General features: G+C 38.9%; 1 protein-coding gene, 1 long non-coding RNA gene and 1 other non-coding gene across 4 annotated transcripts; 2 read left to right on the forward strand and 1 right to left on the reverse strand.

The window, feature by feature from the left end:
- The first annotated feature begins 11,266 nt into the window (after positions 1-11,266).
- Positions 11,267-65,208, forward strand: LOC117031751 (uncharacterized). The gene is made up of 5 exons (XR_004424608.1): positions 11,267-11,315; positions 40,469-40,636; positions 52,641-52,901; positions 58,140-58,336; positions 64,923-65,208. It is a non-coding gene; the product is annotated as an uncharacterized LOC117031751 (long non-coding RNA).
- A 36,528-nt stretch (positions 65,209-101,736) lies between these two features.
- Positions 101,737-122,151, forward strand: BACH1 (BTB domain and CNC homolog 1). Of its 2 annotated transcripts, XR_004425147.1 has the most exons (5): positions 101,737-102,027; positions 104,919-106,262; positions 107,863-108,069; positions 118,224-119,403; positions 119,484-122,151. XR_004425147.1 is itself a non-coding variant. In XM_033128553.1 (4 exons), the coding sequence occupies exons 1-4, from the start codon at positions 101,794-101,796 to the stop codon at positions 118,677-118,679; spliced, it is 2,241 nt and encodes a 746-aa protein (XP_032984444.1). In that variant the 5' UTR covers positions 101,737-101,793; the 3' UTR covers positions 118,680-122,150. The 2 variants fall into 2 exon arrangements, 1 of the variants encoding a protein (XP_032984444.1); XM_033128553.1 differs by having other exon boundaries at positions 118,224-122,150.
- Positions 122,152-138,912: 16,761 nt separating this feature from the next.
- On the reverse strand, positions 138,913-139,019 carry LOC117014810 (U6 spliceosomal RNA). Its single transcript, XR_004421616.1, has one exon. It is a non-coding gene; the product is annotated as a U6 spliceosomal RNA (small nuclear RNA).
- Positions 139,020-144,179: the final 5,160 nt, after the last annotated feature.

A 144,179-nucleotide genomic window follows, 5' to 3' on the forward strand; every position in this document is an offset into this window, starting at 1 on the left:
GCTGTCTGACTTAACACACTCAGCACAATGTCCTCTAGGTCCATCCATATTGTGGCAGATGGCAAGATTTCATTCGTTTTTATGGCTGAATAACATTCCATTGTATATATGTACGACCTCTTCTTTCTCCATTTATCGATTCAGGGACACTCAGGTTGCCTTCATCTCTTGGCCATTGTAAATAATGCTGCAATGAACATATAAATGAGCATGTCTTCTTGAAGTAGTGTGTTAGGTTTCTTCAGATAAATACCCTGAAGTGGGATTAGTCGGTCCTTCTTTGTCTCTTGTTATAATCTTTAATGTTTTAAACTCTGTTTTGTCTGGTATAAGTATTTCTACCCCAGCTTTTTTGTTGTTTGTGTCCATTTTCATGAGCTATGTTTTCCAATCATGCTTTCAGTCTGTGTTTTTTGATCTGAAGTGAGTCTCTTGGAGGCAGCATGTGTAAGAGTCTTATTTTCTTACCCATTCAGCCCCCCTATATTTTAATTGGAGCATTCAATCCATTTACATTCAAAGCAATTGTTGATAGGTTTGTACTTATTGCCACTTTATTATTCATATTTTTATTTTTTTGTCTTAAAGAAGTCCCTCTAAGATTCTTTGTAACACTGATTTGTTAATGATGAACTCCTTTAGCTTTTTCTTCTCTGGGAAGCTCTTTATCTTGGTTGTAGGTCCTCGTTTTTCATCACTTTGAATCTTTCCTGCCAATCCCTTCTGGCCTGCAAAGTTTCTGTTGAGAAATCAACTGATAGTCTTATGGGAGCTCCCTTGTAGGTAAGTAACTGTTTTTCTCTTGCTGCTTTTAGGATTCTCTTTATAATGTGGATGTTGGTACACTCGGGGGCCCTTAAACTCTCCTCATTATTTTGGACTCTTTTTTCATTTTGCTGTTCTGTTTGGGTGTTTTCTGCTACCTTATCTTCCAAATCACTGATTCAATCCACTGCTTCATCTAATCTACTGTTGATTCTCTCTACTGTATTCTTTATTCTGTTATTATGTTCTTTATTTCTGACTGGTTCTTTTTTATGTTTTCTATCTCCATTTTTATGCTTCCTATCTCTTTGTTGTAGTTCTCCCTGAGATCACTGGGCATCCTTATAGCCAGTGTTTGGAACTCTGCATCTGGTAGATTGTTTTTTTCCATTTTGTCTAGTTATTTTCCTCAAGCTTTGTTCTGTTCTTTTATTTGGGAGATGTTTCTTTGTCTCCCCATTTTGGCTGCCTCCCTATGTTTGTTGCTATGTATTAGGTAGGGTTGCTCTGTGTCGTGGTCTTAGTAGAATGGCCTTATGTAATAGGTGTGCTATTGGGCTCAGTGGCACAGTCTCCCTGGTCACCTGAGTGGTACACTCCAGGTGTGTGCCTTGTGTAAGTTGTGCATTCCCTCCTCTTGTAGTTGAGCCTAGGTTGCTATTTGCATATCTATGGGAGGGATTGACTGTCAAGCTCATTGGTTGTGAGAGCTGGCCTTGACTACAGTGGAGGACTTGTGGTGCAGGGGCTGACCCTACAGAGCACAATCTGCCTCAGCAGGGCTCTGGTGCCTGTCCAATCCACCACTTAGGTGTGCTGTCCTTGGAGGCAGCTCAGTGATTCTTTGGCTTGTTTAGAAGCTGGCTACTGGTCGTGCCAGCCCCAGGGAACCTGCTGCAGGTTGAGTTCAGCCTCAGCCCATGCCTGTCCCAGGCCACTCGGCAGGAACCACAAAGCAATTCACAGATAATTGCCACCTGTACCATGCTTGGAATTGCCTTGACAGGCCAAGCTGTGAACCAAGGCTAGCTGGAGCTAGTGCCACACTTAGGGCTGCTCAGTCAGAGGTATGGGACATGCTCAAGCCAGATGCTGCTTGTCTGGGTTTTGCAAACTTTTGAGACACCCTAGGAAATTCTGTAGGATGAGCCATAGCAGATGATTTGTACAAAAAAGCCACTGGAAGCAGCTTGAGTCTGTCTGAAAGTTGGATGGGGTGGGATCTCGAATCATCAGGGCGTTGTGTATGAACGATGTTAGCCAACTTGATGGAGACTCGGATATGGTAGCTGACTGCGTCTGCATGCTGGGAAGGAGGGCTCAACAAAGAAACAATGGTTGCCTCCAGCTCCTCTGTCCAGGAAAAAGCTGACCCTCCAACTCAGTTTTCCCCCATACATCCCTGTCATCTCTCCAGCTGCTACCCCAGTTCTGGAGCTCAGATCCAGTGATTCCGTTGGTAAGTCTGTGCACAGTCCATTTAAGAGGAACGCCTGGGATTCCAGCCACCCTCCGTGGAAAAACAATTTCCACTGGTTTTCAGAACCAGAAATTATGGGGACTTCTCTCGCTGGCACTGGAACCCTGGGGGGGAGCCTGGTGTGGTGCTGGGACCCCTTGCTCCTTCAGGGGACCTCCACAGCCCAGATATACCCTGATTTTTAATGGTCACACGTGGTTGTAGGACCAGCTGGTTCCGCATGTCTGCCCCTCCAACCAGTCTTGAGGCACCTTCTTCTGTATGTCCTTAGTTGTAGGGCTTTGGTTCAGCAAAATGTCAGTTGTAATTCTGATGTAGTCATGAGAAGGTGAGCACTGCATTTACCTACTCTATCACCTTGACTGGATCTCTCTGTCTGTCTCTCTCTCTCTCTCACTTAACTTTTTATTGTGTCTCGCCCTAAGTATTCTGAGAACAGCTGGTTTATCAACCAAATTTTAGGGTTTGGTGATTTTTGTGAACTAACACAGTGAAAACAATAGTCACATCTCAGATTCCAGGCCAAAAAATTACTCAAGACTTAACACAGGCCATTGTGGTCTGCATGCAAATCCATTTGGTTGTACATTCTCCTTTTCTATAAAGTAGAGAGAGGCGTGTGCTAGTGACATTTGAATATACTGTGCCTCCCCACCCCCAATATTACACAACCAGTTCAATATTATAAATGCAGGTATTTAGGGTGCTAATAATAATAGTGGTAGGAGTAGCCATAGCTTATATGAATGCTGCTGAATGGTGTTCATTGATCTGTAGCTAACTGACTCAGAAATGGGAAATGAGCTTATTTTTGTTGGTGCTAAAGCTCCCAAAGCAAGACTTTCTGCAAACCTAGGTTTGGGTTTGAGATTTCAGATTAAGGTGCAGTCAGGGAATCTCACTCTTACCCGGTATTAATCAGGGTCCTGGTAGGAAAGAAAAGCACACTCAAAAGAGACCAATAAAAGATAACTTAATGAAGGGACGGACTGTGTAAAACTTTGGGGGAAGAGTTAAGGGAATTCTGGAGGGCTGGTGAAGGCCTTGGGCCTGGAAGTGTCAAGAAACTTTCGCTTGTGTCTTCAAGGGAGGAAATAGTACTAGGACTTGGTGGGAACTGTCTGTATGAGAGGCTTCCCTAGACTGTACCCCTCAAGAACTGGTCTTCAGGTGGAAGAGTGAGGCCACAGCCTACCCATGGCTGGCAGGGAAAAGCCAGGAGGATAAATACCTTAGTCTTTCTCTCTTCCTGTCCTTCCATCTTCTGCTGGTGGCTTGCACTGGCCAAACCCAGCTTAAAGCCAGAGGAGCCCAGTTGCTGCGGTCCATACAGCCCATCTCCCAGAGCGCAGGGCAGGGTGGAAAAGGTGCGGAGAGGAGTTGCAGGGGCACAGACCACCAATAAGCTAAAGATATGGACATGCCCAGAAGCTAATAAAGCAGGATGGCCAGACTTGTGATTTTAATCCTGTGGGCCTTTCTATTTGTTAAGCCCTATTATATGTCTGGAAATATGAACCAGGAGAAGCAGCAGCTCCTTTTTCCTGGGGATAGATCAGGGGTAGCATTGTTAGACAAAATGCAAGATGTCCAGTTAAAATTAAATTTCAGAAATAAGATAAACGATGATATATATATACATATATATATACATACACATTACATATACATATGTATATGTAATGTGTATGTGTATGTGTGTGTGTGTATATATGTGTGTGTGTGTATATATATATATATATGTATATATATATGGTATAAGTATGTCTCAAACATTGCGTGGTACATACTTATTCTAAAAAAAAAAGAAAAATGCTGTTTATCTGAAGTTCAGTTGTAACTGGGAATCCTATGTTTTTATTGGATAAATCTGGCAGTCCTAATTAGTGTGGAGAGGACTCTGCCAGTGTATCTATGTAATCCTGCCCCTCCCAGCGCCATCCTTCACTGCAGTTTGTTTAGTCAGAAGAAAGTGCTCTGGAAGTAGAATGTGCGATAGCATTTCCGAAACTGTGCTCTTGCAAAACCAGTATTTGAAATGTTAAGTATTAAAAAAAAAAAAAAAAAAGAAGAAGAACACTCTTTCATGCTCAAATAAGTAAGAAAAACACTGGGCTGAATAAAGTTAGAGTTCTCCCACCTTTAGGATTTCTCCTGGTATTTAATATTAACAAGCTTTGTGACACCAATAATAGTGTTTCCTTGCTTTATACAGAAACCATCACAGCAAACAGATAATAGGTCCAACATCCTTTTGTTCCACAGTGACCATAGGTTTCCACTGAAATGCAGTTTAAATTTAGCAAAGTCATTTTGGTGTCCATCATGTTAAAACAGAATTTTACCATTATATCTTTAAGGCTTAATTTACATTTACAAAGAGGTATTTTTATGTGATAGCATTCTGTTTAATAAGATGTTAGATTGTCCATTTGATCCTGCATGGTTTTGCTTAGCCTTAATATGAAGAATCAGTTAAAACCAAATTGTCATCCAAGGAGGGACAGTCCTAGATTTTTCAGAGAGAAAACGAGGATAAAACATGAGCTTCCTCTGCCTCACAAGGTTATTTTTGGAAAGAAATGAAGTGATGTTGTGAAAGGCTGCACAAAAAATTACTGTTTTGTACAAAGTTTTATTAATACACTCACAGTAAGGTTGGTGGGCTACACAGGTCTTACGGTTTTTCTCTCTTTCTAGTCATAGGTATTGTAGTTCATTTGCTGCCCAACCCATAGTTCTATCCTGTAGTGTGAAATGGGAGAAAAGAAGCACCATCATTTAGGATTAGAATCACCACCACCAATAACAGTGGCTTAAATAAGGTGGAAGTTTCTTTCTTTTCTGCTGTACAAGACTAGAATGTGGAGTTCTGGGCTGATAAAAGGTTCTGCTCAATTAAATATGCAACGCCTCAAATTCCTGTGCCATTGTTGAGGCATGTCTCTCATTGTCATGGTCCAAGATGGCTGCAGCCAGAGAAGGAAGGGACAGAAAAGAGGAGAGGCCAAAGAAGTGGGCCGTCTGTGCTGGAAACTTCCACAAATGCTTCCAGTTACATCCCTGAGATGGTTAATTTTAATTTTATGTCAACTTGACTGGGTCACAGAGTGCCTACATACCGTGTTTCCCTGAAAATAAGACCTAGCTGGACCATCAGCTCTAATGCGTCTTTTGGAGCAAAAATTAATATAAGACCCAGTATTATATTATATTATATTATTATGTTATACCCAGTATTATATTATATTATACCCAGTATTATATTATATTATATTAAAGACCCAGTCTTATATTATATTAAAATAAGACCAGGTCGTATATTAATTTTTGCTCCAAAAGACACATTAGAGCTGATGGTCCAGCTAGGTCTTATTTTTGGGGAAACACGGTATGTGGTCAAACATTCTGGACATGTCCCTGAGGGTGTTTATGCATGAGATTTACATGTAAATTGGTAGACTGAGTAAAGCAGATTGTCCTCCCTAAGGTGGGTGTGGGTGGGCCTCATCTAATCAATTGAAGGCCTGGATAGACCATAAAGCCAGACTTTCCTACAAGTAAGAGGGAACTCCTCCTGCCTGACTGCCTTTCGACATCAGTTATATCCTGACTTTAGTCTAGAACAGAAAGATTGGCTCTTTCTGGGTCTCAAGTCTGCTAGCCTTCGATAGGAACTACACCTTTAGCTTTCCTGAGAGCCCACCTTGCAGATGACAGATCTTGGGACTTACCAGCCTGCATAATCACATGACACAATTCCTTACAATGAATCTGTCTCTCTCCATTTTATTTATACACACACACACACACACACACACACACACATATATATATACACACACACGTATATACACACACATATATATACACACACACACACACACACACAAACACACATACATATATACACACACACATATATATATATATACACACACACACGTATATACACACACATATATATACACACACACACACACATACACAAACACACATATATATACACACACACACACGTATATACACACACATATATATACACACACACACGTATATACACACACATATATATACACACACACACACACACACACATATATATACACACACACACGTATATATACACACACACACACGTATATACACACACATATATATACACACACACACACACACACAACACACATATATATATACACACACACACATATATATATATACACACACACACGTATATACACACACATATATATACACACACACACACGTATATATACATATATAGCTCATATTGTTTCTTTTTTGTGGGGAGAACTGTGACTAACACAATCCGATTGCCTGGAACTTAGTATGGAAGGAGAGCGAGTATATGGAGCGAAATGTGTGCGGGTGCAAGTAGGAGATTCTGCCACAGGAGAGGAACTCAAACGCTTCAAGGTAGTTGTGAGTCAGCAGAGGTGTTGGTGCTGTCTTTCATTCTGGAAGCTGATCAGAGCACGGTCAGACCAGCAGGTCAGGCTCTCCATGTGTCAGATTGGGTAGCAGTGCCTTCAGCTGTCCTACCAAAAGAAATATCTTCTTGGAAGATATTAATCATATCCAAGCTCCTTCATTTTTCATATCTATCCACAATATGTTAAATACAAATATCTCTACAAATAGAAAGCTCTGTCACTTCATGCAGTGATGCACATTTGTGTTTATGCAGATGTGTGTGTATAAAAAATGGAAATAGAATATTCGGTCTGTCTTAAAGCCTTAAATGGAGGTAAGGGTGATTACTTTTATATAGCAGGTACTACCAGATTGTTGGCATTTTCTTTTTCCTACACCAGGTGAAGTCTGTCAAGGGTGAACGGTGACAAAGGAAGGTTTTGAAAATGATGCCAAATTATTTTACTCAGTTTCTAGAATGGGGATTTTGAAGCCATTTCATGGCTGGGGCCAGTGTCACCCCATTATTAGAGGTCTAGTCCTTGAGTTTAGAATCAGGTACCCAAGTTCTTGTAAGAGCTGCTAACAGAAACTTGTATCTCTTCTCAAGCTCTGTAGAGGACCAGCTATACAGAGCTCCTGATGGTTGTTGCTTAAAGTCATTCTTGCCTCTTGTTCTTTTCATCCTTGGGCAGAGCATGGGTGTATAGGGTCTCGATTTGGTTTGCTATTATTCTTGGATCCAAGCATAAGGCCATCAGACGAATCAATAGATGGAAAGTCGAATAAACATTTACTTTTGATTTATAATTGTTTGCCAAAGTTAAAGAAAGCTTTACTTAGTGTCAGGACCAATTGCATAATTTGCAAGGCCACATGCAAAATGAAAATTTGGGGCCCCCTATTTAAAAATTATTAAGAATTTCAAAATGGTGACAGTAGAGTTTTAAAGCCACAACAGGGTCCTTCTGAAGGCACACCCTACACAACTGCACAACTGGCACATCTGTGAAGCTAGCCCTGCTGAGCATTGTATGGTTAGCACGTTGATGTCCTGAAGTCCCCACAAAGCTCTCCCATAATCCCCTCTCCCAATATCCTGTAAGCTTTCCTTTCTTCTGAAATCTTTACTTTTGTATAACACTACCGGACATGAGAGGGTCTTATGAGAAAGAATTAATTGGCTTTATCTTAGATATTTTTTTTCCTTTTTATTCCTGAATATCAGCTCACAAATATTTCTGTCTCCTGACCGCCCCTAATATGACACAGTCCCTTAGGCAGCTTCATTGTTCTGTGTACATATGTGGCCAACATTCATGGGGTGTTTGTAGGGGATTCATTCCTATCAAATAAGCTAGAAAGAGTCCCCAAAGACCCTTGACATTGAATATGAAGAAATGGTGTATAAGAATGAAATTATCCACATGTAGTGGAGGGTGAACTAATTACCCAGGAAGATGGGATTTACCTGGATCATGAAAGATTTGTAAGGCAAATTAAAGGCAGGTTCATGTATTCTAATCAAAGTAGCTTCTGATTGCTTTATTTCTTGTGATATTGCATTAGTGAGGGATCTCCAGAGAAATATATACATATATAAATTATATATAGTTGGCTCATGTGACTATGAAGGCAGGCAAGTTCCAAGATTTTCAGGGTGAGTCAGTAAGTAAGCTGGAGACTCAGGAGAGCTGATAATGTATTTCCAGTCTGAGACTGAAAGCTTGAGAACCAAAGGAGCTGATGTGTCAATTTGATAACTTTCAGGTAGGAAGAGTTTTCTCTTACTTCTGGGAGGGTCAGCCTTTATGTTCTAATTATGAATGAGCCTTCAATGAATGAGTCTCACCCACAGCAGGGAGGGCCATAGGCTCTTTTTCTGTCTACTGATTTAAATCTTAATTTCATCTGAAAACACCTCCACAGAAGCACCCAGAATAATGTTTGACCAAGTATCTGGGCACCTTATGGCTGTCAAGTTGACACATAAAATTAACCATCACACATACCCTGTCATCACAAACTCTGTATAGTACTTAAAATTCCTGACTTTGCTTAGTACGCTGCTACCATTCGTATTTGTTCAATTCTACCACCTCACCGTAACTAAAGATTTAATTAGAACAAAAGGTAAATTCTTACATCAATAGTTTACTGAAGTGGTTGTTTTATATGTGAGCACAGCTAATGCTGCAAAAAAATGACTAAGAAGAGCTGATTAATACAAAGGACATTGGTTAAGAAGCACCTTTATTTAAATAGGGTTCACTTGAGAATGAACTAATCAGAAACAGTTTTGGAGACAAAGAGGAAAAACTGAGGGTTGCTAGATGGGCGGGGGGGGGGGTAAAGGGGAAGGTGAGGGGATTAGAAAACAATCAGTAACCACAAGATGGCCACGGGGTTTCAAAATTAATCTGGGGAACGTAATTTAGTGGTTACTAGAGGGTAAGGGGGTTGGAGGGTGGGAGATGAGGGTGAGGGGGATCAAATATATGGTGATGGAAGGAGAACTGACTCTGGGTGGTGAACACACTATGTAATTTATAGATGATGTATTACAGAATTGTACACCTGAAATCTATGTAATTTTACTAACAATTGTCACCCCAATAAATTAAAAAAAATAATAAAAAATAAATAAATAAATAGGGTTCACTTGAGAACTTCCTTCACTTTTTGCCCCTTTCACCTGGGATGTGATTTGATTTTCTCCTGTGTTTGCACTTTTCAAATTGGAGCCGTACAAATGTTATCATCACCGCTGCATGGCATATGGTTGGTTATGTAGGACATACAGAATGGGGGATGTGTGGAATTAGAAAGTACCTAAGGTTCCAGGCTTCAATTTCAGTGGGGCCACAACAGATGGAAGAAGTAAACAGAGAGGGGGAAAAAAAGAAAGAACCTTGGATGGAGCAGAGAGAGACTGAATGGTAGAAAGGTGAGGTGAGCTGAGGCAGCTGGTCCCTTTCCGCTCTAAATTTTGAAGAAGATGCTTAGATTATACCCAGGAGGGAAGAAATCAGCCTAGCGCTGATGTGGTAAGAGATAAAAGAGCTGTCATCCCTGAGTTCCTTGAGAAAAACTGTTAAGAAGTGGCTTGAGGCCTCAAAAGACAGTGGCATCCATGGATCTGAAGAAGCTGGAACTAAAAGGCAGATTTGATTCATTAATTAAATACATTAAGGCCGATAACGGTAAGCGTCGGTTCATGCTTTTCTCTCCGCCTGGAATGCCTTCTCTCTCTGCCATCACCTGGTTAAGTCCTGTTAATTGCTAGGTATACAATTATTACTAGCATTATTAATAATAATTATTGTTAATACTATTAATAGTATTATTAGATGTAGAATAATGATGCTATAACCATGATTAGGTATTATAGCCTAGCTGCTATTTCTTCTCCTCCTTTGCCCCCAGGACACTGGGTTTGGTGCCCTTCCCCTGTGTTCTCATCCACCTATTTTGGAACTTAGCATACTGATTGAAACTGCTTTATGACACGCCTCTTTTCCTGAATAAGTTGGGATTTCCTTGATGACAATGGTTGTGTCTTGTTTAAAGTTGTATCTTCAGAAGAGACTGCAGTGTGTGGGACCCCGCAGAAGTTTAATAGGTATTTGCTACCTGAAATACCCCGGCTCCTGCTCTCAGAGATATTTAAGACCCTCTGCTGCAGCATCAGGAAGGGTGCGGCAGATGTGCAGTGACACTTCCTGCCCTCAAAGAGCCTGCAGCAGGAAGAACACCTATGACCCATGGCATAATGCAAGACGGGTGACACAGCATGATACTGTAGCACAAGGAGGGAGAGTAGGGGTGCTCTGATTAATAAATAAAAACACAGGGTGCCCAATTAAATTTGAATTTCAGGTCAACAACCCATAGGGCATATACATCTCATGGAATATCCGGCACGCACCGATACTAAAAGTTATTAGTTCTTTATTAGAACTAGGATTTAACTGGGCCTTCTGTAGTTTCTCAATCCTGCAAGAGAGGAACGGCCTATAAGAAATTATTTGTGTTTTTTAGGGAGGTGGAGGTGGGGTACTAGAATACAGGAGATGATCCAGGAAAGATTTTATAGAAAAGATGAGAACTGGGTTGAGTTGCAAAGGATGCAAGCCAGAACATGAGAAAATACAGTTGCCATAGAAGATGTGTCAGGGAAAAAAGCAGGGGCAGGTTCAGAGACTGGATGAAATGTGGTTTGGCCAGTGTGAGAAGGTGTGAGCTGGGGTGGTGAGAAACCCAGCCAGATGGTTGGGCAGGACCTGGTAACTTTGACACGTGTCAAAGCCTCAGTCCCCTGAGCAGCCCTGCCCCTCTGCCTTGGCCAAACTTTGTGAACAGGCAGGACTAGATGTTTCTGCCTGGGCAAAAGTTTCATCACCCAGTTGAGCAGGGTTGGACATTAGTCTCTCTCTGTAAATAATGAAGACAAAATACCAGGAACATTTTGCAAGGGTCATGAATTGCTCAACCATTTGCATGTATTTATTTATTTTTTCCCAAACACTGGTGTCAAAACAGCATCTCTAGCCAAGTTGAGGAAAAAGTGAATACTAACGATGACTTATCCACACAAGAGGGGATGGCGTGGGAAATGCTAACACCTTCTAAGGTATCTGTAATTTCAGTTTTTTCCAGTTTTCTATTACAACATCAATCTAGCATCAAATAGTAAATATATAATGCTAAATAGCAAATATATAATGAAACAGACAAAAATAGCTTATTTATGACATAGGAAAGCGGTGGAAAAGCTTATATAACCTTATTGAGTTCTTATGATGCTCCAAGAGGCAACCTATATAATTTCTCTTGATCTTGATAACAATGCTATAATACGATTTATATCTGAGCATATACAATTGTATATACAATTGTAATATTGTATATCTGAGCATATACAATAATACTATAACTCTATGGTGTAAGTAGATACTCTAACAATTGTTATGTGAATTTTGCCGAGGTTCATGTGTTTATTTGCTCATGCATGACTACTCAACTCGCAATCAGTTATTTTGGAATTCAGATCTGATTTGACTCTAATATCTATGTTGTTGTTTCCATTACATCACACTTATAGACCCCTGGCTAAACAACAATTACTGAGAACTTACAGAATATACACGTGGGGACAAGTTGGAGAGAACATCTTATTCTGTCTTGTGGGCAACAGGGATGGCTTTGCAGGGGAGGCAATGAATGCTTGACAAAATTATCTCACCTTCTAATAAGATTAATAACAGGCAATGTGTGAAGAATACTTAGAAGTAAAAAAAGTATTGGTAGTTTTAAAAATTAGATATTTTAGTTGATTCTAAAAAGCTCTCATTAGTTTTCTGTCATCTTTTATTAAATGTTCCACATTGATGACATACACTTAATTTTTCATACTTGCTTCCCTTTTGTATTAAACACCCACTAACGTCATTAATCATATTTATTAAATCGTTATTATTTATAATTTCCAGCTACTTATATGATTATAGTTTGGTAGCTCTTTTATTAGAACACTACACATTTACATAGAAATATTTTTAAAATGTCTTTATAATTCTATAACCTACATGAGTGGTTATATAGTTGGGTTGACAAAATTCCTCCCACATAATTATTTCAATTATGTAAAATGTTACTTACATAACTGGAATGGGATTATAGTTGTTAAATAGTCAGTTCTGTAATTATGTAAGATTAAAGTAGGTAAAAAGAAAGGCCTGAAATTTTAGCAAACATATTCCCTAGAGAAAAGTTGACCAGTTCTATTTCTATATTTTTAAAAATACAACTTATAAAGATACAATATGAATAATCAAAATGTTTTTAATGTTTTGCTGTCTTGAAAAACATGAATCAAATTTTAATTTAAAACATCAAAGTGTGTTGGTCTTGAATACATTCTTGTGAAGTGAGATAATACTGCTGTCCTCTTTAACCGAAATCTGGCTTCCATGAAGCCCTCCAGACAGATATTATCCTTTTGGTTAACTTATTTGTATGTTGCCTTAGAAGCTTTCCAAGTTTTTCTAGTATAGAAAAAGCTATTTGAAAATGCTCAGGGCACTGCTCTTTATTCAGTAAGCTTAGGCTGGCATCTTTGACTGACTGATTTTCTAACCATAACTCTTCAGAAGCCACAGGAAGAAGGGTATAATTCTGGCCTTGGCTAGAAAATTTGCAAGGAAAACAATGTGTTTAAAGTTCACATGTGTTCCTTAGGGAGTTATATAAATTATAGAAATGAAAGGATAAGCTTTCAATGAGGATAACATTATGAATTTCATATATTATAAAATGAACATGTATCCAACATTTTATTTAACTCAGGAATTAATGAGGGACCAATAGGTATTACAAGCAGTTCAAAAGAGAATCGCACATTTACTGTCAGATAAAGAATGTGAAATGAATTTACAAATAGAGGCAAAACTGATAAAACTGGTCAACATCCACAAGAACACAATTTGCATTTTTATGAGCAGGAATTATCTGCATTACAATCAATTTTCTTCTCACTAACATCTGTATACAAAATGTTGTGAAATAGCCTAGTTAGAGGCAAACAAAGGCATTGGTACCCCAGAAGCATGAGCTAGAAAGGACACTGCGTGAATTTCAGTCTTTCACATTTTTTTTCCTCGTATATTTTTTTCTTTAAAGGGTGCTTCTGGTGCAGGTAATATCATTGTATTTATAAATAATTCAATATCCATAATTTAATTAGTGAATAAAATTAGTTGGTGGGGGCTCAATGATTCACATCCAGGAATTTGGCATGGAAATTCATTTTGGATAATAACAAAACCTAAGGATTCTTTTGAGGGTCTAGCATTAACTAATTATACTTTGACACAAAAATGGAAATATAATTCTATTTTCTGTACATGGTCCATGAAATACAACGTAAGCATTCTGAAGGATTTGGATCAGTCCTTCAAATGCCAGCAGTCTCCATCACTCACAGATCCACTTCTATGATAATAACAATGATAATAACAGCAATAATGGTAAAAACCAGGACAGGCAAGTCTTACTGATCCCTTAAATGTTCCAGGCACTGTGTTTTACTGATAATAATTTCGGTGTTTTACCTATAATTTTTAAAATTTAATTTTCATAATACCACATACAGTGAATCTAATTATGCCTATTTTATGGAATAGCAATTCATGTCTTCCTCACTGTATATCCCTCTTTTTAAAAAGAAGAAAAAAATAAGCGAACCTGTTTCACAAAATTACCTGAATTATGCTATTTCAGAAGTAGCATGTTTCAGCACACTAAACAATAATTCCGTTTTGGCTATGGTTTTATTAACAGCGTGGCTTCTTTCTCTTCTGTTCAAAGTCGTGGATACCGTTATATAATTGCTGATTTTTAATCTCTGTGTAATGGTTCGAGAAATCTCTCAAGATATAAAAATCTCAGTGATTCCTCTTTTTAGGAGTGGAGAGACCCAGAAAGGACTTGAGTGTTTTGCTTTAAAAGACAGATTTACAGTCTGGAACTGTTGGCTTCTAGCCATTCCCACAGAAAATGTCAGAAGGACTAATGGAATTAAAATACAAAACAAACATTGTTGGGGAACTGAGATACTATGTAGACTACCCATATTGAAAAGCTAATTTATGTTCACACTAATTCTTTTCTTTGTACTCCTCTCTACTCTTTTTACTCCTCTCTCCGTTCTCTATTTTGGCTTTGTATAATTGAAGAGTCATTTAGTACCTGACCACAAAAAAAAAAAAAGAAAGACAGAAATATGCTGAGTTTGACTTCTTTTTTGCATACATTAGGGAACTAATTTTAGTATGGGTTGTATTTATTTTACAGATGACTCTTTCTTGTTGTCCTGTAGTTACAGTTCTACACCCTATCTTGCTCTATGTTCTTATTTCCCTTCTTTGCACTATGGCAAAAGGAAAACAAAAAACAATCACTACACCAAGGGCGGCCCGGAATAAAGATGGCTTCCCCCAGGGCTGACTGTGAGCTTTCTCCACCCCACCGATGGAAAGTGTTAGAATAAGGAAGTAGCAGGAGTCATTACTATTGCCACACCCTCAGGAAAACCCCTTTTCCATCTTTCTCTTGTGCTCTTTCTACCCAACGCCCTGGGTCACAGGAGGCAAGTGTTCAGAACATATATTCAGTAGTTTCCTGTGGAAATGCAGTATCAATTTGATTAAAAACAACAATAGGAAAAAGGACACATAAAAAATCTTTGAAGAGCAGAAGAATAGGTCTGATCTAAACATTTGTTTACAAGCTCGTTGTTAGGAAGGGCAAATGCAGTTTCCGTTTCTTACTACATATCCTCTATGATCCTTAGGAGGACTCCTAGATCAGCCCACCCAAGCATATCCTACCTCCAAGTGGCTGAAATACGTGTAGTGTTGTTTCTGTGGGGAAGATACATTCTGCTTTCCAATTTGGTTACCAGGGACATGTTCTCCCACCCTTTGCTGTGGTTCTAACAGCTGGTAGGAGACAACCTTCTTCACAGTTGACTATGGGAATAGGTTTTATCCTGGAAATAATCTTGTTATAGAGATAGGACTCAGAAGGGGTTGGGGGGGAAGACACTGATTCCTATTATAGAGAAGAGGTGATTTGGGTAACTGACTGGGATTCATGTTCACAGATCAGAAGAATTAACATGTTAAAATGTGCATACTACCCAAAGTCATCTGTAGATTCAGTGACATCTCTATCAAAATTCCAATACGTTTTTTCCCCCCACAGAAATAGAAAAAAATAACCCTAAAATTTTTATGGAACCAAAGACCTTGAGTAGCCAAAGCAATCCAAGCGAAAAACAAAGCTGGAGGTATCACACTTCCTGATACCAAACTATCAGACAAAGCTATAGTAATCAAAACAGTATGGTACTGGTGTAAAAATAGACACATAGAGCAATGAAACAGAATGGAAAGAGTCCAGAAATAAACACTTGTGTAGGCGGTCAAATCACATTTGACAAGGGAGTCAAGACTCAGTGGGGAAAGGAAAGTCTCTTCAATAAATGGTGCTCTTTCTGGTGTTTTCTATAATAGCCATTCTTTACTCAGCCCCATCTGACTCACTGATGTTAAGGAGATCATTATTTCTAACCTGATGTCTTGGTCACCTTTGAAAAAAAGTCTTATGAGTGACTTACACCTAACTATAAGTCACCGATTACACTGTCCAAAGTAGTATCTATGAACTTAAGAACCAATGAGACCTCAGAACTGGTATTAAAAAACTCACTGTTCTCAGTAGAGGGAAGCTTTTGCAGGGGGTGTTAAAGGTTTACTATGACAAAAGCATTATGTGTAGTCAATTCCCTCCAAGAGTCATAGTGTACATTTGTATTAAAGGCTCTTAGAGTCTTGTAGTTGTGCTTAACTCAGGGTTTTCCAGACTTCTTTGAGCATGGGTCATCTTTATCACTGGTGTATCTAATCCCATCCAGTTTGGGAAAGACAAGTGTAGAAGTTTTGAGATGATCTATAAGACCAGATATTTCACAGAATCCTATTTCATTCGTTTATGATCAAATGAAATAAAACACGTGGAGGCCAGTCTTAGATAACAAAGCATCAGTATAAATGTGAGTTATTTTCTGATAATGGCAATTGAGTCAACACAGCTTTGTTACTCAAAATGTGGTGTATGGAAAGCACAGCATCACGTTACTTAGGAGTCTGGTATAAATACAGAATCTCGGGTCCTAATCCAGCTTTATTCCATCAAAAGCTGCATATGGACAAGATGTGATTCCTATGCACTTTAAAGTCTGAAAAGCACTGACTGTAACATGTACATCCTTACTCTTTCTGGTTTAGGCTCATTCCTACTACTTCTTTCTCTCACTGCTGACTCCATCTTGAATTTCTTGCAATGTTTCCCTTCCCAGAAATTAACTTCACTGTCCAATTCAGTCTAAACGTTTGTTCCTCTTTCCCTTCTCTAAATTCTAATATCCTATGTGGTTTATTTATACCAATATTATATTTGGAAAAATTATAAGAAGACTGTAGTAGATTTTAGAAAAGGAATAACATTCCCTAAATTATTGAACACTGTCAATTCGTCTTCTAAATTCAGTTTCTCTAAGTCTTTCTTTAATTGTAAGAAACACTGTGTGTGTGTGTGTAGGGTGTGTAGGGTGTATTAATGACCTTGTTCCATTTTAAGGAGGTTCCTAAGAGTTAAAAATATAAATTCTGTATATATGAAAAATAACATTCTTTATCACAATAATTTATATTCAGAAGTCTACTTATCAGAATCATGTAGTGGTAGCCACAGTAAACATCATATAAGCATATATACAGAATGACCCTGCAAGGTTATTTCCCTATGGGCTTCACTGCTCCAGGATGGGATCGAGGTATTGCCCTGTTGGTGGCCATATTGCGTGTAAAGGGATGATATCTTTTTAGTCTCCTTATAATCCACTGAAAAAAAATTTTAAATCTTAATGAGAATCTGCAAGTTAAATACAGATTTTTTTTTCCTACTCCAGGCATATTAAATACTGTATTTTGGTTAGACACTAGATAAAATTTCTGAGATTGGAACATGTCTTCACTAGACAGTGAATGTGGTTCTTGATGACTCAGTCCTCCAAGTCTTTCCAGAAGAAGCAGTTAGAAAACAATTTAAATTCTGACAAAGATTTATTCATCTTGTTCTTTATAGGGGAAGAAGAGCAGTATAGTGAAATCTAACATATTCAAAATTCATACTTGTTTTTTGTTCCAAGCGAATAACAAAGTCTCTAGGTTTTTTTCAGCCTCTGAGATGAGAGAATTCCAAAAATGTTCCTTAAAGTTGTCTTCTTCAATACTCACACTAATATTGATCCATGTCAGCAAATGGCACAGCCTTAATATATTAAAATATGTATCATGGAAAAGGGAAGTGAAAATTACAAATATGGGGAAAGAATGTGATGCAAAGAAATACACTGTGTTTAGTGAAGAAACCATGAAAACTTCTGAGAAAAAGTTAAATGTGTGAGGTCACTAACTTAACATATTAAATCCCCAGTACTGAATTTTTATGGTTTGCTAGCAATCTGAAAGACATAGGAAAAAGTTTTGCAACTCTGGATTTCTGCCTGTCTTTTGGCCCAAATAAGACCGTTTAAAAATAAAGTTTGAAGAGAACATGACCTGTCTTTATAATTAGGAATAATATCCTGTTCTTACAAGCTTCTGATATCACATACCTTCATACTTTACAAAAGCTCAATTTCACTTAGGATTAGAATATTAAGAATCTAGTCACATAGAAAAAGCAGGAGTTGTTTTCTCAGTGTCAAAAATGGTTGGCTAGCATTGTCCAATAGAACTTTCTATAATGATGAAACTCTTCCATATCTACACAATCCAATATGGTAGCCATTAGCTACATGTGACTATCAACCACTTGAACTCTGGCTAATGTGATTGAGAAATTGAATATTTAATTTTTTAAATTTATTTTTAAAAATTGAAATATAATTGACATATACCATTGTATTAGTTTTAGGTGTATAACATAATGATTTGATATATGTATGTATTGTAAAATGATTACTACAATAAGTTCAGCTAATATCCATCCATTTTTTTTCTTGTGATGAGAATTTTTAAAATCTACTCTCTTAGCAACTTTCAAATATACAATACCGCATTGTTAAGTACAGTCATGCTATACATTACATCCTCAGGACTTATTCATCTTATAACTAGAAGTTTGTACCTTTTGACCACTTTCACCCAGTTTCTTGCCCCCCTCTCCTACACACACTCCAATGCCTCTGTCCACCACCAATCTGTTCTCTGTATTAATGAGTTTTTTGTTAAGACTTCACATATAAGCGATCATTGTCTTTCTCTGTCTGACTTATTTGACTTAGCATAATGCCTTCATCCATGTTGTCACAAATGTCAGGCTTTCCTTCTTTTCTATGGCTGAGTATTGTGTATATACTCCATTGTGTATATATACCACATTTTTTTTGTCCATTCGTCTGACGATGGACACTTAGGTTGCGTTCATGTCCTGGCTATTATGAATAATACTGCAGTGAACATGAGGGTGCAGATAGCTTTTTGAGACAGTGATTTTATTTTCTTTGGATAAATACTCAGAAATGGGATTGCTGGATCATGTGGTAGTTTTATTTTAATTTTTTTAAGCCTTAATTCATTTCAGTTTAGATAACTCCATGCGGCCAGTGGCCACCGCGTCAGACAATGCAGCCCTAGGGATATTTTCTTTCCACTGGTAAAATATTTCTTTCCCATTGGAATGTGGGAAAGTTTATCTCTGATAAACCCTGCCCTGCTGTTCTTTCCCCTTTTTGGTACTATCCCACCTTCCTACCCCCTGCCACCCCTGCCTCTGTCAAACAGAGACACAAATGCACAAACCCACAGACACACACATTCACAGAACCTACATCTGGAAAAACAAGCCCTTTGTCTTCATGTTTATTCTGTTTGTTCTGTGGCTGTATTTCTAGAACATATTAGCCATTTAAATCTTCCAGTGTACTGTCTCATGCTCAGGATCTTTCCTGCCTCCTAAACCCTGACAAGATTTGTGGTCTTTTGTCCTAGGCCCTTCCATTTTACTTTTCACTTGCGAGTCGGGAGAAAAATAATTCCTGCTAGTGTTCTTGGTGAAAGGAAAGACATTAACATGTGATACCTCTCAGGTGCCAACCGTACACACCTGCCCAGTAAATGGCCTTTGGAAATTTACTGTGCTAACCCACAGCAGCGTCTCTCATGACCGGAATTCAAGGCTCTGTAGTGGCTGGCAGGAGAGGTACTTTAGGAGCTTAGAACTTTCTTTGTTCTCTTTAGTTCACACCATGTAGACAAGTTTACAAATAATTTCTTCCAGCGGTTTTTTTTTATTTTATATTGGATTGGTTTGGGGGGGGGCGCAGCCAAAAATGAGACAGAAAAAGTTTTATTTTATACCCATTATTTCAATAACGGATATTGTCCAGATTTTTACACATTAAAAAAAAACATGATGTTTCAATTTTTTTGCAAGTAGAACTATTTATCAGTAAGTTATAAAGGGCTTCTAAAATATGACTAGAGTTTCATGGAGACAAAATCTTCAATTTACACAAGTTGTATAATAAAGCTTTTCATTCTTTCCTTCCTCTTCATTAGTACTTAAATAGCAAGTATTACGAAGTAAACTATGCAAACTACATAATGTACAAGACATCCCCCACCCTCTTACAGCCTTTAGTAGGTATCCATTATCGCAGTAAAGATTGTTACAGAAGAAATGCAAAGAGAATCAAATTTTGGTTGTTGACTGCCAAAACAGTCTCTTCAATCCTCCCAGTTTCCTTTCAGTCCTTTCACTGGCTAACTTCTATTCATCCTTTGTTACTTGGCTATGGTCTGGTGTCTACAGAATGCCTTCTCCAGTTTCCCGTAACTTCTCCTCTTATTTTGCCTTCATAATGTCAGAGCATACTTTTTTCGCAGTATTTAACATACCTCGAAATTACCCATGTTACCTCTTTCTCAGCCCTTAAAATGTTCTTGGCAGGAGCCTTGTCTTATTCATCTTTGTACTCCTCTCCTGCAGTGTCTACTTCAATGCCTCCCACATAGTAGGTCCTCAATAAATTTTTATTGGCTAGAAAATAGGGAGGATCGAAAAATATTCCTAATCACATTCTGAAGGCAAAAAAACTCAGAGTAACTCGGTGTGGGCAAACTCTTTTGGTAAATGGCCAGATAGCAAATATTTTATGCTCTGCAAGCCATTGGTCTCTTTCACAACTACTCAACTCTGCCATTGTAACAGGAAGTAGTCATAGACAATACATAAATGATTCGGTATGGCTGTGATCCAATGCAACTTTATTTATAAAAACAGATGGTACCAAGCTTTTGCCTGAGGGATCCAGATCCTGCATGAAACTGAGAGTTGTTGACTGGCTTGACTTCATTCCACACCTAGAATTTATTTGTGTATGGCTGTTCTTCCTCAGAACTCAACGTATTTTTACATATTTGCATGAAACTGTATGATGCTGGAATAGTAATCTTCTAATTTAATGGCCAAGATTTGATGTCTAATCAAAGATAGATCATTTACAACCAAGAGGTTAGCTTCCTCACGAAGAGAAAGCAATTTAAGTTCCACTAACTCTAATGTACTTGTTAATGGGAAGATACAATTAATACCAGTTGTTTAAGAAAATAGTACATTCTTAACAATAATCTGCTCCCCTAGGGTCTCCCAGGTCACCAAGAGAATGGACACTTTAATGGACAAGAATTATGTACCTAATAAAATTGTAACACTGGCCCGGCTTGTCAAAGGAAGTGCTCATTATTCACGGTTTTATATTTCTCGGAGTCTTCCTGCTTGCCTCCATTTCTTGACATAAATGGCATCCTGTGTCCTCACAGCCTTCCCTGTGGTCCAAGCTGGATCTGTACCTATCTGGCTGTCTTTACCAGGGCTAAGATGTGGATGTGGAGGACAGACTCCAATATCTCTAAGTTCCCATCCGGTCCTCAAATCTATAAGCTTCGTCCCCCTCTCCAAATGCCTCTTTTCCACCCCAGCCCAGCTCTGCCTTGGCACATTTCCTAAGTTTCAAATTAGCTGTTCCTTCTCTGAACTCCAATTGCCTCTTGAGGCCACAGCACATGTGGCAGGGCTATCTTGAATATTAATCTGATTTCTGTGTATTCCCCTGTCCTTCTGTGTCTTACCTTTACATGAACCCAGGAGCACCCCAGACTCTAATTAAACACCTACTTACTATTATTACATTAAAAACTCCCTGAGGATCAAGTTTTATTCTTCGCTTATTGCACATGATGATTCATATGACAGGATATCATCAAGAGATGAAGTTTGCGGGAAGCCTTTCCTGAAATTTCATCATATTAATGTCACATTTATGAGTCCTGGCAGTTACAAAAGTTCTCCTGCATTGAATGTTCTTATTCTTCCTTCAAGATTCAACTCAAATGACCCTTTTTCTGTAATGCCTTTGTCAGCATCCCTCTGCCCCAGCCTCCTCACATCTGTTCATACCCCTCTTACACACATCACAGTGTGTAAGGATTATTTATTTACATGTCTGATTCTCCTGCTAGTTTATGGGCATTTGGAGGAGAAAGACAAAGAGCTCACATTTTGTTCATCTCTGGATCCCCAACATTTCCACCATCTGACAGCATAAATACTCCATGTGTGTTAAAGCTGGGAAAAGTCCTTCTGTTTCTGGGATTCTGCTGGTGTTTGCAGGGCAATCAAAGTTTGGAACTCTGGTAAGTGTATATGAATGCTCCTCGGCCTGTAAATGCAGCTTGAAACTAAAGACATTTGGTCTACTATAAAAATCTCTGAGTGGTCTCTATTCCTCCATTCTTGTCTCCTTTCAATCATTCTGCAATTACTGGCAAGAAGAACACTCTAAAACAAATCTGTTCATTACTTTCTTGGTCAAAACTTTTCAAAATCTTCCCCTTGCTAAGGCCTTGGGAAGCAATTAGATCATGAGTTAAGGGATAAAGTTAAACTTTTTTTGGATGGCATCCAGAACCTTCCATAACTCAATCCTGTCTACCTTTCAGGACTTATCTTTTCACGCATCTTTTCCGTTCTTTCCCATACCCCACCACCAATACACACAACTACCCCATACTCGTCTACTCCCCACCCGACCTACCCACTGTAGAGATGCTGAGTTTCAATTATTTACCTAAATGGACCAAGCTGCAGTAACCTCTGCTCTTGGTCTCTTTCAGCTTCATCCTGTTCTCTCGTTGTTGTTTCTATTCCTTCTTTTATCTCCTTGGTGATTTAAACCTTATCAGTCGTGCTCAGGCCTATTATATCTAGTTTTTGTGATGTGAATTCCCCATTTGTTATGTTTACTGACTCTCCTGATGGTGGATTGTTTCCTAGTGTGTCTCCATGTATATGTTTTAGTTTTGTTCATTTTACTGTGGGATCATCTTCAGTCAGGGTTGATTGTTCCGCCATGGAAGTAGTGCCCTAGGTAGTAGAAATACCAGTTTTGCCAGTTTGCCAGTGGTTTCATGGGTCCTAGACTGGTTTTATGGTAATGTCTTAGCTTGGGATTTTGATACCATTGGGAAAATATAAAATGGGTCCTCATACGCATGTGTGCCTGAAGTTTGTGGTTTTCATTTTTTTCCCCACACTGAGTTCCAGGCAGATAGTAAGCTTCTTTATTACTTCTCTGGGCTTTTGGTAGAGTATCTATAGTTCCTCTTTCATAGATGGGCCTGGCTAAGTGCAGGGGTCTGGGTTCCAGGTCTCTACCTCACATGGGCTGTGTCCATTTTCTTTTCTTACCTGGACATTGAAACTCAGCTTTTATCCAGCATGTGAAAGAATCTGTGTCATTTTTGTCCACTAGGTTGCTGGAGGGTCTCTGTTTTACTTTTTACCCCTTGAGGTTGTCCTCATGTCCTCTTTTACATATCATGCTCTGTCCTCAAACCAACCCAGACCCCAGGGGAACCTTGCTCATCTTTCAGTACTCAGCTCAAGCATCCCTTCCTCAATGGAGCTTTTCCTAATCTTTCTCCAGGGTGGAATTCATCTTTCCCTCATTCTTACCTCCTCTGTGCACTGTTCATTCTTCTACCACAAGGCTTGTGACATTGGTCTGCTTAGTAATGTACATGACTCTCTTTTCTTCCCTGAAGATTATATTTTATTTATCTTTGTGTCCTCGGGGACCTGCATTCTGTATGTGTATATATGTGTGTGTGTATATATACATATACACACACACACACATATATGTGTGTATATATATAATTCCTCCTGCATTGAGTGGTCTTACTCTTCTTTCAAGAGTCAACTCATCTGTCCCTTTCAACACCCCTCTGCCCCAGCCTCCATATAGATACATTTTATATATACACATATACACACACATATATATATCCATTTTATATATATATATATATATATATATAATATATATCATCATACATATATAAATGAATGAATAAACACAAAGTGAGTGAAGAAATAAGGAATAATGGAATTTAATAATCCACCTGTTTTTCCCTTTATGCCAGGTTTCCATAGTAGGCTACATCTATAAAGATATTAAGAAGATCAAATATAAACAAAGAATTTTATCCTGATAAGTGAAATATGAGATGTGCAATGAAAATAATAACAGCAATTACAGATAGTTCTAATATGAGGCAGACACATGAAATTCACACATTCCATTTGTACAACAAGCTTTTGAGGTAGATACTTGCACAGATAGTGAAACTGAGTCACCAAAAGGCCAACTTGACCAAGCTCATAAGTGGCAGAGCTAGGATTTGAGCTCAGCTAGTCTGGCTCCAGAGACCACACTTATAACCAAACTTATCCTGTCAATATTAATGAAGGAGACATAATGAAGTTTCTGTACCCTTGATTATGATTTTAAAAGCAATTATTTGTAAGTCCAAAATAAGTAGTTGTTTTCTAATGACTGTGCAGGGTCTTCTTAAGACCTTGCTATGTGGGGTCCTCACCCAGTAAATCATGTCTATATTTAACTGAATGCCTTAAAAATCCTTCCACAATTGAATCTAGATCTCAGATGTTGCTGTTTAAACACTGGCCTTCCTTTTTGTTTTGTTCCTTATTCATAGTTGACCAAAATGAAACAAAACAAAAAACAGGAACAAAAAACAGAAACAAAATACAGCAATCTTCTCCTTATCTTCCTGGAACAAAAACTGAGGGTTTACTATATCCCTTTTCTTTGGAATCCCGAAAGCACCTACCAATATTTTGGACATACTGATACAAATGCATCATGGCCCTTACTCTTCTCTTCGTCACTGACCAACACGTTAAGAATCAAGACACACTGTAGCCAAGCAATGGGCTCCGCTGATGCAGCCATCCTGGCATTCATACTATCTGCGAGTTATTACCACAATACTTATCGTTGTGGATACAGACACCTAGTTATTTCTGCATTGCCAATATGATCTCATCTCTTAGCTAAATTCCTTAAATGGAATTATGTGGAGTAGCGATAACCTCGTCTGAGTCAAAGCGTGGGTGAACAGATCTCAAACCACAAGACTCACTGACTACAAGCAGAATGGGAATAAACTTTGAGAGCAGTAGAAGTTTGTTACTTAGGATTATTAAAGAATATGCTAAAGAAAGATAAGCAACTTGAGAGCTTACTAAATATACCCAGCATGCGTGGGGCTGAGATAAGTGGGGTTATGGGCAGCTGAACAAACAAAATGACTATTTCTGTAGAGACCCGGAGGGTTTGGCACTTCGGGTTTGATGACGCACCTTACCATTAAAGGAGCACAGGAGAATTATCTTATCTGAAGTCCAGAATAGGTTCTTCTCTTCAAGAAAAAATTATTTTTATATGTTCAATGGCCCTTGAGTAAAATATGCCTATCATAAAAATTACCTAACAATTTACATTGCCACGAAGTTGGCACAGCCAAAGAGCCATGATGAGGTCAGAAGAAACTAGCCATAACTAGCACAGTGTAAGAAACTTCATTTTTCTTTTTTGCAATAAACTAGCTGCATTACAGTGATAATGATTTTCAGAAAATGGATGGTTATTGAGATGAGATTTCTTATGAGGGATAATTTAGATTATTCGGGTGAAACAAATTTTCTTCTTTTTAGGCATGAACTATTATATTTAGATTAATGTTCAAATGCATAGTAGACGTTATTAAAAATATTAAAATTTAAATGGTTGGCATTTAATGAATGATTGGTAATTTTGCTTAGGGTGTTATAGCCATTCATAGAACTGAAGTAAGATTTTTCAAGTATCAAGAAAAAAATGATACTGAAAGATAGTATCTGATAAAGGATTCAGATGGTTTGAGTTCATGTTTGAACAAGTATCAGGCAAAGATTTATTGTTTTAGAAATGAATCTACCTTGTAAAAGACACCGGAGTTATATGAGTTCCTGGAACTTTCTTATAAAAGCTTTAGTTGTTGCTTTTCTCAGACAACTGGGAAGTCCCTTTTGTTTGTACATTGGTTCTGTGGACAGTGCTCCAACTACAGAGACTGGATGATCTCCTTTCTAGCTACAGGAGAAAACCTGGAGCAGAAAAGGTGCCTGGACACAGTGGCTTGACGAAAGGATTTTCATGCCGGAAATTCCATTAGTTATAATTCTTTACTCGAGGAGTGAGATACCTGTCAAAAGGACTCAGAAAGAGAAACACATTGTTCACTTTTGCAGGGATATATTTTTAGGGTCAGACGATATGAAAGGGAATCACATAGTATAAGGATAGTTGACCTGAACTGACCAAAGAGCCTAAGCTGAAAAAACAAAAATAGTGGCTTATTTGGAAGTATAGTTAATGACATAAAGAAAAACAGAAGGGTACTCAGAGAAAAAGTAGAGAGGGTTCTGATGGGTCAAATCTGGAGAACACTGAACCTAACGTGTCAGATTGAAATTCTAACACAATTGCTTATTTTGCACGATGACTTTTATTCAGTTCCAAGTGAAATTAATGGGCAAGAGTATTTTTCAATGACATTTAAAAAAATTAATCATACCCATTTTGGGGTATCTAGTTACCAAACTATTTACAGAAAGATTAAAAAAAGCAACAGTGAAAGAATACATTAATCTTGTGGCATGGAAAATAATCTATGAGTAATTTTTTAAAGTAAAAATTATTTCGTTGCTATTTGAATTGAAGTGATCAAGAAAATAAACTTAGGTGAAACTGAGGAAGTAACTGAATTTCAGACTGGTGGCTTAATCCCCAAAGATCATATTTTCTGTAAAACATCCTTTTTAAAAGAAAAATATATTGGGCAAATTTTGAAATGGATTTTATGTGTTTTAAAAACAATATGTATTTCAATTTTATTTTATAGTTTTTAAATACCCACTATGAAGATGGGGATTTTATATCACATTTCTTTTCCCTTCCCTCTGGTATAGGGTTAGGAAACTACAACCATATCTGGCCAGCTGCCTGTTTTTATAAATAAAGTTTTATTGTGACTTGCCCAATTGCTCATGCACATTTGTTTATGTGTTGTCTATTCTTGCTTTTGAGCTACAGCAGTGAAACTGAGTAATCTTGATGGGGACAATATGGTCCTGTTTTTGTAAACAAAGTTTTAGTATAACACAGTCACACCTTTTTGTTGATATATGGCCTATTCCTGCTTTTGAGCTACAGCAGTGACATTAAATAGTCTTGATAGAGACCATACAGCCCACAAAGTCTAAAATACTTAGTATTTGGCCCCTTTCAGGCAGAGTTTGTTGACCTCTATTATGTCATTACGTTTTATGTTATCAAGGTTTATCATATTTATAATCTGCTTTGTAACCACAATTCCCACATTTTTCGTATTGTATTTAAATGGATGCAGAGCCCTCTTCACCATGACTTTTCCACTTTTGAGTCCTTTATTTTGATCCTTTTTTGGATTTCATCAAGTAATTTCTTCAATAAAGGTTTATAAGAGCTTAATTTCCTTTTTTATATAAAAAAAGTATGTTGTTACAAATTACTTTAAAACATCTTGAGTGGCTATTATATTCTTTCCTAAAGAACTATGTAGATCAATGTTTAGTACCCACATTAAAAATAATGTGTAGAACAGGTAAAATTTATTCTAATGTATTTGATTTAACCCAATATGTTGAAATATCGTTTTAACATGTAGTCAACATAAAACATTATTAATGAAATTTTAAAATTCTTTTTTCTTTTCCATAGTAAGTCTTCAACTTCCAGCATGTATTTTACTCTTACAGAACATCTCAGTTTGAACTTGCTAAATTTCAAATGCTCAAAGACCATATGCAGCTAGTGGCTATAATATTGGATATCACACTGCAGACGACTGTCATTTATGGTTGAGCATGAAATGTTGTTATGCAGAAGTTTGTGGTCTGTCTTATTCCCCTCCCCTGCCCCATGGAGGTGAAATTATTTTTTTCTGAAGCCTGAATAATTATTTTTTCATTCTTGAAATTCAGTTTAACAGAGACATACATCAATGTAAAGAGTTCTATACCTAATTTTCATGTTCAGTCACTGTCCATGTCTAGTTTTTCATTTCAGGGATATTGTCTGGTACTATACCTTTGTAACATTTTTATTCCTCCATTTGTTATTTTTTCTTCTAGGGCACCAATTCTGCATTTGTCGGGGCCTTATTTTGGTCTTCTACATTGGTAGTTTCTCTATGATCCTTTAAGCACCCCATCTTCCTTTGCGTGGCTGTGAGGATCATAATCTTTTTCTAAATGTAAATAAGTTGATTTTGTTTCTTGCTCTGTCAGTGTCATTTATTTATTTGTCTTTGTTGTTCTTAACTTGCTTATTTTTAATGACATTGTTCTGGTGCTCATTTTATTTTCTGAGAATTGTATTTTTCCCTTTTCATATTATAGTGTTCTTTATAGTCTAATCTTTGTGCCTTTATTTTGTCAAATTCAAGTGGTTGGTGTTAAAGTGTTGTGTTATTCAAAGGTCTTCTGAAATTTTTCCTTTTGTTTCTTGTTTGCTTTGTTTTTTCTAAGTTAGGTTCTTTATTATTTACATATTTTATTTTCTTCTCCCTTGGCCTAGTTGTCATACCACTTATTATTTTTTTTAAAAAAAGTCTCATTCCCACTTAGTGTTGGCAATGGTTTTTTACTCCTCTATCCAGCAGATTCTTTGCTCTCTTTAAGATACTGGTACCATTGGACTTTAGGTGACTCTCTTTAAGGAGTTAAAGAAAGCATTGCCATTCTATCACCATCCCCTTGAAACCTTAAACATTTGCACTGTTTGCTGATTTGACAGTGAAACAAGGGAAAGTAACTTAAGCAGAGTCTGAATAGTCATTCTCACAAGTTCTCAAACCTGGACTAGCCTAGCTTCAGTTTATTGCTCTACCCATCACTACCACAACAGTTTGTTTTGTTCACTCTCCTGTAGCCTGAGAGGATGGTGTGTGTGTGTGTGTGTGTGTGTGTGTGTGTGTGTGTGTCTGTGAAGTTATGTTAGTGAGAATTCTCTGGATTTTGTTTATGGGTCAGTATAGCTTCTTAAGGGGTAAGGGTGAAATTAGAAGCTGGGCCATGCTCTCCTATGGTGGCATGCAATCTTCTGCCACTTTCCTTTCTGTTTATTAAAGTTAATGACACCAGGCTGTGTCCCTCACTTTGCCTGGAATCTGGCAGTAAGCTTTTTCTTTTACAATTTCAGAAATACTTAATATTTCTTTTTAGATATTAGGTGAAAGATATTACAAAGCAGCTTCATTCCTCCATCTTAAACAGTAACTCCTTTTTTGGAGATAATGCTGTGTGTATGTGTTTGTTATCTCTGGAAGAATACTTTTGAGATAGTTCCCAATTAAGAATTTATTCTCTTCTCTCCAAAAGTCAGGGAGATTTAAAGTGTCTCCAAGACCATACTGCCCAAAGGCAGTGGGAAAAGGAAAGAAGTCAATTTTCACGGCCTTCATTAGAGGTGAGTTGGAATTTCTAAACTTCAAGCATTGGTTCAAACAGTTGCTGGAGTTATAGACAGATGATTTTGCATACTCTATTTTAAGAACCAAACTTTGGGCTATTTTCACATAGAAATGTGAAAAGCTTTAAAATGTGTAAATGAGTACATGGTTGACCATTGATTTAAAATTTGTAAATCAGTGCATGGTTGACCTGTTAGCATGGGACATACTGAAGTGAATCAAAGGGTAACATAGAAATCAAACAAAAACAGAAGAAAATCACCTGGAGTTGACTCAACAGACATTTTGGAGTAAGATTCTGGTAGTCAGTCCAGGAAAGGAACCCCTTTCAAAGAATAATACTCAACTAAAGCCAGTTCTCATGGGGGACTGCATCATTAATTAAACTTGTAAAATGAAAACACATGCATTTACCTTTGTTCCCTACCTTATGCCTGACGAATCTTGACTACTCAATGCAGAAACCATCTTGATAAACAGTTTTGCCTGTTATTTCATTGTATCCTATAAAATAAGATTAAAACTCCAATTTTATAGATAAGGAAACATGAATGAAGTGTCCTTGAATATGTCTTTTTACTTTAGCAAAAATTCAAATTAGCATGTGGTCAAATTGATTTTTATCTTTTGGTATGAAGTTCTGTGCGTTCTGACACAGGTAACCACTACCTCAATAAGGATACAGAATAGTTCTCTTACCTCCAACATTTCTTCGTGTTATCTGTTTGTAATCACCTCCTCCCCCTACAGCTAATCTCTGACAGCCACTGATCTGTCCTCTGTGATGATAAGTTATCTTTTTAATAAATGGAGTCTCACAGTATCTAATCTTTTGACACTGGCTTCTTTCACCTAGTATACTTTCTTTGAGGTTCATCAAGTTGTTGTGTGTATCATTAGTTTGTTCCTTTTCATTGTTGTGCAGTATTTCTTTTTATGAATGAACCACAGTTTCATGCACCCATTGAAGAACATTTGGATTCTTTCCAGTTTTGTCTAAGTGTGATGGCAGAATCTATAAACATTCATGTAAAGGATTTTTGTCTGAACGTACATTTTTATTTCCCTGAGGTAAAGACGAGGGGAGGGATTACTGTGTCCTATGGTAAGTCTATGTTTAACTTTATAATGAAATGCCCAAGTGTTTTCCACAGTGTCTGCACCATTTCTACCAGCAATATACGAAAGTTCCAGGTGTTCTGCCCCCTAGCCAGCACTTGTATTATCAGTAATTTTTATCTTAGACATTCTAATAACTATGTAGTATTAGCTCATTCTGGGTTTAATTTGCATTTCTCTAATGGCAAATAATTTCAAACATCTTTTGATGTGTTTATTTGACATCCTCTTATTCTCTTTGATGAAGTGTCTAAGTCTTTTACCCATTTTACAATTGAATAGTTTGCTTTTCTATTGTTGAATTTTGAGAGATCTTTATACTTTCTGGATACGTGAAGATGTCATGATCCAGGCACATGTCCATCTCTGTGATCATTGCACCTGCTGCATCTTGTAATATGCACTTACAGTGTGCTCTTCCTCACATCCCAAATTATTTTACAATATTTGTAGGGGAGTGAGGAGACATATTTCTGAGAAACATGGGGATTTATGAAGGGGATCAGAATTTCTCCATTTTCATGAGCATTTGCACATGATTTGCTGGTGTGCCTCACTATCTGAGCCCTGCTGTTTCTGCTGTTGTTTCCTTCTTTGGCTTTCTGATCAGTTAGTTATCTCTACAGTTCATCTTTTTCTTCTTTTCATACAAGTAACTATAAACAGCACAAATAAACACTTGGTAATTTTTATTAGTGGATAAATCCTATCTAAAGAAACTTATAACAAGATAGAGACATGTGGGATGGCTGATGCTACAAACCCATGACTTTTCTAGGTAGTTGGACAATCTCACGAAAGGATATAAATCAAGGGAGGTCTACCTGGCAGGAAATTTCTCCAGGCATGCCAGTGTTTTGTTCTTGAATTTTTGGTTGAAAAATTATATCAATGATTTGGACATAAACATTAAAGCCATGTTTATAAAATTTACAAATTTACAATTTACGAAACTCGAGGTAAAAGATGAAAGGTTCTAAATGATTTTTTAGTCTGGACAACTAGCTGTAAAATGACATGAAATATCTTAGTTTCTATTGTCAACTTCAAAAGGTCAATTTTACAATAATAAGATATAACATACATAACCTTTTTGATAGCAGGTTTTGTGAAAACAAAAAATAAAAATGGACAAATCAATTAACTGTGAATTTGCTATAAAACCAAAATGCCACATGGCGGCCAAAAACTCAACATAGTCTTACACTGCAGATATTGTCCAGAAGATCTGAGCTCTAAGCACCACGTTTTATGCCTGTTTAAATCCTCAGTGTCTTGCAAGACACTCTCAATCAAGGTTTGTAATTATATTCTAACAACTGTAATGGTGAGGACATAGGTAGAGTATTGTGTTAAAATTTGACTGTCACATTTTAAGGGTCAGTTGCTAAGCTGTAGTGCACACAAATAATGAAGGGAGGGAACAGGGAGGGTCTGAAAATACATACTAGGGGGTCTAATGGAAGAATGAGGAATATGCCGGCAGAGAAGATTAATGAGAGACAGGCTAACTATTTTGGTCCAAACTTGTTTTATTTGTCTCAAAGGAAGAATTTGATCCATCTTATAGGGGAGAGGCTTTAAACTCAATATTAAGAACTTTCTATAATTAATAAAGACCATGATCTGCACTATTGAATGACCATCTGTTAGGGATGTTGTAGAAGGGAATTCTGCTGCAATATATGGTGTGGTGATTTAGCCTGAACGGCCTTTTCAACTCAAAGATTGTGTATTAAGTAGTAAGATTTACTCTAATTTTTTTGAAAAATACTAAATGTGTGCGATATAGTCATTCTTCCATTAACAACAATACTTCACTAAAAGACCTTTTATTGCCACTGATTTAACCAAGCAAAGGGCTTCTACTTCTTTCTTATTAGACTACAGTTTTATTTTTTCAATTTGTCTCACGTTAGGGATCAGTAGATATTTGCATTACTAATATCCATTATTTTGTCAAAATTGTAGCTATCTCTCTGTAAGTTTTTTAAGCCCTTAAGTATTTTCCCCCTGAATTTAAGAAGTGATTTTTCCAGCATTCTTTCATATTCAGATCATTGTGATTATTTACAAAGCCAATAATATGTTTCTGTTTCAATGTATTTTACATTTTTTCCATACTTCAGGGAACACTGAAAATTAAAATTTTTGGAAATGCTGTTTTATTATAATACGTAGTGACTCACATACGTCAATCATGAAAAGTTGAGTCAAACCCATCACCTGCGCTCATGGTGGTTCAATGTAACACTGATTTCAATTTGCTAACATCACAAAGCAGCACATTGCTACTCAGTGTATTCACCATCATGTCCTTAACATGGTGAGAGACAGGCTAACTACCCTTTGTCCCTGGGACACTGTGTTTTCTGGTTCTGCTCTGCCTCACTTCTTCACAGCTGCCTCTCCCTCATTCTCACCTTAATTATCTATTCAGAGGGAGTCCTTGTCAATTTCTTGTCTCTCTAACATTTTCTGCTTTGAGGTCTCATCTACTTCCGTGCCTTACATGGAGGAGTGCTCTTACTCTCACTGCTAGCCAGGCCCTACCTCTCCCTGCTCTTCCGTAGGGCTGCCCACTGGAGTTAATAGATCTAATATCCAACTCCTTAGCTTTTCCCTCAAAACAACACTTGGCATCTTCTCTGTTTCTGTCAGGGATACAACCTTTTTCTTAGCCATGAAACTTCCGAATCTATCACAGTCTCTCTCTGGATGGGGAGGTCGAGTCCTATGATTGTTAAGAGGACCACTTCTGACTCAGGCTGTCTAGTGTCAGTTTTCCAGTGGCACGACTTGAACAAGTTGTGTAGCCTTTTTAAGACTTCGCTTGTTGCATCCGTAAAATGGAGACGACAGTAACAAACTGTGAGTGTTGATATCCTCGTAGTTGGCGTCAGTGCTAGGGATTTGTTGCCCCAACTTCTAGGCTGAGCTTGTCATTATTTCAGTTGTTCAGACATGACCCTGATGAACTGTGGACGTTAACAAAACATTAAACGTGAGAGACAGATTATATTTAGTTTTTTAAGTGATCCCTAGTGGTGAATTTTAAATTTACTAATGTATGCATTAGGGGATGCACTTAATCTGTGGAAAAGTTAATATAGTTAATATACTCTATTGGTTTGCTAGGGCTGCCATAACAGAGTACCACAGACTGGGTGGTTTAAACAACACAAGTTTATTTCTTCACAGTTCTGGAGGCTACAGGTCTGAGATTAAGTGTCAGCAACATTAGTTTCCCCTACGGCCCTTCTCCTAAGGTTGTAGATGGCCGTCTTCCTGTGTTTTCAGGTATTCTTCTCTCTGTACGTGTTTGTGTCCTAATCTCTTTATAAGGACACCGGTCGTATTGGATTAGAACCTACCCTAACTACCTCATTTTACTTTAACCCACTCTTTAAAGGCCTTACCTCCCAAAACAGTCACATTCTGAGGTACTGCGGGTTAGGGCTTCAACACAAGGCTTTTGAGGAGGGGGACACAATTCAGCCCACAGCATATACTTACCTACCTGACGATTTAACTGGTGGGAAAACACTAACGTAACATTAGTTTGGAGGTTATTTCATTTTTTTTTTTCAATTAAAGTTTATTGGGGTGACAATTGTTAGTAAGGTTACATAAATTTCAGGTATACATGGAGGTTATTTCTTAACGTCCAGGTAATTAAGATATTTGTGATCACCTTTTTTATTATTTACTTATAATATTATTAATTATGATCAGATAATGTGGCCTGCAAAAGTCTGTACTTTAATAATACCTGTCAAAGTTTCTTTGGTGAACAAACACACATATATTTCACTATTTCCCAAGAGGCAATCGAAAGTAACCTGGGGAATCTAGGTGGTTTTTAAATCAGCTGCTTTTGTGGTGTTACATCATTACTTCTTGAGTGGAGGGGAAGTGAAACAAACTGGCCAACCTGGTTTCTCTGACAACAGCTTAGCTCACCCTTCTTGGGGAGGGTGATACTGAAACTCCGGACTAAAAAAGGCTTTTAGATTATGTGTGAGTCTCTCTCTCTCTCTCTCTCTCTCTCTGTCTCTCTCTCTCTCATCCCTATCATGCTTTGTGATCAAGAGTTGGCTATAAAGTTACTACTCTGGACAAAGACCAAATTTCCATTCTAACATTAATCCTAACACCAATATTGTTCTATACATAATACATGTTTGTGTGAAGGTTAAAATCAATCCACTCAGTATTTTCCTTTTGGTAGGTGGGTTTTAGTTCCTTTAGGATCAGGTTTATTGTCTCGGGTGGGGACCGGATGGGGGGGAGTGGGAGGGTGGAATTTGCTTTAAAATGAGTATGGGCTCAAGTGCCCTCTTGTGTCTGCTTTGACTTTCTTTGCAGAGGGAGAGTCCAAGTTACACAGAATCACATCGCCTGTCTAATTTCTCATTCTCTTAATTTTCAAACGTCTTAGTTTCTATTAGATAATCAGATGAGAAAGTCATTTTCAGAAGGGGTCAGATATCTCAATGAACCATTGAAACCCTTTAACTCACACTGTTGTTGGAGCTTTGTCACAGCTCAGTAAGGCCCGAAAGCTATCTAGGGTTATAGTGTGGTTTGTGCAAAGCGAAACTCTGGTCACAGCCTGCCCCAGTAGCAAAAACAGGCACCACGAGAGGCTGAATGACTAAACGAATCCGGCAAGTGCCAGAGAAGTGTTTTCCTGAGATGTGCGTTATTTGGTGAAACTCAAATGCAAATAAGTGATAAAGGGAAGAACATCCTCCACTCCAGCCTGGCAGGAGTTGTGGAATGAAGTAGCTTTTCTGATAGTTGAAGATGTCCGCTTAGGATCTCGTGTATTATGTTTTGCTGAATGGGTATATTTAGAATCTGATTTGGGAGGAAATGAAAGTATGACAACAGGCAAGGGTGAGGGAAATCGACAGAAATGTGCGTTTTCACTATATTTCTAAGATCTCCAGGTCAATCTAGTGTTTTAAAAACAATGTCCAGTTTACCTGCAAGCATTTCAAGGGAGTCCTTTGGTCTGTTTCTCATATGAAAACCTATTTAGCTGCACCCACCCGCAGCCACGTTCTTTGTTTTCATTATTTGTCAGTAAGTGTTTTTGTTGAGCACTTCCCTCATCTTCCTTCCTCTTTGGGCCCCTTCCACTCCACCCACCTGCCTTCCCTATCGCCCCCTCCCCCTGCCCCAAATGGAGTGTGTTGTACTCTACTTGTGCTGTATGGAATTCTCATTAGGGAAGATCCTTATCACTAACAATATGGTTGACTTGCAGAATTCTCAAGGAAGTTTCAATGGTTTGGAGATCACGTGTTTTTTGTTTGTTTCCCCCCCTCCATCCACATGCAGATCATATCTATACAGTGGTTATCTGTCACCTCTACTCGTGGTACGTTTGTACAGTTGAAAGATCAACGCCTGGGGCTGATTACTTGTCAATTGCAACAAGATTCACAAGCTCTTCCTGTTGTTTTTACCTCTTCCATCTGCTGACCTGGACTGGACTTTTGGGGTTCTTGCAAAGCCCTTATATTTATTGTAGGCCAATGTGGAGCCTAAGGAAGGGTTCTCACCAGAAGATGAGAAATTCAGCCCTCAGCTCTGCCTTTTCCATGCTCTCACTGGCTGTATGGCCTTGGGTGGGTCATTTCACTTCTTGGGCTCAATTTCATCATCTGTTAAAGAAAGGGAAGGGCCTGTTAGCAAAAACTGGCTCTAATGGCCTTTCCAGCTGTGGCTGCTCCATGCTAAGTCATCCTTGGACCACCCTTGTTTTGCTTCCATTGGGCTTTGCCTTCCATGTATTGCTTCTGTTCATCCTTTCCCAGATTTGCACATCCCGGAAGATGAATCATTCTCTCAAGTTGGTTTAGCCAAAGTGTGAATCCGCTTTATTATGAATCTTCTGAAGAATAACTCACTCCAGAGACGTTAGACATCATCTCTGATTGTGCCAGTAAGCTCATTTCAGTTATTCTGATGAGGCCTGGGCCCTACCACCACACTAAGCTTGCCAAGAATTGGGGCGTAGCTCCCACAGCTATGTTTGAGGTCTGCTTCCCAGCCTGTCTGTCCTTCCTGGATTAGCCAGCAGCATTCTAGGAACAAATCCCCTCTGCTCACCCATGCTTTTCTGATGCCCAACTCATTTTCTGAATCTCACCCTTCTCCCCTCCCTGCTGGTCTTGGCAAGACTGAATTTGTCAGGCCCTGTAAGTCCCTGTGGGCTTTTCCAGGTGGTTAGGATGTTGGTGCTCTTGGCTGCTTCTCTAGATATTTCTAAATGCTTTTGATTGATTTGAAAAACATGCTAACTTTGAGTTTTAAGATATTTGTAATTGTACCCCAAGGCCACTGGCTTAGCAATAGAGTTGTCAAACCGCTCATAAATAAACAAAGTGAAAGGAAGAGGTGGGGCCAGAAAGGCAGTTACAGAACTGGGAGCCAAAAGAAGCAGTTTCTGTTTAGTGACTTTTTAATAGGCCAGATTGTGTGTGTTTATCCCCTCGACTCTGGGAATGGAGGACAAATTAACTAGCCATGGATTCCAACAAATGGGCTATAGTGCGGCAAATTTAAACCTATGCTGTACCTGACTCCTTCAAGGCTGATCTACTTCGTGGCCACTCCCAGAATTGTGGAGTAGTTAATTATGACTTGCCGGGATAACTATGTCTTACCTTATAGCAACCCAGCTTTTCTAGGATGGTACCTTAGTTGTTCTTTCATCTCTGGTACCTTCTGACAACAGATGACATCGGGCTTGAACCAATCCTATGTAATCTCCTTTGGCTCATCATTAAAATAAAATAGGATGCCCTTAGAGATGGGATGGTTATCCCAATGCAGTTGTGTTACTACTTTTGTGGTATCAGATGTATTAGTCAGCTTAGCTGTAGTAACAAACAGTCTGCAAATCTGTGGCTCACACTAAAATGCATTTTCATTTTCCACTTGTATTACATGGTGGTGGTTGTGCAGCAGTTGCCACAATTCTGCTCCAAGAGTCTTTTCTTTCCAAGACTCAGCAAAGGAGCAGCACTTAGTTGGGATGTACCATTTTTGTGGCAGAGAGAAAAACAGGCAATTGGCTGAATAAAATGTGATTTTTCAAAGCGTTTGCTTGAAACTGGCCCAGTGTCACCTCGGCTTACATTTTCACTGGTTCAGACAAGTCGTATGGCCAAACATGATAACTGAGAAGAATATTCCACCTATAGAAAGGCACAACAAGTCACGTGGAAATGGGCTGGGATGTGCAATCACCTTACAGGGAAGAGAGCCAACATGGAGAACAATACCAAAATCCATCACACGGGGCTGACATATTAGATGTGTAACTTCACGAGAAAGGTCGGGTTCTGGTCAGAAGACTGATCCATAAATTTATCTTTCCTCTCCTTGAGTGCTGTCCTTTGAAGGAGACGAAGATCTCTCTGGTTCTCACATTTGAGGAGGCCTATACCAGTATTCCACTTATGAGATGAAGTCTGGCTTGGTTCTAATGCCCTTGAGGTTCACTGATTCCTGCTTAGGCCATATCTCCTTTACTGTGAATTGCTTCCATTTGTTTGACTTTACCTTTTGATTTTTTGGGGGGCTTTGGTATTTATGAAAGTCCTTTGCTCTTCTTTTGGCTGACTCTAAAACAGTGCTCTTGCATCTGCAAGATCACTGTGGTTTGGAACCAGGCCAGAAGATGCAGGAGTCAGCATTTGCAGAGACCTGAGCATTTTGGCTCCAACACAGGTTCAAGAAGTAGAGTGAGATATAAGAATAAATGCATCTATTTCTCTGATTTTAATGAAATATTTGATTGGTAGATTCACTCATTTTAAGAACACTTAACATGAATCAATTTCCCTGATTTTAGATGGATTACAGAAGTTAACATTTTTGCTCACTTTCCACAGGTGAATTTTTTGGATTATCTTGATATTTTGTCAGGGAATCTTTTTCATGGGACATATAGCTTAGATGGTGAAACTATTTTTCTTGACTTTTAGACTTTCTTGGAAGTCTAAAGGAGGATGAGTGCTTCTGACTTGTGGCAACAATGAATTCTTAGAATGAAACTTGAAATAGGAGAAAAATCTGATTTCAGTGTAAATTAATCAGAGAATTTCCCTCTCCAGAAATCAAAATGATTTCCGTATCTGGAAAACATTCTTTGCTAATAAAGCGAAATAAACCCTCCTGTAATTATTTCTTTTTATTGGCTTGTTTGAAAAACAATAAGTAAGTATTGTAATACAAAATGTCAGTAAAATATTTTACCATATCTACATGTGTACTGGCCCCAAAATCTGTGGTTTTTTTTATCAGAAATGGAATTGAATGGGAACATTTCCATAAGCCCATTCTCTTCATCATCCAGCATTACATTTGTCAGTTTCCTGGTCTTATTCTCTCCTGGACTTTGGCATTTGAAAGAGCTTGGGCTCCCAGCCATTTTTTGTCTCTTTTCTCCACACTTAGTGCAATGCCTGGCATTTGTGTTGAATGGAATGAGTATCTAAACAAATGAGTTAACAAAACACTAGTCTAGTTCCAGAAAAGAAAAGAACATCTAATGTGGACCAGTAAATAGAAAGGGGGATGAATGCCCTGGTTCCCCAGCTTCTTTCCTTGGTGTCTCTGCCCTTCTGCCCAGCTACCTCATGGGACTGAGGTACAGTAGTGCTAGGACCCCCTGCGTTAGCTGCTCTCTTCCAAGTCCAGGCAATGACTTCACATTTTCTTACTCCATGTTAACATTTGGAATACTAGAACCCAATATTTTCAACAAGAACTTGATTGAAATAGCAAGGGAAAAATATAAAAAAGAAATGAAAAATAATTTTCACCACCCTCAACACAAAAGATGAAAAGTAATAGCTGCCATTTTTTGACATTTCCCTGTATGACAAATCCTGTGCAAAGGCCTATACAGACAAGAGAAGCGGGACTGTTCTCTTCATTTTGGAGATGTGGCACTGACGCCTAGAGAGAGTTAGTTATTACTTGCCCAATGCCCCTCAGATGGGAACAATGGTTATTTGATTCCACAGCTCATGCTTTGAAAGAACATATTGCTAAGTAAAATGATTCTAGTGTATGCACCAAAGAGATTGATTTAGCCCAAAATTCCTTCTTTTTTTCCTGTAAGTCTCCTTTCAAACTTTCTTTCTTTCTTTCTTTCTTTCTTTCTTTCTTTCTTTCTTTCTTTCTTTCTTTCTTTCTTTCTTTCTTTCTTTCTCTCTCTCTCTCTCTCTCTCTCTCTCTCTCTCTCTCTCTCTCTCTCTCTCTCTCTCTCTCTCTCTCTCTCTCTTTCCTTCCTTCCTTCCTTCCTTCCTTCCTTCCTTCCTTCCTTCCTTCCTTCCTTCCTTTCTTTTCTCTCTCTCTCTCTCTCTCTCTCTCTCTCTCTCTCTCTCCCCCTCTCTCTCTCTGTCTCTCTCTTCCTTCCAGGTGCAAAATTCCCTTCCTTAAGATTCAGTGAGCTAGTTGCAGCCACTTGTGTTGACAGTTTTACAGTCAAGTTGCCTGGGTTTTCTGCCCATCTCTCCAGCAGTTGCTCTTTTATCATCTACAACGCCTTTTTTCAAATTGAACATAGCTATTCTTCTTTATAATTTTTGTCTGGCGCCTCCACCCACATAATTCGCACCCCTCATCAACAAAGATTTTTTTTTTCCAGAAAGTGTGTCAGGCAGGTGGAATTTCCACCTTTAAATGCAGAGCAGCGCTTATTGACATAGGAACCTAATCTTAATTCCCAATATTTTGCACTTTTTCAGTTTGTCTATGAATCATTAAGTCCCTCAGTGCCTTTCTCCCAATGTACCAACAAAAGGAGTAGTCTCTTAGTCTCAGGGTTGTACAACATAAATATATTGACAATAACATACTTACAATGAGGATGTTTTTCTCTAAAAAGAATTACACTGACACACTTTATATAATTATGGTGTATTTGTTCTTCAGTATTTATGTCTTCTTCTAAAAAAATACACTGTGATTAGGGGATGGCAATATCTATCCAAAAGCAAGGAAACTTATTTTGAGTGCTGCAATTATGTCAATCATATCATCAAACCATCAATTGTGACTGTCAAAATGTGCTGTATTTCCTTAGACATGCTGAAGATGATGAATTCCCAAGATAACCGGCTGAGGTGTCTTTGCTAAGCTGACATATTTGATATTATTCACAGATAACTCACATGGTCAGAGAGATTCTCATTATGCAATCCATCCTTGAGCAAGAGGCATTGAAGATTTTTCTCAGCCACTCAGTGTTTAGGTGAGTTGCTGATTGTTTAGCCAGCCAAAGCAAGTTAGCCCTCTTCCCAAGTATGCCAGCAATCATTTAAAAAATATTTATTGAATGCTTTCTATGTGCCAGACGCATTTCCATGTGTCAGGGACTCCCAATGAATAAAACTAACATGTGCACCGCCGCCCCCCAATCTTGGGGAGTTTACACGCTACTGTTAGGTATCAAAACAACATCCTGAAAAACAAGCTTAGTTAATTTTTAAGACTTAACTAGCTCAGAAGTGTCAGAGTGTAGATTTCTGTATTAAACATCTTTTAAAAGGTCTTAGGCACTTGTCTAAGCCAGTTTATGTTACTAATCTACTGCATTTCTGACAAATAATTTCTTGTTCTTTGTTTTCCAGTCCCCATTCTATAATATATTTGCAAAGTCAGGAAACATAGGATAAACTTTAAAACAGTATGTTAATTAAATTTTCAAATAAGTCAAGAAATATGTTAGATTTTCAAATAATAGGCTGAAGACGCTTTCAGGTGAGGAGGATTTGCTCTAGATTTCAAGGAATAGGCCTGATTGCTAATCTGGAAAAAACGATAATAACAACAACTACCACCTCTAATAAAACACTACTGATTGCTCCAAAATTCTGGAAGTGGAGGGAAAATAGTATAATTATTGTACTTTTTTAAGGGTCTGAAAGTTGAAGAAATAGAGACTGAGTGTTTTGTTTGACAGTGTAACTGACACATTGTCAAAAAGGAGTTATCCTGTTTCCTGACTTCGTGGGATGCCCACTGCAATAAAGGAAGCAGACACTTTCCGATAGTTCAAATATTTCCCTTGTTTTATCTCCCCTTTATTCTTTCTACATCAGAGGCCAAGATTGGCCGATATTAACAAAAAGATGAAATGGAATGCCGATTTTCTCTAGCACACCATTTACCTCAATTTCAACGATGGACGTCTGTTTTACAGCAAAGAGATCAGAAATCTAGGTGTCTTCTGGTTCTAAACCAGTCAGCAAAGAGCTTTGTGACATGAGGCAATCTGCTTCTCCAGTGTCCTCTATAAAATGAGGAGTTGGAGGGTAGATATTTTCTAAATCCCTTCTTGCTCAATTATTATGTGGTTGCACTCCAACTGTCCTTTTGAACTTGGGAAGGTGGAGGGGGTCCCATTTCTTCCCACTTTTTCAATGTTTCTGCCCATATTTACCATCTGTTCAGGTGTTTGGGTTCATCATTCATGTCAACAACAATTCTTTCTTGCTTTAGCAATAGAGAGCTAGAAAGTCAGGTGACTCCTCTCTTAACTGGCAGTTGTATGAAAGAGGGAGAAATGTACAAATTGTGGGGGAGAACAAAGGCAGTATTCCATTACTTGTTATTTAGGATTTTGTGGCTTATAATTATTATTGACTATTTTAAGTACTCAAAAAAACTGTAAGTACTTTCAAGAAGGATGGTTTCCAGAACTCACAACTACATTGAGTTCTTATATTTTCATGGTTGAAAAATATAAATCAATTTTGTTAAAGGTGGTGCGTTAAACATCAGGAAGGTGAGGCCTAGGATATTCCAAATGTTTTAACATATTGTTCCTCAGGAACTTTTACATGGGTGTCTTAAAAAGTGAAGGAAGCTAAAGTAGGAGCCTCCCCAAAAAGTCTGTGGCCAGTCTGTAGGCAAACCAGAGCATATGGCAAAGGGTGCTGTTTTTATACATCCTCTATCCAGCAGGAAAGCTGAAAATATTATTTTCATAGTAAATGATTTAAATAGTAATGGTTTATTTATTCTCCCCAAGTGTCGTTGGGAAATACCCTGGATTAAAACACAGGCAACTGAGTTTCTGTGTCTGATCTGCCAGCTACTAAGGGTAAGTCTGTTTCTCTGTGTGCTCATCTTGGCAAGCATCTCCGCAGGCCTTTTTCCAGAGAGACAGGAAACAATGATGACAGTCAGGCAAGCCCAGGCCCCACACGAGATTCTCTGTAATTTTGGAGAGTCCTGGAAACTGGACCATCAGCCCTAATTACCTCTGTCAGGAATCCTGTGTGCATTAGGCCTCATTTCTCAACAGCTTGCCCGAGCCGTGCCCCTAAAAACAGCTCAGACCTGCTTCACACAGGCATGAATTCTAGCAGCTCAAGAGGGTGAACTCATTTTAGGCATGTCTTTCTGTAAACAACTTTTCAGTTGATCCACTGTTCTAAGCACAGACCTGACCCAACTATGTTATAGATGCAAACTTTCTCACTTGTGCAATGCTAGAGAAGCTACACACTTTCACCTCCTAGCAGATCTTGGTCAGATAAGTGTCAGCGAACTTCCAGCTCTCTGCCCACTCTCTGCAAACTCAGCCACCGAAACCACAACCACCTCCACCACCATTATAACAAAATGAATTTCAGTGGTTCGATGTCATTCCTAAGCTGTTTCTCAGAGCCATCTAGCTAACTGGAACAAATAAACCAAGCTCCTTAGGCCATCAACGCCAATATTTGAGTTGTTAAGTGGGGTTGTATATGTTTTGTCCACTGTTCAAATGTCAAACTGTGAGGACCATTATAAAATGATAGCCATTTTATAGTCAAGAAAGCCAAGGTTAAAAGCAATTGCCCAAAGTTACAGCTTACAGGGACAGAGCTGGCCCCTAATTTCTTTACTCTTTCATTCCATGCAGGGCAAATGTTAACAACAAGCACACAAAAATATTTTTACCAATACTTTATTTTCAACCTAGAATTTTGAGTTTTTTTTGTAGATAATCAACTTATTTAAGTTTTATGATAAGAATACTACTATTAAAAGTCATATTATGTTACTACATCTGAGGGATTGTATGCTATAAAGATGTAATGATGTTGTGACTTGTAAATGAGTTTGAGAAATGTTCCATGAATATGCCTAAAATTTATTATTTCTAACTAATTGAAATTTTGTATTCATGAGCAATGGTTTAAGAAAGAGAAAATGTACCACATATTTTTATTTGATGCTTTTTATTTATTTCTTTAATTTTATTTTTTATGTCAGTTTCATGTATACAAAACAAGATAATGATTAGACATTTACATTCCTCCCAAATGATACCTGCCCAAGTCTACCACCCATCTGACACCGTATATAGTTGTTACAATACCATTGACTATATTTCCCATGGTGTACTTTATATCCCGTAACCATATACATAATACATATAATTTTATATATATATATATGTGTATATATATATATATATACACACACATATATATATATATTTATATATATAATTATAGTTGACATTCAGTATTATTCTACTTCAGCCTCAGGTGTACAGTGCAGGGGTCAGGCATCTATACAATCTGTGAAGTGATACCCCCAATAAGTCCAGTACCAATCTGGCATCCTACATAATTTTTACAACATTATTGATTATATTTCCCATACTGTATTTCACATCCCTATGACTATATCGTGACTACCGACTTGTACTTTCTAATCCTTTCACTTTCTCCTCCATCCCCCAGCCCCCCTCCCATCTAGCAACCATCAATTTTTCTCTGTATCACTGAGTGCATTTCTGTTTTGTTTGTTCATTTATTCTCTTCCTTAGATTCCATATATATGAGTAAGTGAGATCATATAGCATTTGTCTTTCTCTGTCTGACTTATTTCACTTAGCACAATAACCTCTAGGTCCACCCACGTTGTTGCAAGTGGTAAGATTTAATTCTTTTTTATGGCCGAGTAATATTCCATTTTATATATTTACCACAGTTTCTTTATCTAATCATCTATCGATGGGCATTTTGGTTGTTTCCATATCTGGCTATTGTGAATCGCACTGCAGTAAACATAGGGGTGCATATATTTTTTTGAATTAGTGTTTTGGATTTCATTGGATAAATACCCAGGAGTCGAATTGCTGGGTCATAAGGTAGTTCTGTTTTTACTTTTTTGAGGATCCTCCATACTGTTTTCCACAGTGGTTGCACCAATTTGCAATCCCACCAAAAGTGCACGAGGGTTCCCTTTTCTCCACATTCTCGCCAACACTTGTTTTTTGTTGATTTTGATGATTGTCCTTCTGACAGGAATGAGGTGGTATCTCATTGTGGTTTTTGTTTGCATTTCTCTAACTCAATAAGACGCTGAGTATCTTTTCATATATCTGTTGACCATTTGTATGTCCTCTTCAGAGAAATGTCTCTTTATGTCCTCTGCCCATATTTTTAATTGGGTTGTTTGTTTTTTGGTATTGATTTGTATGAGTTTTTAAAATAAATTTTGCATATTAATCCTTTATCGGATGTATCATTGGCAAATATCTTCTCCCATTCAGTAGGATGTAGTTTTGTTTTGCTGATGGTTTCCTTTGCTGTGCAAAACCTTTTTTGTTTGATGTAGTCCCATTTGTTTACTTTTTCTTTTGCTTCCCTTGCCCAAGGGGATTTATTAGTAAAAATGTTACTAAAGGTAATGTCTGCGAATTTACTTCCTATATTTTCTTCTAGGAGTTTTATGGTTTCAGGTCTTACATTTAAGTCTTTAATCCATTTTGAATTTGTTTTTGTATATGGTATAAGAAGGTGGTCCAATTTCATTTTTTTTTCATGTATCCGTCCAGTTTTCCTAGTACCATTTATTAAATAGACTGCCTTTACCCTGATGTAAATTCTTACTTCCTTTGTCATAGGTTAAATGACCATATAGGTATGGATTTATTTTGGGGCTCTCTATCATGTTCCATTGATCTATGTGTCTGTTTTTATGCCAATATCATGCTGTTTTGATAACTATAGCCTTATAGTATGATTTGATATCAGGTAGCGTGATACCTCCCACTTTGTTCTTATTTCTCAGGATTGCCATGCTTATTTGGGGTTATTTGATGCTTTTTAATAATTATGAAGAAACAAACTGACGAGAAGAATGCAGAGACTATACTCTTTAGTCCATTTCAGCAAATATTTTTAAAGAACTAACCGTGTGCAGGCTACTTTATTAGCTAAAAGGTATCTGGTCGTTAGAATGCTTGGTTTTAAGAGAAATTATTTTATAGGTTTATCAGGGGCAGTATCTCTCCCCCTCCAGTTTTATTAAGAAATAATTGACACACATCACTGTACAAGTTTAAGGGGTACAACATGATGGTTTGATTGACATATATTGTGAAGTTCTTAACACAATAGGCTTAGCATCCATCCCCTCATATAGATACAATAAAAGGAAAGAAAAATAATTCTTGTCATAAGAACTCTTAGGATTTATCCTCTTAACAACTTTCCTATATATAATACAGTCATGTTAGCTATAGTCATCATATTGTAAATTACATCCCTAGGGTTTATTCCACTTGAACCAGCGTTTGTTAGAGTAAATAGTTATGAAATAATGCCCACTGGCAATTATGGGATGTGATAGCCAGCTGGGACCTGATGTTTTTACAAATGAAGCAACTGAGGCCAAGTGACGTTTTGTCTTGCTCAAAGCTTCTAAGAGTGAGCAGAGTCTGAAAGCCAGGTTCCCAGAGTTCAAGCCGTTTGCTGGTTTCAGCAAACTCCACTTTGTTTTCTAAAGGAAAAAAATTCCTCCACCTGACAGCTTTGCAAAATTTATGCAGGAATGTTCACTGGAGGTTGGCCACTCTCAAGGCTATGCTTCTGCAGCAAAGGACTGGAATATGCTTCTGCGGAATATTTTTCCCATCAAGAAATGACACTGAACATCTCACCAAAGAAGATGTACAGGTGGCAAATAAGCACGTGAAAAGATGTTTAAGATCATATGTCATCAGGGAGACGCAAATGAAAACAACAGTGAGATACCACTATGCATTGTTAGAATGACCAGACAGACCACTGACAAGAACAAACATTGGTGAGAATGTGGAACAAAAGGAACTCTCATTCATGGCCGGTGAGAATGCAAAACAGTACAGCCACTTTGGCAGCTTCTTACAAAACTAAACATATTCTTATTCTAAGATCTAGCACTCGTACTTCTTGGTATTTACCCAAAAGAGTTGAAAAGTTATGCTCACACAACTATTGTTGTTATGCATACGGATGTTTATTACATTTTTATTCAAAGCTGCCAAGACGCGGAAGCAAACAAGATGCTCTTCAACAAGTGACTCGATAAAGGTACTGTGGCACAGACAGGCAATAGAATATTACTCAGCGATAAAAAAGCTACCAAGCCATGGAAACACAACGGAGGAAACTTATATGCGTATTGCTAATTAAAAGAAGCCACTCTGAAAAGGCTATGTACGGTATGATTGCAACTGTATGACATTCTGGAAAAGGCAAAACTAGAGACAGTAAAAAGATCAGGGGTTGCCAGAGATTGGGGGAGGAGGGAAGAAGAGGGAGAGTGGAGATAATTTTTAGGACACTGAAAGTTCTCTGTACAATACTACAATGGTGAATATATGTCATTATGTATTTGTCCAAACCCATCGAATATACAACACCAAGAGTGAACCCTAATGTAAACTATGGACTTTGGGTGATTGGTGATTATGTGTCAGTGTAGGTTCATCAACTGCCACAAACATACATTTGTGGAGGTGATGCCGACAATGGGAGAAGCTACACACGTGTGGGGGCAGGAGGTGTGGAAAATACCTGCGCTTCCTCTCCGTTTTGCTGTGAACCTGAAATTGTTCTAAACATAGTGAGTGTCAAAATAATTTTTCCAAAAAGACATAAAAGTGGACACGATAGTCATAGTCACATTTAAAATGACATTTTAAATTGATTGTACAAGGTGAAAAGTGGGAAACGTTTTTTTCATCTGTCTTAAGAATGTCCACATGCAGATTTCTTATACTTCAAAATCCTTATCATAAAGAAGGTGAGAAAAATGTAGGCAGTGAACTTTGTTTTGACCTCTGGTAAGAATGGTATTTATCATTTTCCAACAGAAAAACTTTGGTTTATGCCCTCCATCTCAATAGTTTATAACTCTACACTTCTTGAGTTCATTAAACATAAAATTTGTCCAATGTTATTTCATGCAGCAGCCAATTAGCCATTTTCCCTTTACTATATAAGGATTCTTGTTCACATGAAGGAAACAGTCAGCAAAAAGGAGAATACATATTATGGAATGATTATTTTTTTCCAACAGAATTTTTGTCTTTTGGCCACATGAATTTCTAATCAGGGTAGTCAGCAAATTTTATGTATGAGTAACTTATCTTATATTAACAGACATTAATATCCCTATTAACAGTTTCTATTTTCAGTTTATTCACTATTCGATACAGTAACACTGAATCTTTATTCACAAGAGGAAGAGCTTATTTCCCCATTTTCATCATAGTTCCCAAAGTGCTTTTTTTGGATGATTTCATTTCTTCTTCCAAGAAGAAAATTGGCTAACCGTGCCTTCAAAGTTATATCCTACAGCAAGTGTTTCGATGTTTTGCTTAGTCACAAATGAGAAGCAGAAAGCTGACAACGTGGCTTTCCTTCTGTGTGAAGAGCTGTGTGGGTGGGAGTCAGGATTACTAAGAAAAGACAAACATCCCACTGTCTTGTTCCAGATTCAAGAAATCTGGGGTTCCATCCACACTCTTGAAATTGTATAATTTCTATCTGTTTCTCCTCTGATAAAAAGTCTGTATGTACAGAGTTTTAGAACTAAACTCCCTTTTCACCTTGTGCTAGGACTAGAATTTGCTGTTCATTTTCATGTTTAAGATCAACATTTCTAAGCTTTCAAATTTTTTCTATAACTGGATTCTTTGTCCCATGAAGAACAAAACTAAGAAATTAGAGCTTGGCTTTGAAAAAGTACTAATGATGTGTACGTACATTTTAAAAGATGTTCAGTGATAACTGTATGTCCGTTTTTCTGCAGTTCTTATGTAATGAGAGTGATAGATGTTTTAATATCATATTTGGTGTTCCCAACTATTTTTGACTTTAATCAAAATTCATCCAGAAAATATTTAAAGGTTTTCTTTATGTTTGGGGTTCTTCATAAAAATTCATTTGAAAATGATTTCCACTTCTTAAAAGTTTAAAACCATCACTTTGGAATACTGCCTTTTTCCCATGCTAAAAGTACGATATTTTCATTAAAGCTGTTTAAGAAATGCAGAAGAGTTAAAATGTGCCAATAATCCCACCTCTACACAACCAGTGGTCATGTCTGGTGTTTCCTTTTTTTCTTTAAGTTTTCTCTCCTGTATATGTTTTTTAAAATATTTTTGTAATCATATAATACACACAATTTTGCCTTGCCTTAATATTATATCATATATATTTTCCATAATATTGTTATATCCCTGGTAAAAAATACTAAACATAGTTTTCGCCAAAGTAACCTTTTAAATTGTGTTATTAGGAGAGTAATATAAAATGGACATGTGATATCTCCCACTCTCTGCTCCTCCCAACAGCACCCCCGTCTCTTGTCATTCCCTAGAAAGAACCACTGTTAAGGTCTCAGATATCCTTCCAGAAATTTCCAGACATATGAAAGTATATTTTTATATAAGGTGACATTTACCACATTACGTGTTCTCTAAGTATGTTATCACACATTGATAGAATCATTCATATTTTATTTAACTTAATAAAGTGTCTAAGAGGTTTCTGTTTCAGATCAGTCCATATACATTTTCCACATTTGTTTTTAAAAAAGCTCAACAGCATTCTGTTGTATTATGTGTTAACTAATTCAGGCATGAACATTTACATTATTTCTATTTTCTTGCAATTATAAAACATGGACATAAGGGAGCTGCCAACTCCATGGTGTCTTTGTGCAGACTAGAAAAAGACACTCTTCTGTGATGATATTCTTCCATGGGCGCCTCCAATTCCACTCTCCACCAATCTCTGCCTCGCTCTGTTTCCTGGGAGGCTGAACTGCCTATGTATCACGTCTGTGTACTCCCTTACTGGTCTAGCTTTCGGCTGGTTCAGCGAATGGGAGCAGCAGCAGGAAAGTGGAAGGAGGAAGTAAGGAGAGGTATTCTTTAGTCCCCAGGCTCTCTTCCTGCCTGTTTGCTATCGGCTGGCTTTCTCCCTCAAACTTTCTCTCTCCCTCAAGCTCCTACTTTCCTCCTCTAATAATATCTGCTCCCTTTCTTGCTCTTCTAGTCCTGGGACATTGTGTTGTCCTTTGTAGTTTCTCTACACTATGCTTTGCAAGGAGCTTATTTATTAGCCTCTGCTCAAATTACCCAATTTGAGTGCACCAAACTTTCCTGCTAGGACTCTGATTGAGAAACTTTTCTCCTGGCAGATATAGCCACACACCAGGATGTTTGGTTTGTTGATGGGAGCAAGCGATTATCCCCCCACGCCACCCCAATTCCCTGCAACCTTGTCAGGGTGCCCAGTGCAGGCCACAGCCTACACAATACATGGCAGCCTTGGTTATAACCAAAATGCTTGTGTGTGCGTGTGTGTGTCTGCGTGTGTGTGTATGCTCTTTCTGTGCTTTCATGAATGTCATAGGATAAATGATTAGCAGTGGAGTTGTTGGGTCAAAGGTTACATATACTTTTTAACTTTGAAAGAATTTGCCAAATGGCTATCTAAAAAATACCTTGAATTTACATTTGCTTCATACTTTTGTCACTATAGGTTGTAAAACTAAATTTTTGCCATTTTTATAGAGAAAAGTTGTATCTCATTTTTCTCTTTGACACTACATTTCATTTATTATGGGTTCACCTGGACATTTTTTCATATATCTCTTGGATATTTACATATTCTTAGTTGCTTTTTCTATTTAATTTATTTTTTCCTTACTTATTTAAAAGTACTATTTTTATATTAAAGAAGTAAGCTTTTTATCCTATGTGTAGCAAACATTCTTTTCCAATTTTTCATTCCATATGGATGTTTAAAAATTTTCCATAGGCAAATTATATCCAAATATTTTCATAGCTTCTGGGTTTCATGTCAGGTTAAGAAATGCTTTTCTTATTCCAAGATAATACTTGTTAAAAATCCCATGTCTACCTCCGGTATTTATTATTCTTTTACATTTACAATTTTGATCCACAGGCATTAATTTTTATTTCAAGATAATACGTATTAAAAATCCTATGTCTACCTCTGGTATTTATTATTCTTTTACATTTACAATTTTGATCCACAGGCATTAATTTTTATATGGAATATTTTTTCCCCCAGAAAGCTAGCTAGTTATTTGGAGATATGATTAGGATATGATTTGATAATGACATTATAATCAATAGAGTTTTTCATCATTAATATGGAATGTCATCTTTATTATATACAAAATTCTCAAAGGGTTTGGGTCTCTTTATACATTCTTCATGTTCTTCCATTGGTTTGTCTCTCTATTTGTGGTAAGAAGATGTGTTAAGATGGGCCCCATTGATTCTGGTATTGTCGACCCTGTGTTATCCCCTCCCCTTGAGGGTGGGTGGGACTTAGTGACTTGCTTCTAATGAATAGGAGACTGCAAAAGAGATACAGCAATTAGATTATAAAAACGATAACTTCCCATTTTACTAGTACTCATTCTCTCCGTCTCTTTCTGTCTCTCTCCCTCTCTCCCTCTCTCTCTCTCTCCCTCTCGTTTGCTTGCTTTGGTGAAGCCACCTGCTATGTTGTGAGCTGCCCATGGAGAGGGCATGTGACAAGGAAATGAGGGAGACCTCTAGCCAACAGCCTGTGAGGAACTAAAATCCTTCCAATAACCAAATGAGTGAGGTTGGAAGCAGGTCCTTCCCTTGCTGAGACTTGAGATGGCTGTAGCCCCAGCAGATATGCTACTTTGATTGTAGCCCGGTGAGACCCCCAAAGGCAGAGAACCCCTCTAAACTATGTTCAGGTTCCTGAGTCGCAAAAGCTGTGAGATAAAAAGCTGGGGTTGTTTAGGGTGACGTGTTGTGGGGACATTTGTTATGCAACAATAGATAACTAATGCACTAGTCCTGCCACAAAATGTTTTTGTTCCTGTAGTTTTGTACGTTTTAATATTTGATAAAGGAAGTCCTTTCTCATTTTATTTTCTCCAGATATTTTTTTCCTAGCTATTCTGGTATATTTAATCTTCCATATAAACTTAACATAGTTGTGTCAAATACCTCCCAAAGTCTTGTTTTTTATTTAGTGGATTTTTTTTTTTGAAGGTTGAATTGGTAATTTTACAGCTTTGAGTTTTTCTATGCAGAAACATTTATTCAACTCTCCTTTTATGTCTCCTTAGTAAAGTTGTGATATTTTCTTCATATCTGTTCTGCACATTCACTGTTAATTCCTAATTATTCCTAATTATTGTGTGTTTTTTTTTTGCTATTATAAGATTTTATTGATTTTTTTCTCTTATTATGATTTGTATATAGGAAAATTATTCATTTTTTATAAATGGCATTTTTTTAACCAGTCACTTTAATCTTTTCATGTAATCATATAATCTCCAAATAATGAGAATTATGCATGCATCTTGGTCCTTTCAAATATATAGACTCATTATTTATTTTTCTTATTTGATTGCATTGAATTGTACTTCCAGATCAATGAATTATAGTAATAGTGATAGCAACTTTGGTTTGTTTGTGAAATTTGAATGGAAAGTTGAAAGTGTGAGCTTTAAATTTGACGCTGGCTTTTGATGTGATCAAATATAAGAACTGATCTATTTTGCTTTGTATCAGGAATGGGTGTTGGGTTTTATGTCATTTCTTTTCTGCATGGATTGAGATGTTTACCTGATTTTTCTCATGCAAACTATTGATACTATAAGTTACACTAATCGATTCTCTAACATTCAGCAGTGCAGTTAATGATTACATAATATTCCAACTTGTGAAAGCATTGTAGCTTGCACTTCTATGTAAGCCAGTTTTTGCTTTGAGAAATACCTCTTTAACAAACATCATTACATAGGACTTTGTCCTTTGTTAATAAATATAATGGCTAACACAGAGAGAAATTTATCTCCCTCAGACACTCTAATATCTTCATATTTATTAATTCATTTTTAAACCATTAGAACCACCTTATGAAATAGGTATTACTTTTATGCCCATTTTACAGATGAAGGACTGCAGGAACAGAAAGATTAACAACCTACCTAAAAGGCGGAGCCAAGATACATACCAGGCAGACGGGCCTGGTAAACTAGACAATGGCCACCACCACAGTCAAGATAGAAAGCATTTCCATCACACCAGAACGTGTCTTCCAGCCTCTCTGCAGCCCATCCCCCATCCTGCATGGCTCCATGACCACTGATGTTCTCTTATCACTATAGATTTGTTTTTCTGTCCTAGAATTTCATCTAAATACAGTCATAAGGTGTGTATATTTTTATGTCCAGCTTCTTTTGCTCATCATAATGTTCTTCAGATTCATTCACAACGCTGCATATATCACCAGTTTGTTCCTTTTTATTGTTACGTAGTATCCTACTGTGTGGATTTACCATAATTTGCTTATCCATTCACTTCTTCATGGGCATTTGGGTGGTTTCTAGTCTTTAGTTTAAATGAAAGTTCTCCACTTACAAGGAAAAAGAAATCAAATGCTGAGGTTGTTAAGATCTTTGGTAAAAACAAATCTTCTATCTGTAAAATTTCCCAATTTATAAATTAAACTCTATAATTTATATATAGATACATAGGGATTATATATATATACATAGGGATGTATGTATAGGACAAAATATAGTATATATAGGGTTCAATACTATCCACGGTTTCAGGCATCCACTTGGTGTCCTAGACCATATTTCTCACTAAGAAAGGGGGACTTCTGTCATCTATGAACACCGATAGTATGCTGGCACTATGCCAGTTTTTTTACCTCTGTTATGTAATCTTCACAACAAACATATGAAGAAGTTCTATTACCTACATTTTTTCAGAGCAGAATACTGATGGTCTGGGAGGCTGAATAACTTGCCCAAATCTATGTAGTTTGTAAGGTGCAAAGTCAGGATTGCAGGATTTCTGTCTGACTATGGACCCCACTGTCTATTCTATACCACTGCCTCTGTTCAAGAATATCAATGTTCTTGCATATGGGTTACAGTTTTTTAAAACCTCAATGGATTCTTAATGAAAGTTACTTTGTAAAATACCTTGTTACTTAAATAACAACATGGGCAAAAATCAGAGTTCCTGGGATTTTCCAAAGGAAGTGACCCTCATAAAATACTTCCTATTGTGCCATTTCTCTTAGGGTTAATTTCTTTCAAATTTCTCTTTAACACTCATGATGTCTATAAAATAGGAAGGAAGAAAACACCATTCCTTTTTTCCCGAGGACTTTAGACTAAATGACTTCAGGATGTGATGTCGTAGAAAAAGTGTAGACTTTGGAATCAGACTGAGCCTCTAAACCTGACTTTGATATGAAAGATCCAAGTACTTTGGGGCAAGTTCTTAATTACACAGTGTCCTTAACTATCCAATGGAGATAATGCCATCTCCTTCATGGGACCTGGTAATCAAAACAATAAGATAACATGTGAAGAGCTTCTGTCTCAGAGCTTAGGGCATAGGAGATATTCAGTGTTAGTCCTTCTACCTCCCTCCTTTTGCAGCCACGATTTATGTCACTACCACTGAGACATTCAAGCAGGGCAGAGTATGCACCACATAGGACTAGTATGCTAACAGCTAGTCCTGTCTTGAGGTCATTTGACCGTTTATACACAAAGTGATCCTGTGCAGTAGTATTCACAAATGTGAGACACCCCAAATCAATATGATTTGGTAGGTATTGAAAATACAATTCCAAAAGTTTAGGAGAGAAGAGACATGAAGAGACATGAATGATAGAGGTTGGGGCCAAACTAGGACTCGTGATTGATCGCAGGAGTCCTGTTTTCTGCTGGAATGAGCCAAGGGAAGGTCGAAGAAAATTCATGTATTAGGAGGAGTTGGAATTTGGGTGCAGTCTCCTGGCACACCGTTTATTCTGTGCTTCCAATTTCTGCAGGCTATGCCTACGTGATTTTGCCTGCTGCATACCTCGAATCAATCATCTCTCTTTTTAAAATTGTAGCAAATTGTCCAATCCTTTCTTGTTTGTTTTCATTAGGATTTCCTTTGCTTTATCACTGACAGGAAAAAAGTTATATTTCCTCTGGGACATGATTATTTTCAGTAACTACAATTTAATGAATTTGCGAGGATTTCATCCTGATTTATCCTCTAATTGTTTGTTTCATTCTTAATAACAGATTTTTTGTTTTGGGCAGTTGTTCTCTTGGATACGTTTGAATAATTATTTTTAAAAACTATCTGTAGCGCGCGCGTTGTATGTATTTGATCATAAATATAGTGTTTGTACTTCATTATTTCTGTGCATCCTAGCTTTATATCATAAAATGACAATCTGCTCTTCTTGCTACCTCTGCCACCGTCAGCTCAGGTCAGATCATTAATATTTCTTGCTCAAATAACCAGATCAGTCTCCTGGCTTACTCTTCCGGCCCCTCACTTTCCAGTCTCCTAACACACTGAAGCCAGAGCAACATTTTCCCAAAGAGAAAATCTGATCACATCTGTTTAATATCTTTCAAGGACATTCTCAGAGTTGGGTAGTATGACCTGGGCCCTGCCTGCCCTTTCACACTCTCTCATACATTCTATGTCCTCTATGCCCCAGTCACACTGCTGACTTCACAGTTATCTAAAGGTCTTTTATCCTCTCTCTCTCCTCCTGCCCTCTGCACCTGTTACTCTCTGTACCTTGGCAAGCTCATCCTCAGCTCTTAGCCTCTTTTTGCCTGCTTCATCCCCACACGTTGTTTAGGACCTAACTTAGACATCCATTCTCGCTGGGGGCCTTCTCTAATGTCCTCCAGAAGGGATTATGTGCTCTTTCATCACTCCTGTTTGCTGTGCCTATCACGACACCATGCTCTTTTCACATTATTTGACGGCCTCTTCAGGGCAGGGCCCTGCCTTGTGAGGTAGGCATTTAATAAATACTTGTTAAATGAGTGATGACTGAATGAAGGCATTCACAGCCATAAGGCAGTGTGGTCCAGTGGGCAAGGATGCTGGAGTCAGATGGCTCGTGTCTGGGTCCCGACTCCATCCCTAACTAAATGTGTGACCTCTAGTAAGTTATTTCACCTCAGTTTCTTAACCAGTAAAATGGAGATAGTAAGAGAAATATCTGGTCAGATTATTATAATGCTTGAATGTCAATAGATGGAAACAGAATGGTAACTGCATACAAGACAGTTTCATTTCATGTTAGCTATTGTTATTGTTACTATTACCATTATTGCCTAATCCTTCATTTGGCAATTTAGTAGCCAAAGCAGAAGGCAGAGCATTTGGCATGGTCTATTAGGAATTGTCTACTCAGGAAAATTCACAAGATTCATTTGTAAAATTCCATATTTCTACAGCAATGCTGCAAATGATTTTGGCTATAATATATGACATAGGTATCCTATAACATAATTTAATATTGTAATTATAGAGAAGATAAATCTTTGCTTATGTTTTAATATGTTCTGGTTAAATATGTGTTAAGGAAATAAGATCTATTGCAGGCTAGATTTTCAGTAACACAGTCTTGACAACAGAAAGGAATGTGTTTAGAGGTTTTTCTCTAAAAAGCTATATACTGATCAGAAATTGGCTAGTGGAAAGCACAGAATTTTTCAAATAGAAAACACTGATGAAGACTTAGAAGAAAGCTGTCAGGGAGCTCATAAACTGGAGAAAGATCATGTTTCACTCACATCAGCGGTGATGGTGTGATTAACATCTTTCATTTTACTGTGTCCAAAAATGAGAGATGAATTAGAGAGAGAGAGAGAGAGAGAAAGAGACTGGGACAGAATACTTTTCATCATAAATTGCAGGGTTTAGCTATAAATCACACATTTTAAGGAGATCAAAAGTTGGTTGAAAGTACCTGTAAGGTCTTGGACACAAAGACTCTGCAAAGGCAGATAAGCTCTAGGAAACTCAAATTTTACATTAAGAGATTTAGAATGAATTTGAAATACCAATGTCTGCTGGTATCCACGGGGGTTTTCAGGACCTCTGTAAATATACCAAACTCTGCAGATGCTCAAGTCCCTTATAGTATATGGCCTTGTATTTGCTTATAACCTACATACACTGTCCCATAGATGAGGTCAGACAATTAAGTTTGTGAACTCATCCTAGAAAAAGTGCTACATACCTCATTGCTGAATATCACTACGGTCACCTTCAAAGTACTCCCCGTGGGACTAGATGCCAGCACCTAGTCCACCTTTCAAAGCAATTTTGGAACTCTTTTTCTGAAATGGCCATCAGAGCTGTCATTATATTACCCTTTATGTCCTGAATGTCATCAAAATGTCTTCCTTTCAATATTTCCTTTATCTTCAGGTAAAGAAAGAAGTCATTGGGGGCCAGATCAGGTGAGTAGGGAGGGTGTTCCAATACACTTATTTGTTTACTGGCTAAAACCTCCCTCACAGACAGTGCCATGTGAGCTGGTGCATTGTCATGATGCAAGAGCCATGATTTGTTGGTGAAAAGTTCAGATCGTCTAACTTTTTCATGCAGCATTTTCAGCACTTCCAAATAGTAAACTTGGTTAACTGTTTGTCCAGTTGGTACAATTTCATAATGAATAATTCTTCTGGTATCAGAAAAGGTTAGCAACATCGTTGCAACAAGTTCATGAACTTAATTGTCAGTCCTTGTATATATAAAATATGAATTCCAGCTTGCTAATCGAGTTATTAAAATACGAAATACAAAATCTGGAAAGGGGAAGATGAACAGAAGAATAATTTTCTACTTCGTACTAAACTCTGCTTGGCCTCCTTTGGAACGTCAGAGATCAGCAGGACAGGGCTCTTAGGATAGTACTAACATCATAGTAGTTTTTAATAAAAATAAAGTCTGGAATATCTGTTGAATGTTTGATGTATTACTAGAGGGAATATTAATAGATGTTACACTTTGGAAAATAGATTGGCATTATCGCTTAAAGCTGAATATTCATATACCAGGTAACTTGGTGATTCTACTCTTAGGAATATATCCAAGAGAAAGTCTTGGCCATGTGTGATGGGCAATGCCAGAATGCCTGTGTAAGAATGTTCCTAGCAGTACTATTTACAACAGCAAAAGCCTGGAAAGAACCTAGATGCCCAGCAATGGGACAGTGGATTAAAGAACTGTTGTATAATCGCACAATAGAATATTATGCAGCATTCTTAACTAATCAAGTACTGCAACACCAGCAACTGGCTAAATCTCATAAATATAACATGAAGTTGAAGATACTAAGTGCCAACAGATTATCTTTAGCATGCTACCTTTTAAAGAATAAAGGTAAAAACAAATGAATAAAAGAATGTTTTAGAAATACACAGGGATAAATTTTTTTGAAAAAATGCTTGTTGAATTTAATATAATTTTTTAAACTAACAATTTCCTAACGTAGTACTTCATCAGCATTAGATTTCAATTAAGGTTCATGGTCACCAGTCTCCAAGATGGTCCCTAATGATCCTCAACTCTTCATGTTCATGCTCATTGTAGACCCTCCCACTTTTATTAGGATGGAGTTGTGGAACCAAAGGGATACTGCAAAATAACCATGTGTGACTTGTGACGTTAGATCATAAAAAACAACGTGGCTTCTGCCTTGCTCTCTCTTGGGTGATTCCCTTTTGGTGGAAGGTCACTATGTCACCAGGATATTCAAACAGCTCAGAAGAAGAACATGTGAAGCTTTTTGCCAACTAATAGCAGAAGGTGAGTGAGTCATCTTGAAAAAGGTGCTAAGCTCCATCCAGGCGTTTAGGTGAATGTGGCCCTGGACGACACCTCGATTTCAACCTCAGGAGACCCCCAGCCAAAACCACCCAACTGACTGCTCCCAAATGCCTGACCTACAACAACTGTGACCTACAATAAAGGTTTATTTTGTTTTTGAGCTGCTACAAATTTACAGTAATTTGCTATACAGCAATATATACCTAATACAAAGTTAATTGGTTATCATTCTTTTAAAGCCATGCTTCCACTGATTATTTTCTATACTAAGCACCTTGATGTTCATATTTTAATAACCAATTGTTTCAAAATACTCTTACTCTGTTATGTTTCACTGTTTATATGATATAAACATTGTTCAAATATCCCAAACATAGCTTAAATTTTAAAAATTACCTTTACAATGTTTATGGTTTTTAAATATAAAGTAAAAACTTAAGCTTTTCTTTTCTTTCTTTCTTTTTTTTTTTTTAGCATAGTAGGGAGTATATCTAGAGTTTGGTAATTATTGCTAGGCTAGTGAGTAAACAACTTTATTATGAAAATAAAAGAATCATAAAAGATGAATGTACCTGTTAAAATTTAAAGTACTATTTTATCCCTCCTATTTATTTGTATTTTTCTCAATTAAATGCTTTTTTCTCAATTGAATGCTTCTATTATTTTTTAAAGATAAATCTCTATATTGAATGTTATAATTTGCTAGCAGTTATATAATTTCTAAAGATTGAGATTGTTGACGTAACTAACAAAATTCACTTGTTAAATCATTTTAACCAGTGACGTGGAACATCTGGATAGCTACATGGGGAAAGAAATTAACCTTGACCTCTACCTCATGCCATCTACAAAAGTCTGTTTAAAATGGAAAATAGATCTCAGTGTAAAAGTTTAAATGATAAGACTTGCAGAAGAAGCATAGGAGAGTATCCTCAAGATTTTGCTATTCGCACATATTTCTAGGATGGGACTCAAAAAACACTAACCAAAAAAGAAAAAAAGGATAAATGGGACTTCAGAACAATATACCAATAAAAAAATTAAAAGGAAATCCACAGAGTAGAGTAAGATCAAGTGCTCTCTCTCTCTCTCTCTCTCTCACTGTGCTCGTGTGCCTCTTGATCCAGAATACATGAAGAACTCTGACAAATCAATAATAAAAGCATAAATAATCAATAAACAATGGGCAAAGACTTGAATAGATACTTCACAAAAGAAAATATGGGACTGGCCAATAGACATATGAAAGGGTGAAAAGATGCCCAACATTATTAGTTGTTAGTGAAATGGAAATATATTTCAATGAGATATAATTTCACACCCATTAGAATAACCAATGTTTAAAAGATCAACAATATCCAGTATTGGAGGGGATGTGAAGCAAATGGAATGCTCACACATTGCTGATGGAAGTGTAAAATGTTACAAAACTTTGGAAAACAGTTTGACAATTTCTTAGAAAGTTATACATACACTTATCCTAAGCCCAAGAATTCCACATTTAGGGAAATAAAAGGGATAAAAATATATATCCATAAAAAAAAACTTGTAGAGGAATATTTGTAGCAGCTTTATCAATAATAATCCAAAAATGAAAAAACACAAATGTCCTTCAATAGACAAATGGATAAACACATTGTTGTATTGTCATATAAATGTATAATTCTCAGCAATTAAGTGAATGAACTACTGATACATGCAAACACATGGTCAAATCTACTTCCTTATTTATTTATGTAAGGCTTAAAAACGGGCTGAATTAAGTAGTGGTAGTAGAAATTAGATCAGTGAGTGGTTGGGAATGTAAGTGACTGCAAAGGGGTATGAAGGAATTTTCTGGAATGCTGGAAATTTCTAGATCATGATTGGGGTTATACATGTATATACATTTGTCAAAAATCACATAATTGTACACTTGAAATCTGTGCAGCTAATTGTGTACAATATTACCTCCATAAAGTTGATTGAAGAAAGCCAAACTCAATTAAGAGATTAAAAAAGCAAGCCACGGAATGAAAGGACAAATATCCAGACTATATAATTAAAAAAAATCTTTCTTAAACTCAGTAAGAAAAATACAGATAATCCAATAGAAAATGGTAAAAGACTCAAAAAAGGCTGGACATAACAGGATTTTGAATGGTCAATATATTTACAAAATGGGATTAACATCATGGAAATGCAAATTAAAACCACAATGAAATATCACTACACAATGACAAGAATGGGTAAAACTTTAAAAACTGACAATGCAAAGTGTTTTGGTTGATGTGAAATAATTGGAACTCTCATAAGTCACTAGTAGGATTGTAAATTAAGTGGCCATTTTGGAAAGTTGTTGGGCAGTATCTACTAATGCTGAACATCTGCACACCCTTTGACCTAGCAATGCCACTCCTAATTTTATACCCAGTACAAATGTGTACATTCATTCACCAGAAAACATTTACAAGTATGTTCATAAAACTTTATCCATATAGCCCCAAACTGAGAACAACCCACATCTTTCAGCAGTAAAATGGATGCATACATTGTGGTACATACATATACTAATGAAATGTGCATATTACTGCTACTCCAATTTTCCAAAAAGGTCATTTAATTTACATTCCTACTAGTGATAACAGGGATGAATTTTGCAAAAATAATGTAGAGCTAAAGAAACCAGACAGAAGACAGTATAGTATATAATTCCACTATATGAATTCCAAAAAACAGGCAAAACTAATTTGTGGTGTTAGGTTTCAGAATAGTAGTTATCTTTTGGGGACACGGGTAATTATTGGGAGGAGCACCAGGGAGTCAGCTGGGATAATGGAAAACTTCTATGTATTGATCTAGATTGTGGTTGAATAGGTATAGTCACTTTGTTAAAATTTTAAAGTTACACACTTATGATTTGTGCATTCTGCTGTATGTATGTTCTATTTCAATAAAAGGTTTACATTAAACTAAAAGAAATGAAAAAGGCCTGCGGCAGTGGGAATAAAGAGAAAGGGAGAAAAGAACTTGATATTAAGGATATTTCAGAGGGAAAACCCACAGGATTTGGGGATTGGTTCTGAGGAAACCAGAGGAATCATAGACGAGAACAAGGTATCCTGGTGGAAGGTAGTTGGTACCATTAATGGAGATTGAAGTGTAAACATCAAAAGAGTCTGAGTTTAGGACTGAGACGGGGTGTTGTGCCTAGGAAGATATGATGGGAGAACTGATGAGTTAATGGACCATGAATATGCTTAAAACATTTAATCTTTAATGTTTATCTCTACTTAAAATGTTTACTCTTTTCTCTACCTTCTTAGATATACGGAATATAGTTACAATCATAGTTTTAATATCCTTGTCTACTAATTCTATCATTTGTACACCTATCATTTATTGAACTGTTTCCATTGATTGTTTCCTCTTTATTATGGATTTTCATATGTTCCTGCTTTTTTGTACCCCTGGTAAGATTTGATGGAATGCTGTTCATTGTAAATTTTATCTTGTTGGGGTGCTGAAGATTTTTTATTCTCAGAAGTATGCTTGAGTTTTATTGGGATGAAGTTATGAAAACAGTCTGGTTCTTTCAAAGCTTGCTTTTTAAGCTTTGTTTAGTGAGACCAGAGCAGCCTTTAGTTTAGAACTATTTGTGCCCCACTACTGAGACAATAGCCTTCAGAGTACTCTACTCAACATCCCATAAATTAAGAGATTTTCCACCCTGCTTTGTAGAAACCTGAAATAATGCAAGCCTTTCATGAGCTCTAGTATTTTCTCTCCTTGCTCCTTTTAGGTGGTGCTGCCCCTCCGCCCCCATCATCCAGTATTTTCCTCACAGGCATACACTGAGAACTGACCATTACTAAGCTGAGGACTTGAGGGGAACTTGCTGCAGAGTGCTGGAGTTCCTCTGTGTGGAGCTCCTTTTCTTCAGTATTCTGCTCTATGAATTCCAGCTGCCTTGGTTTCTCCAACATACCAGCTTCAGCTTCATCTTCTCAACTCAGGTTGACCACTGTCCTCCATCTAGATTCCTTCTCTCTAGTCAGTAGTCTGGGGCCCTCATAGGACTCATCCTGTGTGTGTCCCCTCTCTCAGGGAACACTATTCTTTGTTGTCATAATCCAACGTGTACAAACAATTGTTCCCTGTTTTCTTATATTTTGGTTTTCTGGTGGGAGGGTACATATGGTCCCTCTTACTATATCTTGGTCGTAAATAGAAATCCAGATGTCTTCTGCAAATACTATTTCTTTTTCCCTTTCTGCTTTCATTTAAAGTGTGCAGAGAGTAATTTTTCTCATCCTTTCCCTCCTGGCAGTCACATAAATCTTACACATTTCTATTTATGAATAAGCAGTAAACAGGACACACCTGTGTGACTTTCTTCCCTGGGGAACCAAAGGAAGCATACCTCACATTTCTAGTATCTCGTATCATTGAATTCTATCTGTATGACTGATACTATTTCTTGAAACAAGGTTTGTTCTAGCCCCTTTTCCTTTTTAATGCCTTTTCAACTGTTCCCAATATTATCTGATCAAAATACTGAATTTACTCTGATGGCTGGTAAGCATCAGTGGCCAATCAGAGCTGGATCTGAGTCCTGGCTCAATTACCAAACAACAATAACATTCCTTGAGCTTTCACTATCTGGCCAGGCATTGTGTTAGTGCTTTCTACATGCACCATTTCACTTAATTCTCATGACCACCGTACCTAATAACACAGTTGGTATTATTATTTTAAGTTACAATATGATACTCAGCATCAGAAGTCAGAATGCCTGAGTTGAATCCCTTACAAACTTTGCAATACTGGGGAAGTTCTTTAACCTTCCCCAGCCTTGGATTCTCCGTCAGTGACGTGAGAAGAATAACATCGCCCTCATAGAGCTGCTGTGAGGACTATAAGAGAAAAATATATGCGGTGTTTAGCATAGTAATTGGTGCACAAAAGCACTTGCTAAAAGGTGACTAGTTGCGTTATTTTTATGTGAAACACTGAGAATAAAAGGGACGTTACTTTAAAACATTCAGAGACCTTTTGGGAAAGTGGCTATGGAAATATACCTCCCAGGCCTTCTGTTACAGGGGGTGATTGTAACTGACCAATGGCTCCAGCTACTAAGCTTTGAAATGCAATGAAATCTTTGTTCAAGGTCAGTCCTCCCGTGGGCTGCTCCCTGCCAGTGATGGAGTACAGTGGGGGATCCGAGGCAGACCTGTTCATGGAGCCATGGGACTCTTAACTGTGTCGGCGTAGGCTCAAGGACTTCCTAACGGCTCTGCTGAACCTTCATTAGACTGTACTAATTTCTAGGACACTTTCATGCATCCTTCTCTCCCTCTCTCCTGTGCTTGAGTTCAGACTTGCACTGGGGCCCGTGACTGCCAATCTTTTCTGGCTCCCTCTCTACTTCCTTTCATATAGGCGTTCTTCTTAATCCAATACTTGAGCATGTTTAATCCTGTGTTGGTGTCAGCTTTTTGGAGGACCTGGATTAACACACTTTAGTTCCTGTTTGGTTTATTCTGGTAATTATGCTAATCACAAGTTGCAAAGAGTTTTTCCTGACCCTAATCTCAGGGAAATGACGATCATCGCTGTGCTTCTTGGAAGGCTCTCTCCATTCCTCCAATGGTTCCGTCTGACTTCATTCATTTCATTTCCCACCATGTTTTAACATTGCGAGCCCCCTTGCTGCCATTTTCCTGATTTCCCCTCCTGCTAGCTATATCAGTAGACCGTTCTTCATCTGGCCCCTTTTGTCTCTCTCCTTCTAGAAACCTTGAATTGCCATCCTGCAGCAGGATGTTCACTGGGGTCTTCGTCATACACGTTTGCACTTTCTCAACCTTAATTGCAACCTTAATTACTTTTGGGAATTTGCACGTGGATATCCTTTATACAACTAAGGTACCCATAATGGAATTTTACCTCTTTGTGTGATTTACTCCTATAATTCTACATATTAGCTTCCTTGAATTCAGATACTCATTCAGTGTAGTACTGGACAAATAAGTTACTTCCTTGACCCTCAAATTCCTCATCATGAAACAGGGATGAATATACATACAGGTATTCTCCGCTTTTTGAATGTTTGTGTTATGCCACTTCTCTTTTACAAAAGACCTACACATTAATACTTGTTTTCCCTAACCAAAAGGAATCCAAAAAGGATTTTTGCTTTTATGAAAAACACTGAAAAGTGAAAATAGTGTTCAGCATTTGTTTTGCAGCAGCTGTTACAGAGGCCATGAGACTGGCCCCGCCAACCCCTTCCCGGGAAACCACACTCCGCGTCAAGCCACCGTCTCTTGAACTGTATCTGTGAGCATCTGTGCTTTATCTTGATTTATTTTGTGCATCCGTTAGCAAGAGGTGTCCTAAAGTAATTGCTTCTTCACTTTACACTATTTTGGCTTACAGAAGCTTTCACAGGAAAACTACTTTTGGATACAGGGGGAAACTTGTATCCATTTCGGGTGCTGTCAAGATTCAATGCAGTAACATATCGATGAACTGTAGCCCACCGCCCAGCATTCAGCAAATATTGGTTTGTTTCTCTCCCTAGGCAACTCAAAATCTAAGATGGTTCTGGTTATGTTTAGAAGAAATGAAATACTACTTAAAACAGAAAACAGTCACGGATGGGAAACAGGCATACAGAAGTTGGCACAGCTACGTGGCAAGATCTGAACTCAGAGGTGGCCCTAATTACCAGACATTTATTATAGAATAAAACAGAAAAGTATCTTCACTTCTGCCTTGGGTCAGGTTTTCCAGAAGCAGACCCTGAGACAAGGATTCATGTGTAAGTAATTTATTTATTATTTTCTCCCAGGGGAAATCAGGAAGGAATCGAAGGAAGAAAGATAAAGAAGAATGGGATAGAGAAGGGGAGGAAGCCAAACAAGGGTGCGATCTCAGGAAGAAGCCCTGCAGAAGGTCGGCTCAGCCGGATCCCACAGGGGAACTTGCAAAATAAGTCAGACGGTGACCTGAGGCTGCCCAGGGGAGCTCAATTCCCACGCATTTCTAGATCTACATGTGTGAGGAAGTCGGGGGAGTCGCTTCAGCAGACTGAGGGGAGGCTCCAGATGCTGACCTTTAGGAGCAAAAGCACATGGAAGCTAGAGAGGTGCACGATAGTGGTCAAAACGGTACAAAGGGCCTGGGCAGACCACCGGCAGTGTCCAAGACACCTCCCAGCCTACTCCCTCTGACGTGGTTCCTGTGGTTCTGTTTTCACCTTAGAAGATACTCGTCTCAAAACACACATATGTTCTTTATTCTGAAAACTAGAATCAAGGTAGTTAATAACTGAGATTTAAATTAGAGTAAAGAGCTCTTAGATAGTTTCACACTAATATGATTAGTATTCCCATTAGGTAACTGCAAAACTATAAAATCCTCAGTGTCGTCATCTCCTTACTTTGTCATGCTCTCTATTCTCTTCTCAGCATCAGCAAGTTGGGGTTGGGCAGGCCCCGATATCTGCTTTTCCATCACTTTTAATTTGTAGATGTGTAAAATATTCTTCACTTCCATAATAATTAAGCTAATATTTATATAATTTGTATTACATGCTGTTCTTAATGCTCTCTATACAGTAACTCATTTAATATTTATAACAGCTATGCTAGCAAGGAATACTAGTGTAACCCCCATTATGGTTGAAGAAACAAGTGGTTCAGTTAGTAGAGCTGGGATTCAAACAGTTTGGTTCTAGGGTCCATCCATTTTCTCATCAATGACTCCCTGTCAACCTGAATTGGACTAAGTACTTAAGACTAATAAATACTTAGTCCCTGAACTCGGTGCTTCAGATAGCAGGAGGCTTCTATCCTCCAGCTTCTTCCTCCAACTTCTATTCGACATCATCCCTGGCTGGCTCCATACTTCCTCCCAACAGGACTCAACAGAGGCCAGAATTTTGCAATTTTGACCATCAGAGGTAATTTGAATATAAGAATATCTCCTTCAAATCCTACTATAATTGAGTTGATAGATACTTTTTATAGAAATGATCACAAGTCATACTTTCAAAAGGATATAACTGTACATTGTACAATATGAAGCTTTTAAAACATACATATAAATCAGTGTAAGAAGACAATATTAAAATCCATGATTGAAGTTCATTTCCCTGTATTTACTTATGGAACCTTCAGGGAAACTTGCAGGTAGAAGAAAGGGTTCTTGGTCACGGGCTCCAAAGAACTGCATGGCAACCTTTGCCGGCTTTTGGCCTGAAAAGTCAGCTTCCTCATTTTAAAAATGGGATTATTTCTATTTCATCTAACTTAGAGGGGTGGTATATCAAATGAAACCAAATCTATGAAATTAGTTTGTAAATTATTAAAGTGTTAAATGTACACACTGAGTATACTGAAGGATAGATGTTTCTGAATCTTTCCTGCTTTTATAGTTTTATGACGTTTGCTGCCCTTTAATTTTGTACGAATCATGATGAATTTACAAATTCTTCAGATATTTTCAGTATCATACTGAAAGATGAATTTTTAATAAAAATCTTACTGAATAGGTAGCACTTGTTTTCAAAAGTTGTGCCAGCTCTCGGCAATAATTCTGCATTAGACTCTGTTAGCATCCTATTATTTATCATTCAATGCCTTTGTACTGCACTTCCAGCCCCATTATACTTCTCTAATGCCATCATAGTGTGCACGACTAACAGGCATGGCTCTCTGGTTTCTATACTTCTTTCCACTTTCCTGTTAAAATGCATTTGAACCCCATTAGCCATGAGTGTTTTTATAAGCTTATTCTCACTAGAGTGATTGTGATTGTCCTTGAATGCGGTGTGATGTGTTTGGCCTTGGAAACTATTTTTATTTTAACAGAACTTCAGAATAGACAAAACCTTCATTTCCCAAAATTAATCTCTAAGTGATTTCAGGCACCAAATAGATAAGTAAAAAAAGCAAAATTGATCTGTCTAGATATGGTAGCTGTTGCGTCCAGCACGACAGGAGCTGTGGGAAGCGAGAAAGGCTGCGCGGGGCTAAGAAAAGACAATAGCCAAGAATAGAGTGCAGCGGGGCCAAGGGTCTCAAGCCTCAAGGACTGAGTCCCCAATTGGGCCAACGCGTAGCTTTTATTGGTTAACTTCTAAGGAGGTAAAAGATTGTTAATCTCTAGATTTGTGTGTTACGTTGCCTGCTGGCTGTCTTTCCAAAAGTTCCCATTGTGTGCCAGCTTGTACTTTGCCTTCACACACGCACACCTCCAAGGAATCCATTGGAGGGGAGGGACCGATATGATTGCATCGGGTCTCAGTTTGCTGAGACTTCCCCTCAAAGGAGCTTTTCTGATATCTCTCCATCAGGCCTCAGTTTGCCGAGGCACGCCCTTGTGAAATCCTGGGAAGAGCACCGGGAACAAACAGTGTGGCAGCTGTAAGACAACAGGTAGCAAACTTTTTTTAAATGGATTTTTGTCAATTACAATGGTAGAAGTGTCTATGATTATTTATTGTTTCTTTTTATGCTACATCATGTGGTGCTTGCAAATGGTTTTATGCTTGACTTCTCATTACTAAGGATAAAGAATCAAATTATGTTAGAGCTTGTTTTTGGAACCCCAAGGGGCGCATGTCAGTAATTAGAGATATGTTCAGTGTCCTTCCCTTGTTTATCCTAAAGGATGTAAAAATATTTCCAATAGTATTTTTTCTGGGAATCTTTTTAGCCAGGAGACAGTTTTCTAGTGTTCTAATCAATTTAAATGGATGGTTTTAGAACTTTAATCTTAATTATTAATTCTAAAGACTTTCACTTAGATAAAATTCACAAATTATTAGTATAAAAAGGTATTTCCTTTTATTAAATGGGATTCAACACATCCTCATTCCTATAGCTGCGTGGCCTAGGTGTGGATGTCTTTAAGTGGATCTGCCTTTATTTTGGCAGCTTTAAGTGGATCTGCCTCTTTCAATTCATGTAATCTATTATTTATGATGCAGATTTTTTACTATTCATTATAAAATGCATAATAAAATAGGAAGAGTTCATATTATTGGAGTAATTACATATAATTTCTCATACTCTCTGAATGTTTTTGCAGAGCTTAAACCCGTGAAATTGTTTTTAAAGATTTAAACTTCCTTTTTCCCCCTCTTTGGCAAGTGTTCCATGTTTCAAAAGAACCATTTCCTGGAATTTTATCACAGTACTTTTACTGGCTTATCTACATCTCTGTTTTCTTATTTGTGTTCTAGTTATATCTGAGAGGAGATGGCAGTTCTGAAGTCAATTATAATACTCTTCATAATTTCACAATAAGATCCAATTTTTGTGCTGGTACTACTCTCAACAGTATTATACTGCTATTCACTAGTATTGGTTTGTCAGCTTCTGGGACATATGTACAGGTTGCATTTTTTCATAACAACCCTTTTATTCCCACATAACCTAGGGTGCATGATTTCAGGGTTCTCAGTGCATGTGTTTAAACAAAATGAAATAGGGGGACTGTCAAAGCCTGAGATGAAGAAGAGGTTTCAGTTAAGACTGCATCTGGCTTCATGTAACAGAAACTCAACTCTAGCAGCTTAACGGAATAGGTTTTTCTTTCTCTAGTATAAAAGAAGAGTGAACCCCACAATCAGGGCTGGTCAGCTGCTCAAGGAAGCCATCAAGGACCTGAGTTTCTTTCTAGCTTCCTGGGTTGCTATCCTTAGCCTGCGCTTTGCATCCTCAAGGTTGAAAGAAAAGAGCTCCGCCTCCAGTCATGTAAGGCAAGGAGGGCAGAGGGCAAAAGTTCTTAGCAGCTGATTTGGTCTTTTGTTATCAGGAAAGTAAGAGCTTTCCTGGAAGTTCCATCGAGTGCATATTTGCTTACAACTGGTTCACCAGAACTAGGTCACATGGCTAAGGGAGCCTGTAGAGGTGTTTTTTTTTTTTTTTTTTAAATTTATTTTTAATTTATTGGGGTGACAATTGTTAGTAAAATTACATAGATTTCAGGTGTGCAATTCTGTATCACATCATCCATAAATCACATTGTGTGTTCACCACCCAGAATCAGCTCCCCTTCCATCACCATACATTTGATCCCCCTCACCCTCATCCCCCACCCCCCAACCCCTTTACCTTCTGGTAACCACCAAATTACGTTCCCCAGATTAATTTTCAAGCCCGTGGCCATCCTATGGTGTTTTAAAGCACATTCAATCAGGCTTAAGTGAAAAAGGAAGAAAGGGGAATAGATGTTGGGTAGGCCACTAGCAGCGTCTGCCAGAAAGGGATTTAGGGAAAGGGAAATGAATGGGAAATAAAGTGTTCCTTATCTGAAGGTCAGTCCTGAAGCCACTAATGATGAATACAAAGAGTGTTTCTGTGAGGTAGGTACCACCTGGAACAAGTCACCTTAGGCTTTACCTTGTCAAATTCACTGTGATTCTGAACTTGCAGATGCAGAAGCTGCACTGCCCTTGCCTCAGGGATGACCCATCTTTCGGATGCACACTCACCCAAAGCTGCAGAGGCAGGAAAACATGGCAAGATAATTTATCAGCTTACAATGAGAAAATTGCCGGCAAGTGTGCCAAATGTTTGTGTTCATTAACCAAACAATCTCTCCCCGTAGGCAAAGGCACACACAAAGCCGAAATTCACAAAGTAATAAGAATGGGGTGACTCTGATGGCTAATCTAGTGGGACCAAGCCACGGTAGCCTGCGGCTCCCGTCCTTCACACATTCCGCAGGTAACAGTACCAGGAATAAAATACCACGTCCTTGCCCTATGCATCCTCACCCCTAGGCAGTGCAAGGGATGTGTTGCCTGTATTTGCACCTCTGGGTCTATTTTTCTAGGCTTTAGGTTTTGATGAATTCCTCTTTTTGACAGTCCCGTTCTTTCCTTATATGTGTTTATATATTTATCCTGGTTGCCCCCAAGTCTTGACCTGGTTAAGTTAGTCAGGGAACTGACAGGAAACATATGGGACCACTTACAAGGGTGAGGGCAGCTAACCTGCCAAGGGACAGTGGCACAACCTGGGGCTGACCGAGGTGGGAAAATGTCACCATCCCTAGTATGATGTTGCTTTGGCTATAGTTCTGGTGAAGGTTGCCGGACAGGAGCTGGGTCTTTGGTAGAGGAATACAGCCAAGGCCAACCAATGACCTGTCAGAGAGGCAGCTGTGCTCCTGCTGACACCTCCCATTATTCAAATACAACCAGAAGAGAGGGATCAGGGGAACCCCTAGAGGCCTTGCCGAGAGGCCTGTCTCCTGAGGCACAGAACAGGTTAGAGGAGGCTGGCGAGGGAATCCGGAGGGGCCAGTGTTGAAAATCCAGCACCCCAAAGCACGGTTCTGTCTCTTCATGGTAGTACCCGGATCTCTCCTCTGATCCAGTAGGTCTTATTTTATAGTTTTTAAATCTCAGAGGTCAGTCATTCTAATCCATTTCCAAAGTACTTCCTACATATGGCAGCCTAGTCCGGGGAGTGGGGTGTTGTGCTGGGGGTCACAGCCTGTACCCTTTTTCTCTTCTCTAGGATTTCAGTCCTTCTTTCTCTCATTGTGGTCACTCCAGTACTACCCCCCAGTTAGCTCATTATTGACTTGTCAGGTTTCCCTTTTTACCTGGCTGCCAGGAAGCTACAGATAATTCCTCTTAGTGAAGGATGTATGTTTTATGAGATGTGGTGTTAGCTTCCTCCCTGGTTTCGTTGTATTTTATTTCCATTTATTTCTGGTTTTTCCTTTATTCCTTCTTTTACTTTCTATACACATTTCTCATATTGGAACATGAGTACCTCTAGGTCTGAGTTCCTCAACCTAGGCATTGACCCTTTGGGCCAGAGAATTTTTTGTTGTGAATGGAGAAGAAGGTGTCTTTATTCACAAAGTATTTTATCTATGAGGGCATTCTGTGCATTGTAGGATGTTTCGCACCATCTCTGGCCTCTACCTACTAGATACCCATAACCCCACCCCCATGTCCACAATAATATCTCCTGGGAGGGCAAAATCAACCTCTGTTGAGAACTATCATTCCAGATGAAGTGGGGGGAGGGGGAGAGAGGGAGAGAGAGAGAGAGAACTTTTACTTGCATGAAATTTAAAGACAATAGAACAAGAGCTGCAGGCTATAATCCTTGTAAACATCAACAGACACATTACCAGCTATCAGGGGCTGGAGTTTTCTGTAATTTGCAGACATGTGACTGTGGCGGAAGGCTCTGTATGTGCTGTTTCTGCTCAGCACCAAGCACAACCATCACTGGCTCGGCAGGAAGGCACTTGCACAAAACATTCTGTAACTTTACTGTAGGCTTGAGGTATTGCTTACATCAAGCGTTGAACAGCCTTCCGTCATATTTCTGGCTCCAACTGTCCTCCCTTCTCTCTCACCTCCTCAATTGGGTGCAGATTAGTCAAGCTACCCCCAGAACCTCATTTTGAGATATATATTTATATATAGATATATCTATTTATAGATATATCTATAGATATCTATATCTATATATCTACATCTATATCTATGTGTATATCTATATCTATATCTTATCTATATACCGGGGGTGCCAAAAAAAATGTATACACATGAAATGTATTCATCTTTTGTTATCGGTATATATTCAGTATTACAATTTTAATACAATTTTTTTCTTAAAATGTGTATACAATTTTTGACAACTTCTGTATATATGGATGATAGATATGTATATCTATCTGTGGGGGAAATTTGGGGTACAACTATTCCGTAATTGAAGAAAGTCTTAAGTGTCATCTCAGATCAAGGATCTTGACACAAGTTTAAAATTAGTCTCTTCTACATTTTTTCTGAATATCCCTCTAAGCCCTAATCATTGGAGCTGTGGTTCTTCTTACAAATTAAGGTACATTTTCATCCTTTGTTCCATTATCAGATATTTTCTTTACCCAGGAGGCTCTTTTGGCTGGGGCTGGAGTCATGTATAAACTTGACTAGACCGGAACATCTAAGATGGCTCACTCCCATGACACATTTGATGCTGACTGTTGGCTGGTTGTTCTGCCAGGGCTGTGGACCAGATAAGTACACAGGTTCCGGTGCTGGGCTTTTCACAGCATGGTGGCCTTTTCTGTGAGGGAGTGTCCCAGGAGAGATTCTTACAAGAAAGAGGGAGTGAAAGATGCCAACCTTCTTAAAAATTAGACGCAGGGCAGCACAGCATCACTTATTCAGTGTTCTCTTAGCTATGCAGTTACTGGGCCAGCCCCGATTCAAGGGGATGGAAAATAAACTCCTCTTCTTGATGGGGAGAGTGACAAAATTTTGAGGCCATCTTTAGTCCACTAAAGCTATCAGTTGATTTTTGGAGGCACATGAATATTTCCCTACTTGGGCCCTAAATTGAGCCATGTTTGTTGTCGTTAAATCTGGTATTTGAGCAGCACCTCTTTCATGTTTGGCCACTGTCCCATTGAAATCTTCAGCTTCAATATTGAATTCTTCTTTTTCCTTTGTCTCTTTCCCTTCTTTCCTTCCTTCCTTCCTTCCTTTTTTTCATCTTAGACTTTGTGGACATCATTCCCTTCACCTTACCTTATATTTCTGATATCAGTAAACATAAGGGCATGTTTGCCATCTGCTACAGGAAGTCTTCTTTGTGTTCTAATATGTTCATTTTCCATAAAAAACTTCCAATCTGGGATAGGGTTGATATGGTTTCAAACCATAATCACTTTTTAAGGGAAGAAGTGTCAATTGGAGCTATTTTAAGTTGGTGAGACCTATGCTTATTTTATCTTGGTAACGTCCCAGGGCTTCAAGTCCTTTTTTTTGTTTTACCCTCTCTACCCAATTTTTTTAAATTGATTTAGGGAATAATATTTAAAGACAGAAGGATCTAAGGCAATGGAATTGGAGTGAAGTTCTTTAGAATTAGCTACTAAAAACAATCACATGACTTAAAAAGACCTCCTATGGGTTAAAGTCCCAACTAGGCAAAGCACAAGAGGCCTTTCCCATTCTGACTTGGTCTGATTTCATTCTCTAGTTTCATTTTTCACCCTGGCCCTACCACACACCCTAAGTTATAACTCAGTACTTAAGTGTGTTTTGAAGACAGTCTGTATCACTATTAAAAATGCAGATCCTTGGGTCCCACTCAGATCTATGAAATCAGAATCTTTAGGGGTAGGGCCCAGGAATCTGCATTTTAACAAGCACCTCAGAGAGTCTTATGCAGAATAGTTTGAGTCACTCCTAACTGCCTTCATGTGCTCAACCCCTTGGTATACCTTTCTAAGCCTTTTCAAATAATGAAACATATCATACTAGAGTATATGCCACAATTTTCAGGCTAGAAAATATTACCACCATCATCTAAAGAAGGATGAGTTCCTTCCAAACAGAATGGTCTGTTCTTCTAGAAGAAACAGCAAAGGTGTGGGAGGAAGGGAGAATATAATTCCATTGGCCCAGGATGGAAGGATACGGAAGCCTCAAAAACTCTCGTGTACAAGAACCCCAGTTCTTTCATGGTCTATGCCAAACTGTCCTTTCCTCCTTTCTCACTAAATGTCTGTATCCCCCGGTGAACTCAGGCAACCAAGAATGCCATCTGCCTTTTACCTCTGGACTTTTGTATATGCTCTTGCCTCCCTGGACTGCTGGACCCCAGTCTTTCCACTTAAGACCTAATGCAAAGATTACCTCCTGCCCTGATTCTAGGTCATAGTGAATCACCACCCCTTGCACTTCCATACAATTTCACTTAGGTCATTTTCTCACGTATTTTTAGTCAAATGGCCCTAAGTTCCATACCCTGTGAGTACAAATGCAATCACGTTTGTGATAATACCTGACTGACTGTATCATCTTGGTAGCCTTTTCTTTCTTTCTTTTTTTGCCCTGGGAGCTACAGGGCTGTCTTCCTGTGTTCAAGAATGGCTCTACACACTCTGGTGCTACTGCTGTTCAGCCACCAATTTCTCCTGGGTTCAGGTCTCTCTCCCCCAGAACTCAAAAGCTAAAGGCAAAAATTCCTTTACATAGATCATCCTGACTCCAGTCGGATTGTCTGGCATGGTGGTCCCCGTGTGTCCGCATCTCCCTTCAGATGGATAAGCACAGGATTTTCCACTTGCTCATCTCTCTTCGCAGAGGCAGTGCTTTGAACTCCAGAGGTGCTAAATGGCTTGGGAACATAATTTTAACACTGACAACTGGGTAAATACCAGAATAAGCACCAGAGGACGAAAGCCCGACTAGGCTTGAGTTGACCCGAGCCGCTGACAACCACCGTGCGCTGAACCTGGCTCCAAGATTCCTGGCAGCCACAGTATAAAGGGAACACCTGTTAGCCGATGCGTTGTTTTCTTTTGTCAGGCGGAAGTATCGCTGCCAGATGCTTTCTACAAAATCCTGGACGCACTTGATACATTCCTATCAGCAAGCTCAAATACCTTGCGAACCTGGGCTCCCGGCCACCCCCAAGGATAGGCAGAGGAGGAGCTCTGCCCAGGGGGCTTCCAGAAGCAACCCCGAAGAGGGTCTGGGGAGAGACGTGGGACCATACATACGTCCCACGTCTCCCTCTGCTTGTCCGCTGGCACTCTCGGTTCTCGGTGACTTTGCTCGATTCCGCGTGTCCTGGCACCACTTGCGGGGAGGAAGCAGTCAGCCAGCCTTTTCCTTTATGCCCTCAGTAGGGAAGGAGGTGGTCCCCGGGTGGCTTGAACGTTCAGGCAGGGGGCTGCGCTCCCAAAGGGGCGCCGTGCGCGGACCCGGTCGTGGCCTCCCCGAGGCCTGCCGCGCCCACTCTCGCCCGCGCGCTGCCTCCCGGTGATCCACCGCGTGGGCTTCAGATCGCGCGTCTACAGCCCGCAGGACTCCTGCCGAAACCCGTGCGCGGGGCGGGGCCTCTAGTGAGGGCGGAGTTTATGCTCTCCGGGGAGGGCGGGGCGGGGCCTCCAGAGGCGGGCTTACGGGGCGGGGCCTTTAGGTGGGGGCGGGGCTTCGGGAGGCGGGTGGGGTTTCGGCGCCCGGAGGCGGCGGCGAAGGCTGAGGGGAGGGGAGAGGGCAGCCGGCCGCTGGGAAGCCGTGAGTCACCTGATCGTCGCTCGCGCCGCCCGCCGGGTTCGCTGGCTGCCGTCAGTCGGGTCGCGCCGCGCCTCGGCTCTGGTGAGTGGCTCGGCCGTCCTTCCTCGGGAGGGTCCGGGCGGCGGCGCGCGGTCGGGGCTGCGGGCCTGTGAGGGGCGGCCCGTGGGCAGGTCTGGGGTAGGCGGTGAGGGGGACCCGGGTGGCAGCCTTCTAGGCGGGGGCGGCTTAGCGGGCCCGCGGGGGGCGGCTGCGGCCGCCGTTCCTGGAAGTGGCCGCGTCCGCCGGAAGGGGCGACCCGTCGGCGCCCCGTGGCTCGATGCGCCCGGCCAGCGCCGTTGTTTACCGGCCCGCGCTGTACTTTACCTCCGGGCGGGGCGGGGGGGCGGGGATGTGCTCGGGGGCGCGCGGTCCCGGCCGCCGGCTCCTCTAGCCTCCACCTCTGGGTCACCCGGGTCCGAGCCCCGGCTCCCCAGCCCGCGGCCCGCCGGGCTGTGACACATCAGCACCGCCCGCGCGTCCGGGCCCAGGCTCCGTATTGTCCTCCTGCGCCCTCCCACCACCCTCTGCAGCCGCGGCGTCCAGCGAGCTGTTTGCCTCCGGTTCTCCTAGGCTGGATGTGTGTCGCGCGTGTAATCACGTAAGAACGACCGAGTTCGTGGCTGGAGCAAAAATACCACCGTGTGGGGGCTGGGTTTAGCCAAGAATGGTTTGGAGGACCAGAGATCCCAGGGCTCCCTTTGTTGGAGTTTTGCCCACACGTTGTAATTAAGATTCCCACAATATGGTGCAAGACACCAGCTTTGTGCTGTAGGTAACTCGAGTGCCATTGCTTTCTCATTCTTGTACAGCAGTTTTCATGTCATTGAGTAGAATTGGGGAGAATCCTTTTGTGCCCTGAGCCTTCTGCGTTAAACTTGGGCTGATTCAAGGTCTAGTGTCATAGTAATTGTGAAAGAACGTGTGTGGGCAAAACAAGCTACAATGCCATGCTTGAAGTAACAAAGGCTGTTTTGTAGGGATGCTTATCTTCTTGGAGAATTGTGTCAGTGTTGGGACTGCCACCCATGGAGGATGCCATCACTAGGTGCTTGTTCATATAGTTTAACACTCCTTCTTACATCCCAGAGGGTTGCATTTAAGACAGTTCCGAAAGATAAAGGGTGGAAACAGCGGATGAGTTAGTGAGGGAGCACTTGAGCGCTTCACTTGGTCAAGGAGAGAAATGGGAAGAGGTCGGCTTCTTCCTGGTCTTGGGTAGTGGTGCAAGGGCTGGGTTGGGCTTGAAGGCACTTGCCACTTCTGCCTTTAGATTAAAGGGGGGGGGTGGGGGTGCGCGCGCGCGCACAGACACACTCTTGCGGTGAGTCAGCTTGGAGTAGGATGGTCTTGGTTTAGTGATTGCATTGCGTTGTTTGTTGTTTAGCCTATGGCTGTGGCAAGTGGTTTACCATTGTTCAATGTGTTGGTTGGATAAGAAGGTGGGATGACTCCTTAAAAAAGTTGGGTTGCTGAGTCATTTGTCCCAGCCTGAGAGGTAATTAGGAACAGCTGGTATGGATACTCTGATCACATGCCTCCACTATAAGAAGCCAAGGAGCATTGAAGAGGGCTTGCTGCAGAGGGCTGAAGGGGACCCAGCTGAGAGTGTCTGTTTCCGTACAGGTAATCAGTGGGTGACGTGCAAGATCATTTACTCATAGGAAGTGGCCAAGTGGTGCTCAGGTGGTGTTTAAACACAGAACAGCCTCCAGGCGGACTGCCTGAGAATAAATTTGTGCTGGAGGGAGCTGAAACTGAGGAAGAAATTCACAGCTAATAGTAACCTAGTAACAGTATTTTAACAAAAATATTTTCTCCTCTTATATATTTAGTTTTTTGTTTCCCTTTTGTGGTTTTGTTGTTGTGTGGTTTATACATTTCACAAAGTGAACTTCATTTGTTCTTCCTAAAGATTGCTCGATGAGAACACAGAAGGAGACTTCCTCTTGGTTTTCATGGCCCTTGGCTTTTCATGCACACGCTAGTAGTTTCTGGTGGCAGAGACAATGGTTTGGATAGTATGAGTGGAATTAACAGGTCTCGTTGGGTCAGGTATAGAAAGAGCTGTGTGATGAAAAGCAAACTTTTGTCTGTCTCATTTTCTTAGTTATGGTGCTAGTGCCTTTACAGCTTGGATTACTTCTTGCTTTAAAAATGACCCACACTTACCAGCCCCCCCCGCCCCCCCCCCAACAAAGTTTAGGAATGGGAAATGGACTGGGGATCTGGCCCGTACCTTTGGTCAAAAGAATGACTAATTCTTATTGATGGTAGTTTATTTAAAACATTTATATTTGAAAAAATGGTTAATTTGGTGCTCTAAGTTTTGGACTAGAGGATATTAGAAATCATGATTTTTTTTTAGGTATTAGGGTCTCAAAAAGGCGGGATGCAAAATGATTCATTTGGAAGAAAATGCGAAAACTGATTTTTAAAATTTTACTTTTCTGTAAAATAAGACATTAACTTCAAGATACAAATTAACAGTCATGTATTCATGTTATATAATATGGATACATTCCCCCCATTTTCTGTTGCGGTACATAAAAAGTTTATTAACCACTGGCAAAAACATTCTTTCAACAACTGGAATACTTAAAAAAAAAAAAAAGAAACCCTCCTGATTTCCTCTTAAGACCTATCATTCTTTCAAAATATTCTTAATAGTCATTTTTATTTCATATTTATTTAGTTCTATTCTTTTTATACTGTACTTTAAAGTTTAGAAGCTCGAGTATAAATTTCTTATACTGTTGCTGTTGGGAAAAGAAATACAAAAATTATAGAGTTGCCCATTACATTTGATTCCATGAATTTTGAATTTGGAGACAAGCCAGGTCGGTGGTTGGTTTGTTTAAATAAATGATCTGAAATGTAGTAATATGTGAAAGGGTCCAGTGGGAACACCTGATGATAATCTATACACTGGGGCATGATTTTTGTGTAAGAGATTCTTTTAAAATTATTCTGTACTGTTGTTACTCCTTGAAGTCTTTGTTTTTTGGGGACCAAGTACATACCCTCTTTAATAAGAATTAATACAACTACATATTCTTTCAGTCTGACTTATTTCACTTAGCATTGTATCTTCTTGGTGCATCCATGTTGTTGCAAATAGTAAGATTTCATTCTTTTTTATGACAGAGTACTAATCCATTGTATATATGTGCCACAATTTCTTTATCCAGTCATCTGTTGATGTGTGTTTCAGTTGTTTCCATATCTTAGCTATTGTGAATAGTGCTGCGGTAAACATAGGGGTGCATATGTTTTTTCGAATTAGTGTTTTGGATTTCTTTAGATAAATACCCGGGAGTGGAATTGCTGGGTCATAAGGTAGTTCTATTTTTAATTTTTTGAGGAACCTCCATACTGTTTTCCACAGTGGCTGCGGGTTGTGTGTGTGTGGGGGGGGTTGTGGGTTGGGGGATGGGTGAGAAAGGTGAAAGGATTAGGCAATATAAATGGGTAGTCACAAACTAGTCATGGGATATAAAATACAGTATGGGGAATATAATCAATAATGTAAAAACTATGTATGCCGTCAGCTGGGTACCAGACTGATAGGTCATTTCATAAATTATATAAATGCCTAACCACTGTGCTGTACACCTGAAACTAATATTAAATAATATTGAATGTCAACTATAACAAATATCTATATAGATATGAGATACAGATTTATATACATATATATATATATATGTATATATGTATGGCCATGGGATGTAAAGGACAGCATAGGGAGTGTAGTCAGTGGTGCTGTAATACCTACGTATGGTGTCAGATGAGTGGTAGACTTGTTGGGGTTATCACTTTGTGAGATGTGTAAATGTCTAATCATTATCTTCTTTTATACACCTGAAACTAATAATAATTAAAAAAAGACTACATATTCAGCAAATCCCTTGAGAAGTGGCATTCTCCTTGCCCCCGCCCCAGGAGAATGTGCTTTATTCAGAAAATCACCTTGGTAGATGTGCCGGGGGATTTACCGTTGAGTTCAGTCTGCGAGGCCACGTGAGAAATGATGCTTAGAGTAAAGACTGTGAAGCCTTTTAAATGACCCCTGGAGAGATTCTCTTCGCAGGACTGAGGCTGATCTTGCCAAAAGCTGTGTTTTAGGAATTACCTCCTCCTTCCAATTTTCTGACTAATGTTCTGTTGTTAATGGGAGAACTGCTTTAACCCTAAAACTTGCCTTTATTTCCTGAGGAGTCTACTAAATGGAGGGTGTATTTTATGTGGTGGGATGGAGGATTTATGAAACTATTTTGTCTTACAAACGTATGCTAAATAAGGAGCCCAAGACATGGGTAGTTTGAGCACTGTTTGCCAAAATCCAGGACCCTTGGAGAGAGTCATTATTTTAGGACTGCAGATAAAATACACTCGTAGACTTACACCACCATGAAACCTGGGCTCCTGGCTTGCTCAGTGCATAGAACGAACAGAACTGAAGTCGTGGGTTTGACTGCACAGCTGACAGAGATGCAGTAAGCCAAGCGGTTAAAAATGGGAGATGAGGAGCCCGACTCCCCAAGGTCAAGTTCTGGCTCTGTTACTTACCCGCTTTGAAGCCTTGGACAGACTTCACTTGGTTGTGCCTCCATTTCTCATCTGTAAAATGGGGGTGATACTAGACTCTGCATCATAGAGACTGTCTGCAAATTAAATGTGTTAATAAGTGTTAAGTGGTTAGAACATCGATACATGCTAGGTGTTGTCTGTTGTTCAGAATCAGGGAAGTGCTTGGTTGCACAGCCACATTTTGCAGCCTCCTTGAGCTGAATTGCAGTCATTGATCAGAAGGAGGATGGAAGGAGCATGTGGGTGTGAGCAGGTCGCTGCTATTGGAAAGACAATTCAGGTGAACATCCTGAAAGTAAGTTAGTAGCCATCTCCGACACCCAATTTCTGAGGGCCAGGAGGAATTAACAGCCGTGCAAAATGCTCTAGAAGCAGAAATTACTAGTTAATTGGAATTGGCTTTTGGAGAAATAAAAACACTTGCCATCTGCACCCAGTCTATTCTCCATGTTATGATTGAGGACGTTGTGGTCCGGTAGTTGTAGTAACCTCTAACATCAGGACATAACTCATTTCTTGATTCTCATTCCTGGGTACCTTGTTGGGAACATTTGGAATGTAAATTTACTTTCCATTTACTTCTGAGTATTGTATTTCTGTTTAGTGACATGCCTGTGCTAATATAGAAAAACTATCCATAATAAACAGTGGATATGTTTGTCATACGGCTTCTTGCACCTGTCAGTAATTCAGAAAGGTTGCATCAAACATTTTGACAATTCTTTTGATCAGTATAAGTTTCTTTCTTTTTTTTTTTTTCTTCTTTTTTTTTAGACTTTTTTATTGGGGAAGGGCAACAGGACTTTATTGGGGAACAGTGTGTACTTCCAGGACTTTTTTCCCAAGTCAAGTTGTTGTCCTTTCAGTCTTAGTTGTGGAGGGCGCAGCTCAGCTCCAGGTCCAGTTGCCGTTGCTAGTTGCAGGGGGCACTGCCCACCATCCCTTGCGGGATTCAAGGAATCGAACTGGCAACCTTGTGGTTGAGAGCCCACTGGCCCATGTGGGAATCGAACCGGCAGCCTTCGGTGTTAGGAGCATGGAGCTCCAACCGCTTGAGCCACTGGCCGGCCCTCAACTAGTGTAAGTTTCTTGATGATGAAGATACATGTCTTCTGTTTATCTGCCATGGAACATTTAATGTGCCTTGGCTGTGTTTGTTCAGTAAACTGTTTGTTGCTGCACTGGTGGTATAATATGGAATCATTTTAGTTTGGTGGTTTTGAAACTTGGGAATTTTTAAAAGTGAAGGAAAGAACGTTATGTGTTGTATCTATTAAGCTGCATTAAATGTACTGAGTTGAAACTCTTCATCATTTAGAATTCTGTTTTCTGTTTTCATCATTGGTGTCAGTATTGAGGAAACAGCTGGATTTAAATCATTCTTTTAGTTCATCTCCTGAAATAGAAAGATAGTTTAACTTGTGGCTTTTTTTTTACTTGTAACTGACTTAGAATTGAATTGAGCAAAAAATAATTTGGGTTGTCTAGGTGTTAAACCTCTTATGCATCTAATACTTTTCCTTTAACATCGTCACTTTAGAACGGATCCTTTGTTTTGTATCAGATCAGAAACAGTTTAGAGAATATTATAGGATAATAAAAATTGCCCCTAAGCAAACATGAGGAACAAAGAAATAGTGGTTGCCAATATCTTTGTTGTATAGTGACTGTTGGGCATGCAGTGAAGTTGGCAGGCTGCTGGTTTCTTTCTCAGAACTGGCACGGTTTAGAAAATGTTACCTTGATGCAGCTGAAGCTGTGTGCAAATAATGTTCTTTTAAAAATAAATTTAAATCGTTTTCTTAATACCTTAGGAAACTCATTATTCAAAAAAATATTTTTGTAATAAAATATTTATTCCCAGCTTCTATCTGGTAAAGTTATTTTTACTTTTTTAATTGGTCATTTCTTACATTGGATCATAGTTGTAGTGGAAAGTTGCACTCCATTTCCCCGTCCCCCATTAAAGTGGAATTTCACTCAAAAGTGCTTTTATGTAGTCGGGTCATTTTTTTAAATTCCCTTTTAGCTTGGACAGTGGTGGTGTACCACCTCTAAGTTTGTAGACTAAATAGAATAATAAGGGAAATGTCTTTCTGCCCCCCACCGCCTTTCTTCCACTGATTTCTTCTTTTTACTGACTTGTCTGTCTCTAGGATTCCCAGCAGAGATGTTTTTAGCTTATGTTCCTGTTGAAGAAATGGAGAGACCCATCCACTCAACTCCGTTTTCTAGTATCTTCATATTCTTAATGCTGTATTCTCTAAAGTGTACCAGCATCTTTTAGAAGTCAGAAAAATCAGTGAAGAGAGTTAGTTACTCATCCATCAGAGAATTTATTATAAAATATGTGGTTATAAAAGATTTATTAGTCTTTTAATAAATTTATTAGGTTGTAATTATTAGGTTGTCATTTTACAATAAGTGGTTTTGGTAAGATCAGTGATTTCATTAGTGTTCATTTTGCATTTAAATATTATTTTTTAAAATGTAAAGTTGTTATTAAATCTTGGCCCGAGACACTTTTCATTTTCAAGGTATCTGATGTCTCTTTATTTACTCTGTTTTTCTGAGTATTCCCAACACGGCTCAGGGTTCTCCTCTACATAGAATTTATCACTTAAATTAGAAGGAGAAATAAAAAAAAAGCCCTTGGCCCTCTTAATCATTTTTTCCACTCATTAATAAAAGACTTTTGAAATGGAAAATTGCCCAGCTGAATGGGGTTACTTGCTGTCATTCCTATCTGTCACCCAGAGAAATCAAAGGAAATGCCAGTTAGGGATGAGTCTGTAGCTGCTATGACTGGCCTCCTTAATGGGCTCTTTGTGGTAAAGGACTGTCACAAGTACTTTTAAAGCTCTTAGATGTATTTCTTTGCATTTTAAAAAGCCTTTTGCCTCTGAGGGCATGCCTGTTGTGGTTGGCCTAGTTTGTTGTTTGTCCCAGACCCCAGGAGGCCTGGGACACCTTTTCCTTTTGATGAGCAGGTTGGCAGCCTTGCTCACTGTGGCAGAGGAGCTCACTCTTGCAAACCTCTCTGCCCTGGCTTCTCAGATACCAGTGTGGAAACGTCCTCCCGTCTTTCTGTTGCGTTGACTTGAAGCAGCTCTAATCCCGAGAAAGTGAGGAATAATTGTAATTTTAAGTTTCAAGGCACTTTCTTCTCTTCCCTTCCTGTGCCTGCCGCCCTTCTCCCCACACTTAACACACATCGTCAGCTTTTGCGTGTGTAGATAGTAAGGTTGCTAACTTCATTTCAACATTCGTGGTATGCTTACATGTTTGATATTAGGTTTACATTTGATTTATGAACAAATATTTATGCCATTATATGCCAGGCACTTTTATAGATGTTGGCAGTACCGAAGTTCTCAGGAGTTACAAAACTTTTCGGGAGTTACAGTGGAGGAGGCAAGCAAACCATTACTAGAGCTCCTGTTAATTGCTGTAACAGCGACATGTAAAGTGTGCCGTGGGACCGTAGAATATGAAAAGCCTAACTTGTGGGAAAGTGAGAAAACATTAGGAATGTCAGTGATAAATGATTTAGTGGAGGAAACAGCTTGTTTTGACAACTCTTTTGAGAAGCTAAGTAATGGAGTAGAGAAGAGAGATAGATTTTAGTAAGGGGAGGTAGCGTCAGGAAGGCTGTGTGTCTATGCATGTACATGTTTAAAAATAAGGTCAGTGGGGGAAAGGTTGAAGGCAAGACATGTCTTTTGTCTTATGGTTGCAAGATGGGCTGCCACAGTTCAAGTGTCATAAGTAAATATGACTAAGTTTCTTGGAAGAACACTGTTTTTTTCCTGGGATGACTTTATTAGTGAGAAAAACCTTTCCCCAAAGCCTCATAGATAGATGCCATCCCAGCCATCGCCTCTGTTCATGGGCCAACATTGCGGGGACATGGGACCACTGTAAGTGGCTCCAATGGATCGTGATTCATCTTGATTGGGAGTGGAGGCCGCTTCCCCAGGAACACGTGGCATGAGGTAGAGAGATTTGTGAGTACAATCAAGGTTTGGTCAGAGAATGAGGGGATGAATGGTGCTGGGGGGGTCACCAGTATCATCCTGTCTGTCCCCATCACCAGCGCTGCACACAGACACAGACTTCTGAGGAGGAGAAGAAAGTGTGGTTGTCTTTGGATTTGGAATTTTAGGTGACTTTTTTTTCCTTTTATCTCATTATATTTCCTACTATGACCAAGTATGTTATAATCAGATTGATTAAATTAATGTTTTGTTTAAAAATTATTTAAAATTGAAAATGCCCATCCTCCCCCCAAAAAAATACACATAGAGGAATATGATTCTTGAGTATTCTAAACAGTTCTAAAGTTCTTTGCCATTCTCATAATACGTGCAGGGAGAGGAGACTACATAACTATACTGTGTGTGTACCAAGAGAACCACGCTGTCTCTTCTAACCTGCAGGGCATCCCCACCTGTGATCCCTGTGGCTCACTGAGTGATGAGGCTCGCTAGCCGGGCTTGAAGAGAGGCCTTGATTCACTGACTGGATGGGCCAGGATTCTTTGGAACCCAGACTCTTAAGGCGGGGATCCAAACAGGAACATCGATCGCTCTGTCTCTACAGACACGTTCCCCTCCTAGGAGAGAAGGCTGTCTTGTGGTTAGCTTATTTGCCATTCTTTTCACACTTCAGGAATAATGCCGCTTTAAGGTTATACAGTGCTCTTCTAGCCCCCCTAAACTTTTCAGAGCACTTTGATATGTCCAGAGGACTTGCATGTGTCATTCTCTTCCTTCTCAATCCCAGGCTTTGGTGCTTTGTCTGCTGTATGAAAGGCAAACAAGTAATGCAAATACATCAGACTTAGTGTTGTAAATTTACAAAATAGGCATTAATTGCTAGTAGTTTTTTTTTTTTCTATTTGATAATAACTATAAAAACTGTGACATGATTAGAGTGGGCTTCTGAAATGGTATTACTTTCTTGGATAGAATTTAGAAAGACATAATATTGCCAAAATAATTTTTGTCTAAAATACAAAACAATAGTATTTACCTACTCAGTTGTTCTTCAGTATTTGAACTGAGAAATATTTCACCTTTTTCTTTTTATAGGCCTCAAATTATTATTTGACTAAATCTTCTGGTTATTATATTTTGGGTAGCCACTGAGGCCTTAGGTGGCAAGTTACAGCTTGGGAATCCCCATTTTAGAGGTGGTTATTTGACTCCCAAATTAACATAAATAACAAGAAATAGATTTAAAACTTTAGTTTTAGCTGTGTATATCGAGGGACTGTAGCACTATGGTGGCTGTCAGGGATTAGTGGATTAGGTTATTTGTAAGTCATTTTAATTTAATATCTCTACTTAAAAAGTTTCAAATCTGTGATTCATGCAGTGTTGTAATCGCTCCACTGTAACTGCTGCCTTATTTAATTAAACTTGTTGCTTAACATTTTTTCACTCTTCCTTTTTTTTTGTGACTCAACTGTGTTATGAGTTGGAGCGAGATGGTGTTTAAGGCATTCCTGGGAATTTGAAGGGCACTGTTTTGGTGGTTATTTTGTCTTTCTTTTTTTCAGTTACTTTGCATACTGTATGTGTCAACTCTTACCCGTACAGAGGGTCTTCTGACCTTGATCTTATTTTAGGGCTTTCATTTCTTCTAGGTAATCAGAAATAAATAATTTCGGTTATGGTTATAATTTTTACAGTTTGAAAACAAAATGACATGAAGAATCTTTAATATTTCAATTTGAATGTAGGACATGGACACTTAATATTCGGTATTGAAAATAATTAGTGAACTATCTCCTAGGATTCTGTCCTTTTTGAATTTTACATATGTAGTTGGGTATAACTGTTGACTTTGATTTAAGTTCAGCGTAGTTTAGTGTTAGATTCCTTTTGGTGATATATGAGAATTTTTTATGTAATCTAAGAAGTGTTAACAAGAAATTAATTAACCAAATATTGAATAATAAGGGAAAATTTTCTATTCCTTAAATACTCTTAATCTGTTTAACATTGCTCTCATCACACACAGAGGATACTTGAGGCATTTTCTTCTTTTCCTTGTTTTTCCATTTCTCTTTACTTTTACTTCTCCTCCCCCCAACCCCGCCCCCCCACGTCACTTATGTCATGTAATATGAATGGAAATGTAATATTTGGACCTGGGGGAGGAAGAACCTTTTGACCCTTTAAGTTACCCTCTCAAGGGCTTCAGTTTCTTCATCTGTAACAGAAGTGGGGAGAGTGGGTCATACTGAAAGCTTATGCTCTTTTAATTAGAAAATATTTAGCCCTGTGAATTTAGCAATTATCTTGAGCAGATTTGTGCAGTTTTAATACTTTTTTTTACCTTGTTGAGATCTTTTTTTATTTTTTATTAGTTTCACATGTACAAAGCAACGTAATAGTTCAACATTTATACCCCTCACAAAGTGATAACCCCCGCCCCCAAATATACTACCCCTACGACATCGTATATAGCTATAATAATACCATTGATTATATTCCCTGTGCTGTACTCCACATCCCGTGACTATATACGTGTACACATAGATATTGAATTATAGTTGACATTCAATATTATTCTACCTCAGCTTCAGGTGTATAGCGCCGTGGTCAGGCATCTACACCGTCCTTGAAGTGATTACCCTGGTAAGTCCAGTGTCTATCTGGCACCCTGAATAATCTTTACAACATTATTGATTATGTTCCTCATACTGTATTTTATATCCCTGTGACTATGTTGTGACTACTACATTGTTCTTTCTAATCCCTTCACCTTCTTCTCCATCCCCAACCCTCCCGTCTAGCAACCATCAGTTTTTTTCCCTTTATCTCTGAGTCTATTTCTGTTTTGTTTGCTCATTTATGCTGTTATTTCCACATATAAGTGAGATCATATGGTATTTGTCTTTCTCAGTCTGATGTATTTCACTTAGCATATAGTCTCTAGGTCCATCTGTGTTGTTTTGAATGGTAAGATTTCATGTTTTTGTGTGTGTGTGTGTGGTTGAGGAATACATCACTGTATAAATGTACCAGCGTTTCTTTATCCAGTCATCTATTGATGGCCATTTTAGTTGTGTCCATGTCTGGCTATTGTGAATAGTGCTGCAGTAAACATAGGGGTGCATGCATTTTTTCGAATTAGTGTTTTGGATTTCTTTGGGTAGATACTCAGGAGTGGAATTGCTGCGTCATAAGGTAGTTCCATTTTCAGTTTTCTGAGGAATCTCCATACTGTTTTCCATAGTGTCTGCACCAATCTGCAGTCCCACCAACAGTGAACAAGGGTTCCCTTTTCTCCACATCCGTGCCAGCACTTGTTGTTTGTTGATTTATTGATGGCCATTCTGACAGGAGTGAGGTGACATCTCATTGTGGTTTTTATTTGCATTTCTCTAATGATCAGTGATGTTGAGCATCTTTTCATATGTCTTTTGGCCATCTGTATTTCCTCTTTAGAGAAGTGTCTCTTCATATCCTCTGCCCATTTTTTAATTGGGTTGTTTTTTTATATTTGGTGTTGAGTTGTATGAGTTTTTTATGAATTTTGGATATTAACCCCCTTATCAGATGTATCATTGGCAAATATCTTCTCCCGTTCAGTAGGATGTCTTTTTATTTTATTAATGGTTTCCTTTGTTGTGAAAAAACATTTTAGTTTGATGTAATCCCATGTGTTTACATTTTCTTTTGCTTCCCTTGCCCGAGAGGATATATCACTAAAAATATTACTAAGGATAATGTCTGCGAATATACTCCCTATATTTTCTTCCAGGAGTTTCATGGTTTCAGTTCTTACATTTAAGACTTTAATCCATTTTGAATTTATTCTTGTATATGGTGTAAGAAGGTGGTCCAGTTTCACTTCTTTGTATTTATCTGTCCAGTTTTCTTGCACCATTTATTAAATAGACTGTCATTGCTCCAATGTACATGTTGCTTCCATTGTCGTAGATTAATTGACCATATAAGTATAGATTTATTTCGGGGCTCTCTATTCTGTTCCACTGATCTGTGTGTCTATTTTTATGCCAGTACCATGCCGTTTTGATTACTACAGCCTTGTATGATTTGATGTCTGGTAGTGTGATACCCCCCACTTTGTTCTTAGTTATTAAGATTGCTTTGGCTACTTGGGGTCTTTTATGGTTCCGTATAAATTTTAGGATTATTCTAGTTCTGTGAAAAATGTCATTGGTAATTTGATAGGGATTGTGTTGAATCTATATATTGCCTTAACTAGTAAGGACATTTTAACCATATTAATTCTTCGTATCCATGAGCATAGTTTATGTTTCCATTTATGTGTATCTTCTTGTTTCTTCACTGTCTTACAATTTTCTGAGTACAGGTGTTTTACTTTGGTTAAACTTATTCCTAAGCATTGTACTGTTTTTGAATCAATTGTGAATGGGATTGTTTTCTTAATTTCTCCTTCTGATAGTTTGTTTTTGGTGTATACAAATGCAACTGATTTCTCAATGTTAATTTTGTATACTGCTACTTTACTAAATTCTTTTATCAGCTCTAATAGTTTTTTGGTGGAATCTTGGGGGTTCTCTTTATATAGTATCATGTCATCTGCAAATAATGACAGTTTTACTTCCTCCTTTCCAATATGGATGCTTTTTATTTCTTTTTCTTGTCTGATTGCTGTGGTTAGAACTGTCAGAACTATGTTAAATAAAAGCGGGGAAAGTGGACATCCTTGTTCTTGTTCCTGATTTTAAGGGGAATGCTTTTAGCTTTTCCCCATTGAGTATGATGTTAGCTGTGGGTTTATCATATATGGCCTTTATTATGTTGAAATACAATCCCTCTATTCCCACTTTGCTAAGAGTTTTTATCATAAATGGATGCTGGATTTTGTCAAATGCTTTTTCTGCATCTATTAATATGACCATATAATTTTTATTTTTCATTTTGTTAATGTGGTATATCAACATTAATTGATTTGCAGATGTTGAACCAACCTTGCATATCAGGAATGAATCCCACTTGACCGTGGTGTATGATCTTTTTAATGTATTGCTGAATTCGGTTTGCTAATATTTTGTTGAGGACTTGTTGAGATCTTTATTAGGCTTACTGAATTTTTATTTTTAAATGTTCAGGAATCTCTGCATTTTGTAACTTAATTCTTGGGTTTGTAGGACCTTTGAAATGCAGTTTTCTTTTGGTCACTTGCATAATATTGGCAAGAATAATGATAAAATATTAGTGATTTTGTGCCAAGCAAAAATGTGCTAGACCATTCAATCCTTAGAGTAAGTGTTGATGTTGTTTTTCTTATGGGGAACCTGAAGCATTACGTCATGTATCTTACAGAAGATCACGCAGTTGGTAATGTCAGCAAAGATTTTGTTATATCTGCGTATTCCTGTTCATTCTAGTCTTATCCTGTTGGTAGTGTTAAAACAGCCTAAAATTGATTTTCTTTTGCATTTCATAATTCTGTGATTTGATTAGCACTTTATCCTTTACAAAGGACTTTGTGAGACAAGGAGGATGGGACCTACCTACTGAAAGTCTCATGGATGCAGACTGCCCTTGTTCAGAGGGTTAGGCCTGACTTTCTGTCCCCCCTTTTTTCCTTTAACAGGGTTCTCTTTTCACATCAAATCGTTTTGTTTTAGATTTCTATAACTTTCAATTTTTTTTCTTTTGTGATGACAGTGAAGATATCAGTGGAGGCTACTGTGTTTTAGAGTTGCCCATGAATTTTCTACATAGTAACAGACCAATATCCACTGATGCCTGGAGGAAATATCCGTTATAAAAGGGTGAAAAGTAACTGATATTTTGGGGGAAGAATCAAGACAATCAAAATGAATATGAACTGCATTGTTAATGAAGGCACATTAGTTTATATTTATTGCCTATCTTAACATTTTTCTGCTAATAAAGTAGTATGTGTTTATAGTTAAGAATTTGATAAACAAAAAATACCTAAATTTAATCATTGCTAATACTTTGATATATATCTTAGCTAGAGGTGGAGGAACCAAGGTTTCTGGACATGTTAAATGTGAGCTACAAGTAGTAATTTGACTATGCAGTTGGATACTTGAGTATGAAGTTCAAGAACGTAGTTATGGTTAGACCAAATACGAGAGTGCACAGCAAGTCCATGAGTGATCAGTCTTCGCTGTGGGTCTAGATGAGTTCACCTGGGAAGTGTATGCAGAGAAGAGGAGGGATAAATCATAGGAGCCCTGGGCTCTCGAGCATTTAGAGGTTCGGAAGAGGAGGAGGATCCACCGAAGAAAATTGATACGTGGCTGCCAGTAAGATGGGAAATCAGAGAACTGAGTATCCTGGAAGATAATGAAGAAAGGGTTTCAGGAAGGAATGATTAACTTGTTGAATGTTGCTGAGAGGCTATGTAAGAAGCCTGAAAATTTACCACTTGGCAATGTGGAGGTCATTGATCCTCACAACACGGTGTCCAGGATGTGTGTGTGAGGGGAAGCCTGATGTTATGGGCTCAAATGAAATTGGGAAGAGAGGGAAGTGGGGATAGCTTTTCTGTGTGAGTTCAGTAAAGGGGAACAGAGTTTTACTGTAGATAGAAGGGTATGGGGAGAGTCAAGAAATTTTGTTTTAAGAGAACTATTACAGTGTGTTTTGTATGGTAATAAGAATGCTGTGTATTCATTTTCCCCCATTTTTTCTTGGTGAGACTTTGTGGAAGTTTGTCCATTTGATTGGTCTTCTGAAAGAATCAGCTCGTGGTTTAATTCATTAGTTCTACCAAAAACAAATGCAAAATTTGATTATGAGGGGTTTTCTTGGTGGAAGCAACGGATTTCCTATAAGGCAGAGAACCAGTCCTCTAGTGGTTTGGCAGTTCAACAGCTCATTTCTTCAGAAAAGACTCTTAAATTTTTAAAGACTCTATTTGAATTGGTATTGCAGTCAAAATGAATTATTAAACAGCATGTGTTTTGTTGTTCCCAAACAAGAGGAAATCTTACTGTATTTTTCCTGCCCTCTCCATATCCTGGTTTTGTCAAGGTGTACGATTTTAGTTGAAAGTTGATTTTTCTCTATCAAATTCCTTTTCTATTTGTAGAATCGTAAAGTTGCATAAAGACTCACAATCAAGCTGTCAACAATTTAGACTTAAGTTTTACTTTTTTTGTTTACTATCTATTTAAACATCTTTTAAGTTTTTGTTTTTAGTCAAAGTCACACATGTTCTTGGTTTAAAAAAATATGGAGAGATTTATCATAAAGTAACTATATCTGTTGCTTCCCATCCCACCTCTCATTCTTCACGGTTAATATTCATCTTTATCCATTTCTGCTATTTAATTTTTGTGGTAGTTACCTCTGTCTCTAAGATGTTTACGAGTATTTATGAACCTAAGATATTATCTGTTGATTTCCTATTACGGTGGATGTTGATTTTGTTTGTTTCTACCATCTCCCAACCTAGAATCATTTTATTTCATTTCTGTTCTTGGTTACCTCTACACCTCCCAACATTATCCCCGCCCCCCAAATTTGGCCTCAGTAACCTAAGGAAGTATCTTTTGACTCTGTACATTCTAAATCAAATAGAAACACTACCTTTCCTTTCAGTTCTGTCTGATTCCATCTCCCAGCCTGTCAGTTTTACTTTTATTTTGTCAAAGTGAATAGTATTTACATTCCATCCTATAACCCTAATTAAGTCTTGCATTATTTGGCTATTCTGAAAAACCAGTGAACAGTGTTCATATTATTATATCTGTGCTGCCCTGGGCACTGGGAAGCTAAGTCATGTGCTATTACTCTTCTTTTCCTACAGTTTGAGTATTGCCCTGTGCGACTCAAAAAACCTTTCTAGCATCAAATTTAAATAATACTAACAGCTACTGAGCACTCATCAATTACATGCCAGGCACTGTTCTAAGAACACTGTGTATGTTATTTTATTTGGTCCTCCCAACAAAAACTACTATTCTTGTTCCTACTTTACCAAAAAAAAGAAAAAAAATTTTTTTTTTCCCCAGAGAGATGGAAGATTTACATAAAGTAACTGGCAGGGGAGTTACCAAGCTAAACAAGACGATTCTGTACTATCCACACTGTGGTCTCTAAGAGCACTGTGCGAAGTTGTGATAGAGCCTTTCAGCCCTTGGTGTGCTCCCTGATAACCACTCTCTTCATTTCTGATCCCTGATTGTGGGATCTGAGGATTGTCTGTGGTGAATACTTAGGAGGTGATCTCGGAATGAGGGTATGCTTGGAGGAGGCTGAGTGCATTTGGGAGTTTCACTCTTGAGGGGAGTCTGGAAATTTTCACTCTTTTCACTCGTAGGAGCCCTAAGCTAACTGAGATAGTAACTACTGCACCTCCCTTTCTGCCTATCAGTTGCTCATCATAGAAAACCTGTAGTTTGCACACTTTTCTTATAAGAGAGTAAGGCAAGGATGCCCTCTCACCTTCTCACTATTCAGTCATTGCAATAAGGGAAAAAAAGAAATAAGTGTAAAAGATGGGAAGGGAAAGGCATAAAACTCTATTTGCAGATGACATGATCGTGTACAAAGAAAAGCCTAAGGAGTCTACAAAACAACTATCAGAACTAGTAAGTGAATTAAGGCTGCAGAAGTCAAGGTTAATATTTTTCTAAAAATTTTATGTTTACATAGTAACACCCAGAAAACCAGAAAATGAAGTTTAACAAACAAGTCTGTTTATAATAACTACAAAACAAAAACAAAAACAAAAAAACACCACCCATAAAATACTTAGGAATAACTTTAACAAAAGACATGCAATTACACGATACTTCTTTACTAAAAACATCAGAATAATGCTGAGAGAAATTAAAGAAGACCTAAGTAAATGGGGAGCTATGCTGTGTTCACACACCCAAAGACTCAATTTGTTAGATGTTGGTTAATATATAGATAGATTCATTGATATATATATATATATATATATATATATATATATATATATATATTCATTGCAATCCTGATCAAAATTCTGTTGGCTCTTACAACTCAGTAATAAAAAGAAAACAGCCCAGTCAAAAACAGGTAGAAGAATTGAACAGACATTTCAGTTAAATGAATAAACAAATGGTGGCACATCCATATAATGGAATTTTATTCAGTAATAAAAGAAATTGCCGGTGTACACAATATGATTGTCATTAAGCCCAGTGAAAGAAACCCAGTATCACAGTGCATAATGTGTGATTTCATGTATATACAAGTCATGGGGGACAGGGAAGAAGAGACCTGAAGGCGTATGTGAAATTCTGAGGAGTGATGGAAATGTCTACGCCTTGATCATTGTGGTGGTTTTATGCACAGATACAAGTGTTCAATTACAAGAAGTGTACAATTAAAAGATGCATTGAATTGAGTCTTTATGCAGTTTGTTCTGTGTCAATCATACCTTAAAGTTGATAAATAAAATAGTGACCAACAAATACCTGGCAAAAATATATGTTCAGTAAATTAGCTTTATTGGTGTGGACCAATTCTAGTTGCTAGTTCATATTATCGTAACAGTCTTATTCCCTTGAGATATAACAGTCCTTTTAAGGATCAAGTAGCTGCCAAATATGTTAAGCAAATAAAAGACTTCATTGTTTCTTAAGTTCTTTGAATAAGAAAGTGTAACAGTGGAATCGGTTATTCTTTTTTTTTTTTTGGTGGAAAGAAAAGCAGGTTTATTCAAAATGCCGGCATTCTGGGAGGATGGTGGACTCCAATCCAAAATTTATCCCCAGAATCAGTTTTTTTTGTTTTGGTTTTCTAGCTTGGATTTCCTATGTTCCTTCTTTTCTTCTTTTCCAAGACATTTTAAACCTATTACTGAGAATTATCAAAGTTGGATTTGTTGACTTGGGAAGTAAAAAAATCTATCTTTTGTTTCTGACCTCTTCTTAGTAGGTGAATCTGTAAACTTCGTCAGACTTCTCTAGCCATTCAAACTGCTCTCCTCTATGTATAACTTTAGCTTTATAATTTCAGATATGGAATCATACCAAGTAAATATAACAGATCTACGGTTAAATATGTAATTTTTAACATTAGGAAAAGTAAATGAAAAAAAGTCCAACTTTCTTTGTATGCAACCTCATATAATGTGGACATAATCATGAGCTGTAAAAATTATAGTAAATCTCCCCCCATTTAAACAATGTTATGGCATCTTTAGTTACATAGTTTTAACATACATTGATGGGTCACTTTCCTATATAGCATTGTAAAAGTACTTTAAAAACAATGTTATCATTTTTGGTGTTGCTGTAAGCTTTTCTGCTACTTAAATTATTGTTTTCCATTTTCATTTAGTCTTTTTTGATACATTCATTCACATATCCAGCATACTTACAACTTTTTTTATAAGGCTGAGAGAAATGGATTCAGAAAATATGATTATTGGATATGATGTTTAAACAAGTGTGATATTTAAGATCTGCAAAAGGTTAAAGAAAATAGCAATTCTTGGTCACTGAACAACTTCCTGGCTCTTCCTGGCTGGTGAGTCAAGTCTTACAACGTTGGTAAGAATGCCAACTTAAATTATTGTCTCTGATTGAAATTCCCACAGACTTTTTAAGGTGTTATTATCATTTTTCTTACATGGAATGGAAGGAAACGTATATGAGGGAAATGTTGGATTAAAAAGCACATTTTTTTCTTTTTTTAATTTCGACCCAGTAGTTTTCTTTTTCTCTTTCCTTTTTATTTATTTATGTATTTATTTTATTTTAGAGAAGAGAAAAGCAGGTACTGGGGTTCTGGTATGTTCAAAGAAATATTGTCTGATGATTGTACAATCTCACTCTTCTCTGTCAATTTCATGCACCCTGTGATGTTACTTTTTAGACCTGCTCTCTTCTGCCTAAGGTCAATGTCTAATAAGAATTAATGGCAGAACATGAAATCTAATTTCCTTTTTTTTCTGTTTTGTTTGTATGTTTCTTCTGTTCTTTAGGTTCCACATACAAGTGAGATCATATGGTATTTGTCTTTCTCTGACTTATTTCACTTAGCATAATTCCCTCTAGGCCCATCCACATTATTGCAAATGGGAAGATTTTATTCTTTTTGTATGGCAGAGTAATTATCCATTATATATATGTACCACAATTTCTTTATCTAGTCGTCTATCAATGGACATTTCGGTTGTTTTCATGTCTTGGCTGTTTTGCATAGGGCTGCAGTAAACATAGGGTGCATATATCTTTTCAAATTAATGTTTTGAATTTCTTTGGATAGATACCCAGAAGTGGAATTGCTGGGTCATAAGGTAGTTCTATTTTTAATTTTTTGAGGAACCTCCATACTGTTTTCCATAGTGGCTGCACCAATCTGCGATCCTACCACAGTACACAAGGGTTCCCTTTTCTCCACATCCTCCCCAGCACTTGTTGTTTGTTGATTTATTGATGATGGCCATTCTGACAGGAGTGAGGCGCTGTCTCATTGTGGTTTTTACTTGCATTTCTCTGATGTTTAATTATGTTGAGCATCTTTTCATATATATGTTGGCCATCTGTATGTCCTCTTTGGAGAAATATCTATTCAGGTCCTCTGCCCATTCTTTTGTAATTAGATTCTTTGTTTTTTGGTGGTGTTTGAGTTTTTAAATAAATTTTGGGTATTAACCCCTTATCAGATGTATCATTGGCAAATATCTTCTCCCATTCAGTAGGATCTCTTTTTGTTTTGCTGATTGTTTGTTTCCTTTGCTGTGCAAAAACTTTTTAGTTTGATGTGGTCCCATTTGTTTATTTTTTTCTTTTGTTTCCCTTGCCCAAGGAGGTATATCAGTGAAAATATTACTAACAGTAATACCTGAGAGTTTACTTCCTGTGTTTTCTACTAGGAGTTTTATGGTTTTGGGTCTTACATTTAAGTCTTTAATGCATTTTGAGTTTATTCTTGTGTCTGATGTAAGAAGGTGGTCATTTCATTTTCTTGCATGTATCTGTCCAGTTTTCCCAGCACCATTTTTTTATGTTTATTTCTATTTATTAATATAATATACATATATACTACAGTTATAAAATACTATGCATATTATAAAGTATACACTTACAATAGAAATTTTAAAATTGGTAAGTAAATCTATAATAAAACATTTGATTTTTATTTTTATTATTAAAGGGACATCATGTTTTGTCCTTAAAAAATACACACACATATATACAAGCTTCTAGGAAGATACCAGCACCATTTTTTTAATAGACTGTCTTTACCCCAGTGTATATTCTTTCTTCCTTTGTCATAAATTAAATACCATGTAGGCATAGGTTTATTTCTGGGCTCTCTATTCTGTTCCATCGATCTATATGTCTGTTTTTATGCCAGTACCATGCTGTTTTGATTACTGTGGCCTTGTAGTATAATTTGATATCAGGTAGTGTGATAACTCTAGTTCTGTTCTTCTTTCTCAGGATTCTCATCCCACAGACTTTTTGATGTTAAGATTTTTAAAATTGGGAATGGTAGAACGAAAAGCCATGTCTTTAAAGAAATTCTTTCCTGTGGGCAGCTCCACCTTAAATTTAAATAAAAGGGGGGGGGAGGTGGAAGAAAGGGGGAAAAATTAAGTAAATTATCCTTAAAGTCATTAAAATGTGGTAAAGCCACAGCTTCCTGTTTTATTTTCTTTATGACTTTGAAAGCAAAAACATCAAGTGTTAACTGTGTTAAAACTTAAATTGTGTATATTGACCAGAGAGCAGTAGTTATTTCCTAATTGAGGTGCAGGAAGCTTTAAAATGCTTGTTCATCCTTTATCAGCATTGCTAAATGAATCAGCAATTTGCTAAGGTCAGCAAACCTTTATTTTGAATTTTAACAATAATATGTATTTTTAAGAATATAGAAGAATTTAGATGTAACATAGGAATCTAAATTTGGTATTAAATCATTAACAGAATTTAGTATTAATAATGAGCAGAATTTTAGGTCTGGAAGGTTCCTTTTGGGTATTATGTCTTACTTTTTAGCTTTGAGAAATGTTAGGAGGTGACTGACATATTAGAAGGATATGCACCATTCTTACCTGCTTTAGTCAATACTTAGTTACATTAGTTGGTGAAAATGGATTACTGACCACTTAGATGGTTTTCAGAATTAGGGAAGTTGCTTTTCAGGGAAATTGCTTTTCAGGTTAACGTGCCAGTGAGGCCAAGGTCGAGGTGGCCTCATGTAAGTCAGTTGTAATGGCTATGCTTATAGTTGTCAAGCCTTGCTCTCCTTTGGTCGTTTGTCTTGCCGGTATATTTCTAGCTCCCAGAAGGATGTGCTAGGGCTCCCTTTCACTCCTCATGGCTCTGTAAAAGCTATCCAAGGACTTCTCCCTGAGTGCTTGTCTCAGTGCCATTGTTCCCATGTATATTAGAATAGCTGACTGTGCTGTGTTTGAAAGAAAATGTCCATGATCTAGGTTTTCAATTTATACTGAAAATGGCCAGGTGATTCATTCAGAAGCAAATACCTGCGTTGGACCTGCTGCTCTGTTATATGCTTTGGGGCAGAAAACAAGTCAAAGTTGTGCCATTTAAGCTGAGACCTAACAGGTGAGGAGTTAGCCAGCTGCAGAGCAGAAATCCAGGGAGCAGTCACAGCATATGTAAAGGCCTTGAGGGGGGAAGGAGTTTGGCGCCGTCCCACACCCCCGCCCGCCCGACCCAGGCAATGAAGCATCAGCAGGCTTTCCTAAACCAAAAAAAAAAAAAGGGGGGGGGCTTGTAGGGAATGAAGGTTTTGTTATTATTTTCAATAATTGCAGCTAATATTTAGTATTTGTTTGCTATGAGCTTGACAGTATGCTAAACCCTTCACCCTTATTATCTCATGTAAACCTCACAACAGCCAAGTTGGCTGCTGTTGTTATCCCTGTTTTACAGGTGAAACGAGTGAGAATAGCAGCTTGCCCAAGGTCATTTACGTAGTTAGTAAGTGGCAGAGCTGGGATTTGAACCCAGACAGTATCTGATTCTAGATCCGGTGCTGTTAGCTACGTGGCTTGTGCTTTCAGTGCTTGAGGTGATGGTCTATTAGTGGTTCTTGAAATTGAGTGGATCACAACTGGAATTTTTTTTTTTAATAGAACACAGTAGAAATTAGAGTACTTGGCAGTAGTAAGAATAAAATATTAATATGTGGAACTTTGTTTCACTTTTTTATTTTATATAACTATATTTGTACGTGGGTAAGCTTGTAGGCCGTTGCAAAAAGAGCTACTGATGGCTTGGATTGTGACAGGACAGATGGAGAGAAGTGGATCTCAGTGTGGAGAGGAAGACCGCACCAGGTATCCGTAAGATTGGATACAGGGGCTGAGTGTCGGGAGGTGGCAGGGGAGTCCCTGGTTTCTGGTGGGAGCAAGGTCAGTCCTGCTTTGCGTGTGCTCAGTCCTCTTTAAAGGCGTCTGACCCTTCTTAGAGGGGACATCCTGGTAGCTGTTTCTTTTACTGCCTGATTCTCTCGCTTCTCTCAGCTGCAGCGGATAGGACCTGGGGTTGGCATATCATTCAAATCTGTGTTTTACAGCAGATCAGGAATCTGGCTGCGAACGTATGAGGTGATCTGTCACCCCAAACTACTTAAACGGGGGTTGAGCCAAGAGTAAATTCTCTCTCTGGAATCGGAGGTGAGTAGTGAGCAGGCCACACAGGCACACATGTGGGCTACTCACAGGCACACATGTGGGCTACCAGTAGCCCTCGAGTGAAGATATGGGGTTGTTTTTGCTGTAGTCTCTGTGGGACCCAAAGAACTTGTAGGTTCTAGTGTTGAAGAGTCAAGAGTCCTCTTTCTGAAGTTCAGGTCCAGTTCATTTGTTCCTGGCTTTCTGTGAGGCCCATTTTCTTATATTCATGCATGATGTTTTAGTAAAACCTGGCTGGCTCTTCACATTACTGCCAGGGGTCTCCAGACTGTGCATTCAGCAAATGCTAACTAGAAACACAACATGGAGTACTTAAGTGCCAGGTACAAATCCCCCTTCTCCATCTGAATGGTTTTTTGACCTTGGTCAAGACACTTCTCACTGAGCCTCAGTTTCCTTCTCTGCATAGTTGGGTGATATGAGAGCGTGGTGTCATAGGTTGTCTGAGAAGTCAGTAAGATACACTATAGTATCCAGCACTCAGTTCAGTGCCTAGTGCAGAATTAGAGCTTACTAATTGCTGGTAGTAGTTGGTATTTTTAGGATGGTTCTGGAGAGACTTAAACATGTTTATGAACAAAGCTTATAGGAAGGAGCCAGGAGAGAGGGAGAAAGAGAGGGAGAGAGAGAAAGAGAGAGGGAGAGAGAGACGGGCCATAGAGAGGGTGTTAAGAAAAGATATTAGATTCCAGAGAAGCAAGGATGGTATGAGATCAAGAGCAGACATTAGCTCTAGACAATTAGTGGATTGTTTTCAACAGGAGGAAACCTGTGGAGGTGGTAGAAGGGGCGTATTTTCTGAGCTTGGATCCCAGTTATGGTAGTCTACTGGGAGAGATGCTTACTGAGGAGAAAAGTGGTGACTCGGAGGGCTGTTGTGAATGGCAGACAGGGACACACAAAGTAATTGATGAACAGTGCTGAGACCCTGAGATTTCATACTGTTAACGTATAGTGACACCAGTCTGCATGTCTTTACAGTTTTTCCTGGCTGCGCTATGTTCAGCAGAATAACAAGATGTAAAAGTAAGACTAGTATAGTTTTAAGAGTTTGCATGACAGATGTAGGAAAGAATAAGGAGGCTGGGTACTTGGGTGCAGGGACATACCATGTTTCCCCGAAAATAAGACCCAACCGGGAAATAAGCCCTCGCATGATTTTAATGCATCTTTTGGAGCAAAAATTAATATAAGACCCAGTCTTATTTTTGGGGAAACACAGTAGTAAGGCATGTGGTCAGCTGTTGAGTCCTGCTTGGCTGGGGATGGTGACAGTCTTAGAGACAGTGGAGGGTGGTGGTCTCTGTGTTACCACATGCACAAGGTACATAATTTCTTTGAATGATGGTTCTTCCATACTGTTCCTTGTGTTGATAACTGAAATATTAAGACCAATTACGGCTCTTTCATATGGTCACACCCCAAACATTGAGTTAGTTCTAGTACATAATTTTGAAGTTGCCCCAATTTCACGTGGTATGCTGAATCAGTAAATAATAGGTTGTGATCTAAGTCGGATACAGTTTAAGCACTTAATGAGAGATTTTATTTTCATTGACTACTTCTGAGGAACTTAACATTTCAGCTATATTGAATACTTTAAAAATAAACACACAAGTAGAATAGAGTGTTTAGATGCATTTCATGTGTTTGTGACTACAACAGCCTGTCTTTGAGGTGGAATTCAGCCATGATGTGGGCCTGGTCTGTCTGAACTTTGGTAGTCCTTATTTCTCCTTTCATTTGTACTTGGAGTATAGTGAATCGGAAAATAGTAACAGTTTTTTTCAGTCACTGAACATTTGAGGACCTTCGTGTTTCAGGTAGTAAGGCGTCAGAACAAAAGTCAACGGCACAGAAATGATACCTGGGAGGAGCCCGTCAGCTTCCCTCAGCGTGATCAGCACGCCATAGTAGGGTACACCACACAACTCGGGGTGCCCACTAGCCATTGGGGTCTAGAAGAAAATATTAGAGCTTCTCACCTCTTACTTTCAGCCTCTGCGTGCTTTAAAACATTGTAATATGTAAGAATAGTGCATTTCTGAAATGTATAGACAAACTTACATATATGTATTGCTTGTACATACAAGCTCCTTTTTTTGCAGGTAGTGTGTATGTAATCAAAAAGTGTTGGGAGGCTGCTATATGTTTATATTTTTAAAAATACACATTTTTGATAACTTTCTCTTATGATTTCACATTTTGAGAAAACCAAGAGTTTCTATGCATACTGTGTTTCCCCAAAATAAGACCGAGTCTTATATTAATTTTTGCTACAAAAGACGCACTGGGGCTTATGTTCATGGGATATCCTGAAAAATCATGCTAGGACTTCTTTGCCGGTTAGGTCTTATTTGGGGGTAAACACGGTAGTAATCCACGTTCTGAATGGTGAGGTACTTGTCCTTGTTGCCCACATTTTGTAGTATAAGGTGAGACTCGTTACATACAAAGACTCATTAATAAGATCTGGCATGGCAAATTTCAGCCTTTTTCTCAAGGAAGTTGTTTGCTTCTTTGTGTTGGAGGAAATTGACCTTTTGTAGAATGTGTCCCTTGTCAGGAAGCACCAAGTCCCCCTACCCCTGTGGGACACTGGGGAGTGGGGCATGGAGAATGGTGGAACACCGCCTGCCTGCTGCACTCACTCTTCAGTCCCATTCCAAACCGCAACCATCCAGGACCCACACCCCCCCCATTGACGTCTTAGAGCAACAGGAATGGGGCGCCACCCAGAGATTCCCTGGCCCCACTTACTTGCTCATTGTAGGTGTTTTCTCAGTATGAAATGTCTTTCAGAGAGCCATGTAATCCTTGGTTCAAAAACTTTCCTCCCCCACCCTGAGAACCCTTTCCCTAAAATTAGTTAGAAAAACTATCAAGACCCCCTTTGAAGTGAGGTAAATTGAATAAATGCTCCTAGATTCTCTAGAGGCTTTTGTTTTGGTGATGAGTATTTTAATTTATGTTTGATACTGTCATTTTTTGAAACAGTTTTAACAAGATTTTACTGAAACGAAATCGTGCCTGTGTGCCTTTGCAGGTGTGAAGACGATTAGAAGCATGCTTTCACTGCGCTGCCCGGCACCATTTGTCACGCAGAATGTCTCTGAGTGAGAGCCCGGTGTTTGCCTATGAGTCTTCGCTGCACAGCGCCAACGTGCTGCTCAGCCTCAACGACCAGCGGAAGAAGGACGTGCTGTGTGACGTCACCGTGCTCGTGCAGGGCCAGCCGTTCCGCGCGCACCGGTCCGTGCTGGCGGCATGCAGCAGCTACTTCCACTCGAGAATCGTAGGCCAGGCCGACGCAGAGCTGCACGTTACTCTACCAGAAGAGGTGAGAGGCCTGTGCCTTCCAGAATCACCCTGATTTTAATTTAATGTAACTTAGTTAAATCTCTTACGGTTTCTTAAGTTAAAAATAAAACAGTCTCCTTGTCATGCGGCTCAGGAGCAGTTTGCAGGTTCTGGAATGACACATTTCTTTAGGTTTTTAAAAATAAAATTATGACCTCTTACGTGTAAAATTATTAATTTTGAATGTTCAAACTGTTTATCGAGCAGTTAAATTACTTGACCCACTGTTAGGACATTTGGAGAGGTCATGCTCAGAGAGGCAGCCTGTGTGCCATTCTCTCCCTTTGGACCTTTTCCTGTGATGGAAAACTGTGACCGGGTTTAGGGTTATATAAGTTACACCCCAAGACACGGCCTCATGGAAAGTAGGTGCTCCATAACTGTGCTCTTTCTCTCCTCTTTCTCCTTTCTTGAAGATGTGTCTGTTCATTGGTAGAAAAAAGATGGTTCTATGCTATATTTATAGAGTGCTGTTTTTACACATCTCTTTCCACCAGCCTGGTGTGGAGCTCCAGCACCTAAACATTTGGGTCCTTATTAACGTCCTGCCTCCAAGAGACCTCTCTCTGGGCTGGCGAATGCTGGTTACACTGACCCGTATTAGAACAGCTTTGGTTGGTTAGTTAGTAACTGCCACTGGAACAGCGTTGAGCCTTGTGGCATTGGGATACAAATTAGAATTTGTTAAGAGGAATTTGGAGAAAGTATATAGGACTTCTTTGTGTACAGCAGGCCTGTGTGGGCTGCCCTGTGATGGATACGAAGGCCACGTTGGCCATGCATACTTCCATGAAATCGTATTTGCAGGTTGGGGAATCAATAGATTGTCAGTTCCGTGGTAGAGGTCGGAGCGAGTAATACAATAGCAAGAAAGTGACAAGGAAGGCCAATGATAGGTTAGTCATTGTTCCTAAAATGTAGCTGTGCGTATCGTAATGGACATATACTTCGTGTGGTCTATATTTTCAAATTACTTAATAAGACTTTCTAAGTAGATCAAAGTTTCATTCATGAGTACAGGAGAAAAGGTGTGTATGTGCATTATTCATTATAATTTGAGTGTAAATCCTATAAGTTTTCAAATATTTAAAGTGTCTCATTATTTAAAGTGGCAGATTGAAAATATCTTTACATAACTAACTCACTATCTTAAAAGCCTTTTTTTGGCTATTTTAACTTATTTTTAAAAAATTAATTGAAATTCAGAAAATGCAGAGAGATCTCTTGTACGCTTTGCCTAGTTTCTTCCAGTGGTAACATTTTGCAAAATGATAGTATAATATCACCACCAGGACATTGACATTAATACAGTCTGCCCATCTTATTCAGTTTTCCCTGTATTAAGTGTGTGTGTCTGTGTGTGTGTGTGTGTGTGTGTGAAGTTCTGTACAGTTTTGTCCCCTGTGCAGGTCCATGAATCCACCACCTCTTCAAGATACTGAACAGTTCCAACACCCAAAGATCCCTTGTGTTGCTCTTTTGTAATCACACCCACTTCCTTCCCACCTTCCAACCCTTACCCCGGCAACCACTGATCTGTTCTCCTTTTCTAAAGTTGTCATTTCAAAATGTTATGTAATTGCAATCATACGGTATGTGACCTTCTGAGATTGGCTTTTTTCCATTTACACTTACCCTTATTTCTTTTGAGATTCATCCAAGTTGTGCGTATCAATAGTTTGATCCTTTTTATTGTTAAGTAGTATTTCATGGAATGGATGTACCAGTTTTTATTTAAGTATTCACCTATTGAAGGAAATCAGGCTAATTCCAATTTTGGGCTACTATAAAGTTGCTATGAACATTTTATGTGTGTATAGGTTTTTGTATGAGCATAAGTTTTCATTTCTCTGGGATTAAAGAGCAAGAGTGTAATTGTTGGGGCATATGGTAATTGCATGTTTAGTTTGATGAGAAACCACCGGACTCTTTCTCAAAGTGGCTGCACATTTTACATTCCCATCAGCAGTGTATGAGTGATTGAGTTTCTCCGCATTCTCGCCAGTATTTGGTGTTGTCACTGTTTTTTATTTTAATCCATTTAAAAATTAGTTAAGTACGCACAGCTTAGAATATTTGTAAGAAGATCACAAAAATTATAATATCTTGACCACCCTTATAGGTACTCTGTTTTAAAATTGATTTTGTATTTTTAACCCAGGACGAGGCTTTCTCTGCACTTTGGTATCTTCCATTGCCCCTCACTTTGCAGAGGCAAGTTCCATGTAAAAGTACAAGTTTCCACTTAAAGAGTTTGTTACCTAGAGTCCATGAATCTTTGCTGAAACAGTGCTAGGCATGATTTTTAAAATTTCACTGTGGTCACTTTTTAGATTTGAGTCTTGAAAATTTTTATTAGAAATTTTTGGTGTTTTACCATTTACTGTGCATTTGCTGTGGACCGGGACTACTTTAAGTGCTTTAGATATAGTGTTTTTTATCCTTAAAAATTTCCCTTTTGTAGTTTATAGCAGTTGGAGTTTGGAACATAGTGGTCTCGTGGAGCTAGGCTGGCAACAGGCACCAGGCACTTGACTTTGTATGTGTTACAAGTTGTGTCCATCGTGCTTTGTTTCATAGATTATTTATTTCAGCCGATGTGGGGAAACTGTGATAATGTTTATGTCCTAATTTATCTCATGTGAGTAAGCCGTAATTCATGTGTCAGTAAGAAGAAGATACAGTTCCCGTGAATAGGGTGTGATAAACATGCTTTTCCAGCCTCCCTTAGCTTTACTTACCAAATTAAAATACCTATTTTGTAATTATACAAGTAAGTTATTTATCTCATTCCCCTTCTACTTCTTTTGTATTTATCTATTAGACAGCTTTCAAGTGATGCATTTGATTTTTTTTTTTTTATATTAACAGGTGACAGTTAAAGGATTTGAGCCTTTAATTCAGTTTGCCTACACTGCTAAACTCTTTTTAAGTAAGGACAATGTGGATGAAGTGTGCAAGTGTGTGGAGTTTTTAGGTGTACACGATATTGAGGAATCCTGCTTTCAGTTTCTCAAATTTAAATTTTTGGACTCCACTGCAGACGAGCAAGAATGCTCAAGAAAAAAGTGCTTCCCATCACACTGTCAGAAAACAGACCTTAAATTTTCCCTTTTGGACCGGAGGGATTTAGAAATTGATGAAGTGGAGGAATTTTTGGAAAATAAAAATGTTCAGACTCCTCAGTGTAAACTCCGCAGGTATCAAGGAAATGCAAAAACATCACCTCCTCTCCAGGACAGTGCCAGCCAAACATGTGAGTCCATGTGCTTAGAAAAGGATGCTGCTCTGGCTCTGCCATCTTTATGCCCCAAATACAGAAAATTCCAGAAGGCATTTGGAACTGACAGAGTCCGCACTGTGGAAACTGGTGTCAAAGAGGTTCACACTTCTTCTGTTCATCCGAATGAGACATCTGAACATGAATGTCTGGGAGGAATCCAGGACTGTGCAGATTTGCAGGTGATTTTAAAATGTGAAGAAAGTAAGTTAACATTGGAACATGAAGAAGCCAAGAAAAATCCTGCTTCTCATTGCCCATCCGAAAAAACAGACGTGACTCCTTTCACCCACAATTCTTCTGCAGACCCTCATGGACTCTACTCTCTGTCTCTTCTACACACATATGACCAATATGGTGACTTGAATTTTACTGGTATGCAAAACACAACAGTGTTAACAGAAAAGCCTTTGTCAGGTCCAGATATTGGAGAAGAGAAAACCTTTGGTGAAAGTCAAGATTTACATTTGAAATCCGACTCTGGCCCCAGGGAAGACAGTAGTCTTGCCTCTAGCGATCGGAGTAGTGTGGAACGAGAAGTGGCAGAACACCTCGCAAAAGGCTTCTGGAGTGACATTTGCAGCACCGACTCTCCTTGCCAAATGCAGTTATCACCTGCCGTGGCCAAAGATGGTTCAGAACCAATCTACTCCCAGAAACGGTCTGAGTGTCCCTGGTTAGGTATCAGGATTAGCGAGAGCCCAGAACCAGGCCAGAGGACTTTTGCAACGTTAAGCTCTGTCAACTGCCCTTTTATAAGTACTCTGAGTACTGAAGGCTGTTCAAGCAACTTGGAGACTGGAAGTGATGATTATGTTTCAGAACCACAGCAGGAACCTTGTCCATATGCTTGTGTGATTAGCTTGGGTGACGACTCGGAGACAGATACTGAAGGCGACAGTGAACCGTGTTCAGCCAGAGAACAAGAATGTGAGGTGAGGGGAACATGAGTGCGTTGTTAAGTCATTGTTTTACCACCATCGGTTCGGATTCACTCTGTGTCAGCGCCTTTGCACCACTCGGGAAATGGGCAGGCTCAGGCAGGGAGGAGGAAGCCATTCCAGTTAGTTATGGAGCCATGTGATCAGCGCTGAAAGAGTGGGATGCAGTTAAGGACTTCTGTGCTCATACATTTCAAGCACGTGTGTCCATGACAAGGAGTCACACACTGGCTGTTTAACTGGCTGTTTATGTCAAATGCTGTGCCCCAAGGGGGGAAAGAGGAATGGTTCTGTGATCATGACATGGTAACTCCTGGAAAAATGTCGCATATATTCCATCTCTTTCATTGCCACATGGATCTCTAGACCTAGGACTAGTCACTTGGCAGTCACCTAGCAGGGACTAGTTGTAGGAATGTGGCTTCTAATGCAGAATTTCTTTACATTAGGTCTTCATAGCTATGATTTTTTTCTTATTTTCCCTTAATCGTTTAAGCTATTAATGAATATCTTAATTTAGCATGTGTTACATGTAGTTGTATGGTATTAATCATACCCAGCTTGATCTGTGTACTTCGGGCACACATGTTTGTATTTGATAGCCTTTTTTTTGGTAAATTGTTAACCATAATTTCAGTAATAATAAGGACTTGTGAGTTCTTTATCATTTTCTTTAGTTTTATACCTGTTGAAAGACATACGTTTGAAAAGGGATTTTTCTCCTTGGTTTTGGAGGAAGGGGATTGGTGATTTAATTTAAGAAGTGATATATGCATGAGTTAGCTCTATAGATTTGTATATGACATTTATAAATCTAGTGTTTGCAACTATGAAAAGAATGTTAAAAATAAAACATTTAAGGAATTTTAAAACATTCTGCTTAATTTTTATAACAAACTAAGTAGGCTTCCAGAGAAACTGAACAGTGTTTTATTTGCATTTTTGATCATTATAATGAAACTGTCCCACAGTTTTGTCATTAAAAATGTATCTTTTTTCCAAATTTATGTCTGTCGCAAGTGAATTTAAAATATTCATAAGGTTTTTCTAATCATTTCTACATTGGCAAGTGAATTCTACATTGGCGTAGCTTTTAAAATGTTATGTGAAACTACCGTTTCCTGACAGAAAAATAAATTTTTTGAAATGCTTTAGAAGTAATAGCATAATTATACCAGTATTAAGTCAGAGTTACACAGTAATATAAATCAAAGAATAAAATAGATTTTTTTTTTTTTTTTTTGGTTTGGGTAAAATCACTTTAGAAAGAGGCATAAAGATGCCCTAGGGTATTAACATGCCCTAGTAAAATAAATTCTGTTTCTTCATTTTAAATATACTTATATTTGTGTTAATGTGTTTGATTTGCTGATAAAATACCTGCTCTTCAATTTATTTGTCTTCTGAACCCTCCCTAAAACAGACTAGAAACCTTGATTAGGGCTTGTATAGAAATTGGGAATAGAAGTCTTTTTTTTTTTTTTAAGTCTAAATGAAGTTCTCTGGAAAACAAAGATGTATATCTTTCTCTTCTTATTTTTAGATATCACTACAAAATACAGCGATAATTACTAATGTTTATTTCATATTCTAGGTAAAACTGCCATTTAATGCACAACGAATTATTTCACTCTCTCGAAATGATTTTCAATCCTTGTTGAAAATGCACAAGCTAACTCCAGAACAACTGGATTGTATCCATGATATTCGAAGAAGAAGTAAAAACAGAATTGCTGCACAGCGCTGTCGCAAGAGAAAGCTTGACTGTATACAGAATCTTGAATCAGAAATTGAGAAGCTGGTAAGTATATAAGAGTTTCTTTTTTAATTAAATTCCACCACACTCACTCATTCTTTTTTGTTGTAGAGGAAATAGCTATTTCAATTTCTAAGTCAGATTATAATGCTCGATTATACATTAATTTAAAAATGTATCAGTTACCATTTTAAGAAATTAAATTGTATGACATTTCCAGAAAACTTAGGACATAAAAAAAATGGGGGTGTTCATAGACTATTTTACTTACGTGAGTATGCTATAGATTTAGCATCATAGGCTATAGTCTGTAAGAAGAATTATTTCTGGGTGGTTTTTTTTTAATGATTTACAAATTAAGGATAATTTTACTATCTACCTAATTTTTAGTGGTTGAGTAAAGATTAAAGAAATTATAAAGCACTTGACTCTCTTTGTGTTGTGTTTGGTGTCTATAAAAGTTAATGGTCCAGTTGTTAGTTTAAATAAACTGTAGACTTGAATAACTTGTTTTGGTTGGTACCAAAACAAACAGACCAATTTGGATCTTTCATCAAAGGGAAAAAATTCACATGCCAATATGAATGGAAAATTTTAAGATCTAATGAGACCCTAAGTGTGAAGAATGCTTATTACTTAATTGACTCTTACAAAAACACAAATTAACTGAAAAATGGATTAATTTGCACCCATGTTTCTATGTTCCCCTAGTGGTGTTTGGTGGAAGGAAACGTTGTATGAAAAAAGACAACTGTGAGAGTGCAGACCTGCTAATGCTAAAAATATGGTTAGAGACAGTAGGGAAACAGTACCTGGAAGTAGTAAAGACATTCCTTGAATGTTCAGTTTTGGGTCTTTGTTAATTATTGGTGAAAGTTTAAAATTGTGATTGTAGCCAGTCTTCAAGCATGAACAATCTAGCTATGAATAGCAATTAAACAGAAACAATTTAGAAAAAGAAAACCAGGCCTTTGTGTACTTTAAAAACAGTGGAAAAAATTAAAAAAAATATTTATGTACTTTGTATATACTTTAATTATGCAAAAAGATGAAGACATATAACTATATAAAAAGATGAAGCATAGCTGTATACAAAGATGAAAGAGAAACCAGATGTTTTACAAATGGAGGAATGAGACATATAAAAAACCTATGCGATAATGTTGCATGATTAAAGTGGCTAGGATTTAAGAAGAAAAGTTACAAATTCAGTAATATTTATCCAGTATTTTGGGGGGGTGTATACCTGTCCATACCTGTAAGCACTTGTATTCTCTCTCATTATCCAACTTTGAATTAAACCTTTGCCATTAGAATATTTTACCTTTAGTTATTCCATACTTTACTACAGAGATGCTTTTTAGACTTTCGGGTCATGTAGAGCTATTTAAAATCTACATGAAATTATGCTATTACAGTTCTTGGATATGTTCCTTACAGTTCTTTCTCCCTCAGCTGGTGATAATTTATAGTTGTAGGTAGAATTTATCCAGTTTTCTTCCTCTCCTAAAAACAGAAATGAAAACAAAACCAAACCTTCAGGTTGATCAAGTTTGTTTCATCAGTAACTTTATTTTATACTTGGATACGAAGCAAATATGTTGGGAGTAGCTATTACCCTTGAGAACTATTCTGTTTACTGGCTCATAGGTCTTATTTATATTTTTTTGATTGAAGTCAGATATTGGATTGCTAGACAGTTGATGTTTTTACTAACTTTCAGATATCTAGGATGAAGAGGTCTTGCTACTTTCTTTGGACTTTCTGCCCTCTCTGCCTTTGCTTCAACAGAAAGAGGGGTGGGAGATACAGTGGTTAAAAGTATGGAATTCTGAATCAGACACATCTGTGGCACTTCGTAACTTTGGGCAGGCTATTTAGTTTCTTAGTCAAGTTTCTCATCTGTAAAATGGGATCATACTAGTTCTTAATCTGTAGAGTGGGTGTTCATTTATGAAAATTAAATGGTGTTCATTTATGAAGATTAAATATATTTAAAGGACTTAGGAAACTGCTTGGTACATAGTAAGCACTCAATAAATATTACCTTTTTCTTCTTATTTTTATTGCCATACTATTATTTATCAGTTTTCAGTTTCATCTCCCTTAATTGCGTCTTTCTTAATACGTATCTCTTGTCTAAACTGTAAAATTTGGGTTTGGACCTCACCCTTAAATTGCCTCTCTCATTATAATAAGGTTCCTTTCATACGGTCAATGGAATAACTGTTGGTCAGTTTCCAATACAAAGGAATATTTGTTTTCCCAGCAGTTTTTATGAAATAAAAAAATGAGAGTGGTTAGTATCCTGTTTACCTATTGTATTAATTTGGACTCTTAGGCTACAAGCAACAGAAGCCATGTGAATGAATGAATGAATGAATGAATGAATTTGTTGTAAGGATATAGATGTGTCTAATTTAGAAGCCAAAGAATGGAGCCAGGCCTCATAAATAGCATCGACCACGGAAGTGGGAAACTGCCAGGAACCCAGAGAATCCTCTGTCAGCTCATCTCTGTGCACCTGCTCATCGTCCACACCACAGGATGGCTTTGTGTGTCTACGTGTGTGAGTGTGGCCAGAGTGATGGTAGCACAGATCCTTAGTAGCTTCACTGTCCTCCAGGGTCTAGTCCAGAGGGAAACTACAGTTTTAGTCAGTTGAATAAATTAGTCCACATAGGTATGGACTAACACTTATAAATTCAGTTCTAAATTCCCAAGGAGGAGAGCATCTATCTGGCTGGCTTGTTTTGGCTCGGGTGTCCTCTTCTGTGACTAGGGAGCAGGGACAGACAGCAGAAACATGGCTTCCAAGAGCCCCCCTTTCTGCGCAGGTAGTGCAGATAGCCCAGCAGGATCTGTTCACCCAGATGTGCCCCAGTCTGAGCTCAGCTCAGTCTCTCCTTTTCCAAATATCCTTGAAGAAGACATATTAGAATTCTTTTGTCAGAGTGACTTGTGTTTCAGCTTATTTGAACTCTCCGCCCAGTGCTTCACATTGCTGCCTGCCCTAGTGGATTACACAGGCGAACTATGGTTGCAGAGTATAAGGGGCATATTATAAATTGCAGTCCTGCTACAGATGTCTCTCTCAGATGAAACTAAGCTTATAAGGATGTAAGGATATCCTTACTGGCTTATAAAGATAAGAAAGCTGGACCTTTTCCTAGAAGTAAAAGAATTTGACGCTTAAGATATTTATTACATTAGAAAGTTTACTTAGAGCGTAGACCCTGGTGATTGAGTGATGCTATGGATCTTGTCTTTTGTCAAGAGAAGGACCAACAGCAGTTACAGCCATGCTTCTATCACAGGTTTGTATTTAGGAGTGTGGAGAGTTGAGAGTGTGGAGGAGTGTGATGGATATTCTATTTGTTTTCTTGTAATTGAGATGTCACTTTATGGAGACAAGCAGTATTTCCCGGTCTTTATAGTCTGGGTGGGATTTTAGCAAGCCTATTTAAGGGAAATGACTTGTTTCATAAACATTTTTATTATATATAGCCAATGATTGATTAGGTTAACATATCAATAAATTCACGGTATGTATTGTCATAGTCTGGTAATATTCAGGCAAAGGGCCCCATATTTTAGTAAACTGGTCTTTGGCTGTTGGCTGTAAACTTTTTGCAGTTGATCCTAAGAGTAAATAGCATAATAGGCTGTAGATGGATCAGCACATGAAAAAACATGTTTTGATTACAGTAAGTATAATGATTCTACAATGTCTTCAAGGTGGGTCAAGAGGATAATTATCATCTATAAAGGACACTTTTATAGTCTTAATCTGCTGGGAAAGCAAAGGGAGACCTTAGTTCAAATTCAGTAAACTAACGCGTTGTATTTTTCAACAAAAGTTCTGTCAGAGTCTGAATAGAACCTTTGAAGAAAAGGAAAGGTGTCTATTTATTTGGTGGATAAATTAATGGTAATGACTTTTAACATTTATTTCGAATTTGCTGGTATGTTAGAGGTTAGGCATTAATTCAGTATTGTTTTTACTAAAGATTGAAAATATAAAGCCTTGAACAAAGTTCACGAATCATTCAACTTCTGTTTCGTGTTTGGCTTACAAAGCTCTTATCTTTGTAGGATTCTTTACAAGCTCCATGTTTATTCTTTTCTGAAAGGATAACTCAAAGTTAGAAAATACATATGTCTCTAATACCATTTAATCCTCAAACAAAGGAAACCTGAAATGAAGGGAACCTTGCTTTTTAAAGAGAAAAAATTAAATTAAAAAATACATTTCTCTTAGAAGATGTCAAATATTGATTGAAATCAACATATAAGGGATCAGAAATCAGAACATTCACAAAGCACTTGAACTCAGTGTTCAGACACCATTTTGTTTCATTGCCTTTGTCCATAGTGATGATATAAGAGTAGAATGACCTCATTTGTCCTCAGTGTTTTACATTTTGTGGTGAAGATGGTATTATTTTATTAAAAGCAAACCTGTTTTCGTCGCATCCTACTGGCTGCTCTACCCACATGCACACTGCCATCTCTAAACGCCCACGGGCCCTTCTGGAACCTGGCCTCTGCCACTCTGTGACGCCCTTGAGCAGCACATCTTGAAGTGTGGTATGTGTACTGTTGGCATCAAAGTTATCTGGAGATGCTCCATTAAAATACACATTCCTTAGTCCCATCCCAGACCTGTGGGAGGGACCCAGGAACATGCATTTTATAAAAGTTGCCAGGGTACATTTTTATTATGCATATTAAATTTTGGGAATGTTCTGCACTAGAACACAGAGGTCAGATGGAGGTTTGGGAATCAAACGCCTGGAAATTCTGCTTGGCCACTTGGGAGATTTGTGGCCTGGGGAAATACCTCCAATACCCACAATCTCTTATCGATGATGTGGGGATAGAACCATGTCTCCCTCAGGATGGGTGTAAGGATCAGATGCCATCAGGGATGGAAAGCTTTTTGTGCTGCTCAGAAGGCATTCAGGGCTCAATAAATATTAGTAGTTTTATTTTCAATAAAAAGGGTTCTGTCTGTTTTCTATAAACATCTGCTGGTCACTACATATTAAATGTTGTACTATCAGGAAATCAAAGATAAATGAGACATAGTCCTTGCCAGTAAAATGCATATAGTTTCATACGGAGCCAGGTTTCTGTGTTTTCATTTTTTCTTGAGATTCATCTTTTCCCCCCACATTCTAGAAATCTTCAAGCTTTCAGAAAAGTTAAATGAATAATACAATAAACAGCCTCATGTATATTCCAACAGTTAGTAACATGTTGCCACATATGCCTTTTCTTTCTTTCTGTGGGTCTCTCTCGTTCTGCCTGTTGTGTCTCCCTGCTCTGGTCGGTTGGTCGGTCTTTGTCTCTGGTCCTGTCAGTCAGTCTTGGTCTCTTTCTAACCACAATTTGTTGAGCTCAGTCTCACTTTCTTTCCGTCTCTATTGCTCTCCTTTTCTTTTCTGAATCCTTTGAAAGCCACCCCATTATGACGTTTCACCCTTAAACGCTTAAACATGTATCTCCTAAAAAAAGACATTCTTGCAGTCTTTATCACATATCTTTCCCCATTTCTTACCATACCTGAAAAAATTAATAAACTCTCAATATTATGTATACTCCCTACTCAGATTACCTTCATTGTTCCCCAAATATATTTCACATGTATGCTTTTTTTGCATATGTGTGCAAACTAGGGTCCAATCATCACATAACTCATTTGGTTATGTTTTTTAGTTGCTCAGTCTGGAACAAGTCCTCTAGTCCTCTGTCTCTCTATTTTTTTTTAATGACAGTAACTTTTTGAAAAGTGTGCCCTTCATATTGCGTCACTTGGGGGCGGGGCACACTGTGTCAGTGCATCCACCTGGAAATTGCCAGATTATTTTCAAAATTATATTTTTGCCTTTGTAATTGTTCAGTAATCTGTGGAGTGTGACTTAGATACTTTGCAAATATCCTGTTCCCCAATACGCCTATATCCTTTGGTTTTTAGCATACGTTGATGGCCTGTACAATGGGGATTGCAAAATAGTGATTTTTTAAAAAATTCTGTCATTCCATTTATATTTAATTGGTATTCCTCTTTAAAAAGAACTTTCCTTTCTTCTCTTACTCTCCCCTTAGTGTCACTCTGGACTCATCGATTAATTTTTTTCTAAGTAAGTTTCTTAGAGTCCATAATAGTCATTAATCTTTTTTATGTTGACATTTTTTCAAACTTGGATGGGGAGAGCCCCCTCAAGCTCTTGTGTCCTCTGACATGGCCCCAGTAGTGCTTTTGGCTGTCTAGAACAGTAAGTCACAGGCTCACCTGTATCTCTCTTGTCCCAAGATTTGGAATCACCCCTCTCTCCAAAATTCTCTGGTTTCGTTTAGCAGATATTAGACTTTAGAAAGCATGCTTGCTGCTGGAGTGTCGCTCTTTCTGGGCCCTTTCAGTAGACAGAGCTGGGACCAGAGGTGTGTGTGTGTGTAAAGTCATAAGTGCATTCAGTATGTATATCATGCTTCAATAAATAAAAGTGAAAAGTATATTAGAAATCATGAATTCATGTAGATATTTCCAATCAAAATGGAGCAATGTGAGCTTTTTGTCTTTGCTGCTTTTTTATGTTTGTATTTTATCTTTCCATTACAGGGATAATCTTGGCTTCCAATTACATTAATATATTTACTCTTTATACTAATATATATATATAATAGTTACAAAATTACAATGTAAATGTTATTACTAACAATAAACAGATTAAGTAAAATTTAAGATTTCTTTGCCATTTTTTTGTCCTTAAATATATACCATGAACTGAAGTTTAAAGTTTAAAAGTTATTTGAAGTAATTCTTTGTCTATGTTAACAATTTGATATAAATTAAATTAATTTCTATTTATGTTTATTACTAGGATTTACTGTTCACATTTTTATTTAATTTTTGAATATTTTGTTTAACTTTTGAATGTATGGTTCAAAAGTTAAAACTGTTTTAAAAAAGCTGTACTGCAAAGTCTTGATCCCATCCTCTCCCTATATTCTGTTCATAGCTATTTCCAATAGATAATCAGTTTTATCAGTCTGGATTTCTTCCCTTGTGTTTCTTTTCTAAAAACAGGTTAATATTTTATGTGTACTCTTATGACCATTCTTGCTACGTAGAATTATTCTATATGTATAGTGTTCTGTATTTTACCCTTTTCACTTAAGAAGTGATTGCCAAGAAATTTTTTTCTGTATTCAAAGAGGTTACCATTCAAAGAGGCTCCATAATACTAATTGTGGCTGTAGCACAGCTTATCCAGACCAGTTTCTTATTGGTGGACATTTAGGGTACAGCACTGAATAACTGTGTACATTGGTTTTTGATGTTTACGGAGCTGTGTCTTTAGGATAGATTCCTAGGGTAAATACACATGTAATTTTGTTAGATCTTAATAAATTCCGCTTGGTAGGAGTTTTAGCATTTTACCTTTGCTCCACAGTATTTGTGTGTGTCTCTGCACACAACCTCAGCAAAGAGTGTTGTCAGCTTTTGGGTTTTTTCCATTATGATAGTGAGAATTGATCTCTTGTGGCAGTTTTTATTTTTGTCTTTTATGAGTGAAATTGAGCATTTTATTCATAGTTTAAGGGCCATTTGTATATTTCTCTGAGCTGTCTGTTCGGATGTTTTACATTGTAGGGAACTATTAGTCACCTTTTTCTAGTAGTGAGTACTCTTTAACCTAGAATAAATCGTCACTGTCTTCTGGCTCTTTTGGTACCAAATTCTTCCACTCCATATCTTTATTGGGTGAGTCACATTTAAAATGATTTTTTTTTAAAATTCTTATATTTGAATGAAAATGTAGATTTGTTGTAATGTGGATGTAAATTTGTTTTGTTGTCATAAAATGCAGTATGGTAACAGAACACCAACTTTATTAATTTTTAAAGCCACAGCACTTCAAACTTCTGGTTTATACAGTTGCATTATAAGAAAATTAAAATATAGAAATAACAGGACACTGGTTGATATTTAGGAGGTGTCTTTAATAATGATATCATGAAATGATGAAGTTGAATTACTTTTATTTAACCATCAGTTACTAAACTGAGTGCTATTGAAGTAAATTTGTGTTTAAAATTAGAATGAAATGGAAAAATCAGCTAACTTCCTGGAAACTTATTTGTGTAGGAGTTAGCTTAAAGTGCAGAGGAAAAGATGGTTGCTTTTGTTTTATAGAAGTAATCATGGTAGAGTTTCAGGGTTGTATTGGTTTTAGTTGTAAAGAAGCAAGTCATCTTGTATAGGACAGACTTAAAGAGGATAGTAATGTCATCCTTTGTTTAGCGGGGTAGCGGTAGTGAGAGTATTTAAGATCATATTGATGTTTATCTAAAGCTATAGAATGTAAAAAATATTTGTAATCTTCATAGTACCTGTAGGACAGGTAGTAGTAGGCACTGTTCTCACCCTCAGGCACCTGCAAACTCATTTTATCAGAAGACTGCAACTGACACACCCTCTGAAAGAAAAGATGTATTTATTGAACATTGGTCTTGGTTTTATTTGTATGTATATATACTATATACAGAGGGTGTCCGAGAATGTATACACATTCTAAGAAAGGATAACTGTATTAAAATTTTAATATTCAACATATACTGATAACAAAAGATGAAATACAAGTCATGTTTGACTTCTGCAATTATAAGAGGTGCTCAAAGTGGTTACCATCAGCGTCCAGACACTTCTGATTGCAGTGAACTCCTGCTTGAGCAACGTTGACCAAAGTGTCCACTTGTGTACATTTTTTTGGCACCCCCAGTATATTGACCTACACCTATTTTTTCAAAACAGAACAGTTGTGTAAAAATCTGAATAAGTTGGAGAATACTTTACAATATAAAACATTTAGTACTTAAATATTAGATGGCCTTGAAATACTTAAAAACTAGTATACTAGGATTTACACACAGTTTTTTAGAAAAACTTTTATATAAAACAGTAATAGTACTTTTGTATAAAGCAAATGTCTTTTTACCCTTTTAGCTACTTTTGTTCCTGAAAAGAATCTGTTTAAAAGATGGCCCTTGTGGACGATCACTATGAAATAACCCACCTAAATGTTAACGGGCTACTTCAGCTGTTCAGAACCTGCCAGTGAGCCGCAAACCAAGAAAACTGTCAGAAGTTTCCCATGAGAAACCTTTGACCTTCTGTCAACATTTACTTGCTCTTAATCTTATAAGTAGCTTGATTATTTGGTTTCCTAGCTCACTAGTGCAGTGGTACAAAAGGAAGGATGAGGTGGAATAATGTCAGTAGTAACAAGTGATGGTGGACAGAAATGCAGGCTCCAGGAAAACTTTGGAAAAAATTCTGGGGGTCGACTTTCCTGTAGAGATAAAAATATTAAATAATAATATAGCAGTAAAAATCATTAAACCCCAAATACTCCACCCTACCAAATTCTTCACATTTTAGTATCGCATGCACCAGCTTTCTGACTCTGGGCATGTTAAACTCTGAGTCCCATCTATGAAATGGGTTTAATATTGCTTAAGTCAAGAGTCATTGTGTGAATTACATAGCTGAGACTGTGTATTCGAAAATATTTAGCACAATATCTGACACAAAGCAAATGCTCAACAGCCGTTTGTCATTATTAGAATCTTGCAGTGATTTGAGTCGCAGTAGTTATGATCAGTTGTACTTTTTTTGGTTGTATTCTATCCAAAATGTTATGCCCATACTTGTTTATCTGCAATCCACAAATCCAAAAAAGCTCTGAAAACCACCTAAGTTTGTCAGTTACTGTTTTGGCCAAAAAAAACTGATGCAAAGTGACATCAGGCTATGTTGAGTCTTTATTTACCCTACTTTGATATTTCTTGATGCATTACTTGCTATTTCAGTGTGTTTTATTTAGAAATGTAGAGGTGTGTGATAGTGGGGTGTTGCCTCAGACCGTGTTAGAGGAATTATGTGTGCATCCATATTATCTTTCTAAAATCTGAAAAATTCTGAATCCCAAGATACATCTAGCCTAAGGGTTTTGGATGAGGAATTACGAACCTCAGGTGTTTAATCTAGTTTTGAATTGAACTGAAAGGAAGGGATTCCATGTGGTCTTTTTGAATGAGAAGACACTGTAGATACGAATGTGTAATCGCCTTAGGAATGTTGACTGAGCTAATAAACACAAGTTGTTGTATTCTCTTCCTCGCCTTCACAGCAAAATGAAAAGGAAAGCTTGCTGAAGGAAAGAGATCACATTTTGTCAACTCTGGGTGAGACAAAGCAGAACCTCACTGGACTTTGTCAGCAAGTCTGTAAAGAAGCAGCTCTAAGTCAAGAGCAAATACAGATACTCGCCAAGTACTCAGCATCAGATTGCCCACTTTCATTTTTAATTTCTGAAAAAGAAAAAAGTACTTCCGATGGTCCGCCTGTGTTGCCATCGATTCTGAGTTTACCTGAGGGGCTTCCGGCGGTGAGGCCTGCCCGTGAGCAAAGCCCATGTTATCCCAGTGTGAAGAGCCATGAGTCTGGCTGTTCGCGGGGTCAAGGGTCAAGGCCACCTTCCACTGCAGCCTCTGAGCCAGCAGGGCTTGTGGAACAGTGTCGGCAGAGCGCAGGCATCTCAGATTTCTGTCAGCAGATGACAGATAAATGTACTACTGACGAGTAAACGTATTCGCTTCCTGGAAACCATCTGATTTCCTACTGAAGTTTTGACACCTGTCTCGAAAGCCTAACGTAGCCATCTGTCTCTTAACAATATGGGTTTTTTCCCCCCGAGTAGTTTGCCGTTAAGGGAATTCCTGTGAAGTCAACCCTGACTTTTCTTCCTGACTCCTCAAGAGATGCAGAAATGATTTGGCTCCTGGATACCGGAAAAAGCCCACGTGAAAATGTAGTAAAGCTTTAAAAACTCATGTTTTAAAGAATAATAACTATTAGTAATAACTCTTCCCCTTATTCCAAGTAAGTATGAGAAGGAAAACTTCAGCCTATCAAACAACAGTTGAACAGCTTAAAACATCTGCAGATATAGTTCGTACTAAAGAAGTAGCCAGCAAAAGTTTAACAGTCTGACCTTTTGCAATATATTGGGTTAAAAGAAAATTTCTCCCCGAGTAAGCTGATAGAGTTCAGATCTGCTCAGAAGTAGGATATCAACTACTGGGAATATTTATCTAGGACTGCGGTGTGAAAAAGAAAGGAATCGTCTTGCCTGCATCCTGGAGCTCCACTCCCCAGCTCTTACTGAAACCAGGGACTGGTTGGCCTACACTGTGACTCCTTAAGCCACGTTGGGAATATGTAGGAAACAGACAGGCAGTTGGCCTAAGGTAGAGGTTTCTGCTCCTTCTCATTGTTGACTTTAGAAATTCTGGCTGAATAAACAACAAGTAAGTATCATTTTCCATCTTTTTTTCTCTTCAGTCTCTACCACATCTGAGTCCATGCTCATCTTTCTGTTTCCTGACAGTCTTGTCCCTTTGGAAGAAGAACTGGGACTCGGGATACAGTGGCATGAGTGAGCGCGTTGGCAGGGTCGTCCTAGCCTCCCTAGAATCCTGGGGCTTACCAAAACCCAAGGCAGGGTGCTCTCCGATCACAGCTCATCGGTGCAAGAAAACCGGGTGTCATGGGGAGAGAAAACTGCCTGCGTGTAGTAGGAGAGGCAGTTACTTCTCATCCTGTTTTTGAAATCCTATGGTTTCCTTGTAAAAAGCATTATGATAGACAAAAATGTATCTACAGCAAACATGCAGGTTTGAATTTGGAAACCAGATTTAATCTTGTTCTCTGTCCCAAATCTGATATGTGAGGACACACAAATCATGTAGACCTGGGCATTTAAAAAATGAGTCTTTGTGTTTATTCAATTCTGTTTTAAAATACAGTTTTTATAATCTGAGCACTTACCCCATAAAATTTTGTAGTGGTTCTTAGCCCGTCCCGTGTTACAGACTTGTTGGAAAGTTGTTGAGCTTCTAAACAATTACAAAAAATTGCATACATTCGCATTCACAGGAACATTTGCAGAACCCAGTTTTAATAGTTACAAAGAAGTAATTTGTGGTGTTTGGATTAGAAAGTACTTCATTTCACCAAGATCAGACTCCTGAGAAACTTTTGTAGATCACATCCTGAATCTAGCGATGGGCCTGTGTAGCTAATATGGGAGACGACTGTCCATCGAGTAGGAACGTGTCTGAAGCAAGTAGGCCTTTGCCGTGAGAGTATAGGGGACCACACTCAATTTTTCAGAGTAAGTCGTCAATTGTTAGTTACCCTTTTTGATAGGGGTTGGGTTGGGGGGAGATAGTCCTAGTATATTTTCAGTGGTTTGTATTTATCTCTGTTACTAACTTAGTTGTTATAAGAGAAAACTAGTTGGGCTTGTTAATTTTCTAAAGGCTTTTATAAATACACTCAGTAATTTATCAGGGAGAATGATATTCTATGATAATGCATCCCATACTATAAAAAAATTGTGCGCGCGTGTGTGTGTGTTTATACACACACATATAATCCCCATGTAACTATTTCTTTGATACTTGTGATTTTAAATTTTAACTTCAAAACACAAAATAATATAAAAACTTTCCTGGTTTACAAAATGTAAAATCTTATACAGGCCAATGGAATCCTGATTTCCTACCTCAGTGTACACTCAACTGTTTGTCATACCAGTTTGTGTATGTGCAAATGTCACACGATCTTTTGCTTTAATTGCTACTGTAAATAACTACTTTGAAAGCTTACTTCCTATTTTATGGTAAAACCTAGTTGTCTCCAGAGTTTAAATATGATTTTTAAGACATTTCTCTCTACATAAGAATCGTTTAGCATTAAGGGTTTATTTTAATGGTATTCTCTGATTATTGGCTAAGTGTAATATTTTGTATAATAATAGCCAGCGTATAATACAAGTAACTACACTACCTCATACTTCCATGATTTTCAAGTTGTAATAAAGAGGGACATAAAGATAAAACAGGTTTTATCTTTTGGCGATAAGGTGGGAAAATTTTCTGTATGTTGCATAGTATTACACATTTATGCTTATTTTAAAGTTCTAAAGAAGTTTTTTCTAAGAAAATTTGTTTTAAGTTGATTTTTTTTTTTGAGGGTGCCAGAGACAAATGACAGGATTATGTGTATACAGTGTATATCTTTTCCTTCATGCAGAATTTTGGAAAGGTTGTTTTCAGTTTGTATGTTGCATATTTACATAATTGTTGTTCCTTATTTTATGAATTGGCCTTCTCAATGCCTAATGACTTAAAAAGCTGTTATGTCTAACTCAGTAAAATAACATTACTTAAAATTTTTTTTCATTATTTGAGCTCTACACCTATAGCAAATAATTTGTTGTTAAATTGTTATATTCAGAGCAAATATGGATATAAATCTTGGTTCCATTTGTAAACTTTATAACATAATTTACTGTAGCTTACTGCTTAACCAGTTTTAAATAAGGAATTAAATACATCTGATGCAGTAGACGATACAGGTTGCATGTGGACACTCAGCCACGTTAACAACTTGGAAAAAAAAATCAAACCAATGGCAATGTTATAGTAATTTCTCAGGTGAAATTTTTTCAGTTATAAAACATCTATTTTGAATATGTAAATATTTTAAGTGTTTTATTAAGGCATGTAATAAACTGTTCTTTGAAACCTGTTGGGTAAAATGAAAATTTAAAGCCATAACGGCATACTAATTGTAAATAAACATCTATTGATTTTTTTTTGTATCTTTCTTAATGTAATTTTCTAACAATGCAATAAAACCACTAAATTTATATATCCATATCCCATCAAGATCATGTTTCATTAAAAGTAAACTTTCATCATATTTAATTTACATTTTCTTCTTAATGTGCTTATCCAAATGTAGCAAAACTATAAATGTTAGATGTTGATGACAAATTAACAGTTAAATAAAATTCCCTAAAATTGCTTCTAATTGAATAGAGTTGTACATTCCGTTTCTATTTTCTCACCTCTCCTGTGAATTTACTAATCTTAGTCTTTTGATCAGTAATCATTATGACTATGGCGTTTTTTTCCGAGGGACTCTTTCATTATGTGATGATCCTATATGCCTGAACAATATATATATTATCAGTACTCGGGTGTTTAAGGAAGCACAGCTTTCTGATTTACTCAATTTCAGTCTCTGAATGGAGATGCAGGGCTTTTTAAGGGGGTACTGTGTCTGTCAGTCTTTAATTTTTAAAAACTTACCTGCTGAGTCAACTCTACCATGTTATATTCAACTTCTAACCAGGCCCTTGTAATCAAGCTTTGAGCTCAGAGCTCCTGGCAATCCATTATGTGGTCTTCTGGTCTAGTGAGAGAGATTCTCAAGTGGGGATGATTTTGCATCCTACGTGTTTGGCAATTCCCAGAGACACAAATAGTGGGGGCAGGATATAGGATACGGCGTCTAGTGCTTCGAGCCAGGGATGTTGCCTGACATCCTACAATGCACAGGGCAACCCTCACAACAAGGAATTATCCATTCAGGGTGTCAACTTGATGAGGTGGAGAAACCTTCACTAGACCAACAATGGAGTCATGATGACATGTAAGAAAGTACTCAGTTATGTGAGACAGTGCGATACCTACAAGAGCTCAATGCTGAAGGGAGTATGAAATGTGGAGTTTCACCAGGCTTTGGAAGAGTTCTATACAAGGTTAGTACGGGAAGATGAGGCAGCCTGGTATGTTAGTGGAATAAAGGGGGGTGTGTCCCAGTGGGGGAGGGGCCCCAACCTAGACTTATAAGCTCCATGAGGACAGGACATTGAGTGTCCTGTTACCAGTGTCCCCAGCATCTTCCATAGTGCCCTGAACATACCCAAACATTGAAGGCCTGAGGTCAGACTTTAAGAACAGAAGTGTAAATAAATAGTAAAAGTTGAGGTTTCTGAGGAGGACCAATAAATAATGCCCTCTTTCTGGCCAGTATTTTGGATCATTTGAGAAATAAAAAGGTGGTGAGTGAAGTCCACATGGCTATTGGGGCCCAGGTTGGAGGACAGGTAGCTATTTATAGCTATTTAGTCCAGTGAATTTGCTAAAAGTGAACTCTGGAATTAGGCAGACTTACCCCGTCCCGTCCAATCGCCCCAGCTCACAACCAAAAGGGCAGAGCCCTCAGAGGAACAGGAAAGTGTGTCTGTCCCTGGCAGGCAAATCCCAAAACTAGGGGGTGGCAGAGCGAAGTGGGCTTAGTTACGCTTACAATTTATTGGTATCAAAACCCAATTCCGCAGGGCCAGTGGGAGTAAAGGGGTACAGAGGTGAGGGAGTGTTCAGGGAAAATCTTTCCTCTGGAAACCAGGATTAGGGAAGGGTGCTTCCCTGTTACATTCCTCAGCTTTAAGTTCTCTTGAAACATTGGGTTTCACCCTTGCACCTGCTCAACCAAGACTGTGGCTAATCACCTGGAGGAGAGCGGACCTGTTCTCATCTTTAGGAGGCCGCTTACCTTTATGAGGCCACTTCCCTAATGCCAACGTCTGCTTTTTGGAGTAACTTCCTGGGCTTGTCACTAGATGGTAGACCTTTGGTCTCCCAGAAGCTCTGAAATGGATCCAGTAATATACTACTAGTAAAGCAACTCACTGGCTACTTGGTACCAAAGACTGAAAAATCACTATTTTCCATCCTTAATTCCCTCCTGTCTCATTGTCCAATATAGCATATCAGAGGTTCTGCACTGAGATTAAATTCCAACATAAAAAATTCCCATGAGAAAATGCATGAAAGGTAGTCTGATAATAAAATGCTAGCAACATAATGATAGCCCAAATATGGCTATAAATCCCCTTCCATTAGTAAACTTGAAGGGGAAAAACAGTTCATAGATGAAATCCCTTTGGAAATTAATATCCAAAGACAAAGTCTATAGGAATTAAATAACATTATTTTGCCTTCATGCGTTTGACGTACTCAAATTGTAGGGAAAATAAATCCAAAAAATACTGTCCCACATTTCTCATTCGGATCAACCTTAGCCAGAGTTCTTGATTACTGGGTGGAGTTGAGGTTCTTACGGAAGTTGCAACTGTGATTTTCTGTCATGAGGTAGTAGTTCCTGCTGGGCCCCAGATGGAACTAGATTCAAGGCGGAGGCTGTGGTGTGATCACTTTTTAGAATCTGAAGACTTACCACAAGATGATCACAGCCTTTGGCCCCATACCTAAACTTGTTTTGAAACAAGCCGTTCCAAGGCTCTAAAGCAGTTAGGCATCCCGGACAAAACTACATTCCCAGCTCTCAGTACCTGTGCTGCCAAAGAGGAGTAGAAACTCAGTGGTATCTGAAAAAAAGATGGAGAATTATCTTGCTTTCAGCTTCCCCAAGATGCCCGTACTCTGGAACTCTCAAACTGTGATCTTAATATCCATTGGGAGAACCACAGAAAGGGCTTCATTCTGGCCTTAACGCATTGGCCATTTTGGGGATCAGAGAGACTTGACCATTGCATAACGCTTTCATTTACATTTTCCCCTTCCCACAGGGTGCTTCTGGCACCCAGGACCTATTGAGTGAGGGCTCCCTCTAGGGGCTTCCAGGCCACGCCTGTGTACCAGCGTTTTCAGTAGTGTTTAGGCTGCCCTTCGCAAGGCAATGTTTATGCCTAAGAGAGCTGCCTCCTAGGGGGCATGGATTTGCCTTTACGTGGACTTAAGCAATCCAGACGTAACTATGGACAAGTCACATAGATCCAAGGCTAGTCCCTCCCCGTTCCCTCCTTGGGCCTAAACTCAGAATGGAATTTGGAGCAGTGGGTTGTAGTGCTGGTGAAACTGGCCTGGCACTGCCACTTCAAAGCTACAGTGTTTCCCTGAAAATAAGACCAGGTCTTATACGATATTTCCCCCAAAATAAGACTGGGTCTTATATTAATTTTTGCTCCAAAAGACGCATTAGAGGGTATTTTCGGGAGAGGTCTTATTTTTTCATGTACAACAATCTACATTTATTCAAATACAATCATGTCATCTTCTGGAACCTCGTCATAACGTACCAAATGGGTTCGTCTGGCTGACGATCTTAAATGGGACTTGTTTTCCGGGGTAGGTCTTATTTTCAGGGGAATACGGTAGCACTCTGAAGTGCTTTGGAACCCAGCTCCTCTGAAAACAGCAGGGAAGCAGCATGTATTCTTCCCAGTACCGCCTAAAATCCCTGTGAAGTCTGCTTTTCTCCCTGGAGGCTGCAGCAGTGGAGCCCTGAGGCTGCCTTCCTGGTCTGAGGGCTGGCAGCTCCTGGGCCTTGGCTAATAAGGCTGCTGTGCTGTGGGGTTTGAAGAGGACACCCACAGGCTTGCTGCCCGCAAGTTAACTCATGCCACCGTGCTCCCACCTCCTAAGGCCTCTTGTAATCCACCAACGGGGGCATTTAGGGGATATTTCTGCCAATTGAAATTAAGTTCACAGTAGATTCGAGAAAGTGGGCATTGATCGCCAGGCATCAAGGGGAAACTGATACAAAGACTCCATCTAATTTTCTTCTCTCAGGGCACACTACATACTGTGTGGGGAGAATGCAACTTTTCCTGGGATAAGTGCTCTAATGGCTGGAGATTGGCTGGTTTTCAAAATAGGTGGCACAAATGCTGTGATACTCTTGAAGTTTTCATTATTAACTCTCAGTCACTTTAGACTCAGCATTGAGCCAATACAACTTCTGAGTTCCTGAAGAAATGTTCCCATTCCTATGAGGCGATCCAAACCTCTTCTGAGGTCCTGATGACTTTTGCTTAAAGATGCCCACTCAGCCTTTTCAAAGGAGGGCAGTCGAGACTTCACAGAAAGTCACATTCTGTGAGTAAAATACCATAAGCTACAAAGACCCTCCAGATTCAGTGCTCACAGGCTGGTCTAAAACCTCTCAGCCAGGCCAACTGCTGTGAAAACCCACTGGGCCCAATACAAGCCTGCACACACCACCAAAGTTAAACTCCCCAGCCTCTGCTCCACTCCAGGGCTCCGCTGCATTCCAGATCCCATGTGTATTTTGCTCCCCAAATTCTATTCTTCTGATTTCAATTTCTCAACGTCTCCAAACACTACCCCCGCCGAATGTTGGGTTTCCAGAGAAGCATTTCATATTCCCTTACCAAGTTAGAAACAATTTAAAAAATCAAATGAAAGAATGGTGGATGGAAAAGCAAAATAAAACCTCAGTTACTCATAAAGACTAGTTGAAGACGAATAGCTTAGATCGAGAGCCTAGTGTGAACTCCAAAATGAGGCAAGCTTACCTTACCAGTGATCCTATTGTGAGAGAGAACTAACTTGTCTCCAATCTTGGTTTCCATGGAGAGATTTTCCTCAAAGCAGCAGCTCATCACCTCTACTCTCATGAGCACGGGGTACGAAGGGGCAGAGCGCAACCGGTGCTACTTGGAGACAGGCGTATCTCAAGAGGAAGAATGACCACACTGAGTAGAGACCAACCAGTTCTTTCAAATGTATCAATCAGCTCGGTCACTCCACCTCTCCAGGGACAGAGTGAGGAAAGAGGTTAAGGGAAGATCTCCCAGAGCTCGGAGCGTAGGAGGCTAAGGAGAGGAATCACGTAGAGGCAGTGAGTCTGGAGGTTTTGGAAAGTTTTCTGGAAAGAGCTAGGTATCCAGAGAAGCAGCCCCCTCCCCCCCTGCCCCTCAGGGAAACATAGGTTCAGGTTTAAAAACAAATGTTATCTTGTGCTTAACCCCAAACATTTTATTTTCCCCTCCCTCTCCATTATTGTCTACAGTTTTTTGAAGTATAAATGAAAAGATAATGGAAAAGATTTCAAAAATTGAGTACAGCACATTCCTTTTTCATTGAAATGCAGCTGACTTTTCAGGAGACACGGTTTTCTGTCTCCCCTCTCAGTTTACGTTTCCTCACAGTCCAGAACGCCAGCTGTTTCCTAAACAGTTAATTTCCTTCTTTCAGGAGACTGAACCTAAATCATTTTCTAGATACCATCTTGATATGCAGGTTTGTGATGTGATATTAATCTCTTGCAAGGAGAGCCTACTAATAATACCCAGAGCACTATTAAATATGGAAATATCCACTATAATCTTTCTGAAGTAATACCTCTTCAGTCCACCTCAGAAATTTAGAGTCCTTTTGCTTCAGACTGTTAATCTCAAAGAATTTTCCTTTGTGCAATAACTATACTTCTGTTTTGTTTGCTTTGATTTTAAATGATAACCTTACATGAACAAGAACAAAAATAAAATTTTTCTGAAGAAAAAAAAATGTTATGTGCCATGTTTTGACCTTGTCTGAGCTTCTTATCTGGTTTTTAGAAGACCTCAATTGTACACTCGGCACCTGATGTTTGAGGAGTCTGTGCCTGGACACCATGGAAAATCTAATTTGCCAAAAATCATCCATGCTATTCCTAGGACTTTGGTGTCGGCTCAGACAGCTCTGTTTTGGCTACACAGATGACTGAGTAGCATCCGGGAGGGGGGCCTAAGGTGGAATCAAGATGGAGTTTGAACCTTCCAAGAATGAGGAGTGGAGCACGCAGGAATTAAGGCGACCCCGCTGCTAAGATAAGGTAGAGGCAATTGGCTAGTGCAAGCACTTCAGTCGACTGGCCTTGTGTTCATCAGGGTCTGGGAGAGAGAGGGGACAGCTGCAAGCGTACTTTAAATAGGGTGAAGCAAAGTCTGCACTTAAGGACTAAAGGAATTGCACTAATTTAGGCAATGACTCAGGCCCTTTCAGGAAGGGGACTGTGGGGACGACTAGGAAGGGCATGGACCTGGAGTGCAGACAGACTTCGTTTTGAAGCCTGGTTTTGATGCTTCATCACTGCATAGCCATAGGAAATGACTTCATGCCTCCCAGATATAGTTTCCTTATCTGCCCATCTCCCATATTTGGGTCTTCTGGCCCTGGAGATCAAAGTGGGATTGACCCAAACTTCCGTTCACACCCTGTGAAAATCCAGATCCACGATTCGACACATATTTCTTGAATGCTCTCCTTACATTGGGGAGGGGGTGGATTTCTGGAGACTGAGTGTGGGTGTTTGTGGTAGGACTGGCTTGGAGTCTCATGGTCACCCCGTCTTAGACACCTGCTTCCATCAAATTAGTGCAGGTTTATTGTGCTGTGTTTTACACATTATTGATGAAGCCGTTAAACCCAGTCACTTCCTTTAGTTATATCAAAATAAATAAATAAGTAGGTAAGTGAGTAAATAAATAAATTGCCCTGGTACTAGACTTTTATGAGTAGAGTAGGCGTTATTGACAATGTGGGAAATGTATTTCTGTCACAGCAATACAGATACTGTTAGACAGCTCTGTCTTAGGATCCTCCCCTCCATTGGGGGATTTTCTCAGGCTGCCCAATGTCATGTTGTGTGTCAGCCTCATGCTGTCCTTCTGGCTCCTCTCTCTTCTCTTCACCCCCTTGATTACTTTAGGGACCACACATTCTTCTGTCTAGAACACACAGAACACCTCAGCCTTCCCTTGTCTCAGCCTTTGAGGATGGCTTTAGACCATCTTCACTTATAAACCCACACAAGGGCTCAGCAGAACAGAGGGCATTTTGTGGAGCAGGATCTGCTTTGTCTAGAAGGCAACTCATTCATTCATTTGTTCATTCATTCATTCATTGATTCAACAAATACCTAGGAAGCCCCAGGAGTAACCACTGAAAACTCTTCTGGATTCCAGGGATCCATTGGAGAAAGCAAGAGACAAACATCTCTGCCCTCACTGAGTTTATGTTTTAGTCAGGATAAATGGACAATAGACAGAATTATAAAGCATAGGGTATATTAGATGGTGAAGAGGGACATGAGAAAAATCAACATAGAGGAAGGATGGGTGGCTGTTTTAAATAGGGTGGCAATGAAAAGTCATCTGAGAAGATGACATTTGGATAAAAACTTGAGGTGAAATGAGTTTAGTTGGTTATACATTGCACGTTATTGTTGGCTTAAGTTATAAGTGAAAATGGAGAAAATGCCAGGCTTGTATGGTTGTAGTAAGGATCAATACAGAAAAGTTGCTATCAGGTCAGTTAGTACCTATCCAGCATGTACTAAGTTTTAGTCTTCTTATATAGAATGGTGCCATCCAATACAGTACCCACTAGCCACAAGAGGCTATTTTAACTTATATGAATTGAAATAATATGAAAAATTCAATCTCTCAGCCCCACTAGTCACGTTTCAAATTCTCAATCACATGTGGCTAATGGTGCCCATTTTGTACGGTGCAGACACAGAACATGTTCATTGTAGAAAGTTCTATTGGATAGTGCTAAAGAGAATGTCTAATGCCAATAAATCAAGGAAAATGTAGTTTTATATGTAATAGGAGTATAAGGGGCTTGGTTGCCTTGGAATTTCAGTTCAAGCCTCAAAGCTGAGGACAATGGGAAAAAAGTGCTGCCACATATTAAAGAGCGATAGCAGCACAGACACCTCCATGCGGGACTTGCAAAAGGTGAGCAAATTAGTCTCTGGAGCAGACTGTCTCCGGTCTCCAGCCTAGATCAGAGAAAGCTCATGATTCATTCAGAGACTAAATTCTTTCAAGTGCATTCACAAGTGGAGAGTGCTGTGGAGAGTGAAAGGGGAGCTTTTGTTCCTGCCTGTCAAGCGAAGGGGCTGCCAGGAGAAGCCCCCAGAGAGACGGGGTTGTCTGGCAGAAGGGGAGGCGGACACCTCACTCCCAGCTGGAGGCATCTGAGCTGCAGAGACTTGTATGTTCCCCGTCTGCTGCTCTCAGAGGCAAGTAGGAAAGGGTTCTTGGTGCAACCATATGTGTGTGCTTAAGAATCCAGGAAGGGTCTGTGGAAGGGAGTGGTACCTACTCCTCAACAGAGAAGTCTAATGGTGGGGAGACTGGCTGTGAGAACGGGCTGAGGAGAGAGAGCAGCAGGGGAACAGCTTGTCCTGTCGCTTGTGGCCACCACAGAGGGGTCCACATTGTCACCAAGTGTACGCCATAGGGGGTAGGTAAGCTAAAGCCATAGAAGGACCTATCTTCATGACAAGTGACACAGTCCATGCACAATGAAGGGCCTGTGTCTGGTGGAGTGGTAGTTGTCAGTGGGAAGGGGCTCCACCTGCGTCCCTGAGGAGGATCTCTGAGGAGCCCACAAATATGCCTCCTGTAGGAGAGCTGACATTTCATTGACTGTCTTGTCAAGAGCAGCAAAGAGGAAACTATAAACAGGGACCCATGAGAAAGAGGAATGCAGAGACTGGGATGAAAGAAGAGGCCACTTGCTCCTTCCCTGAGGCTGGATCAAGCAGGTGAAGTTAATGCAATTCACAAAACAGAATGAGCAGGACTGTGGGCCCGAGGGTGCCTGCCGTTCCATGCAGGGCAGGTCCAGTTTTACCAGATCTTGGAATTTTCAAAAGAAGCGAGACTGACGGATTTTTGTGTGAAACTATCCGATTGGTAAAAATAGCATATATTTCAAACAGATTCTGTTCTGAGTTTTTGAATACCCGAAAACAAAACTATTCTTTAATTCAATAACAATGGTAAAATTTTGATGTTTGTCCAAGCTACCAGCAGGGGGTAGGGAAGAGTCGTCAACAGAGAAGTGATAAGAAGTGGTGGATGAAAAATCAAACCATGACTGGATCGTATCTTCTGAGGTTGGCCCTTTTACTACACTAGGTATGTATACAGCTCAAAGGTTTACTTTTTTATTTCAACCTCTAGTATATACTGTTGCACCGAGGCATTTGCTACTAAAATGTGTATTTTTTTCCTTGTCTATTTCTTACTTATGGTCTTGTAGTCTGACTTTTCTCTCCATCTCTTTCTCATGAAACTGTTTTCTAAAATGTTTACTTTGTAAAGATCTGACCTTCCAGTCTCTTCTACCGGGTCTCCACCATTGAGCAGGGCATCTTGGGATATCCTATGTATGGCCTCGTATCCGTTGACACTCCTATTGAGAGGTGGGATCTACCCTGTTTCCCCAAAAATAAGATCTAGCCGGACAATCAGCTCTAATGCGTCTTTTGGAGCAAAAATTAATATGTGATCTGGTATTATATTATATTACATTACATTATATTATATTATATTATATTATATTATATTATATTATATTATGTAAACCCGGTCTTATAGTAAGATAAGACTGAGTCATATTAATTTTTGCTCCAAAAGACATTTAGAGCTGTTTGTCCTGCTAGGTCTTATTTTTGGGAAAACACGGTATGTCCCCTCTCCTTGAATCTGGGTGGGCTTGTGCCTGCTTTGACCAATAGAACACAACACTATGGAAGTGATTCTGTGTGACTTCTGAGCCTAGGTCACAAAAGCCCATGCAGCTTCCACATTTCTCCCCCCTCTTCCCCGCCACCCCCGCCCCAGAATACTTGTTCTTGGACCCCTGGATCACCATGAACAAGCCCCGCTCCTCTGAGGGCGTCAGGCTGTGAGAAAGCCCAAGTCGCATGTAAACCCTCTCAGCCGATAGCACCAGCTGAGACCAGCCCTCACAACCTTCCAGGCTCGGTGCCAGGTATGTGGGTACAGAAGTGTCCAGATGGTTCTACCCCAGTCATTCAAACCATGCCCAGCTGTTTAAGTCTCCTCAGCTGAGACCTCAGAGATCATGAAACAGGGACAAGGCACCCTTCTCCCTAACTCACGGAATGCATGAGCATTAAAAAAAAGAAAAAAAAAATGTGGTTATGCCATTAAGTTTTGGGGCGCTTTGTTACATAGCAGTAGATAACTGGAACACTAGAAATGTGGACTCTACACTCCAACTGCCTTCTTGATCTCATCGTTTAGATGTTTAATAATCATCTCAAAGTCAATATAACCAAAATAAACTTTGGAGACTCTTTCCTGACCCGAATCCTGCTCCCCTTCCAGTCGTTTCCATCTCAGTAAACCACACCATTGCTCAAGGCAAAATCCTTGCTATCATTCCTCATTTCTCCCTTTACTTCATTTCCCATGTTCACTTTATCAGCAATGCCTGTTGGTTCTATCACAAAGCAAATCTGTAATCCAATCAAGTGGTCTCCTTACCCAAAACCAACACTCATCTGAGTCATTCTCCTTGAGTCTCTCTGAGCCACTGAGATGGCTTTTAACAGGTCTCCTGATTGCCCTCCTGTCCCGTTTACATTCCATTCTCCACAAAGGAATGAGGGTGACTTTTGTGACATGTGAGCAATTTCCTCTTTAAACAGTCTAGTCATATGTATTATTTTCCTCTGTAAAACTGTTTTGAGGATCAACGTGTCTTACCTCGATAGCAGAATGTCAGGCTACGGGGAACCTGGAGTGTTTCCAGAGACCAACTCTGTTCCCTCCTCAGATCTGTCGGAGTTAGTGTAATTCTTTTTCTTCCCCTACTCTCACTTTCACAACCTCCATAGGCCCCCTGTCTCCTCACTTCTGCTCTTTTCTTAGGCTCTTCTTCTGGAGCGACTGGTCCAGGGAGATGGGTTGATGCTCCATTCTGGACTCAGGGGAGAGGGAGGACCCTCCCCACTTCTTCTGCCCTTTCCTTCATAGATTCAGGCAGGAAGGGAGCTTCAGGATGTTGGCAATCAAGGGGGAAAGCAAAAACTAATTTGGCACCAAGATTTAAAGCAATCACTCAAGCAACAGTTAAAGGGCTAATACCTTTACTATGTAAACATTTGACAAAACTCAGTAAAAAGAACACCAAACTTCAAAGGATAAAGGAGCAACACACATGATCAGGCAGTGTGCAAAAGAGCCAACAGGAACTCAGCAATGCAAAGCCAAGGACTTCAGCGCCAGACTGAATGGGTTACAGGTCTCTTCCCCCACTGTTACCGGTGTATCTCTGCGCAAGTTAGTGAATCTCTCTACATCTCAATTTCCTCATTGTAAATGGGAATAATGATGATGACGATGACGAGGAGGATTAATATAGCACCTGCCTTACATGGTTGTTTAGTACCAATGAGTTTATAAATGTAAAGCTCTTAGGCTATCCTGGGCACATACACTATTCATGTGATAGATGAATATTATTATTATTTCATCCAAAATGTAAAAAATGCTAAGTCGAAAAGCAATGGTTAGAAATTTTCTGTTAAATTAGGAAATATCGAAACACTGTGGGGTAGTAAACTTGGTCCTCTCACAGGAGGATGGTATGATTTAAAAGAGGTTCCATGCTTTGGGAGAGTGTTTGTTATTTAAAACACTGTCAACCACCCATTAACTTTGACCCAGTAAAAGTAATCCTAGGAATCCAGCTCAAAGAACAGTCCTGAAAATTCCATTATGTACCAAGATGTTCATCATAGCATTATGTAGTGTAGTAAGTAGTTGGGATTAAGCCTTTAGAAATGGAAAAAAGTAAATTCCTAGATATGAACTCAAAGCTAAGATGTATTAAGAGCTTATCACTCGCCAGACACCATGCCCTACTCTTTCCATGGATTTTTTCACTTGATCCTCACAATTACCTCCAAAGGTAGATACAATTATTATCCTCCTTTAGGAGTGTTATTCAACTAATAAACTTTTTATGATAAACAAGGAATAACCTGAAAAATGCTGGTGATAAACGCTAAATGTAAAAACAAGACATTTATATATCCAGAATGATTATAACCATCCATATTAAAATCTCTCTGAACAAAATATATAGAAGTCTATCAAAGATGAACGGTTCTTATGTGTTCAAATTTGCTTTCATCAGTACACATGAGTCTTGAAACTATAACTACCACCACAATAAAACTATAGAAAACGATTGTAACAAAGAGAAACCTGAAAGAGCACATTTTCAGGGCATGTCAGCCAGAAATCTAAAAGCAAGAAGTTATATGTCACTTAGCTAAAAGCCAAAATCTCAACTCTGGCCCCTCAGGCCTTCCACGATGGGCTCTCTCGCCTTCTCTTGGGCCTCATCCTCAGCCCTCGTCCTCTCTTGGGTCCCCAGCTCCACAGGCCTCCTCTTTCTCAACACACCTGGTGCTGTCACTCCATGGGGTCTTGGCACAAGTGTTACCTCTTCCCAGAATTCTCTTCTTGCAGAGACCTCTAACCCTCTTCCAGGTGACATTGCCTCACTGTCACCTTCTCAATGAGGCTCCCCTACTTAAGAATGCATCATACCTCCATCCTACGATCCTAGTTCCAACCCCATGTCCTCCGTTTTGTTTTTCTTTCCAGTAACACCTGTTGCCTTCCAGCATACTATAGAATTGGCTTATTTCTTTTGTCTAGTGTTTGTTATCTGTTTCACTCCACTGGAATGTAAGCCTCTCAGGGACAGGAGATACGTTTGGTCCACGTTGCATCACAAGTACCCAGGACGATGCCTGGAACATAGGAGGGTCTCCAGAAATGTTTGTTGAATGTTGCTGATGGTGGCATCCCGGAGTAAAGGACTGAAGAGGGAAAAAGATGTTTCCAAGGTGAGTTCTGGGAAATGCCAACAGTGCCTTACTTAGAAAGTGATTGTAGTAGATCTTATACTATTTGACTTATCAGTGTTGCTGATCTGAGGGCATCTGCCCCACCAAAAGTAATTGGGTTAAGGCTTTGCAGCTGTGACTTTATAGGACTTGCTTTATCTAGGTTTTATTTTGCCTGCAAATTAGTCAATATCTTACAATGATTTTAACATGGGAAAAGGCCCATAGTAGTATGCTTTGGAATGTATTTTGTCCTAGCTTCTCTCTCTCTCTTTTTTTTTCCCCTGTCCCTGTCACTGTTTTCAATAGTTGTGGCTTTGTCAGAACTTGCTGTAATGTATATGCTCTTCTTTTTCTTTCCATCTATAGATGGCAGCACACCACTACCTACAATCAGAAACACAGGCAGAGTTTGTAAGTCAGAGCTGTCGATCAGGAGACAGCAGCTAATGAGTAATCAGTCCAAGCTGAATGGCAAATTAATGTCTTCGTTATGTGAACTAACCAGCTTCCTTTATAAACAAGGTCAGAGTATTTATAACCCCGTGCATTTCATGAAGCACACTCCATCAACACAGGTGTACCTTCGCTGTGGAATTCACGATTTACCTGCATGAAGCAGATGCCAAATCTTACTTGGAAACCATCTTGAATTAGCACCGGCACCGTTCTGATCTAATCATTCAAAAAAGCCACCCTTGCAACGTAGCCTCATTTTTCTCACATGAGTCAAATGAAAAAGTGATTACCTTCAACAGAAGCCCCTCGTACATGATGGTATTGGGTGGCCTGTTCTTACTAATTTTTAGTAAGAACTGGAATTGAGTTCTTACTAATAAAAATGGAATATGGTCCGTATCGATCAAATTTGCCACTTAGGTTAGATAAGAACTCATTTAACATTTAGAGTGAGTTGCACAGGCATAAAGTTTAATATTTACCGTCTACTATGGGTCACATTTAAGGGACTTGGATGCTTAATTTTGCCATCATTGTCACAAACGTGCAGAAACTCTTCTCACAAAGTGACCAGGTCTCAGGGGCCTGGTGAACTTCCGGTTCGAGATCAGTGCTGTGCAATAGAAATATAAAGTAAAGCACATATGCAAGTTGCATGTGAAATCGCATTTAAAATTGTCTAGAAGCCACGTTGAAAAAAAGTCAGAAGAGGTGAAATTAATCTTAATTCTGTGTTCTATTTCATTCAACTGATAGATCCAAGGTTATTTTTAGCAGATAATCAATATAAAAATTATTGAGGTGCCATACCTCTTTCTTCCCCCCACACTAAGCGTTAGAAATCTGATGTATATTTTGCACTCATAGCTCATCTCAGTTCAGACTAACCCCATTTCAGGTGCTCAATATCTGTGTGTGGTCAGTGGTCACTGGAATATCCAGCTCGGTTCTAAGGATGTAGCACCTGTTATAGGTTGAAATATTTCCCTCAAATTCCTGTGTTGAAGACCTAACCCCCAGTACCTCAGAATGTGACCTTCTTTGGAGGTAGGGTCTCTACTGAAATTATCAAGTGAAAATGAGGTCATCAGGAAGCACTCTAGTCCAATATGGCTGATGTCCTCATAAACGGGGGGAATTTGGAGACAGATTCACACAGGGCGGACGGCATGTGACAAAGAAGCCAGAGGTGGGGTGACGTGTCTACAAGACAAAGAACGCCTAAGAGGGCCAGCAGCCACCAGAAGCTCGGGGAGAGGCCTAGAGCAGAGGTTCCTTCAGAGCTTCAGAAGGAACTGGCTCTGGTGACACCTTGGCCTCTGACTTCCAGCCTCCAGCACTGTGAGACAATCCATTTCTGTTGTTTAGGTCACCCAGTTTGTGGTTCTTCGTTTGGCAGCCCAAAGAAACGAACGCAGTTTCTTTTGTTGATGGTTGTCACTTTGTTCCATAACTCTGTACCTTCCTTTTCTTGCTTCGGGTCCTTTTTCCTCTTTCTGCACTTTATCCCCTGCTCTCGGTCACTCAGCTTCCCAGCACCCTCTAATGGAATCTCCTGGTATCTCCCTCCCATGGTGCCTGTGCAGGGAGGGAGATGCCCCGGCAGGAAGCTCGGCATGGGCTCACTGAGCCACCAGCAGCCTGGCTTGCTGCAGGTCTCTAACAGAGTAATATTGCCCACTAGGCTGTCCCCTTGCGGTTGCTGTGATGCCGGTCAAGTGCTGACTGAGAAAGCGCTTTGAAAGCCATAAATAATGGCATAGAGGAGAATGAGTATAGCTTACTTGCACATAGTAAGCATTCAAAGACAGGATGAAGTGTTCCCCAAATTACTTTGATTTCTTCTCCCTGAAATGATCTGGGCTCCCCACTTCATAGAAGGGAGTGAATGAAAGGGGGTAGGGCCCTGCCACTTTCTTGTCATCTGGCTGTAGTGGATGTCTATTGGTCACCTGTCCAACCTATAATGTACCTTTCTCCAGCCAATGCAGAAGCACACTCTCCTTCATTCACAAACCATGTTGTTATGGGTAACATGCATCCTACCCATCTCTAAAAATGGGCCCCAGTGTGTGTACATATATGTATATGTGTAGACATACACACACACACATACACACGCACTATTGGTCTGTTTCTCTGGAGAACCCTAATAACACCCATTGTTCTTATTAATTTATGGCAAGGGGAACACTACTTTATAGATGTCATAAATGCTTAAAAAAAGGTGTAATGCAAGGGGGAAGACACCTCTAGCACTTAACCCAATTTCCTATTGCAATATATCAAAAGCTGGATCAACGTATACCCAATAGTTATAAGGATGTAACATAATTTTTAAGATCTTCAGTTAGCGGAATCCAAAGGCCCCTCAGATTTGTCTTTGCTTTGCTCTAGCCCCATCCCAGCTGTTTATACTAAGTACTCAATTACCTGCAAGCTGTTTTCAACTCATCGTGGGCCCAAGGAGAATCCTGTGGGGCGCTACATCCATAGAAATGTCCTTGCCAAATAATGAAATTTGGAAATAGTTTTTGGCTGCTTCATAACTTAAAGCTATTGATCCTCAAAATGCCTCCCAGTGAGGCCCAGCTGCCTACCCAGCCTCTTTCTGTCTGGTTCCTTTGGTGCTTGGGTTTCAAATACCTACTACTGTGTCCTTTCCCTAGGAGGAGCAGCCATCTTCTTTCGTCCTGCAAACTTCCTGCCCCTGCATCCTCCTGTTCTTGCTCTTTCTGATTCGATTTGGGATGGGTTCCTTCAGAAGCAGCCATCTGAGGTGCCAGGGTTCTCCACTGTGCTGTGTTCTGCCTTGCTTTCCCTGTGCTTATTCCTCGGAACCAGAATTTGGGTGAAACTCGACTCTTTGTACTCTCTCTGGCTGTGTTTACATTCCTGCTCTGAGCTTACTGTTTCGTTTTCCTTGCCTCACTTTTCTAGCTAGTTTTTTTCTTCCCCCCCACCGCCCCGGTATCTTCTCTCACTAGCTCAATTCACCTTAGCCCTATTCATTTTGCACCAAATAGAGTTTATTCTAATCCTTTGCCTTCATGCTGGTAGCCAGAAGGCAGCAAGAAGATATTAAATGTGGCCTTTATATCTGTGAAGTGAGAGACAATATTCTTTACTTCCCTGGGAAAATAGTTCTTGCTCTTTTCAGTTGGGGTAAAATGATATTTAAAAAAAAAAAATCTATTTCTTTTTTACTTATATTTTAAAATATGTTTATTACCAAATGTACTTTTTAAAAGATTTTTATTAAAATATAGCTAATATACAATATTACATTAGTTTCAGGTGTACACCATAGTTATTCAGTATTTATGTACCTAAAGAAGTGACCACCATGATAAGTCCAGCAACCATCTGACACCAGACTATGCTATCACAATATTATTGACTATATTACTCATGCTGTACATTACATCCCCAGGACTTACTTGTTTTATACCTTGAAATATGGACTGCTTATTGCCTTTCATGTCCCCCCCTTTTTTAAATGTTTAATTACAGTTGACATTTAATCATTTTATATTAATTTCAGGTGTACAGGATAGTGGTTAGACATTTATATAATTTAAGAAGTGATTCTCCTGACTAGGCCAGTACCCACCTGGCACTATACATAGTTATTACCATATCATTGGCTATATTCCCTGTGCTTTACTTTACATCCCCAAGACTATTTTGTAACTACCAATCTGTACTTCTTATTCCCTTCACCTTTTTCATGCTGACCTGCAACCCCCCTCCCATCTATCACCCTGCATCTGACACCACACTCATACGGAGTTATCACAATATTATTGACTATCTTTCTTATGCTACACCCTGCATCCCCATGACTGCTGTGTAACAACCACTTTGTGCTTCTTAATCCCTTCCCCTTTTTCACTCACCCCCATCCCCACACACTTCCCATCTAGCAACCATCAGTTTTTTCTCTGTCTCTGAGTCAATTTCTGTTTTGTTTGCTCATTTATTCTATTCTTTAGATTCCACATATGAAAAATATGGAATGCTTCATGAATTTGCGTGTCATCCTGTCTCAGGGGCCATGCTAATCTTCTCTATATCGTTCCAGTTTTAGTATCTGTGCTGCTGAAGTGAGCACGGTGGGGGCCTGTTTGGGTTCATCTTGTTTGGGACTCTCTGCGCTTCCTGGGCTGGTACGTCTATTTCCTTCATCAGCTTAGGGAAGTTTTCTGTCATTATTTCTTCAAATAGGCTTTCAATTCCTTGCGCACTCTCTTCTCTTTCTGGTACTCCTATAATGTGAATGTTGGAACGCTTGTCCCAGATGTTGGAAGTTGTCCCAGAGGCCCCTTCAACTATCCTCATTTTGGGGAATTCTCTTTTCTTTTTGCTGTTCTGATTGGGTGTTTTCTACTATCTTATCTTCTAAATCACTAATTTGATTCACTGTTTCATCTAATCTACTGTTGATTCCATATAATGTATTCTTCATTTCAATTACTTTATTCTTCATTTCTGACTGGTTCTTTTTGTTTATTTTTTATCTTTTAAAACTTTTATTTATTTAAGTGTGTTTTTCCAGGACCCATCAGCTCCAAGTCAAGTAGTTGTTTCAATATAGTTGTGGAGGGCGCAGCTCACAGTGGCCCATGTGGAGATTGAACTGGCAACCTTTTTGTTAAGAGCCCTGCGCTCTAACCAACTGAGCTAACCGGCGACCCCTGACTGGTTCTTTTTTATATTTTCTATCTCCATTTTTTATGTTTCGTATCTCTTTGTTGAAGTTCTCCCTGAGATCACTGAGCATCTTTATAACCAGTTTTTTGAACTCTGCATCTTGTAGTTTGCTTGTTGTCATTTTCTTTAGTTCTTTTTCTGGAGCATCATTCTCTTATTTTATCTGGCACATGTTTCTTTGTCTCCCCATTTTGACTGCCTCACTGTGTTTGTTTCTATGTATAACGTAGAGCTGCTATGTCTCCTGGTCTTAGTTGAGTGACCTTATGTAGTAGATGTCCTGTGGGGTTTAGTGGCACAGTCTCCGTGGTCACCTGAGCCAGATTCTCCAGGTGTGTCCCTTGTGCAGGTTGTGTGTGCCCTCCATTTATAGTTGAGGCTTGGTTGCTGTTTGCAGATCAGTAGGAGGGATTGACCATGGAGCTGATTGGTTGTGAGTGGTTGTGACTTTAGTGCAGGAGCTGTTGTGTAAGGGCTGACCCTACAGAGCTAGATTCACTTTAGTAAGGCTCTGGTGCTTTCCCAGTCTGCCCTTTGGGTGTGTCCTCCTTGGAGGCAGCCAGGTGATGCTCTGGCTCAGTTGGAAGCTGGCCACCAGGTGTGCTAGCCTGAGGGCTTTCTAGGAGGGGACCCACCACAGGCCAATGAGGTACACCTACCATGAGGCACAAAGCAATCTGCAGATAGCTGCCACCTGTGCTGGGCTAAGGTGGCTTGAGAGGCTAAGCTGTGAACTGAGGCTTGCTGTCACTAGTTCTGGGCTTAGGGCTGCTCAGCTAGAGATTTAGGAAAAGCTGAAGCCAGATGCTGGTTGTTTGGTATTTGTGAACCTTTGCACGATTTTAGGAAAGTTTGCAGCATGAGCCAAGACAGGTCTTTTGTATGGAAAAGCTACTGGAAGTGTCTTGGGTGGGCCTGAATATTGAGAGAGGCAGGGCCTCAGAATCACCTGGGTGAGGTGAATGGTGTTAGCGAGATTGATGGAAACTCAGATATTGCGTCCACTTGCGTCTGCATACCGGAAGGGGGAGGGCTCAACAAAGAAACAGTGGTTTCCACCAACATCTCTGTCTGGGAGAAAGCTGACCCTCCAGGTCTCGTCCTGCCAACAGACAATGCAGTTCCTCCCTGTATGTCCCTGGTGTCTTTCAAGCTGCTGCCCCAGCCCTGGAGCTGAGAGCAAGTGAATTCGTCAGCGAGTAAGTCCATGCGCGGGCCCTTTAAGAGGAGCGCCTGGGAGTACAGCCGCCCTCTGGCTCACTCAGGCACAATTGCCACCGTTTTTTTATAGCCAGAAGTTATGGGGACTTCTCGTCCCAACATGGAACCCTGGGCTGGAGAGCCTGGTGTGTGATGGGACCCTGCGCTCTTCAGGGGGAACTTCCAGAGCTGAGATATCCCTCCTGATTTTTAAATGCCACATGTGGGTGTGGGACCAGCCCGTTTTGTGTCTCTGCCACTTCTACCAGTCTCCACGTTGTTTCTTCTGTATGTCCTTAGTTTTAGGACTTCTGTTCAGCGAGGTGATTCTCAATGATGCTTATTCTGTGGTTTAGTTGTAATTTTGATGTGGTCGTGAGAGGAGGCAAGCACCGCGTTTACCTACTCTGCCATCCTGACCGGAAATCCCAAATGCACTTTTAATATTTTTTATCTAAGGAAATATTACTGCTTCTTGTAGTTTTGGTGAATATTGCCTTTTGTTTCTTCTTTTCCTTCTTCTTTCTCCTACTGTATGGCCATAATGGAGATTTAAATTACACAGTTTCATTATTTTCTCTATTAACTAAACTCACCTTTGTGTTAGTTTTAAAACGTGGATGATGGGACTATTTTAAATTTGGGTATATTACCAAGTAGAAAGTTATCATTTTTGTCTGACAACTGGCACCATTACCCCTGTTCTTAAGATATCTGAGTGTCTGGTGACTGACTGGGCCTTTAAAACAAGCTGGGCCAGAGCATTCTTCCCTGGCACTTTTCAAACTGGAGCTGGGAGAGAGAAGCCACCTGTCTTTGTTAGCTGTTGCTGCATAACAAAGCATTGTAAAATCAAAGGGGCTTAAAACAGTGAGCATTTATTTAGCTCACACATCTGCTGGTCTGCCGGGCAGGCTCTGCTGTTCTCAGCTAGGCTTGGTCATATGTCTTCAGGCTGGAACTTGGCTGACTGATGGAGGCTGTGGCAGCTGCAGTGTCTTTAGTCCATACTGCAGGCTTGCACAAATGTTTCATATGTTTCTTACTTCCCAGCAGACTAGTGGAAGGATGTTCCATGAGAGAGCAAGTCAAAACATGCAAAGTTTTATAGACCTAAGCTCAGAAGTTGCACATTGTCACTTCTGCCCATATGACAGTGGCTAAAGCTAGTCATATGGACAAATCCAAAAACACTGCAGAAGTATACCACTCGTGAAGAGGCCATGGATAGCCATTGGGTACATGGAGGAGTGAAGAACTGGGACCTGTCCTCCACTATACCACAGCCCTTTTCCTCTTTGGACACGGAGCTGGTAGGAAGGAGCTCCATGTGCAGACATCTGTCTACAGCAGGATAACACACAGTCAAAGTCTAGATGGAAGTAGATGGGAGAGAGGATGAGAGAGAAGTATAACATTCTCATTCTTAACAAAGTCGCTGGTGATTGTTACACTTCTGAGAATTGGTGGTTCTGTTTCTCTGCAGAACCCTGACTAATACAGTGGGCAAGAGGTAAGCACATTTGTAGCTATAAGCCACTGAGACTTTGGAGCTATCTGTTACTGCGGCATCACCTGGCCTATCATGATTCATACAATGGGATTTTTCACAAACACAAAGGAAGTAGAATACGGAAGACTAAACCTCCAGTTGGCATCCAGTATGGGGAGTCGATCTGTATTATTCGGTATCTGCAGCCTGAAGACCTATGAGCCTTTAGGGTTAGTCTTTGACTTGTAATTGGACTTTTATATTCAGACCTAAGAGTTTATTTATACTTCTCTGAAATGCCTTTTCCTCCATATAAATGGTGTATTTGTTAACTTTCTCATGAGCCCTAATCTTAATTTTTCCCTCTAATTTTTTCCTGTTATGTAATGTTCAGGGACACTGTAGTGATAGCTATCTGGTGAGCACTGTACTGAAGCTAATTTACAGAGAATGTTTGATGAACTTTGGTTTGATTTGTTTAGAATTGTCAAAACCTATGTTTGAAAAACACAATAGAACCCTTGATAAAACCTGAGAGTTTCTTTCTTAACGAGTCTCCAAATTTGTGTATTAGAAAGTCAATCTGAGTATTATGTTTTTACATGCAATTATTTGATTTTAGGCTGATAATTGCAAATAAAAACAATCCATGCACTTCCGTAAGGGCAGGGCCCCGGGTTAATTAGAAAGGCCTACGGAGTTGCAATGGACGGGGTGTTGATAGGAACATCACACTGACAATAGAGGAGCAACTGCAACGGGATGGGCAGCCCTCAGCTTTACTCAGCAGGCAGTAAATACTTAGATTGCTTACTCTTCTGCCCAGGTGTCTCTTTGAAAAGGCAAGTAGAGGAACCAAAGCAATTACCCAGGTAATTAAGGAAAAACAAACCTCTATGTGGCAGGTAACTTGGGAAGCTTCCACTACATTTTCTAGGCAACCATTTTAATTCTTTGCCTCCCTGTTGACAGCAGGAATGTGATCCGGCTCACAAGAGCTACTTTAACAATTATAATGTTCTCAGTTGGTAAATATTGCTTCATAGGAGCTCCTCTACTCATCAAGCTAGAGTTTGAAGGAGCTCTGTGAGATCTCAGGGCTGTGTTGTTCCCACTGATTTGTGGCAAAACCCCAATAACTGCTGTGAATATATTCGGCTGTTTGGGAAACTTTGGGAAGCAGCTTCTAGCAACTCTTCCTTGTTTTGTGATTCTGAGGTAAGATGAGAACTGCACTCTCCCATGTTGGGCAAGTGAGATTCCAGTAGTGATGGAGGCCAACGAAGAAGGCAGTATTGTCAGTCTCTGTATGAGGCATTTGTGGTATCTTACCTCCAACATCTTCCCATAAGGCAGGTCCTACTACCCTCGCTTTAGAGATGAGATAATGAAGTCTCACTCAGGCACACAGCTGGTGAGTGGCAAAACTAGAATTTGAATCCAGATACATTTAATTTCAAAGTTCTTTCTACTCCCCCAGTGATTTTGGGAGAATCCAGGGACCCTATAGTTTTTTTTAAAACAATTCCATGGTTGTTTCTAGTTTCAGTTGGGTTGGATACTGTACATTAAGACAGTGGGTCTCAAGGTTTAGCATTCATTAGAATCACTGTAAGGCTTTAAACACATAGATGTCTGGCACCACACCAAGACTCTGATTCAGGTCTGGGTTGGGGCCCAAGATCCTTGAGACATGGAGATAACACTGCGAGAACCACCACTACATTCAGGTGAACTCAGATAGCCAAGTGTGAAATGAAAATCAACATTAATGGGGATGAAATCAGATATCTGCAAAGTGATCTGAGAGAGAATGGTTGAGAATAAGTTCTGACAAATAAAACTAACACATATAAAGAGAATCTGTCT

The sequence above is a fragment of the Rhinolophus ferrumequinum genome, chromosome 2 (genome assembly GCF_004115265.2).
Source record: "Rhinolophus ferrumequinum isolate MPI-CBG mRhiFer1 chromosome 2, mRhiFer1_v1.p, whole genome shotgun sequence".
NCBI lineage: Eukaryota > Metazoa > Chordata > Mammalia > Chiroptera > Rhinolophidae > Rhinolophus > Rhinolophus ferrumequinum.

Excerpts from the sequence above, each read along its gene's own strand:
- BACH1 (XM_033128553.1), top strand. The coding sequence starts at position 101,794 with ATGTCTCTGAGTGAGAGCCCGGTGTTTGCCTATGAGTCTTCGCTGCAC. Across the intron at positions 106,263-107,862 it reads CCAGAGAACAAGAATGTGAG|GTAAAACTGCCATTTAATGC; the intron begins GTGAGGGGAACA and ends TTCATATTCTAG. Across the intron at positions 108,070-118,223 it reads AATCAGAAATTGAGAAGCTG|CAAAATGAAAAGGAAAGCTT; the intron begins GTAAGTATATAA and ends TCGCCTTCACAG.